Source organism: Staurois parvus, unplaced genomic scaffold (genome assembly GCF_062004578.1).
Source record: "Staurois parvus isolate SC_StPar_1 unplaced genomic scaffold, SC_StPar_1.0 ptg000106l, whole genome shotgun sequence".
NCBI lineage: Eukaryota > Metazoa > Chordata > Amphibia > Anura > Ranidae > Staurois > Staurois parvus.
The window spans coordinates 6438190-6582368 of record NW_028317902.1 but is presented as its reverse complement, the minus strand read 5'-3'; the positions used below and the strand labels follow the sequence as shown (position 1 = coordinate 6582368).

At 40.9% G+C, this 144179-nt stretch overlaps 1 protein-coding gene across 1 annotated transcript; it reads right to left on the bottom strand.

Annotated features, from left to right (window-relative positions):
• Nucleotides 1–33403: 33403 nt before the first annotated feature.
• On the bottom strand, nt 33404–85930 carry NUF2 (NUF2 component of NDC80 kinetochore complex). Its single transcript, XM_089671572.1, has 14 exons — nt 85732–85930; nt 79112–79275; nt 74469–74543; nt 70102–70178; nt 66927–66988; nt 66742–66839; nt 66567–66640; nt 65585–65681; nt 61819–61881; nt 49373–49510; nt 47661–47801; nt 47404–47579; nt 44696–44831; nt 33404–33912 (listed from the first exon to the last, which is right to left on the bottom strand). Exons 2-14 carry the CDS (start codon nt 79241–79243, stop codon nt 33790–33792), a joined length of 1392 nt encoding a protein of 463 aa, XP_089527698.1. The 5' UTR covers nt 79244–79275; nt 85732–85930; the 3' UTR covers nt 33404–33789.
• Between the last annotated feature and the right edge of the window lie 58249 nt (nt 85931–144179).

The following is a 144179-nucleotide window of genomic DNA, read 5'->3' as shown; positions in this document are numbered from 1 at the left end:
CATTGATTTTTTTTTTTTTATAAATAATGAAAAAGGTTTAAACCTCAGTTTAAAATGTATAAACTTAAATGTATGTAAAACTGAACCTAAAGCAATATAAATTTTCTTTAGGTTGAGCTGTAATAGCTGTGTGTGACTTTCAGTTAACCTTTGTCTCTCTTATTCATATCTACTTCAGTGAATACTGATTATCTGTTTTACAGTTCAACCCTATAAAATCCCATACATCCAAGAGGATGGGTAGCGTGCCAAATTATACATGTGCTGTGCCGTCTGAAGGAGGTAAAAACATGCACAGTCAACTACTGCTATTGCATAAATTATCATACACTTTATGAAGGAGCTGGGAGTATGATTGACAGGAAGGATGGGACATCAATAAAGAAGAAAAACACAAGAATTAAAAGAGAAAACAATGGTATAACAGCACATCTGTATTTAACTACGGTACTTGTGCCTCTCTGATGCCCAACCTGGTAAAGAAACATGAAGACTGCCATTGTTAAACTCTCCTTATGAAAATGCTAATTTTCTGGTTCCCCTTACGATAACCTCTGACTTTAAAACTGAGTGTCTGACCTGGAAAAGGTATGCAGATAAAACTATTTCTCTGACTTTTCCTGATTTGCATATTTGTCAGTTTTTCAGGGAAAAAAGCCACTGGATCAGCACAGCAGCTAAATAAGACTTACATACAGTTGCAAGAAAAAGTATGTGAACCCCTTGGGATTATTTGGAGTTTTGCATGAATTGGGCATAAAATGTGCTCTGAACGTCATCTAAGTCACAACAATAGAAGAACACAGTCTGCTGAACATAATACTACACAAACATTAGATGTTGCCATGGTTTAATTGCACATAACATGTAAACATTCACAGTGCAGGGAGGAAAAAGTATGTGAACCTTTGGACTTAATAACTGGTTGACCATCCTTTGGCAGCAATACCCTCAACCAAATGTTTCCTGTAGTTGCAGATCAGACCTGCACAATGATCTGGAGTCATTTTGGACCACTCCTCTTCACAAAACTGTTTCAGTGTAGCAATATTCTTGGGATGTCTGGTGTGAATCGCTCTCTTAAGGTCATGCCACAGCATTTCAATCGGGTTGAGGTCAGGACTCTGACTGGGCCACTCCAGAAGGCGTATTCTGTGCTGTTGCAGCCATTGTTTTCTTGAATTACTTGTATGCTTTGGGTCATTGTCCTGTTGCATCACCCATCCTCTGCGGAGCTTCAGTTGGCGGACAGATGGTCGTACGTTTTCCTGCAAAATGTCTTGATAAACTCTGGAATTCATTTTCCCATCAATGACAACAATCCGTCCAGGCCCTGAGGCAGCAAAGCAGCCCCAAACCATGATGCTCTCTCCGCCATGTTTAGTGGGGATGAGGTTTTGATGTTGGTGTGCTGTGCCTTTTTTCTCCACACATAGTGTTGTGTGTTCTTCCCAAACAACTCAATCTTGGTTTCATCTGTCCACAGTATATTTTGTCAGTAGTGCTGTGGAACATCCAGGTGCTCTTTTGCAAACTTCAAACGTGCTGCAATATTCTTTTTGGACAGCAATGGCTTCCTCCGTGGTGTCCTCCCATGTACTCCATTCTTGTTTAATGTTTTCCTTATTGTAGATTTGTCAACAAAAATGTAAGCATGTGCCAGAGGTTTCTGTAGGTCTTTAGCTGACACTCTGGGATTCTTCTTTACCTCATGCATTTAAAAATTCTGCGCTGTGCTCTTGCAGTAATTTTTACAGGACGACCACGCCTAGGGAGAGTAGCAACAGTGCTAAACTTTCTCCATTTGTAGACAGTCTGTTTTACCGTGGACACATGAACATCAAGGCTTTTGGAGATACTTTTGTAACCCTTTCCAGCTTCGTGCAAGTCAACAATTCTTGATCGTAGGTCTTCTGAGAGCTTTTTTCTGCGAGGCATGGTTCACATCAGACAGTGCTTCTTGAAACCAGTAAACCCAAAACAGGTGTGTGTTTTTTAAGGGCAGGACAGCTGTCAGCAACACATCCAATATCATCACACTGATTGGAGTCAAGATTGGCTCACTCCTGGCTCCAATTAGCTCTGGGAGAAGTCATTAAGCTAGGGCCTCACATACTTTTTCCTCCCTGCACTGTGAATGTTTACATGTTATGTGCAATTAAACCATGGCAACATCTAATGTTTGTGTAGTATTATGTTCAGCAGACTGTGTTCTTCTATTGCTGTGACTTAGATGACGTTCAGAGCACATTTTATGCCCAATTCATGCAAAACTCCATGTAAGGGGTTCACATACTTTTTCTTGCAACTGTATGGCAAACTGCATGTTGCAAAAGCACCACTTCCTGACCGCCCTATAGCAGAAGTACTGCTGTAATGTGGCAGGGCTGTGCAAAATCATGTATATATACATGATTCTGTATTTCCGGGTAGGGGGCGCATGCGTGCTCCCTACCACGCCATTATTGGCTCCTCGGGATGTCAATAACTGAGTTCTGGCTGCTGATTCTCAGCTGGGACTCGGGGATCATCGGCAGAGCTAACAGCGGAGAGGTCTGTATGCAAACAATACAGATCTCTCCCCTGTCAGCAAGAACAGGCTGCTTTGCATTGCTCTGCATAACATAGCAATACAAAGAAGATTATTTCCTTAGTAAAACACACACAGCACACTTAGTAAAACACTCCCTGCACACAGTTGCCCCTTTGATGGCCCACATGTTAACCCCTTCCTGCCCAGTGCCATTAGTACAGTGGCAGTGCTTAATTTACACGTATTGGTATTTTTTTGTTAGCAAAAACATGTAGCAGAATACATTTTGGCTTATATTTTATGATGAAATTTGATTTTGTTTTAAAAAATTGATTGGACATGTTTCATGACAAAAAGTAAAAAAAACATTTTTCTTATCAAAATTGTCATTTTTTTGTGTTTATAGCGCAAAAAAAAAGCGCACATGCAATCAAATACCACTGAAAGAAAGCTCTATTTGTGGGGGAAAAAAGGCCATAAATTTCATTTGGGTACTGTGTTGCATGACCGCACAATTGTCAGTTAAAGTAACGCAGTGCCATATCGCAAAAATTTCCTGGTCAGGTGGGGGGTAAATTCTCTGGAAAGCAAGTAGATAAATTGCATCTGTACTTACCATTTTCTTTTAGTCTCCTGCAATCTCCTATAAATAACTGTTGATCCTGCCAGTGAAGTCCACCTATACAGCTTCCCGTGAAGGTGTGGAAGCAATGCTGCACTGGTCCTGAGTTCAGAGCAGAGTTGCCAATCTCATGTAGGCCGTGCTTGTACTATAGTGGGATTAAAAAATTCTTGCACGGAGTGTAGCTTTCAGCATTGCCATTGCAAGTCTGCAGCCTGTCAATCAGCACCTGGCCATGCCTAGTTCTTTTTCTTTCTGGATTAACAGCACTGGCTCTGTTGTTGAAACCATCCCACTGTGAGCTGAAGTGTCACGGAGGGGGAGTGTGTAAGATATAAATGAAGGAGAGTTTGGCAGAGTCACGGAAGGTAAAGTTTTTTGTTAACTTTATGAGGCTTTTACATTGCATAGTAACTGGATTTAGGATTTATTTGAACTGCCATTAAGGATCCTTTAGTTTTATTTTAAATTTGTAGTAAACCGCATTTGAAAGAAAAAACTGGTCCCCCATCAGGTAAAGTCTTAATGTGCTAGTATACTTATCTTTGAAAGAGATCCCTCCAGCGGTGCCCTGTTACCACTGACAGGGAATCCATTATAACCCGGTCTTCTTTCCGGGTTCACTTGAATGGCCGAGCCATGGTGACATCAGTCCCATGCATGTACGCAGGAGTCTTGGCCGCGGCACAGCTGTCTTAACAGACGTTATGGTGTCCATCGAGAATGCAGAGTGCATGCGCCGGTGACCTCTCCGGATGCTTCACATGTAAATATCTCCAAGAAGGTGCATGTTTAGGAGATATTTACACAACCTACAGTTAGGCCTTGTTATGGGCTTACCTGTAGGTACAAAGGAAAAAAGAAGGTTTATTTAATATGTCACACCTATTCTGGCAGTGGAAAATTTTCATAACCATTAAAAGTGGCTTATTTCATTATACAGATGCATCAGTAATTAATAACATTTTAATATGTTAATAGAATCTGGTAGAAGTAATTATCTACCAGATCTGCCTTTGTTTCATCCGTGGAGCTGGTGGTAATTGGGCTTCATTTTCTCATCTCATTAATAAGCTTACACTTCATTTACATACATACAAAGATCATTTTCATATTGAGTTGTTCTTATGAAACACGAAGAGGAGTCTGATGTAGCTTTTCCATGAATGCTGAATTACAGTCGAGTGATTTCAATAAAAAGAGATAACACATTCACAGTGGCAGGGTTCTGACGTCACGCGCATTATAATATCCCTTTCCTTCACTACACACTAGATCACTATTTTGCATCCAGCCTGCAAATGGTTAAGGTCTCTTGCATTTCTGTCAGACGTGGAGCCATTTGTTTGTCAGTGTTAAACAGATAAAACAGCTGCCCTCATCTAAAAGCCACTCTCTGCTGCCAAGCGATAAATTGCTGCTATTATATGCAAATACCCGACAATCTGCACCCACAGAAGCAACAGCCTTCTGAATGCATAATTGTACTCAGGCACACCAAGAAGAGAGAAGAAGGTAGAGTAGTGAATGGCGGCAGGAGCTAATGTGTCAGATCGAATGATGACTTGAGTACAGTATCTGAAAAAAGAGCAGTTCAGAGATTAACAGATAAAACAAGAAATGTATGGAGAGCTGGTGGTGAGGGAGGAGATGCAGTTTGAAAGCTGAAGAGGACTTAAACTGTCTACAGACGTCAGATGGCGGTTGACCACCAAACAATTTTTTTTTTAATGAAAGATCGTTCTAAACACATAAAAGTTCATATCAGGTGAACTCTTATGTTTGTGCCTCTAAAAGGGGGAGTAGTGTGGTACTTGCTGTTTTGTGTAAACAATAGCAAAATCCATCCTGGCCAGTCAGCCTTACCCAAATCTGGCTCAGTTAGGGATCAATGGCCAAGGTCATGGAGGTACGTATGAATTTTCCATAATTCAGGTGTTATTTAATATCTGCAGACACAAGGTGCCAATATACAAGCCAATCATCAGCCAAAATGGGCATTTTTCAACCTATTCCACCTCTGCTGATAATGAGCCAATGAATGTTCCTTCTCCTATATGTGAAGCTGGCAGACAGATACATTGATGGATGGGTGCAGTTCCTGTGTGACTGGTTCTGTTGTTCCTCTACTGTCCTTTGCACAGTATAGTAGAGAAAACACTCATATCATTATCACATTTTTCAGTTACCTTGGATGTCAACCTGTTTCAGATTTGGTCACTTGAAGCCAGGAAAATGAAATGACAGGAGACCCGTCTGCCCTTGCATGGCCACAGCTGTTATACACAAGAAGACTTTTCTTACTGCATTTACCAACCACTTGGATCAACCATAGTCTTCTTTCTCTTGATCTGGCTAAAATATAGATGTAGGGTGAAGGAACAATCATTTTTCTATAGGGAACTGTGTCTGAACAACTTTCCCAGAAAATTTTAAGGTAATTCCTAATGCTCACATGTGCTCATTATTGCCGAGGAATTAAAGCGGTTGTAAATGCTCAAGGTTTTTACATACCTGAGCCTCATCGCAATCCAGCGATGTGAATGACGGCCTCGGTTGTCCCAGGTCTCTGCCTCCTCATTGGCTGAGACAGCAAGTGGGAGCCATTGGCTCCTGCTGCTGTCAATCACAGCTAGTCATCCACAACAACTTTGAGAGTTGCTAGTTAAGGACAAAAATACAACATATAGCCTGCCCATGTCTTATCCAAAACCCTTCAGACTGGGCTTTGGCTGTTATCTGAAGGAAACCAAAGACTCGTAAGTCTTAATGAAACCATCAGGATCAGGTTTATATATGTCCAAAGTATTCACAGGTTAGTGGTAGTCCAGCGAGGGTGGTCATACATGGCAATATGTTGTCATATCACATTATAAATGGAACCTGAATGATTGCATTATGATTGATGTGTGAAATGTAATGGGTTGGACAGTCTGTTCACATCTTCTGGTAAGTAGAAATTAATAAATGTATGCCTAAGCTCTGAGCATTACTGCCATATAGGCCATAGTTGATCCATAGGTCTACACTCAGATATTACTGATCACCAGCTTAGGACATTAGGAGTTTTGAGATCACTTTGATCTACTTCATGTATACTTGTTCTGTGTCAGTTAATTGCATAGTTAGATAGTTAGTCTGGTTGAAAAAAGGCACAAATCCATGTAGTTCAACCAATAAAAGGGGGGAAAAAATTATACAATCCTTTACCCACAGTTGATCAAGTGGAAAGCAAAACATCCCAGCAAAGAATAATCCAACTTGCTCCAGCAGGGGAAAAAAATCCCTTCCTGATCCCCCAAGAGGCAATTGGATATTCCCTGCATCAACTTTATGAATAAGTGTTAGTATCCAGTTATATTATGTACATTTAGGAAAGAATCTAAGCATTTATTAAAGCAACCCACTGAGCTGGCCAGAACCAGCTCTTGAGGAAGTCAATTCCACATTTTCACAGCTCTTACTGTGAAAAAGCCTTTCTGTATTTGGAGATTAAATCTCTTTTCCTCCAGATGTAGAGTCCCCCTTTCTTCTCAGTGATGACCTCAAGGTGATTAACTCTACACCGAGTTCACTATATGAACCACTGATGTATTTATACATGTTGATCATATCCCCCCTTAATCCCCTCTTCTGAAGAGAGAATAAATTAATTTCCTCTAATCTTTCCTCATAGCTGAGCTCCTCCATGCCTCTTATCATTTTGGTTGTCCTTCTCGCTTTCTCCAGTTCCCTGATATCCTTTTTGTGAATTGGTGCCCAAAACTGAACTGCATATTCCAGATGAGATATTACTAATGATTTGTACAGGGGTAGAATGATATCTCTCTCTGGAGTCTTTACCTCTCTTAGTACAAGAAAGGATTTGTGCTCGTTTTAGAAACTGAAGGTTTGTATTGCATGCCATTATTAAGTTTATGATCCACCAGAACACCCAGATCCTTCTCCACCATTGATTCCCCCAGTTGTATTCCCCCTAGTATGTATCATTCATGCATATTCGTAGCCCTAAAAGTGCATAACATTTACATTTATTAACATTAAACCTCATTTGCCACATAGCTGTAGTTGCCCAATTAAACAGTGAATTGAGGTCGGCTTGTAAGTTGGAGACCTCCTTTAAGGGCATTACTCTACTGCACAGCTTGGTGTCATCTGCAAAGACTGATATAGTACTTTTAATCCAAGACCCTATATCATTTATAAATACACTATATTGCCCAAAGTGTTGGGCCGCCTGCCTTTATATGCACATGAACTTTAATGGCATCCTAGTCTTAGTCCTTAGGGTTCAATATTGAGTTGGCCCACCCTCTGCAGCTATACCAGCTTCAACTCTTCTGGGAAGGCTGTCCACAAGGTTTAGGAGTGTGTCTATGGGAATGTTTGACCATTTTTCCAGAAGAGCATTTGTGAGGTCAAGGCACTGATGTCAGACGGGAAGGCCTGACTCGCAGTCTCCACTCTACTTGATCTCAAAGGTGCTCTGTCAGGTTGAGGTCAAGACTCTGTGCAGGCCAGTCAAGTTCCTCCACCCCAAACTCGCTCATCCATGTCTTTATAAATCTTGCTTTGTGCACTGGTGCGCAGTCATGTTGGAACAGGAAGGGGCCATCCCCAAACTGTTCCCACAAAGTTGGGAGCATGAAATTGTCCAAAATGTCTCGGTATGCTGAAACCTTAAGCATTCCCTTTACTGGAACTAAGGGGCTAAGCCCAACCCCTGAAAAACAACCCCTCACCATAATCCCCCTCCACCAAAATTTACACTTGGCACAATGCAGTCAGGCAAGTACAGTTCTCCTGGCAACCGCCAAACCCAGACACATCCATCAGATTGCCAGACAGAAGTGTGATTCGTCACTCCAGAGAACACGTCTCCACTGCTCTAGAGTCCAGTGGCAGCGCGCTTTACACCACTGCATCCAATACTTTGCATTGCACTTGGTGATGTAAGGCTTGGATGCAGCTGCTCGGTCATGGAAACCCATTCCATGAACCTCTCTATGCACTATTGTTGTGCTAATCTGATGGCCACATGAAGTTTGGAAGTCTTTAGCTTTTGACTCTGCAGACAGTTGGTGACTTCTGCATGCGCTGACCCAGCTCTGTCATTTTACGTAACCTACCATTTCGTGGCTGAATTGCTGTTTTTCCCAGTTGCTTCCACTTTGTTATAATACCACTGACAGTTGACTGTGGAATATTTAGTAGCAAGGAAATTTCACGGATGGACTTATTGCACAGGTGGCAACCTATCACAGTACTACGCTTGAATTCACTGAGATCCTAAGAGCAACCCATTCTTTCACAAATGTTTGTAGAAGAAGTCTGCATGCCTAGGTGCTTGATTTTATACACCTGTGGCCATAGAGGTGATTGGAACAGCTGAATCCATTGATTTGTATGTGTGTCCCAATACTATTGGCAATATAGTGTATATTAAAAAGTAAGGGTCCCAACTCTGAACCTTGGGGTTCACCACTAACAACCCTAGACCATGCAGAGTATGAATCATTAACCACTGCTCTCTGAATACGGTCTTTTAGCCAGTTTTATATCCATTTTTCCATGCCTGTAGACTGTAACTTATACATTTGCAGTGTTTGTCAAATGATTTTGCAAAATCCAAGTATACTACATTCACAGCCACTGCTTTGTATAAGGTTTTGCTCACCTCCTCATAAAAAAAATCAGATTTGTTTGACAACTTCTGTCTTTCATGAATGCATGCTGTCTGTTGCTTAAAATAATTTTTTCCAGCAAGAACTCATCTATGTGGTCTTTTATTAAACTCTCCAGTATCTTCCCAACTATAGATATTAAAATAACAGGTCTGTAGTTACTTAGTAAAGACTTTGATCCCTTTTTAAATATAGGCGCCACATTGGCCTTATGACAATCCAGTGGTATTATACCAGTCATTAAAGAGTCCCTCAAAATTTGAAATAATTGCTGTGAAATGACAGAGCTCAATTCTTCTACGACCCGTGGGTGTATGCCATCTGGTCCAGGTGCTTTATCCACCTTTATTCTTTCTAAATATTTCTGGGCCTTAACAATTTTGAGCCATTGTGGATAATTTGTGGATAATCCCAATTATGGACATGAGGTCCCCCATGCTCCTTTGTATACTCAGAGCTAAAGAGGGTATTTAAGTTGCCTTCTCTTTGTCCCCAGTCACCCACCCTTTATTTTGTAAAGGGCCTATATGACCAGACCTGATTTTTTTACTATTTAATATATTTGAAGATTTTGGAGGGTTTGTTCTACTTTCTTTTACAATCTGTCGTTCGTTTTGAATTTTTGCGGCCTTGATTGCCTTTTTACATATTTTGTTATATTCTTTGTAACATTTAAATGATGATAGTTTTACTTCATTTTTATATTTTTTAAAAACTCTAATATTTATAGCTTTTTTTAACTTTGGCCGTGATCCACATTAGCTTTTTAAACTTATTGTTCATGGGAATATATTTTGCAGTGTGTTCACATACAGTCTTTTTGAAGAATTCCCATTTCTGTTCTCTGTTCATGTCAATATTCCCTACTAGTCTAAGTCTTGGAGAGCAGCCCTCATCCTTGGAAAATTTGCTGTCTTAAAGTTGAGTGTTTTTATCTTTCTAGTATGTGCTTGTTATTTACAGTTAACATTAAATTATGTTATGCTCACTGCTACCCAGATGTTCTTTTTAGGTGAGCATTAGTAATAAGCTCTGCATGGTTTGAGATTACCAGGTCCAGCAGAGCATCGTTCCTAGTCAGGTCCTCTTGAAACATACCATGAAATTGTCTTGTAATAGGTTTATACATTTTTGCCTTTTAACTGTTTGTGCAGTGCTCTTACTCCAGTCAATTTCCGGGTAGTTAAAATTCCCTATTATTATCACTGTGCCAGCCCTTGCAGCCCTTTCTATCTGTGCAAGGAGCTGAGTCTCCACTCCTTATTAACACTGGGCGGCCTATAACAAACTTAATTGATTACCTTTGTAGTATTCACCCCCATGTGCAGGTCCAACCTTAATGCTTCAGCCTCATCACACTCTCCAGCAACCAGGTCCTCCTTCACGCTCTCATTGAGATCACTTCTCACATGGAGACAGACACCACCACCTTTCCTTTACCCTGACTCTCCGAAAGAGAGCATATCCAGGAATATTAATAGTCCAGTCATGTGGCGAATTAAGCCAAGATTCAGCAATACCAATTAAATATTTGTTCTCTTTGTGCACCAAAGCTTCCAACTCACCTATTCTGCTTGGAAGACTTCTGGCATTGGTGAACAAACACTTTATTTCATTGTCACATTTTGGACATGTATTTTGCATATTTTTTATTTTAGTACAAATGGTGCCATTTCCAATGGTTGTTTGTAACATGGGAACCTTCTTATCACCTACCATAGCCCTCCCCCCATCTTTCCCTATTCCTCCCACCAATAGGGACTGACCCGTTTGACCTGTCTGCCCTATTATAATCTAATTCTCTCTCCCTCCCCCCTCAATCCCAACTTAAACACTCCTCCAGCCTTCCCATAAACCTCTCCCCCAGCACAGTGGACCCCCTTTCCATTTAGGTGCAAACCATCTTTAGCATATAGGTTTTACCCCAATGAAAAGTCAGCCCAGTGCTCTAGAAACCCAAATCCTTCCATCTTACACCTGGTTTTTAGCCATACATTCAGTTCTGTAATCTCCCTCTGCTTTGTTTGTGTTGCACATGGCACAGGCAGTATTTCAGAGAATATCACCTTGAAGGTCTTTCCCTTCAACTTGCTGCCTAGTTCTTTAAATTGATTCTTAGGGAGCCTCCACCTTCCATGTATTCTATCATTGGTTCCAACAAGGAACAAGACAGCTGGGTCATGCCAAGCCCCTCCCAGTAATTTATCAACCTGGTCCACCACATGCTGAACCCTGGCACCAGGGAGAAAGCAAACCATTTGGTTGAGGTGATCCTGGTGACAAATTATTTTATCAGTCCTTCTGAATATGGAATCCCCTATTACCACCAACTGTCTAAACCTTCCTGCACTAACCTCACCACCCCTACTAGATGGGCTGCTCTCCCGGTTGTTAGGGGCAGCAGTGACATGCAAGGCTGCCACCTCTGAGCTATCCACCCCCATATCTTCACCCAACTTGGCAAATCTGTTTGGGTGCTCAAACTTAGGGCTGGTTTTCCTTTTCTGTGAGCCCCTACAGCTCCCTCTGACTACAGTAACCCATCTTCCTCACTCATAATCCTGACTTACCCCTTTAACCTTCAGATAAACCCATTAACCACCTGCTCAGTTAGCAGAAGAACCCTTTCAAAGTTGTCAGTTGTGTCCAGTGTGGCAATTTGCTCCTCTGGATCCCTAATGTGCATATGCACATAAATGAGTCAGAGTAGTAATACCTTCACCCTACCTCCCTCTTGTTAATCGTGTGTGTGTGTGTGTGTGTGTGTGTGTGTGTGTGTGTGTGTGTGTGTATGTAAATATATTTATAACATTTTATTTTTTTAAGAAATAGAAACTTGCAAACAAATTAAATTTGCCCCAAATAATTACATGAAGGTAGTTCTGCCAGCATTACTATCCCTGACTGTGGACAGTACGGACATGACCTGATCAAACAAATCCTTGTATGCTGTTAATTCAGAAGATATGTTTATTTTCTATATTCCCTAAAACAATAGTCTACAGACTTTTCCCTGTCTTTGATTACATGCGTGTACTGCCAAGTCCCATTAGAATCTTCTCGACAACATGACGACTCATACACAATGATATTCTTGTTTCCTTTTAACACACAGAAAAAAAATTATGTTTAGTACTTATATGCACAGAAGTATTCTTGTAAGGTGGAAAATCTCTCTGTGCAGTGAAACGTGCTCTTGATGGAGAACCTGATCCTCGTAGAGGGATCCTTGCTCCTTAACCACTTCCAGACCGGACACTTTTACCCCCTTCCTGACCAGGGCAATTTTCAGCTTTTAACGCTATCACACTTTGAATGACAATTGCGCGGTCATGCAACACTGTACCCAAATGAATTTTTTACCATTTTTTTTAGATAGATAAAGCTTTATTTTGGTGGTATTTATTCACCACTGGGATTTGTATTTTTTTTGCTATGTAAATGAAATGTCCAAAATTTTTTTAAAAAAGTGTTTTTTTAATAAAATTTTGCAAATAAATAATATTTCATCATAAATCTTAGCCAAAATTTATTCCGTTATCTTTTTAGTAAAAAAAAAAAATCCAAATTAGTTTATAAGCAAAAATTATAATTTTTAAACATTGTTTTTTACATTTTTATTTTACTTTTTTATATTATTATTTTTTATTATTTTTTTTTTTTACATACTGTCACCCTAGCAGTACAGTGTCACCATGGTGACACTGTACTACTTGTGAGGGGTGATAAAGATTTACACTGATTGCTTTTACACCCATATAGGATGTAAAAGCAATAATTTCTCTTTCTCTCTGTGTGCATTCCTGCACTCATTGAGAAATACAGAGTGAGCTGTGATTGGTCACAGCTTGTCACATGGTACCTGGCTTTTGTGAATAGCCTTGTACCATGTGACCTCTGTGATCATTCACAGATTTCACACATAGTAAGCAATGATGTCAGAAGTGACATCTTGCTTACTACTTTGCATGTGATCACTGATTGGCCAATCAGTGATCACATGATTGGGACCTCGTACAGAGGTCCCATCCGACGATCGGTGTTTCACTGTGTCCGGAGGATACAACGGGCACTGGATCGCGGTGCTGCGCGCTCCCAGGGAGCGCGCACAAGCAGGGTGCGGGGAGGCCGTTTATAGACGGCCACCCGACCCTGCAGTGCCACCGTCCGGCCGTTTATATACAACGGCCGGTCGGGAAGTGGTTAAAAGGATCTGGTCATGTATGGGCACTCTTAGACTAGGTTCACAACTCTGTGTGTTACAATTTATGCTTTTTTTTTTACGTGTTTTTTTACTTGTTTTTGATGCATTGTTTTTTTGTTTTTTTTTGCCAATATGAAAGTATGACAGTTCTGTTCATGTAGTGCGACTTTGATGCTACTTTGATAATACTTGAGTGTCAGAGAGAGTAAAATCACATCAAAGTTCCACTACATGAACAGAACTGTGATACTTTTCTAATAGCAAAAAAAAAAAAAAAAGTTTCATCAAAGTCGCACCCATCCATAGTCACATCAAAGTTGCATTAAGGTCAATACTTTCCTATTGGCGAAAAAACCTACAATGCATACAAAATGCAACACTTATGTTTTTGGTGGGGTTCAATTGAAGTCTATTGTACAAAAGTGCAATCTGCTGCAGGAAAAAAGTCCCTTACCTTTCAAAAAGTGCACCCCCTCAAGATGCACGGATGTGACCTAGAGCTATGGGAAATCATGTTAAATGGGCTGAAGTGCATTTCTGCAAACTGGAAAACGCACTGAAATCAGGGGTGGACTGACCATTTGGAAACTCGGGCACTGCCCGAGGTCAGTAGGGGGCCCCATGAGATGCCCCTGGTACCTTTTTTCATAGGCTTTTTTGAGTTTGGGCAAGGACACGGGGCCCCGTGATCCCCTATTGCCCAGGGGACCCATGAGTTGTCAGTCTGCCCCTGCCTGGTACCTTTTTCATAGGCTTTTTTGAGTTTGGGCAAGGACACAGGGGCCCCATGATCCCCTATTGCCCGGGGGCCCCATGAGTTGTCAGTCCGTCCCTGACTGAAATCCACATAAGTGTGAACCTAGGGTTAATGTCAACTGGGTTCCAAGACTTAAACTGCTTACGTTTTTACCCTAAGAACTATAAAATGAAATACCATTTTTCCTGATGCTATTACAGGATTTCATATGACTTTTCTGGTATGTTCATTTATTTTGGTAGCACTGGCTCAGAACAAAATTAAATATCTTTGAAAAACTTATTGCTGTATCTCAAGTTATTAGATCCCCTCCTGGCTCCATCCACCTTGTTTATCTATAGTGAAACCACTGGTAGAGATATATGTTATAATCAGCTCTGAATACAATGTCACCAAGACTTGTTAATACACAGTAGTGTTCTACGTGAGCCTAATTAGGCTAATATGTTAATGGTAAGAGTTTAAATTTGGTTAGAGAATCACATATACTAATGAACAAGATTATTACTGTATCTCCATTCCTGTATGTACGTCTATCAATTCATCCATGCAGACAGGCACTTAAAGAATGTTACACCAACATTTCATATTCCTGATATGTGTCTGTATTTCCATGTACTTGTGTTAAAAAGTATCCTGTTCTCTGTGTATTTTGGAAGAACGGCCTGTCTGTTCTCCAATGGCCAAGACTAGTTTGGATGCACCCCCTGCACAGCCATTCACTGGAATGATCAGGGGAATGTTGTTTTTCCACTCCCCGCTCTCTAAGCACCTTGTGCAGCTGAGAACAGAGGTCACATGATCACATTAAAAAAAAGGACAAAAAAAAAATGTATCTATCTATCGTATACACATACATACAGTTGTGTTCAAAATAATAGCAGTCAGACATCACTAACCTGATCAATCACTGTTTTAGATAGAAATTATATTTCTACATGGCAAATAATTTACTAGCAGGTGTAGTAGAGTAATAGAAATCCAACAGACCCAACAGTCATGACATGCATGCTGCTGACTCTGTGTAATTGAATCACTAATTGAAAGGGGCATGTTCAAAATAATAGCAGTGTGGAGTTCTATTAGTGAGGTCATTCATTCTTTGAAAAAACAGGTGGCAATTATTGCCCTTATTTAAGGAAGGAAGGTAGCAAATGTTGTACATGCTGGTGACAGTGCATTTCTCTCTGAAATTCTGAGGAAAATGGGTCGTTCCAGACATTGTTCAGAAGAACAGCGTACCTTGATTAAAAAGTTGATTGGAGAGGGGAAAACATATAAAGAAGTGCAGAAAATGATAGGCTGCTCAGCTAAAATGATCGCAAATGCTTTAAAATGGCAACCAAAACCTGAAAGACGTGGAAGAAAGCGAAAAACTACCATTCGAATGGATAGAAGAATAGCCAAAATGGCAAGGACTCAGCCAACAATCAGCTCCAGGAAGATCAAAGATGGTCTAAAGTTCCCTGTGAGTACTGTTACAATTAGAAGACGCCTATGTGAAGCCAAGCTATCTGCAAGAAGCCCCCGCAAAGTCCCACTGTTGAAAAAAAGACGTGCTGAAGAGGTTATAATTAGCCAAAGAGCACATTGACTGGCCTAAAGAGAAATGGAGCAACATTTTGTGGACTGATGAAAGTAAGATTGTTCTTTTTGGGTCTAGTGGCCGGAGACAGTTTGTCAGATGACCCCCAAACACTGAATTCAAGCCACAGTACACTGTGAAGACAGTGAAGCATGGTTGTGCAAGCATCATGATATGGGGATGTTTCTCATACTACGGTGTTGGGCCCATTTATCGCATACCAGGGATCATGGATCAGTTTGAATACATCAGAATACTTGAAGAGGTCATGCTGCCTTATGCTGAAGAGGAAATGCCCTTGAAATGGGTGTTCCAACAAGATAACGACCCCAAACACACCAGTAAACGTGCAACATCTTGGTTCCAGACCAACAAGATTGAGGTTATGGAGTGGCCAGCCCAATCCCCGGATCTTAATCCAATAGAAAACTTGTGGGGTGACATCAAAAATGCAGTTTCTGAGGCAAAACCAAAAAATAAAGAACTGTGGAATGTAGTCCAATCATCCTGGGCTGGAATACCTGTTCACAGGTGCCAGAAGTTGGTTGACTCCATGCAACACAGATGTACAGCAGTTCTCAGAAACAGTGCTTATACAACTAAATATTGAGTGATTCAAAAGGAAAGCAAAATCTTCAAGCATTTTTCAGTTTATATAGTGAATGTTTGAGTTTGTAAAGAAGAATACAAACACTGCTATTTTTTTGAACAGTCTAAAATTCACTTTTCTTCAATTTTTTGAGAGGAACAACACAAATTTGATATATTTTTCTTCATGTTTTGATTTGGAATAGAATGTGTAGTGTTCCCAATGCATTTGTGTTTATGGAAATAAAAGCTATTAGAAGGATTTTGAGCTTTATTCACTTTTTTCAACACACTGCTATTATTTTGAACACAGCTGTACATACATACACACAATGCTCAAAAAATTAAAGGAACACTTTGAAAACACATCAGATCTCAATGGGGAAAAATATCATGCTGGATATCTATACTGATATGGAGTGGGTACTGTGTTAGGAACGTAAGCATGCCCAATAGTTTGATAGAAATGAAAATTATCAACCTAGAGGACTGAACTCAGACAACCTCAAAAATCAAAGTTAAAAAATGATGCAGCAGGCTAGTACATTTAGCTGAAATTTCATTGCACAAATCAAAATGGTACTCAGTAGCTTCTATGGTCCCCCTCTTGCTTGTATGCATACCTGACAACGTTGGGGCATGCTCCTAATGAAATGACGGATGTTGTCCTGGGGTATTTCCTCCCAGACCAGTATTTCCTCCCAGACACCAGACAGTCCTGGTCGTAAGCTTGTGACAGTGCTTGCCACATGTAAACACGTCCAGTTGTTTGGAACAGTGTGAAGCTCAATTCATTGGACCATATTACAGTCTTTCATTGATTGATAGTCCACAATTTATGGGTGTTGCACCACTTTCTCCTCTTCTGAGCATTAATATTGGTCACTAGTGGTTTGGCAAGTACAGCTTGCCTGTGAATGTTTTGCTTATGGAGTTCCCTTTGGACAGTTTTTTGTGGACATGGACTTTGGAATGCTGAGACTGAGCTCTGCAGTTACGTTTGCAGCAGTTGTTTTCTTATTCCTGGTCACAATCCTGCGCAATGTCCTTTTTGTCTCTTTTGGCCAGTTGACCATGTCGACCATGCTTATCAGATGACGCTTTCCCGACAACTGTATATGCCATCTTAACCTTTGATACTGTACCTCGCAACATGGTAAATAAATTGACAACTTCAATCTCAGAGGCACCAGCTAAACGGACACCAAAAATTTGCCCTCTTTGAAACTCGGTAAGCTCTGACATGACTCCGTATTACTAGCAGCGCACACAGCACACAAAACAATTATCTGGAGTTGGGCCTTAAATAGTACCTTAAGAGATTCTGTCGCCAGACCATTCATGTCAACAACAATTTTTCCATAAGAATATTTGTGCAATTAATGCATTTTATGCATGTTATTTACTTTAAAAGTCTCCCTTGTGTAGACATCTAACAGCCCTGAGACTGCTGATGAATACCTCCATCTTGTATGTCATGTCAGCAGCCCCAGCAGACTAAGAGCTGTGACTCCAGAGACACTCTATAGTATAATGCCATGTAGCAGTAACCAACTAAAAAAGCTGACGTTTAGTGATTTTTTTTTTTTAAACCTCTCCAGGGGTGTTTATTTTGAAGTGTAGTCCTTGTGCTGGTGGCTGCAGTTTACAGTAGAAATCCCCAGTCCTTTACTCCCAGATACCCCCACAGCAGTGATCTTTCATTGCTGAGATGGTTAATATCAATGGCTGGGACAGGCACTCATCAAAAAAGAAGACTATGCCCACCCTTTCAGCCCACCTGTATTATGTTTCCACAATGCAAAGCATGCCATTATTGGAGAGCAGGAAGGTGATAAAAAGGTCTACCTCCTTCAGTCATGGCACACCTTGCATTGTAGGAACCTATAGTGCCGGTGATATAAATGGAGTATGGGGACAGAAAGGGTGAGCATAGTTGGCACTGCCGCAGATGCAGCCCCTACTGTTATCCCCCACAGTTTTTTTATTTTAATCAGCACAAGGGATGGTACTTACATTCAATCAAAAGTGTCTCTTGTGCTGATGGCTTTTGTCCTTTTTGAAATATGAAGTCTTCTGCCCACCTTCCCCCCTATACCTGTGATCTTCCAATGGTTTGGGGGCTGGACCTGTCATAGGCATTTGTCAAGAATGCCAACTGTACTATTTAATAAAAAAGTGAATTTTATGACTGGAGAAGGTGGACTTTCCATTCAGCCATCCTCCATTCTTCCGTATATGTGAGGAGGGTAGAGGACTTAAAATTTCCACTAGTACAGATGGCACCAGTCCAAGGGCCACTTTTCATTAAATGTTGTTTTTTTGTATTTGTAACTCTCATCTTAAGGCCTCATGCACACTGGATGTTATAAAAACTCCAGTACCGTAAGCTGTAGAATGCTGCGTTAAAAGCATGAGTTTTGTCGTGTTTTTAAGTGATTTTGCATTAGTGTATTTTAGCATTTTTCAGCATTTGCTTTTTTTAAGCTTTTTTTTTTTAGCAAAATTATGCTCCCACAAAAGCTTGAAGTTCAAAAACGCTCATAAATGACAGCTGCATTTTGCAGCGTTAGAGTGTTTTTACAACTGAAAAACTCCTAAGTGTCCATAGACACATAGATTAACATGCTGGGGAGTTTACTGGCTGTAGAAAAAAATGCTTGATGCCCAAAACAGCATCTGTAAAAACACCCAATGTGCATGAAGCCTTAATGTATTTTGTAACATAAATGAGCTATATGTCTGAGTAGTCTTATAATAGTGGCTTGTTAACTCTGCAAGGAGGTGATGGAAAGAAAGAAAAAGTATAATGGAAAATAAGATTGTGTGGCATTTCCTATTTCCCCAACTCTATCTTTTCCAGAGTCCAATCACAGTCTTGACCAAGCTGCATTGCTTTGACTGCGTAGAAAACTACATGGTCAGGAGTTCTTACAGAGTATGACAGTGAATCTGGAATAGAAATTTGACTGAACAAAATCATTCTTTTTTGCTAGGTAAAGACAGTTCACAAATATGTTTCAATCTTGTATTTAGCGGTTTGCCTACAATTTCACTTGCATTTCTCTTCCAGTTTTTTTTTTAATACTTATTTTTCAGCTAGCAAAATTGTCTTCTGATCAACTCCTTAACCCCTCTTCTTCATTCCTTTCTCTCCCCATTATTTCTGCTTGTTCCTCCAATAACTCTCCCCTAACTAGTGCTCCTCGCTCTCCTCCCCTCACCCTGTGGCTACTGTTATCTGCTGGAGCTCTGTCCGTGTGAATTATCTTCAGCCTGGTTCCATGTTCGTTGGTGGCTAAATATAGGCAGCAGGACACGTCTGCCGGGCACATAAGCCTTCACATGGTCATCGCCCAATGTCCCTACAGTGGAAATGAAGTGCCACATTGAGCTGGCCGTGTGGCCAGAGGCACAAGACATCCCAAACACATAGAGCAGAGACACACTTGTGATTGACTCGAGGACACAACCAGACAGCACCTTATCAGTGCCGCTTCTATGGCTCTGTATCACTATCTATATAATCAGATACATATACATACTCCACACATCCTCCCACTGTCTCCTGGGCTTGTTCTCACTGCTAACGCTTCAGGATGTGTTTTTCATTAAATGGGAAGGTTAATGATTTAAATTATGTAAAAGGAAGGCAGCTAAATGCCTAGAAATAAACCCTTATGTGGGAGGGAGGCAGTGGCGTGGAAATGTCACATACGTGTACTTTCTAACAAAAGCCGATGGAAGGCTGAATTCATAAACAAGACAAATAGGTACTTTATTATTTACCACTGACCAAGTAGCAAGATATTATTTGAACACAGACACAATATACCTTCTCCAGTAGGGACAGTAGGGCCCTTTAACAGAAGATGCTTATTTGGACAATCAAAAATTGTAAAATGAAATATTAATACTTCATTGTAGACAAGTGGTTGTCAACTTGAGGACTAGGAGGTCTTAGTTGCAGCCCCTAAAAGTATTAAAGAGCCAAGCATAATATTCTGTATATGAAATGCTACAGAAGATGTTTAGAGACTACTAACATGTTAACCTCCTTAGCGTTCTGATTATGTCCATATTTCTGTGCTGAAAGCAGTACATTTTTTTGCATGGAAATATGTTGTTTTTTTATTGTAGGCCTGTAATTCTTAGGAATAACTCACTGAAATCTGTCCGAACAAGAGTTTAGTAAACATCCCGGGTATGATAAAATTTGAAACACGAAATCATAAATTTTAATATAATAAACAATCATAAAAAATAATAATATAATAATAATAAATGTAATTCAATAATGTAATCAAAAGAAAAACACTGAAATAGAGCGCCAAGTTCGCACATCACTGAGCTTTATCGCAAAATCATTTTCAGTGTCATTTTCATTCGTCAGATGATGAATTTCCCCACAAATCATTATCACTCAATTCTGCAAGTGGTTCTAATTTACTATTGCTGTTCTCTAGCTGGTCTAAAATCATTTTTGACCTAAAGGGAATTTTTTGGGATGCCATGGACTTTTCTCAGTTTCCAGGCATAAAGAACAGTAAAAATGCAGGCAGGGCACAGGACAAAGCACTAGGGACAAAATGGATGTGAAATGGTTTGATACAGTAATATTATACTATGAGATTTTAGTGTATTAGTGAATGTCACTTTTAAAATTTTTGAATTTTCCGCTGGTTCCTTCCCCTGTACATCCCGTACGTCCTGACGCTGGCAGGGAACGGGAGCGCAGGACAAGGTAAGTGCAAGAGGGAATCCCTGAGCAACGCTGCAGGGTAATCCCCAGTGTAGCTCGGGGTTACCGCTTTTGGTACTGAAAGTTAACCCTGAGCTACACTCGGGAATACCACCAGGGAGGTTAAATAAAAAGTCTTGCAAGCAACCAAAACACTCAAAAAAAATTATATAACCAAAAAAGTCTCTTACATTCTACACATACTCATCAATGTGTCTAGAACTAAACAATCAAATCAGTGCAGCACCTTCCAATTAACAAAAACTTCCTCTGTTTTCCTGTACTATGACTCCATGTAGCTGGCCAGCTGACGTCACAACGCTACACGTAGTCATAATATAGGAAAACGGAGAAAGTTTGTGTTGCTGTTATGCGGTACATATCTGGTGCGATTTAGCACCAAAAGCATGTGAGTGGCATTTTATATATTTTAATAAAATGTTTAAAACGATAAAGCACCATTTCTACTTATTCCGTTATTTACGGATTGCTGGGGAAAGGAAAAGTTGGACAAGATTTAATTCCGGTTGTGGGAAGGAGTGCCGACAGGGGAACCTGCATCCCTTTTAGAGGACACAAGTGTGGTGCGACCAAAGCATTGTATAATGTGAGGTCAAAAAGCTCCAGGTGAGAACACAACTTGGGTGTTGGTGGAGGAACACTACTATATGTCGTATGAAGATACCATATTGAAAGATTATAGTTACGTCAAGATATAAGGGACTTTATATATTCATTATTATGCACTAGTTTTGCATTGCATATATATTTTTTGTTAACTGGAAGGCACTGCACTGATTTGATTGTTTAGAATGCTAGCATACCAGAGGAGATGATCAGAACCTGCATGTAAGATACAAGCTATGGATGAAGAATGGAAACCTGCTGCAGGAGATTGGGGACATGTTATATGAGGCCATTAGTGGTGAATCCCATTAGAACACCTTCGTAAATCAAAGCTCCCACTACTGGGGTCTGCAAAGTGATGCAGAGCAAATACAAAATGTGGCATTTGGGACCAGAATTGTACACTCTGGGCTAAGTCATGCTATTTTGTATATACTGTTTACCTGTATTGGCTTTGGCTTCTGACTTTGCTTTGTCTGTCTGTTTTGTCTTTGACTACTCTATTTGTTTGCATATCCAGATTTCTGTTCTTGCTGTGCTCTGTATTTCCACTATCCTTCTGTCACCACGTTGCTGTGCACTGGATATATTTCTGATAACTGTCCCAATGGTATAAAATGGATTTTGTATTAAGTATAGTGTCTGCTGTAACATTTGGACAATTGTCCTTTATGTTGCTGATTTTATGGTAAAGCTGATGATTGACCTATGAGGGTTTTTAGATTTGCAGACTCTTTTTTTTGCAAATTTTTATTTTAATTGTAAGACACTCTCAGAAACAAAGCAACATGTTACATAAGCAACTTAATACATAAACAGAAGTGAGAGCCATACACTTGACAAAGTTGTTTGTTAACTGTGGCAAGATTCCATTTTGTGCTTAACAATAATTGATGTAGAAAATAAAAAGTCCACACATGGAAGTGGATGTGAAACAATCTTCATAAGGATAAGAGGCACCGTCCGTCAGGTGTATTTGTTCACTTTGAGTATCGAGAGCTCTTTGTTAATCTGAGGATGTTGGGTGAAGGAATATAAAGGGGAGACTGGTACATAGTTAAATAGGACAGAACAAGAAGCACTTAGGGTTTAGAGGAAAGGACAGGATGGAAAGGAGAGAAATGATGAAAAAGAAGATAAAAGGGTATTGAAATAAGAGGGCTAGGAAGGTAGGGGGAGACCAAGCCTACAGTGGGAGGGGAAAGTGGATACGCCAGATTTTAGCTTGTCAAGAAGGAAGCTAAAAAATTGAAAAGACAAGCATTAAAACCGCAATGGGATGGTAAGGTCTTGGAGGAGGTGAGGAAAAAAACTCACACCAGGTTTTTCAAAATTTCTCCTCTCAATGGTGTATCACTACCCCCTTAGGAGTTACTAGAGCATGGGTCCCACTAGAGTCCTGCACAGCCAGCAACATGCAGTTTCCACACAGACCTGCATCCAGGAGACATTAACCAGTCCTTGAGCTTGTTTTTGGGATTTTATTAGGGGGATATAAACATGGGTGAGATAAGAGGTGTGTGGGATTCCCAAGAGAATGGCTACAGAGGACAAACTTCCTGGAACTATATACAAGTCTTTAAAGCAAACCTTTTTCTTCTTGAGTTAGCCAGCATCTCCTGTAGTACCACCCCAGATCCTAGATACTACTTATCCAGCTCTTCTGGAGGAATCCCTGAGCAGGGGATCCAGTGCTTGTCCCTTTAAGAGAAGACAGTCCCAGGTAGTAGCTAATCCAGTTTCCCACCAGAGTGCTCCTTCCCCTTACTGGCCCAGGGGGTGCAGATCTACTCGCTCAGTCCTTCTCCTATGAGCTGCTGGGTTTATGGCTGCTCTCGGGCCTTCAGCTGGGTCGCTCCTTCCCTGCTGAATAGGTGGTCCTTAATCTGGGACCAGTGAAGTCCCAAGCTTTCCTCCTTCCAAGCTTCCCTGCTTGTAGGTGAGCTCCTTCCAGGCTCCCGCTATCCAGCCTCACTTTTCCATCTTCCACACAAACTCTCCTCCTCCTGAGCACGCTCTGTCACTCTTAAGGGCTGTCCTAACCCCATGCCAAGCCTCCTGTTGGGGATTTGTTAGGATCTCTCAAGAGTGCAGATCAGCCACTCTTCCCTCCCTCCCACTGCTTCTAGAATTTTTTCCAAAACTCTAGAGCAGGGGGAAGTAACAGAGAGCTTGTCTGCAAAGCCTCTCAGTTCTGACCTGAATTTAACCTCCCTCTGACTATTACACAGGCATGCTTCTCAGCCTCTAACAATTTGGAATCTATCTCCCCTAGCAATATAGGAGGGTGCTACAATGGTAAAGAGAGAGTTACATATATCTTCCATAAGTATGGTTTTGTTGATTCGGGAAAACCAATGGGTCAGTGTGGGGAGGGAGGTCTTTCTCCATAGAATAGGGAAGCAAGCTCTTACCATGTTCACAAGATGGATTAGGAGTGAATTTTTACATCTTACATATCTTTATTGGGACAAGGTCAAGATGCAGTAGGAAAGCCAGAAGGATACTATCTATTGGAACTTCCTAGATTTTAGCATAGTGTCTGGACCACAAGGGGGTTAGAAGAGGGCATCCTCAGAAAATATGCAGGAGAGTGCCCCTTTGTTGCAGACTGTATTTTAAACATTTGCTTGACTCTGGTTAGTGTACATGTTTTAACTTGTTTACACCCCTGAAAAATACCCAAGCATTGATTATTATTATTATTATACAGGATTTATATAGTGCCAACAGTTTGTGCAGCTCTTTACAATATAAAGAGAGAGAATTTACAGGAGGGCCCTTCTCATGCAGCTTACATTCTAAAGGGAGGGGGAGGTGGTACAAAAGGTTATAGCTGCGGGGGATGATCTAATGGAGGTGACTCAAGTACAGTACTTAGGCAGAGGTGGGGTAGGCTTACCTGAATAATTGAGTTTTCAAAAACTGCCTAAAGGCAGACAAGGTGGGGGCTGGCGGTCATACTGGGATAGTGAGTTCCAGGGGATGGGAGAGACTCTGGAGAAATGCTGGAGGTGAGCGTGGGAGGAGGTGATGAGGGAGCTAGATGTCTTGGGAGAAGCGGAGTGGACGATATCAGTGGATGAGGTTGGTGATGTAGCTAGGGGCAGTGTTGTGGCTGGCTTTTTATGCTGTGGTTAGTATTTAGAATTTTATACGTTGGGTTAGTGGAAGCCAATGAAGATATTGGCAGAGGGGGGCAGCAGTCGCTGATTGGTTGTTAAGGTGTATAAGTCTAGCAGCAGCATTCATAATAGACTGAAGGGGCGATAACCTGTGTAAAGGTAGATCAGTGAGGAGGGAGTTGCAGTAATCCAGGTGGAGTATAACCAAGGTGTGGATAAGTTGGTTTGTGGTGTCATTGGTCAGAAAAGGGAGGATTTTGGAAATGTTGTGGCGGTTGAAGCGGTAGGATTTAGCCAGTGATTGGATATGGGGCCTGAAAGAGTGGTCAGAGTCTAGGATTACACCTAGCACCCTGGCATGAGGGGAAGGACCAATGGTTGTGCTCTTGATCTTAATAAAGTAAAAGTCATGAGTGGGGGGATCAGTTAAGAGGAAATATTACAAGATCGGTTTTAGAAAGATTGCATTTGAGGGAGTGGTGCGACATCCATACGACTATGTCCCACAGTAGAATTGGGATATGTGAGGAGATTGATATGATAACTGGGCAGTGTAGTAGTCACAAAATCTGGACACAAGCTCTACAGGTAGTGTCTGAAATCTGTTGCCAATTCTGGATAATTCCTTTTCTCTACAGAAAAGGCAACAAGTCCTTTCATTGTGTATGTATGATGCAGAAGGAAAGGCTTTGGTGAGGGTGAACCTCCAGTGATTACGGTTTTTCCTGAAAACATCTACAATTAAGCCCAATCAGGGTGAAATGTGTCAGATGGGCGTGATCAAGATGCGGGGGCTCTAGCTGAAGCCTCTGTTAACTTACCAGCAGATGTGGTTGATCGATGTGGTGCAAACCCCTAATTGTGCTGTTGTGATTGTTTCATGGAGTGAGATGTGTTCCTAGGCGGACTGGCACCCATTGTGAGAGAAGAACTGACGAAAGGATGAATGGGAGGCATTTGAAAAGAGACGTTTTTTTTTTCTTTTTTACATGATGTCATTTATGGTTAGATATCCTGATTTCTTGGACGCACAAATAAAATGTAATGTTAATTAGGTAATACACTCCCTGTTTTCTTTAAATTCCTAAAAGAAAAAGTAGGGCCAAAGCTCTTTTGGTCCTACTTCTCCTGTGTTTTCAGGAGTGCATTTAGTACTGCACTCCTGTGACCCAGATGCAGCCATCAGCCAGTCCAAGCTTTGTAGGGACCTGGACAATAATGTCGGGATCCGCCCACATGCCTGACCGGCAGCTAGTTCAGCCTCTTGGCACGCCACTGAGAGCACATATGGAAGAAAAATATATTTGAAATATATTTTAAAAATATATTCTTCCCAAATATATCAACATATATTTGAAATGCTACTATATATATATATATATATATATATATCTCTCATGTTGAAATGCGTTTTTATTACAAAATATATGAAAAATATTTTTAAAAATACCTTTCAAATATACTGTATGTCTTTGTAAATGCATTACAAAAATGTAGATTTATATTTTTAAATATATGTAAAAATATATTAAAATGACTTTTTTATAAGTTAAAAAAATCTGAAGAATATATTTAAAAAATATATATTTTTAAAAATGTAAATTTTGTATTTTTAAAGACATACAGTATATTTGAAATGGATTTCTAAAAATATTTTTCATATATTTTGTAATAAAAACGCATTTCAACACGTGTGTGTGTATGGAGAGAGAGGGAGAGAGAGAGAGAGAGGGGGAGAGAGAGAATATATGGCCAAACTTGTAGCATTTCAAATATATGTCAAAATATTTGGGAAGAATATTTTTAAAATATATCTTTCTTCCATGTGGGAGCCTGAGCTAGCTGCACCAATCCCTCCAGTCCTACGTTCCAGTGAGTGCTGGAGGGGTAGAGCAGAGACCCGAGAACTGAGCAATCTGTGGTCTTTGATCACTCTGTTCTCAGTATAGAGCTGGAGGGTTTGATGCTGCAGCCGTCAAGGCAAGTCTCTTTAATAATCTGGTAAATTTTGAATTCTGTGTAACTAAGTTTATACCAAAATCCATTTCTCACCTATTATGCCCTACTTATCAAAATTGTCCATAGAATTGGAGACCTCTGGCACAGTGACAGTAAAAGGGCAGTATATATGTATGTATCAAAGTCAGGCCATTCTTACTGCCAGCAGACTTCTGGCTCAGCTCTGATATATCATGTATGCTTTGAATCCAGCCCTAAGAATCGAGAGTCTAAAAAACTCAAGTCTGCTTCACTTACCTTCACTTCTGTGCTGCAATGCTCATGAGCTCCCTCATTGCTCCTGAGATCTTCTCCTGGGTTTTGCATCTTGGGCTATCCTGACGGGCCAGTCCAGGATGATGTAACTCCGATAAATGTGAACAGAAGTTAACGCATCCCATCACCATGGGATGCAAAGGGTTGTGCATGAGTCTCTTCTGCAAAAAGAGCCTTCCTTCTAGCAAAATTTAAAATTAGTCCTAACAAAAAGATGCTATCTTCTTCCTGCGCATCGCGGTTCCATTCATTCCTATGGGGAGCCACAGCACTGCAGGAGTCCTACAGAATATGGTTCTCCCCATAGGAATGAATAGGGGAGCGGTGTGCATACCCAGGAAGAGGATACTTTCAGGAGCAAATCTATCCGGGTCCGGGCAGAGCAACACAATAAAGACTGCTGCAATGTGAGCTAAGGTAAGTGTTAGAGAGGGTCAGCAGTACTGAGTGGGGTACAGTTGTCCTTATATTTAGTCTGTGACCGCATTAGTCAGCAGGATAGAGAGGTAGAATCTACCTGTTATCACCATAAGTGAAAGTAAATCCCAAAATTTGAGCGGTCACCAGAACAGGAATAGAATGGATATCTTCCAATAGGGACCCTAGTTCTGGTAACTACCAGAAATATTTCCCTTACTTTGCAGGGGTTTCCACACTTTTTTGTGGCTATGGAACAGGACGTGAAGGCAAATCCCCCCAATTGGACACAGATGGCAAAAAAAGAACTAACATGGATTATAACCCTCCATTACCAAAAATGAAAAACAAACTTCAACATTAAGCTTGGCACATGTGCCCTAGGTAGCCATTTACACAATGATAAAATAAAGTATGGATTTTTTTGTACAGTAAATATCTTGTTAGGCTTAAAGCCTATCTCCCATACCAAACAAGGCCCCCTCATCTCACCTCAGAAGTGTGACAATTCTGTTATAATTCACCAGCTCAGCACGTCTTCATCAATGAATAATATTAGTGTGACAGTAACTGTAAGCAGATGGTGACCCAGCAAGCTGCAGGTATCCCTGAAATGTGTGAAATAAGGGAAGAAGGGTGCACCAGCCTAGAGCATTACCTGAGATAAAACATTAATAGTACAAACATGGATATATACGCAAAAACAACTGTGATAACAAAATCTTATCAAAGTCCAAAGCGACCTGGTCACCAAGTCAACTCCCAAACTGAGAGAGGACCCTCCAGATGACTGATGCGTTTCGAGGGGTGCTCCCCTCTTCCTCAGAGCCACAGAGCGTAGAAGGGAAGTGGCCCTGGAAGCACGACAGGCATCTGGAGAATCCTCTCGCGGTTTGGGAAGTGACTTGGTGACCAGGTCGCATTGGACTTTGATAAGCTTTTATCAGTTTGTGAGCATATATCTATCTTTGTACTATTAAAGCTTTATCTTCCCTTATTTTACAGCATTTCTCCTGGGTTTGCCCAACCCTTAGAGGGCAGCAAAGCTTGTGCCGGCATTTGAAGTGCTAAGGATCTGACATTCGTCCATCATCAGTATACCACTCTTGAGCGCAGGCGATTTGTTGGGTTTTTCTATCACATCCTTGAAATGTGGATGGTGATGAGCCATTGTTTAAGGCTGTAGTCTATGGAAGGGGTGCATGTAGAAAAAGTGAACAATTTTGGGCTCTTAGCTGCAAAGTGGTCAGTATGAGTCAGCAGTAGTGCCTCCCTACCATCAGGTAAGGGAGTGAGACTGAATAATGGGAATCCTACTAATCAGGAGACAGTGAGATGTAGCATGTGCATTATACAAAGTATCTAATCAGCTGGCATTGCTGTCCTGTGCTCCGTTACGTAACTATTTCACGGTTATTATTATTATTCAGTATTTATAAAGCGCCAATAGTTTACTCAGCGCTGTACATTACAAAGGGGGACTGAACATGTGACAGAACAATACCAATACAATGCAAAACATGAGGGGATCGAGGGCCCTGCTCTTTCGAGCTTACAATCTAGTAATTTTTTTTTGCCATTTGTACTGTAACGACAGTAAGTTTTCCCAGCTAGATAAACTTTACAGATTGCTAAATTTTAGCCTATTTTATACAGCTTCGTACCTTTGTGAAGAAATGACCGTTTCCTGTTGTCCTTTTTAAAACAGATTTCTAAATGGAAAGATCAGCTTTTATAATAACCAGAGCAAATCTTAGTGTTTAATGAGCCTTAGGAGGATCTCACCAAAAATGAAGCTCCTATTGCGGGGAATGCGTGAAATGTGACTTAAATCTCAGTGCAGACTTCTGAAAAAAGCAATGTGCCAATCACACAAGTAAGAAACACAAGAAAGATATCTGGGGATGCTCTATACACTAGTGGTTATGGATTACCTCTAGTTTGACATATTACAAGGAACTAACTGCAAATTACAACGAAAAGATTTTTTTTTTTTTTTTTTAATAACAAAAAAAGTGAATTTTGTAACTTTTGGATATAAAATATTAATTTTCTTACTAAATGTAAGGTTTTATTTTCCCAGTAATCTGCTTTGCAGTTCCAGTGCTTGAATTATGCTCCCACTCTGGGTGGAGCCTGTACCTCTCACTTTCTGTCTAGTCTAGTGAAACTGTCAGCAAGGCAGGAAGGGAGGGTAAATCTCTAAGGCCAGCCATACATTATACAATTTTCTTGAGAACTTTGCATTAGATTTACCAAAAATCATATAATATGAGGTCAAACCTAAACACTTTCAACTGTATCCAATTAGGCAGGCCCTTGCACTACATAGTTGAAGATAAATCTAAAGGAAATTGGACAGAAAATTGTATAATGTATGGCCAGCCTAACAGAGCCCCACACACCTGATGGGAGTTCTAATCCTTCCCCACTCTATCCAAAACTAGAACAAAATTTATCTGGTTTGACACATAGTTTACACTTGGGTGATTGGGAATCATGGCAGAAGGCTGTGATTCTAAATCATAGCAAAACAAACATTTAAGAGCCAAATGCAGTCGAGTGACAAAATGTGTGAGAATCGCAGCGCATGCACGTGTAAAAATGAGCCTGGCTCATTTGCTCCTTGAGATTCTTTATTGTGCAAATGCATGGCAGCCCATTAAAGTGAATAGGCCGCCCTATGTGTGACATGCAGAAACGTGTGTGAATTGCGCATTTAACATCAAAAACCAGAAACTGTATTCCCGCTACGCAATATGTGAACTAAGGCTTTTTAATATACACTATTCCTTTTCCCTTACAAGTAGAGTAGCCACCAATTGTCCTGGACTTCCAAGTGAAATGGTAGGTCCTGTTTTGGTTGAATAGAGGAAGATGTTTTTCCTGTAAAAATTCTTAGTTGTGCTGCAGTGTCATGCGTTTCCATGATGCAGTTCAGCCAGCCACAAGCACCATATCAGTGAATGATTCAGTGTGGTCCATTCCAGGGGTGGACTGACCATTTGGAAACTCGGGCACTGCCCGAGGGCCCGGAGTCAGTAGGGGGCCCCATGAGATGCCCCTGGTACTTATTCATAGGCTTTTTTGAGTTTGGGCAAGGACACAGGGGCCCCATGATCCAGTATTGCCCGGGAGCCCCATGAGTTGTCAGTCCGCCCCTGGTCCATTCACATTAAAGCAATTCTTTGTGCTGCGTTAAAGTGCTAGTAAACTCTATTTTGTACTTTTTAGCTACAGGTAAGCTTACCTGTAGGTAAAATGAATATCTCCTACCTGTTTCTCTCTCCGCTGTGCATGGGCATACTTTCCAGTCCTGCTACATTAGTATTATTATACAGGATTTATATAGCCCCAACAGTTTGCTCAGCGCTTTACAATATAAAGGGAGACAATACAACAACAATACAGTTCAATACAAGAGGGAAAGGAGGGCCCTGCTCCTCAGAGCTTACAATCTATCAACCACACACCGCCATTCAGACCGCATGGTCCCTGACTATGCATCATATATAATCATCACAACTTCTTTGCTGACATTTTTGCTGTCTCTGCCCTTCCACCTATTGCCATCACAGAGGGTTTGCATTTTTTCAAGGATTTTTTTTTGGTCCTCAGTTTTTGAGACATTTATATCCCATTGAAATTATCCAATGAAAACTGGGTCATCTTCTCTGAATCCAGTGTGTGAATTTTTGATCTGGCCAGTTATGGTGACCCCAGTGGTGTGAGCAGGGTCCTGGGGCCCAGATGGTATCATCTCCCAGCACGTGGTTTATATGCAAATCTTAATCTACTTAAAGTATTAATTTATTATGGCATGACCATTTTTCCAAATGCAGCACAACGTATGCTATATGCATTGTGCTCTACTGTACAACTCACTGCACTTACAGCCAATGCATTGAAATGCACAATTCATATGTGAAATTATCCTTTCATTCAGTTTTAAAGCTAATTTATTACTACAGGCTCCATTACAAGATGTGAATTACTTGTGAAAAGTGAATGTTAACCCTTTGCTGATAAATGCAGTACACAGATTTTAAAAAATGCAGCTGCCACCAAGGCGGTAAAGTCACATGCTCCCAGGCACTTACTCCTCTCCTTTACATAAACTCCAAATGGCTTTTTCTAAAATAATTTGTGCTCTCATGGCTCCCCCTAGTGGCAAAAAAGGAAACCTACAATGAGCAGTCTTGTAAGATGAATGTTATGGGTTTGCATACATTTTTCAATATTTCCCAAATGGTTTACTAATTTGGGAGGAGAATGCTATTGCTTAAAACATAATAAGAATACTTCTTATTGTAGGTTTCTGTAATTTGCTGATTTGTTTTATTCTTTTAATCAAATGTCTATAAACTCTCTTGTATTTAATGCACTCTTTCATAACAACAACCTATCACAACATAGATTCAAAAACACTTTATACCAGAAAAGCTTATGCTATGTTTAATTTAGTTGCTATTAAGCTTCTCTCATACTCACGGTAAACTTACGGCCCTTTGAAAAGCAGTCTGTGGCGAATCATTTTTCAGTGGGTGGTATCGCAGCAACTGAGTGATGTTCAGGAGGCACTATTGCCACCTCCTGCTGTTCCTTTTTTATTTGGTCACCAGAACTAATGTCCCCATCGGAAGATTTCCCCTCTATTAATTTTCTGGGGGCAACCCAAAATTTGGGATTTTCTTTCACGTTCAATGACTGTGCCCCCGTTAAGGAGATTCACCCTCTCTGACCTGTTTACTACAGACAGCATAAAAACTGACAGGGGTTATAATCCATCTTAACTTTCGAAAAAGTTTTGCCTTTAGGTATACTTTAATCTCAAACCTCTAACTGCTGCATTTGCAGGATGACTTGTTTTGTTGAAAAACAACAAAAAATTACTAGCTCACCTGCCTAGATCCCCAGGTGAAAAAAAAAAGAAAGCCTAAAAGAAAAAAAAAATAAACTAATGGGGCTATCTTGGAATTGGTAAACTGCAATATAATTTATAATTGCTTTTGGGTTTAATACCACTTTAAATTCATAATCAGGTGACACTAGATTCACATCTGTGTGGCTCTGCAAGCTGCGTTTTCATTTGAATGGGTTGCTGCTCCTCCTGAAACGCAGGAAAAAGGTCCCTGCAGCATTTTAGAAATCACAACCCACACGGGAACTGCAAGTGCAGTGCGGTTCTCAGTGCAGGAGCGGTTTCAAGTGTGTGTGTGGCGTGCCATTAGCTTTTCTGTGTGAATGGTTGTGGCTGCGAGAACAGGTGTGTGCCTGCAGCTGTAGTCACCTGCACAGATGCATGTTGAAATGCATTTTTTATATATTACAAAATATATGAAAAATATTTTGAAAAATTTTTTTTTAAATCTATTCAGATTTTTTTTAACATATAAAAAAAGTCATTTATACATATATATTTTTACATATATTTGTAAATGCATTCCAAAAATGTAGATTTTTATTTTTAAAAATATTTTTCATATATTTTGTAATAAAAGCGCATTTCAACATGCAGTGTATATATATATGTATATATGTGTATATATATATTTGAAATGCTACAATTTTGACCGTATTCAATATATGTCAATATATTTGGGAAGAATATTTTAAAAATATATTTTTCTTCCATGTGGGTAGAACAGGGATTCCCTATGACTTCAGAAATTCCTAAAGTCCAAGGTATATTTTATTGCTAATGACACAAATGTGTGCGATAGGGTTGATATTCCTGGAAGTGCCTGTAACATGGAACATGATCGACATTGATGGAAGCATTATTTGAGCACAAGCAGTGGAACAGGATATTAAAGCAATATTAAACCCAAAATAAAAAATGAAATATATTGCAGCTTACAAATCATTAGATGTGGTGGCGGCATTAGTTTTCTTTTTTAGGCTTCGCCCCTGTTTTCCCCTGGTGATCTGGCCAGTGTAAATCGTGTAAAATCTACATAACAGAACGCAGTGATCGGCACATCTCATAAACCTATATTTTTTATTCACAACAGAAAATAGAAAAACACAAAATTATTTAACTGAGAAAATTTACTATTTTAGGAAAAAAATAAGGGAATTTTTAAATTGATGGCAGCAACACATCTCAATAAAGTTGGGACATGGCAGCAAAAATCTGGCAAAGCAAGTGGTACTAACAAGGAAGAGCTGGTAGAACATTTTGCAACCAATTAATTTTCATCAACAGGTCAGTAACGTGATTAGGTATAAAAAAGGCATCTTAGAGACAGGTAAATTAGGGTTTTATTTGCATATAGGGAAATACACTCCTCTAGTAAGGTTATAAGGCCTTTAACCAAACTAGTATGGCCAGGGGGTCAAGAGCCAGGAAACCAGATAGGGAAAATACCTCTCTCATGAAAGGGTATAGCGATGATGTCGTTAACTACAGAATTTAATATATAGAGTTTAACCCACTTTATTATGTTGGGTCTGAATTTAAAAAAAAAAACTCTCTAAGTGCTAAGTATACAATTAAACCCAATCAGACATGACATGTTACTAATTTGCAGTCCAGATTTATTCTCTTAGTAATAAAAAAAACACATACATTTACACACACACACAAACGAAAAAAAAAAAAGATAAAAATTGTGTATTTAAACACAAATTTATCTCCTCAACCTTTTCAGCTCAGCCAACTTTTCTCGTTTTCGCTCAGCACTGCGATCAAATGTCTTTTGCAGATTGTCATGGTATTTCTCCAATGCGGTTCTGAAGCTTGCCACAACATCCTGAAGAAGCCAATAGAAGAGATTAAACAACCAATAGCAATGCAAGTTGGAAAGCCTTAACATCTTCAGCAATAGTGAGGTATGCAGCACAACATCATAAATAAGATGTCAGCAATTATGTTTGAAAACCAAAAGAAAAGAAAGATGAAGACATTATTCACAGCAACCAGGTTCCTTGTTTTGCCTCCTACACCAAGACTAACTGTGATTGGCTGCTATGGTTACCGTTTTATCTAAACCCCATAATGAAAGCAGGAAGATGTATAGACCACTTATCTTCTTCACAGAAAGATTTGGTGTAGACCGCACATACTGCCGCATGAAAGGTGGTGATGCAGCACTAATCACCAGCATTTCTCCCTGGTCTCCCAGCAACAGATATCCCCCACTGTTGACTTACCATGCTCTGTGTATCTATATGGAGGTGGCCATTTTGGTAGAAGCAGGGTTTTGCTTCCTCACATCAAAGCCTCTAGCCAGAAGAACAGTAAGCAGCACAGTAGTGATATCAATATTACAAAGGCTATTGGTCAGAAGGAGCAGGTCCTTAGATCTCACACTTCTGATATACAGCTAGGGGGCTGGAGGCACAGAAGTGCCTAGGCACTCCTCACACAGTAGGAAATACAAAGATATTTTTTTAGAGGGATTCAAGACAAGAAGGTACATTTTCATGGTACAGCTTAGCCAAAATTCACAGGCAGGAGAAGAGAGGTAGCTGTAGGTGAGCAGGCTTGAGAAAGAGGCCCTACCGACTTAAAACGCGTAGCCATGCCCCCTCCACACCCCCAGTGTCTGATGTCATCCAGGAACATTCCCATGCTGTCAGCTCGGCTCTGGTGTTACTATAGATATCTATGCTGCTTGTGGCTCTGCACTACATTATCCCAGATTGCTGCTGCTTGATTTGGGTCCCTGGGATGACTACTTCTGCTTTTACTTTATGTCTTCTTTTACTCCATTAAGTGTGAGTGCATCATTTACGGTTTTATCCATAAATTACTTAAAGTGGTTGTAAACCTCAAACATGAAATATTAAAAAGCATATCCCGCTATAGTGTGTGCTTGTCTCAATCCAGAGCACTAAGTGTCTTTTCTGTCTGCTGCCTTGTTCCTCTGCTATCAGTATTAGTTACTTCTAACAAAGATTCTTGACATCAAGAGCTTAAAAAAAAAAAAAAGAAGGTGACAGGGAGGGCACAGCCTGTGATTGACAGCCTCAGCTCATTTGCTGTGTGAAGAGGGGCGTGTTCTTTCCCTCCAAGCAGCTCACAGAGCTCTCCCTACTGAGTATAACTTAATCTCCCTGCTTTTCAGACCCCATGTAAATTCTGCACTTTAATGGATGTAGGGGACAGACAGCTGTAGATAACCAGATACAACTTCTGTAGGAGGATTTGTTTCATCTCTCACCTGAGGCCAGTCACTTCACTGGGTATATGTAAGGGTTTACAACCGCCTTAACTTGCGGCACTTATAAGAAATGAACACCAGAGTGCACCTCTATTACAGATACCCTTCTATCTGCTGAGGAGCTGCTTTGAGGACAAGCAAGATAGTCTGTCAGCCCTATGGGGTTATGGACTGTGTACTGTGTCTATCATTATCGAGGTTACTGGCTGGTTTGTGCAACAATTATCTTTAATTTTGGAACTTTTAGAGTTCAGGTCCACTTTAAAGTCCAACTCAGGGCACCAGAGGGGGAGGGAAGAAAAAAAAAAAAAGCTTTAAATGCTTGTTAAATCCAGGGGGTAAAAAAATAAATATTCCTCGCCCATGCAGCCTCCCTCTGCAACATCTAAGGCCCCTCCGCTAAGCAGATCCGCCTGCTCAGACAGGGGGAGGGGATCTGTCCACTGAACCTTGCTGAGCAGATGGATGACAGGTCCATGTCTGCTCCGCTTGTGCACAGCAGACACAGCCTGTGTTCTCTATGATGCAGTCAGATGTAAATGGACCACCTATCTATTTACATCTGACTGTCATCTTATCCGATTGATGGATGGGGAACGGATCCCCCATTTAACTGTTTTTTAGCAGATTTGATAGATGCAGATGGGTTTAAGTGGACACATGTCCGTTTACATCCACTTCCCTATAGAGTGCAATGAATGGTCCGATTGCGTCCACCTGAAAAAAACGGACAGGCGGACCCAATTGGTCTACTTGTGTGAAAGGGGCCTACAGTCTCTGAAGCCTCTTTTCTATGGTGCTCCAGTAGGTGGTCACACACTTGATGCCAGAATATAAAATGCAGGACTGGTGATCTGGCATTTGACGTGAAGACACGAGGGCTCGTCCACAACCTGGAACGTCAGAGAGAAGAGCACCAATGGCCAGGGGGATTAAGATATTACAGCCTTTTCCTCTACACCCTAGACTCGTAGACTCTGCCTACATATATTGATTTATTTGCTGCTGCCGAGATTCCCAAGAGCTTGCCCACACACTGTGTGCAGAGAAGGGTTCTTGGGATGTGTAGTTATGGGGGACATGCCTACGGTAATAGAAAGTGAGGCAGCTCAGCAGCTGCCCTGCAAACATTTTTGAAAGCCTGGTGGTGGTGATGATAGGAAGTACAAAGAGCTTTTCCCTGTAAAGAAACAAGGTGTTCTTGCTGGGACATGAACTAAAGAGGGAAAGGGAGTTTTGGGGGGGTAAATGTAGATAATTCCAATACACCTTTGCAAAATAATGCTACCCATTTCCGTTTTTAACTCTAATATGAAAATCTAAAATAATTTTTTTTTACAATCCTGTTAAATTGCCCTCTGTAATAAAAGAGCAACACCTGTCATTGAGCTGCTATTGCCATCTAGAAAACAAATGCTCAAAAAAACAAGATCCTCAATTTACCTTTTTGATTTTTATAAAAAGAAAAAATAAATATCACAGCCAAAAATCAGCAAGTGTCTTCTAGGTTTGCTTGCCACCTAATTCAGTAAACTTCCCTCTGTGACAACTATGGATGGTGTGCTTGAAGCCACTGACATGGATGTCTACAGGTTTAGAATGAGGAGATAAGAATCCCAGTAATTAGAGAGGTTTAAGAGGGAAACTAAAGTGAAAATCAGGTTCTCATTATCTGTTCCCCTCAGAATCCTCAGTCAGCAGTTGGCAAGGACTTGGACTTCCCCAGCTCCTGTCATATTTCTCAGAGGCACTCTTGTTTACCTCCTGTCATTCCAGAGCCTGAATGGCTCTTATCTACAGCTTGATGATCTGCTTCCCTCAGCGATTACTTTCTATAGCACAGCAAGTGTACTTACTGTTGTTAACTCTAGGATTTCATTCAGTTATATCTGGGATGTTAAACAAATTTTTTAACAACTTGCCCTCCAGAGGATTTACCCCCCTTCCTGACCAGGCCATTTTTTGTTACAGCGCTGCGTTACTTTAACTGACAAATTACACAATCGTGCAACGCTGCACCCACATTAAATTTGTGTCCTTTTTTCCCATGAATTGAGCTTTCTTTCGGTGGTATTAGATCGTATGTGCGGTTTTTATATTCTTGCGCTATAAAAGAAAAAAAAAAAAAAAAAAAAGGACCGATAATTTTGAGAGAAAACCTATATTTTTGACTTTTTGCTATTAAACATGTCCAGTAAAAAAAATAAAATAAAACAAAAATTTCGGCATAAATTTAAGCCAAAATGTATTCTGCTACATGTCTTTGCTAAAAAAAAAAAATCCCAATACATGTAAATTAATTTGCTTACGTGAAAGTTATAGCGTTTACAAATGGCGGGATATATATATAAATATATATATATATACATACACACACACACACACACACACACACACACACACACACACACACACACACACACACACAGTTGTGTTCAAAATAATAGCAGTGTGTTGAAAAAAGTGAATAAAGCTCAAAATCCTTCTAACAGCTTATATTTCCATCCACACAAATGCATTGGGAACAATACACATTCTATTCCAAATCAAAACATGAAGACAAATATATCAAATTTGTGTTGTTCCTCTAAACAAATTGAAGAAAAGTGAATATTAGACTGTTCAAAAAAATAGCAGTGTTTGTATTCTTCTTTACAAACTCAAACAATCACTATATAAACTGAAAAATGTTTGAAGATTTTGTTTTCCTTTGAATCACTTAATGAATATTTAGCTGTATAAGCACTGTTTCTGAGAACTGCTGTACATCTGTGTTGCATGGAGTCAACCAACTTCTGGCACCTGTGAACAGGTATTCCAGCCCAGGATGATTGGACTACATTCCACAGTTCTTCTCTATTTCTTGGTTTTGCCTCAGAAACTGCATTTTTGATGTCACCCCACAAGTTTTCTATTGGATTAAGATCCGGGGATTGGGCTGGCCACTCCATAACGTCAATCATGTTGGTCTGGAACCAAGATGTTGCACGTTTACTGGTGTGTTTGGGGTTGTTGTCTTGTTGGAACACCCATTTCAAGGGCATTTCCTCTTCAGCATAAGGCAGCATGACCTCTTCAAGTATTCTGATGTATTCAAACTGATCCATGATGCCTGGTATGCGATAAATGGGCCCAACACCGTAGTATGAGAAACATCCCCATATCATGATGCTTGCGCAACCATGCTTCACTGTCTTCACAGTGTACTGTGGCTTGAATTCAGTGTTTGGGGGTCGTCTGACAAACTGTCTCCGGCCACTAGACCCAAAAAGAACAATCTTACTTTCATCAGTCCACAAAATGTTGCGCCATTTCTCTTTAGGCCAGTCAATGTGCTCTTTGACAAATTGTAACCTCTTCAGCACGTCTTTTTTTTCAACAGTGGGACATTGTGGGGGCTTCTTGCAGATAGCTTGGCTTCACATAGGCGTCTTCTAATTGTAACAGTACTCACAGGTAACTTTAGACCTTCTTTGATCTTCCTGGAGCTGATTGTTGGCTGAGTCCTTGCCATTTTGGCTATTTTTCTATCCATTCGAATGGTAGTTTTTCGCTTTCTTCCACGTCTTTCAGGTTTTGGTTGCCATTTTAAAGCATTTGCGATCATTTTAGCTGAGCAGCCTATCATTTTCTGCACTTTATATGTTTTCCCCTCTCCAAACAACTTTTTAATCAAGGTACGCTGTTCTTCTGAACAATGTCTGGAACGACCCATTTTCCTCAGAATTTCATAGAGAAATGCACTGTAACCAGCATGTACAACATTTGCTGCCTTCCTTCCTTAAATAAGGGCAATAATTGCCACCTGTTTTTTCAAAGAATGAATGACCTCACTAATAAAACTCCACACTGCTAGTATTTTGAACATGCCCCTTTCAATTAGTGATTCAATTACACAGAATCAGCAGCATGCATGTCATGACTGTTGGGTCTGTTGGATTTCTATTACTCTACTACACCTGCTAGCAAATTATTTGCCATGTAGAAATATCATTTCTACCAAAAACAGTGATTGATCAGGTTAGTGATGTCTGACTACTATTATTTTGAACACAACTGTATACTCTTGTAATAAAAGAGGTATAGACTCCAGAGAGAGAGATATATTACCCCGGTACAAATCATTAGTAAAACCTCATCTGGAATATGCAGTTCAGTTTTGGGCACCAATTCACAAAAAGAACATTGGGGAACTGGAGAAAGTACAGAGAAGGGCAACTAAACTGATAAGAGGAATGGAGGAGATCAGCTATGAGGAAAGATTAGAGGAACTGAATTTATTCTCTCTTGAGAAGAGGAGATTAAGGGGGGATATGATCAACATGTATAAATACATCAGTGGTTCATATAGTGAACTGGGTATAGAGTTATTCACCTTGAGGTCATCACAGAGGACAAGCGGGCACTCTTTACCTCTGGAGGAAAAAAATTGAATCTCCAAATATGTAAAGGTTTCTTCACAATGAGAGCTGTGAAAATGTGGAATAGACTCCCTCAAGAGTTGGTTCTGGCCAGCTCAGTGGATTGCTTTAAAAAAGTCCTGGATTCTTTCTTGGATACATAGAAGATAACTGGATACTAACATTTATAAGCAAAGTTGATCCAGGGAATATCTGATTGCCTCTCGGGGGATCAGGAAGAAATTTTTTTCCTTGCAGGAGCAATTTGGATCATGCTTTGCTGGTTTTTTTTTTCCCTTCCTCTGGATCAATTGTGGGTATAGGATTATAACTTTTTTTTTTTTTTATGGTTGAACTGGATGGACTTTTGTCTTTTTTTCAGCCAGACTAACTATGTAACTATAGAATAGAACATGAACTGTTTTTAAGTTTTTTCATTAACACAAAAAACCAGATCTGTTTCTAGAAGTTTAGGAGTTTCCAAGATCTGTAAGAAAGGCGCCTTTAAGTGTAGACTTTAAACCCATTTATTTCACACAGTAAAAGAGCAACTTACAAGAGGGTAGATTAAAAGCAGGCATTTCAATAATCCGTCAAGGGGAAGTCCGCCTCAGAGTTACCCTCGACAAAGGAGTGCGCTTGGACAACATTTCTCACAGTGCATGCTCAGGAAACGTGTTGCTACGATGCCCAGTGACGTCATCGCGCATACGTTGCGCTCCACGTGCAGTCCAGACCTTGATACCAGGCCCCTTCCATCTTGCTTGAACACTGACAGAAGGTGGATTGTCATCCACAGCCGCACATTATGTTGCCAACTGCGGTGGACTTCCCCTTGACGGATTATTGAATGCGTGCTTTTAATCTACCGTTTTGTAAGTTGCTCTTTAAACACATTTATTTCACAAAGTAAAAGTCTACACTTAGAGGTGCCTTTCCTCTTTCTTCTCTTTAAATAAGATCACAGCCTCCACGGAAAATTTGCATTGTTTTGTTATTGTGTTTTTTATGTAATATATGAATGTGATGAAAGTTGCTGTTAGAACTACCGTATATACTCGAGTATAAGCCAACCCGAATATAAGCCGAGGTACCTAGTTTTTCCCAGTTTTTTGTGGTAAAATTATTGACTCGAGTATAAGCCCCATCATTGGTGTCAGTGGGAGGAATAGTGCCCCATCATTGGTATCAGTGGGAGGAATAGTGCTCCATCATTGGTGTCAGTGGGAGGAATAGTGCCCCATCATTGGTATCAGTGGGAGGAATAGTGTCCCATCATTGGTATCAGTGGGGGGAATAGTGCCCCATCATTGGTGTCAGTGGGAGGAATAGTGCCCCATCATTGGTGTCAGTGGGAGGAATAGTGCCCCATCATTGGTGTCAGTGGGAGGAATAGTGCCCCATCATTGGTGTCAGTGAGAGGAATAGTGCCCCATCTTTGGTATCACTGGGAGGAATAGTGCCCCATCGTTGGTGTCAGTGGGAGGAATAATGCCCCATCATTAGTATCAGTGGGAGGAATAGTGCCCCATCGTTGGTGTCAGTGGGAGGAATAGTGCCCCATCGTTGGTGTCAGTGGGAGGAATAATGCCCCATCATTAGTATCAGTGACACCAATGATGCGGCACTATTCCTCCCACTGACACCAATGACACTTGCTGACCCCTGTTGCAGTATGGTGTTGCTGCAGCCAGCATATGTGGTTGCAGCAGCACCTCTGCACTGCACACTTACCGGCTTTTCCCTCACTCGATTTTCGCGGGTCCGCTCGGCTCCGCCTCCTCGCCCGTGATTGGCCGCCTGTGTACCTTTCCCGAGCTACAGTTCTGGCGGCCAATCACCGGTGAGGAGGCGGAGCCGAGCGGCAGGAGTGAGGGAGTGGCCGGAGTGACGGAAGGAGCAGCGCTTCCTGGATGGATCATCGTGGGAGCCAGGTAAGAGACAGCAGCCCTCTGCCCACCCCTGTACGCGCCCCCCTTGACGGAACCTCGCGCCCCCCCCTGCAGACGCTGACTCGAGTATAAGCCGAGGGGGCCGTTTTTCAGCACAAAAAATGTGCTGAAAAACTCGGCTTATACTCAAGTATATACGGTAATTGTAAACTTGGCAGCTAATAATCTTGATGCTGCATGATGGCTATTTAAGAGTTGTTCTCTGATTAGGTTGAATTTGAAACAACAGAGAAAAACTTAGTGTCTGATCAATAGGAATATTGTTTTCATATCTGGGATGGTTTACTTTTTTTTTTTGTGTTTTGAAGGGTAAAGAATACCCAAACATTTACACTAAAAATGTGGTTGTACATCTTTCTGTATTGTCCCTTCCTGTGTGTATTTCCGCTAGATTATGGTGGCATGTACTTTGGTACATTCTGCCATAATCATCTAGAACTGTAAGGCAGTACCACTGGTTGAGTGAAAAACAGAATCCACAGGGTGTGCACAGTACACAGTATCTGCTTTGAAGTACATTTTACTACATGAATGACGGCTTAAATTTAAGCTGCTCATATAATTGTGGTTTATTGCAATTGATTCAAATTTTAAAGTAAGCCCTTTAAAAATAAGGTGCTCTAATTATTTGATATATACATTGCTATATCTGACGCTCAACGATTCTTTGGCCAACACACTCAATACACTTGATTTTGTTTCTTTAAATGTGCTTGGTAAATCATTAAGAAATGGGTTCCCAGGTTTTTCCTCAATTCTCCCCATTTATTTGGGTTTGGGACTGGCATGCAGAATATGATGGCACATATGTATGGGTAATATGTACACACATACTGGGGTCAGTGTAGACAAGAACCAGTTAGCCTGCAAGAATGTCTTTAGAGTATGGAAGGACACCAGAAATACATACATTAAGTATTGTGAAGTGTGGGCCTAGAGTTTGACAGTTTAGTAGATTCATAGTGTAGAGTTCATGTGGTAGATTGGTGCTGTTCATGTAACAATACTTCACCCTTAACAAAAAAAGTTTTTCTTTTAGTGTTAGGTCAGGTCACTAGGGATCATGGATTTACCTGCTCAGAAATCTATAATGGGCTATATGGGCATTGTTGTTAGTTATGAAATGCTGGACTGAGAGTCTTGGTAACACACCTGCCTTGACCTCAATCAGAAGCATGTTGGAGAAAGGAGACAAAAGCTTTTGACAGCAGCAACAGTCAATAAAGACTTTGCCACTGTTCAGCAGCTGAACTGTTTGAACAAGTTCCACCTGCTCTGATGGTCAATTACCTGAATTGTTCCATTCACTATCATGGAAAAGTACTTGAATTGTTCTATCTGCTATGATGGTTAGTTACCTGAACTGTTCCATCTGTCATGATTGTCAAGTCAAAAGTTCCATCTACCATGGTGCTCATGTGTCTGCAGGTCTATGACTTGTGAACTGTAATAGTCCGGAGGATAAAATGGACTTTGTATTCTACAGTTGTTTGATTTCTACAGCGTTGCAATTGCTGTGCTACAGCTGCGATTTGAGCATTAGATGGCTAAGACTCTGCTGTCCAGATATGGAGGACTTTGTCAAGCTTCTATCTCTTGGAAAGGAATTTCTGATGTTCATATCTGCTCCTGTGCTTTCAAATTCTTGAAAGGAAAAGTTTGGTGTTTTTTTGTCAGTCCAACATGTAGTTTTTTTTTTAATGTCTTAATGGCACCATGCTCCGGTGGGGTGCATCATCCAAGAGGGCAAGAGTGGTCAGATGTAAGTCACCAGACAAGGACTGACAGAGGCACCAGAACATCCCCCCAATGGGACCAAAGATGGCATGGTGCCCAGCCTCTCATCCTGGAAGTCATTCTTTCTTTTGGTCTGACATATGCTTTTGTAAGTAAAAAAGTATTTGGTTATGTGAGAACATTTTTTGGCTTATCTATTTATTTTTGGTATATTCATTTCTGATTGTTTATAGATTTACTAGAAAGTCCTTTGTCTATCATGCCCCCTGAGAAAGATCTAGAATATGGAATGATTGAAACACGTTGGGGTTTTTTTTCTCTCTTTTCTGTGTCGTTTCATATTTTTGTTTTCCTGTAAGAATTCTGTCAGAGCAATATTCTTTTTAGAAATCATGTATTTAACATTACAATAGAAATGTGTATGTAATAAAGTTGATCATCTTTTTTAACAAAATGTCTTTTTCAATATACGTATGATCCTATTGCAGCATTAAAGTCCCACTGGGGGTTCTTTGGATAAACTGATGACATGTTGCCTTTATGTACAGCTGGAGGCATTACTGTATATTTGTGAGCCAGGGGGTGGAGTGATTGGGAAATTGCAAATTACACATTTCCTTATTAATGTTGGCCTCACAAATGTTTAAGAATGCCTCCAAGCCTTGGGTAAAGGGCTACACAAGGACAAGGTCTGATTACCTTAAATACCAAAAGGTAATGTGACTATTTGGACAAGCTAGCTCACTCTCTTTTCCTAATAAGGTCATTATGTTGTTTGCATAGGGTGGGTGGGTTGTAGATTGCTTACACAAAAGTCCAGTATATACAACACAGCTAGATTGGAAATATTGTCTCGTGTAAGAGCTGCAGTATGCATGCTTCTGTGGTCACCTGTGTGCCAGGCCATATAATGGATGGACCCATGACGGAAACAGCAGCTTTAGTTAAGTATTCGTGTTATAATTTATCTTTATCTGTCATTACTTGTAATAAATGTTACACTTATAAGCATTTGTGTGATCTCTCTTTGCATATATCGAATACAACCCAAAAACATACCAAAACATGCATACAATGCATGAAGGCAAAAAACTTTGAGCCTTTACAACCACAATAAGTCAATAAATCTGTAGATTTGTTTTTTTTTTTTTTCACTAAATGCCATCTTCAAGAATATGAATGTTTTATTGAATAAAGCCATTTATAGAGCTGCCATAAAATTGGAGTAAATCTCAAAACCCCAGCACAGCAATGACATGCATCAGCAATGCTAGAACGTACCTGACAGTTCCTCTTTTCTTCTTCTATTCTTTCAAGGACCTGTTCTTTCTTACTGTTAATCTGCTGTATTTCTTGAAGAACATGCGACACACGCCCAACCATAGCCTGTCTCTTTTCTTGAATGCGACTACAATTCCTGTGTAAAAAGAGACAAACAGGTCCAATATAGGCATTTCTATACAAGTGCAGACTATATTAAAGCTGAACTCCAGGAAACAGCTAAAACCAAAAAATAAATACTTTTATGCATGTCAAAATAAAGTGCAACCTGTTACAAGAATATACATCAAATAAACATGTGCTATAAAAGGGAAACACATCCTAGTGCATAAATAAACTATATACTACTCCTCTATACCAGAGGAGATTTGCATTTCTAAGTGCATGTTCTTCCAGGTATTGACTGTATTTCTGCATATCAGTGCAATCTTTTATCCTCCACAATCAAGAACTCAAATGGTACATTGTTTCCAATTACTTCAAAGTGATTTGTGAAATTGCATTCACAGAGAGGAACATTAAGATACAACCACTGTGTGGCACTACTAAACACCCCACCTGTCATTCTCAAGGAGAAATCTACTAACATAGGGCCACCCTAAGACCCAACCAGTGAAGGTAGCCATGGTAACAAATATATAACATGGAGGTATAAAGGAATGGCAAAAATGTTGAAGGTAAGGTATAGTAGTATATAAATCTCCAATATTATAGGCAATACAAAAAACAAAACACCCCCCCCCCCCCAAAAAAAAAACTTTAAAAATTAGGAAAATATGAAATACGCCTATGTCTGTTGTTGTTACCCCTTGTTGAGAGAAGCCTCTTTACATAGCTCAATAACTCAAGCTTAAAAAGTTGCACATACAAGCGCACAAGTCTAAGTAGTGACTCAATCCCTCCATCTATACATTGGGGGAAATAGTTATTTGATCCCCTGCAGATTTTGTAAGTTTGCCCACTTACAAATAAATGAAGGGTCTATAATTTTTATCATAGGTATTTTAAAGGATAGAGACAGAATATCAACCAAAAATTCAGATAAAACACATGATACAAATTTTATAATTTGAGTTGCAGTTCAAAATATATTTTAAATAATTTTAAAATAAATAAGTATTTGATCCCCTACCACCCAACAATAATTCTGGCTCTCACAGACTATGTGCTCATGTGGTACACAGATTGGTCATGTCAATTTAAAAAGGTGCCCCTAATGACAACTTGCTATGTGTATAAAAGACAACTGTCCACAGAATCTCTTTCTTCCATTCAAACCTCACCATTATAGGCAAGACCAAAGAACTGTCAAAGGATGTCATAAACAAGACTGTAGACCTGTACAAGCCTGTAATGAGCTACAAGACAATCAGCAAAATAACCATCAATCGTCCCCAGTCTGGAGCTCCATGCAAGATTTCACCTCATGGGGTAAGGAAGATCATGAGAAAAGTGACTGATCAGCCCAGAACTACACAGGAGGAGCTTGTGAATGATCTCAAGGCAGTTGGGACCACAGTCACCAAACAAACCATTGGTGTCACAATATACCGCCATGGATTGAAATCCTACAGCACCCGCAAGTTCCCCCTCCTCAAGAAGGCACATGTACAAACCAGTCTGAAGTTTGCCAATGAACATCTAAAATGATTCAGAAAAGGATTGAGAGAAAGTGCTGTGGTCAGATGAGACCAAAATTTAGCTCTTTGGCATTAACTTGATTCGTTGTGTTTGAAGGAAGAAAAATGCTGGCTATGACCCTAAGAACACCATCCCTACAATCAAGCACGGAGGTGTAAACATTATGCTTTGCGGCTGTTTCTCTGCTAAAGGTACAAGACGACTTTGCCGCATTGAGGGGCCAATAGACGGGGCCATGTATTGTAAAATCTTGGATGAGAACCTTCTTCCCACAGCCAGAATACTGAAGATGGGTCTTCAGTAGCATGACAATGACCCACAATTTACTGCCAAGGCAACAAAGGATTGTTTCAAGAAGAAGCACATTAGGGTCATGGAGTATCCTAGGCAGTCTCCAGACCTTAATCCTATAGAAAATTTATGGAGGGAGCTGAAACTTTGAGTTGCCAAGTGACAGCCAAGAAACCTTAAGGCTTTAAGAGAAGATCTGTAAAGAAGAGTGGATCAAAATTCCTCCTGAGATGTGTACAAACCTGGTAACCAACTACAAGAAACGTCTTAATTCTGTGCTTGCCAACAAGGGTTTCTCCACCAAGTCATGTTTTGCTTGGGGATCAAATACTTCTTTTACTCACTGAATTGCAACTCAATTTATAACATTTGTATCATGTGCTTATCATTTAAAATACACCTATGATAAAAATTACAGACCCCTCATTTCTTTGTAGGTGGGCAAACTTACAAAATCTGCAGGGGATCAAATAATTATTTTCCTCACTGTAATAAACAACAGATAACACAACTATCCCTCAACTATCCCTTTTACAAACCAGAATAAAACAGAACCCAAACCATTAGCATTTCCCTTTAAACATGACACTTCAAAAATATACTAAAACCTTTATCACTAGAGGAACAAAGGGCAGAGTCTAGCTCCCCTGTCTTCCCGATTCACAGCAGTATATGTATTAGTAATACCTAGGTGTGCTTTGAAGACAGATGAAAGCCATTAAAATGAAGATTTTAGGCTTTGTTTCCAGCTCACTGGATAAAAGCCAAACACTTACTCTAAAATTTCTTTCTTTCTCTGCTCAAAGTCCTCTTGTTTCTTTTGGTTTTTAATATCTGTTTTTGCAAGCTTCTCTTTTTTCATGAGAATAGTTCTTTTTAATTGTGCCTCTTCTGAGGTTACGGACTTCAGATCAAGGTTTTCTTTTGCATTTTGCTCTTCTTCTTGTCTAATCTGGAAAATATGAACAGTTAGCTACAAAGAAGGGGCATACAGCCAGTTTTTAAATCAACACAAATCACAAGTATACGTTACCTCTTCCCGAATCTTTTTATACATTTCCAGGTTGGCCTCAATGCTATGCAACTTCTTATTATAGGCTTGCATGTCTGGTAGCCACAAACCAGCCAGGGTCACCCATTCCCGGTAATGTTCATACTTTTCTACAGTCTCTAGCTGTAAAAAGGAAGAGAAACCTTGTTCAGAGCTTTATTGTAACATATAGTAAACATATACAGTACCCATAGGAAAAGGAAAATATAGATGGTTCTACAGTCACCGAGAATCTATCAAGATCCTGAATATACAGCAAAAACTGATTCTGTTAGCACTTTCAAATAGAAGAGATATGACAGTTTTCATGACTGTGAACTCTGACCTGAGATACCCATTAAAAAAAAAAAAAAAGCAAAAAGGACATAAATACGCATTCAAATGTGTTAAAACGCACATGTGCACAAAAAGCATACATTTTACAAGATTCAGTGTCAAAAAGCTGGCAACTCGGTGGAGTTATAGTTGCAAAATCTTTATTGGCTACTGATCAACATGTACAACATGTAACAAATGTCAATACATTTTGGCCACACTGGCCTTTCTCCTTGCTATGAGGAAGGCCATTGAAGCCGAAACACGTTAGCATTTAAAGATGCTGTACATGGTGATAAGTAGCCAATAAAGATTTTGCAATGAAGTCCAGAGAGTTGTCGGCTTTTTGACTGTGATTCTATGTTGGGGAATGGAACTTCTCAGCATCGGTCTCCAGCTTTTGAAGTTTGATTAGGCAGCTGAGCTTGGTTATGTCTTTTTCTTTATATACATTTTTCAAGGGTAGGGATAACAAAAGAAAAGGAAATATATTGGATCGCAGTCTATGGACTGTATGGGCACCATATCAAATATTATTTTCTTTAAAAATACAATTTTTATTGTTGCACGTTAAAACAGCATTAAAACTGAAATAAAAAAATATGACTCACAGTAGCCTCTTGCACCCTTTTATCGATTAGGGTGGTGGATACATAGAACAAACTAGTAGTCTTGAGATCACAGGTATAGACTTATAATCTGATTAGCTCAACATGTTTTGTGTTGTTATTCTGCTTCTTCAGGAGCAGAAGGCGCACAGATTTCGATTAATACACAACACGTCAGCAAGAGAGTACCCCGTAAGTGTAACGCCACAAGGATGGACCCAGATTCCCAAAGGATCTCATAGCATACAGATGTTCTATGGGGGGGAGAATGTAACTCCCAATCTATCCTAAGTTGCAAAAATGCTCCCTAAGGCTGGTGCTTCCTAGTTATTCACAGCAAATGCTTTACCCAGACCTCTCGGGCAAATGTTGCAAACAATAATTAACATCATTGGTAATGGTATGTAAACTTCTGGGGATCCAACACAGTAGATCTTAAGTGTGAAAGGTCAGGGTTCCACAGGGGTCTGTAACCACCCATCACTAAATTTGGGATCCCCCAACCTAGTCTGCACTAGTTTATCTTGAGGGTTAATGAGCTCTGCTTTTCCACTCAGTCTTGTCTCGTTTTTTTTCTTGTTTATATAATTAATTTTACAAGCCTAAAATGATAGAATTCAGATTGTCAAAAATTAGTCAACATTGAATTTAATAATAATAAAGTTTTCACCTTATGGATTCAATTATCCTAACTGTGCTGAGTGTAATCAGGCTTGATGCAATCTATCAAAATGATTCTAATACATTGCTAGTGGATCAGAACAGTCTTACCCTGGCTTGCTTGACTCTGTGGACATTCTCCTTCATCCTCTCTGTCTTATTTTTACGTTGTTCTGGTGATTCCACAATTTGGGATTTCATGCGATCCTGATCCTCCTTCATTGTAGCAATAGCAAGCTTTAACTGGTTCTGCGTCACAAGAAATTGTTTTAATCAATTTTAATTGCGAATTCACAGCCACACAAATGACAAAAGGGGACATTTATCAAGCAAATTAGCAACACAATTGGTTGCAAATTAGGCTGTATCTTGTTCACCAATGTCTCGGAAACAGGTTTACATATCTTTGCGTCTGTATTTCTAAGCAGCCAAGTGCGACTGTTTTCAAATTTGATACAGATTTATTACTAAAGATGAGAGAGATTTTATTCTAATAAAACAGACACATAAAGGCCAGGGTCAGGTTTCATTAACCACTTACCGTCCACCTGCCCGCAATGTACGGCGGATGGGTGGCAGCTAAAGGATCACGGATGTACCCGTGCGTTGCTGGTGTTGTACCAACACAGAGGAGCACTGTGCGCCCAAGCTGGCACGCAACCCTCCCCTACTACCCAGTTTGCTGCGTCCGCCGGACACAGCTGAATGAAGATCCCGGTGAACAAGACCTGGTGATCACAATGACAACAAAGCTGTTATGAATGAATTTGATTCATAACAGCTTTGCTTCTCTTCCTGGTGAGCTGTGATTGGCCCACAGTTCTCACATGATATATGAGGCCAATCACAGCATCCTGTACCATGTGACCAGCTGGAGCCAATCACAGATCACTGTATTTTGAGCTGTCATGAACTTAACCCATTCATGACAGTTCAAAGCAAACACTGCATTGCAGGAGCAACAACCTTTATTGCAATGCAAAGTGTGTAAAAAAAAAAAAAAAATCCCTGATCACCCCCCCAGAGTAGTACAATGTTACTTCTGGTAACATTGTACTACTCTGATGAAAGGATTTTTTTTTTTTTAAATCGTAAAAAAAAAATTTCTCTCAATATTTTTTTCTTGTAACTACTTTGGGCTTGCCCACCCACAATGTGTGGGCGAGTGGCGGCTCTCGGCAAAGCGACGTACCCTTACGTCGCTTTCTATTTCTGTGTGTGCATGCGCCTCCCCCTGCTGCCCCTATGCCGGTCCAGGGAGAGAAGAGAGAACACCGCACTAAAAGCGCTACATTTTACACACACGTTAGATTAGCACATTGAACTTTTTGACCACCCTTATTAATTCTTTGATCATCCTGTCACCCAGCCAGTGCCATTAGTAGGGTCAGTATATAGAACTTTTCACTAATCACTGTATTATTGCCATTAGGGATATCCTATAACTCCAGGGTCAGTTAGCGCACCTTTCAGCTAGCGATAGATTGCTCGCATACTACAGTATCGCACTCACGCTATACGGATCAATATATTGATTACAAACAGAACTATACTAGTGCCTCCTTAGTATCGTGCTCCCAAAAATGCAATCTTAGCAGGATCAGTCCCATTCGCTGTCAGCACTAGCGTTAAGCTGCTCCTCTGTTTTACACAGAAGATTCATATCAATTAATTGTGGGCCAAAGCAATTTATACGCACAATACATCGACGCCCACCCAAATTCAGCTCTTGTAGACAATTTACATCGAAATCTAATCGTGGTTCCTGAATTTAAAACTTTTTTGGGCCTAACCCTCAACATGGGCATTACAAAAAATTAATTAATTGCAATCCACAGACCCGATTCATCATATGCCCATGTTCTCTGATGTTATGTATAAGCCCAACATGGACCAGCAATGTACGTCACTGGACTTTGAGTGGTTATACCGGGATGATGCCTGCAGCTACAGCAGTGGGAAGGGACTCCTCCCGACCATAGAGCTGACCGGAGACCGGAATGCCTCCAGTCATCTCTATGGTCTAAGAGAACGGAAGAGACAAGCATTTCATAATTTCCGTTTCACCGGATATAAACAACACCATTTTAAAACTGGGAAAGCATCTGATCACACCAAGCTTGGTCTTCAAGGTTAGAAAAGTGGGTGGTGTTTAGCAGAAGCTTTTAATGTTGGCCCTGAAATGCCAGGATAGTAGAAGCACCCTCCAAATCACCCCTTTTTGGAAAGTGGACACTCCAAGGTATTTGCTAAGGGGCATGGTGAATATTTTGCTGTATGTGTTGCCACAAGTTTTGGAAAATGAAGAAAGAAAACAAAAATTTATTTTTTCTTTCAAAACCCTGTGACAAAAATTATATCTGCAAAATACTCACCTTGCCTCTTATCAAATTACTTGGGTTGTCTACTTTCTAAAAAAGGGGTCTTTTGGGGGGGGGGATAGGTAATGAGGAAGTGACATAAGGATATATGCCCTTTGAAAGCCTGGAGGTGGTCAAGAAATTTTTGACCTGTATGCAGCTAGGCTGCCAAAAAGTCTCTAACAAGTGACAACTTTTTGTAGAAAAAAAAAAAAAAAAGGTTTTTGTAAATTTTCCAAAAATTTGTGGCAAAAAATTAAACCTTCCATGGACTTGACATGCCTCTCAGAAAAGTCCTTAGGGTGTCTACTTCCCAAAAAGGGGTCATTTGTGGGGGTTGCACTGCTCTGGCATTTTAGCACCTCAAGAAATGTGATAGGCAGTCAGAAAGTAAAAGCTGCTCAATATATATATATGTATATATATATATATATATATATATATATATATATATATATGATTTTGTTTTACCAAAGTAATGTAGAAGAATACATTTAGACCTAAATTTATAACTAACTTTGGGTTTACTGAATATTTTTTTTTATAACCGAAAGTAGAAAATATAGTTTTCAAATTGGTCTTTTTTATTTTATATCACGAAAAAAAAAACCCATTGGCGATCAAATACCAATAATAATCTCTATTTGTGTGAAAAAAGGACATAAATTTTGCTTGGGTACAGCATCGCATGACCGTGCAATTACCAGTTGAAACAGCTCAGAGCCGAATAGCAAAAAATGGCCTGGTCATTAAGCGGGGAAAATCTTCTGCAGGGCAAATGGTAAACCACAGCCAAAGGAGGTATTTTTGACTGTTGGCCATAACCTTGTAATAAATCTGTCTTACGATCCGTCTCACTATTCCCATTTAGCATTACCTTGCTGTGCAACAGGATTGATAAATGTCCCCAATGTTTTTTAAATTGTTCAAAATTTATTTCAAACTTCCATTTGTACCTTCTGACAGTACACTTTCTTACAGGCAAGTAGGTTTCTTGAGATTTGCCAGGAGAGCATATGAAATTCCTACTGTCCTGGAAGATGGCTGTGGAAATATGGAGTTAGACCTACCACAAACCATTTCCTGGAATCTCCCACAACAGCAGTCGTTCCAAGTTCTATTTCATATACTGTTTCAGGGACACAGTATCAGAAGTAAATTTGAGAAAACTGGTTTATACTGCTGCCTGCAGGAGGAATTGGCAATAAATAAAAGATCAAAGATAAAAAAAGGTTTTCGATTTCATCAGCTAGGGACACAGGGTCATAAGTAAATCATAAGCAATTGGGACGTCCAAAAGCAGTCAAACTGACGGGCGAGCAACAGTAACAAAACACTAACGTCCACATAACAGTATAGATATTGCATAATCAATACGTACAGTTGTGTCCAAAATTATTCAACCCCCAATGCTGTAAAGGGGTTTAGGGACTATAGTGTACATTTGGAATTGTATTCAGAATCAAATCCTACAAGGACGTTGTAACTACCCAAATGCAACTAAAATGACATCAATTGTTTATGTAATACAGTAGTAAATGGTTCTTATGTGGTTTCTTCATTGCCACAATTATTCAACCCCTTAAAGACTACCACTCTGAAGAACAGAGGTTCATACAGGTGCTTTCCATCAGGTATTGAAAACACCTGTGGATGTCACCGAGCAGCAATCAAGCATAATAAGCACCAATTAGGCAGCTTTAAAATGACTGTGATACTCAGCTCCTTCTAGACATTTACTGGTGTGGTTACAAACATGGTGAAGGCAAGAGAATGGTCCAGGAAGACAAGAGAAGAGGTGATTTCTCTTCACAGGAAGGGCAATGGCTATAAGAAGATTGCAAAGATGTTAAACATACCAAGAGACACCTTAGGAAGCATCATTCGCAAATTCAAGGCAAAGGGCACTGTTGAAACGCTACCTGGTCGTGGCAGAAAGAAGATGCTGACTTCGACTGCTGTGCGCTACCTGAAGCGTAGAGTGGAGAGAAGTCCCCGTGTGACTGCTGAGGAACTGAGAAAAGATTTGTCAGATGTGGGTACAGAAGTTTCAGCCCAGACAATAAGACGCACACTGCGTAATGAAGGCCTCCGTGCCAGAACTCCCAGGCGTACCCCCTTGCTGTCTCCAAAGAATAAGAAGAGTCGACTGCAGTATGCCAAAAGCCATGTGGACAAACCACAAAAGTTGTGGGATAGTGTTCTGTGGACTGATGAAACAAAATTAGAACTGTTTGGGCCCATGGATCAACGCTATGTTTGGAGGAGGAAGAACAAGGCCTATGATGAAAAGAACACCTTGCCTACTGTGAAGCATGGTGGAGGGTCAATCATGCTTTGGGGCTGTTTTGCTTCTGCAGGTACAGGGAAGCTTCAGCGTGTGCAAGGTACCATGAATTCTCTTCAGTACCAGGAGATATTGGATGGAAACGTGATGCAGTCCGTCACACACCTGAGGCTTGGGAGACGTTGGACCTTTCAACAGGACAATGATCCCAAGCATACCTCCAAGTCCACTAGAGCATGGTTGCAGAGGAAAGGCTGGAACATTTTGGAGTGGCCATCGCAGTCACCAGACTTAAATCCGATTGAGAACCTCTGGTGGGACTTAAAGAAAGCAGTTGCAGTGCGCAAGCCTAAGAATGTGACTGAACTGGAGGCCTTTGCCCATGAAGAATGGGCGAAGATACCCGTAGATCGCTGCAAGACACTTGTGTCAAGCTATGCTTCACGTTTAAAAGCTGTTATAACTGTAAAAGGATGCTGTACTAAGTACTAAGATTGAATGTCACTTGGGGGTTGAATAAAACTGATAATGCTGTGAGCACAGAAAAGACATTTGTGGTTATTTCATTATAACTGTTATGTTATATTTGTCTGACCTACAAGTGCCTCTTTAATGTAAATGTAAGCAAGATGACTGAATGATCAAAAGCAATGTCAAACTGGCCAAAACACTCAATTTCAGTGGGGGTTGAATAATTTTGGACACAACTGTATCTAAGTGCGCCACCCACCTCCTACAAATATCAAATAACCAAGAGTTTCTGCAACCACTGTAAGAAAAATAAAGTGTTGCGCTACTCAATATTAAAACCGTAATACATAAATATGTGAATAAGAACACTTAATTCATAGAATACTCAGTGCATATATAAATAAACACTGTCCTAATGGTAAATCAAAGTCCAATTCCACATGACAGTACTCCAAATATCTTCAACAATGAATGTAAACTTTAGTGATCATGGAATAACTGAATGCATCACCAATGTGTCCCACCACCATACTTAAGGATGGCCACTCACCTGAGAACCAGGACCTATATATTGGAATATACAGGTCTCATGCACTTTGTAAATTCCCTATTAGAATCCAAGATGGCAGTAACACCTGCTGCTGTATCTTCCGCCACAGTAGTAATCACTATTCGGCAATCCACAGTGCCTTAAATCCTTCTCCTCTCAGCATCCCCATAAGGAAAGGAAGAAAGCCTCCAATAGTGTAATATTTTTTATTATAAATATTATAATTAAAATTGCCAAATGCACACTCACAAGACTAAAAAATACTCACGCATATTAAATCTACTTGGACTTCCGGTTCGTGGCTCCATACCTGGAAGTGACGTCACTAAGCTCCACCCCACATGTAACGCCACCAACCACATGGCTTCATCAAGGAAAACCTGTTGGGGATGGGGATGCTGAGAGGAGGAGAAGGATTTAAGGCACTGTGGATTGCCCAATTGTGATTACCACTGTGGCGGAAGATACAGCAGAAGGTGTTACTGCCATCTTGAGTCCTAATAGGGAATTTATCAAGTGCAGGAGACCTGTATATTCCAGTATATAGGTCCTGGTTCTCAGGTGAGTGGCCATCCTTAAGTATGGTGGTGGGACACGTTTGTAAAGTTCAGTGATGATGGAATAAGTGAATGCATCACCTTCATTGTTGAAGATATTTGGAGAACTGCAACATGTGGACATGGACTTTGATTTACCATTAGGACAGTGTTCATTTATATGATTTATATATGCACTGAGTATTCTATGAATTAAGTGTTATTTTTCACATATTTATGTATTAAGGTTTTAATATTTAGTAGCGCAACACTTTCATTATTTATTTTTCTTTTGGGTGCGGGATCACTTACAGTGGTTGCAGAAACTCTTGGTCATTTGATATTTGTAGGAGGTGGATGGCGCACTTAAGATACGTACTGATTATGCACCACTTTCAGTATTGAAACTGCGGACTGCCTACAGCACCTTATGGTCGAAGCTTGCATCAACTAAAACATGAACATCTGCCTGGAAAAAAACTTAGAACGTATAAACGCAAGACCAGGTAGTGGCTTTGGAAATCTGAGAAACATCTGCCTGATGCTGAAAGGCCCAAGAAGCACTTACTGATCTAGTGGCTTGTCCCTTTACAGAATGCCTATAGGCTTGTGTAATGATTGCTAACAGACACAGAGAAATGGGGGAATGAGAAGCAGGTTGTTCCTCAGGGACCCTCAGGAATGACAAAAAGTGAGTCAGTCCTTCTGAGAGAAGATTTCACCACAAGATAAACATGAACTGCTTTCACCACATCCAAACAATCAAGAGATCTTTTTGGGGTATTTTGAGGTCGGACAGGTTGTTTCACCAGGTGAAAGGTAGAAACCACCATAGGGAGGAAAAATGCTCTAGGCCTGAAGACAAACTAATCTTTGTGCAGAAAAAAAAAAAAGGTTCTTTACAAGAAAGGACAGCTAACTCAGAAGCATGTCTAGAAGAGGTGATGTCAACTCTCACACACAAAGTTGCCTTCCTAATTGCCAAGGGAACATCCTTGATATGTTCAAAGGACATCCTTTTAAAGAACCGAAAGAACCAGGTTGAAATCCAACTGAGTCACTGGAGGCTGTTTAGGTCAGAATATATGAGTGACACCTTGTACAAAGGCTTTTACTAAGGCATGCGGCCTTTGGAACAGGATTGGAAGACTTGTGATTTATCCTTTGATGGTTGATCCAGATCGAACAGCAGAAAAGTGAGAAGCTGTAGAGGCCTGTGTGACTGCTCACTTTGCGTCTTAGAGCAACTGAGGAAATGCATATAAGCACACCAAAAAAGGACCTTGAATACTCAAAAACAGTTGTTAAAAGCAGGCCAGAGGTGACTAAATCAATGCTGGCAGCAGCAAGGACAAACCGAACTTTGTGATACTTGAAAGTAGAGCAATGATGGAAAGCTATCTCAAATTTAAAAAACAGACAGAGATCGTGTTGTGTCCATGCAACATCGCAGTTAGTAATGCAGCACTTCTTTCTCCAGTGCTTTTACCCTTTCTGAGGAGCACAGGGAAAAACAATTGTGGAAGAAAAATTAAAAGTGCACCATGAACAGAGAGGGCTCTGTCATAGTTCTGTGATAAACAAGCATAATACTAAGGTACCAGAGAGCGCCATATGCAGAACTCAGAGATCAAATGCCACACTCCAAAGTTTTCAACTTACATAGGTAAATTCCAAAGGAAAAGGTCACACCAGAGAATGTGCCACAGCCCGGAACCTAGGAAGTGCAGCTAACAAACCAGTACACTTGGTGCCCATGTAGTATAACAAGTTGAACTCAGTGTCAAAGGTCACATTACAGGCAAGCCCCTCTCAATTCAACTGGGTCTGGGAACGGCCTCAAAGGCGGTGCCAAGGATTAACCTATCTGGATAGCAGCACAGCAGAATGAAGAGTTGGCTGAAGGAAAGCTCTTGTTGAAAAAAATAAAACATCTATTACAAATGATCAACTTTTCCTGGCTTTTACCTGGCTGGTTATCTGTTTTGCTGCCAGTGTTCAATTTCTCCTGTAGGCATCAGTATAACAAAATGTCTCAGATTTACTCCTGATCATGCATGCCTTAACCACTAAATACCAGGCACTTTTACCTCCTTCCTGCCCAGGCCAATTTTCAGATTTCAGCGCTCTCACACTTTGAATGACAATTGCGCGGTCATGCAACACTGTGTCCAAACTAAACTTTTATCATTTTGTTCACACAACTAGTGCTTTCTTTTGGTGGTATTTAATCACCACTGCGGTTTTTATTTTGTGCTAAAATTAACAAAAAAAAGACTGAAAATTTTGAAAGAAAAAAAAACATGTTTTTCTTTGTTTCTGTTATAAAAGTTTGCAAATAAATAATTGTTCTTCATAAATTTAGGCCAAGATGTATTCTGCTACATGTCTTTGGTGAAAATAACCCAAATCAGTATTTATTATTTAGTCTGTAGTAAAGTTATAGAGTTCACAAGCTATGGGATATATCTGAAAATTGATCAATCCTGAAGTACTGACAGCCAATCTAATTTCTTGAGACCCAAAAATGTCAGAACAGTACAGATATCCCCCAAATGACCCCTTTTTGCAAAGTAGACAGTCTGACGTACTTCATAAGAGGCATGGCAAGTCTTTTGAAGTTGTGATTTTTTTGTCATAATTTTTCAGAAAATGAAGAAATGAAAAACATTTTTTCACAATTTTTTTTTTTGCATACCGTCACCAGTGCAGTACAGCATCAGCATATAACTGGCGTGGCAGTGATCAGGGACACTGACTGGTGACAGTCCAAAAAAAAAAAAAAGATTTTTTAAATTTTTTATTACTTTTTTTTCTCTTTAAGATTTTCTTTTCATATTTCACTATGACCAAAGTAGTATAATGTTACCATAGTAACATTGCACTACTTTGGGGAAGTGATCATTATTTTTATTTTTTTTTACACAATTTGATTATAGCAAATAATTTCTTTCCTGTAAGCAAGCATTTAACTTAATGAAATCGATTCATTCAGGTTTTTCCTTTTTTTTGTGATTAGCCACAGCTAATCAAATGACACAGATGGGCTGTAACTGGCCCAGCCTGTGCATGTGATCGCTGTGACCATTAACAGCTAGACACACTTGTATACAATGGATGGCATGAAAGGAAGCCATTCATTTTATACAACTGTCATGTGACCTGCTGTGATTGGTCACAGAAGGTCACATGGTACTGGCAGCAGGACCGGTACACAGATCTGTCATCGGCCATGTCCAAAGTACACGGCCGGTGACAGATCTCACCATAGCGCAGGCCTGCGGGCATGCGCAAAGGGCGATCCGGGAAGGACGCCATATGGCGTCCTCCAGGAGGGACGAAGCGTTCACCCGGCCGCCATTGGGCCATAGGCTGGGTGGCAACTGGTTAATGAATGATAAAAAATTACCTATTGAGCTGAAAACAAATGCACTCTGCTCCAAATATGCAGCTGTGTGTTGCTAACACACAGGAATTTGTGGACTGAAATTAAACAAATATATGTCTTTTGTTAAACAAATGAATCCTTCCTCTCTTCATCTCAACAACATAAATATTATAATTGTCAATGTAGTCCAGGTTAAGGGCTAGGAGAGCTAATTCGATTTCTTGAGATAACACAGGACCACTCAGAATTTATGACACAATCAACAGGTATTATTTTGCACTTCTTGAACAGATATAACAAAAAAAAAAGCTATCAAATGTATCTTTAACAGACCAAATGCAGATCCAGCATTATAAGCTTAGCAAAACATTAAAACAAAATCAAAAACAAAAAAACAAACAATTAAAACAGTTCAAAAACAGTGACTTGTGATATAGTGCTGACTGAATAAACTACAAGACTTACAGTGCCTTGAACAAGTATTCATACTCCTTGAAATTTTCCACATTTTGTCATGTTACAACCAAAAACGTAAATTTATTTTATTGGGCTTTTACGTGATAGACCAACACAAAGTGTGAAGTGGAAGGAAAATTATAAATGGTTTTCAAAAATGTTTACAAATAAATATCTGAAAAGTGTGGCATGCATTTGTATTCGGCCCACGTGAGTCAATACTTTGTAGAACCTCCTTTTGCTGCAATTACAGCTGCAAGTCCGTTTGGGGATGTTTCTACCAGCTTTGCACATCTAGAGAGTGACATTTTTGCCCATTCTGCTTTACAAAATAGCTCAAGCTCTGTCAGATTGGATGGAGGGTGTCTGTGAACAGCAATTTTCAAGTCTAGCCACAGATTCTCAATTTGTTTCAAGCCTGGACTTTGACTGAGCCATTCTAACACATGAATATGCTTTGATCTAAACCATTCTATTGTAGCTCTGGCTGTATGTTTAGGGTCGTTGTCCAGCTGAAAGGTGAACCTCCACCCAAGTCTCATGTCTTTTGCAGACTCCAGCAGGTTTTCTTTTTGCCCTGTAATTGGCTCCATCCATCTTCCCATCAACTCTGACCAGCTTCCCTGTCCCTGCTGAAGAAAAGCATCCCCGCAACATGATGCTGCCACCGCCATGTTTCACAGTGGGGATGGTGTGTTCAGGGTGATGTGCAGTGTTAGTTTTCAGCCACACATAGCATTTTTCCTTTTAAGCCAAAAAGTTCAATTTTGATCTCATCTGACCAGAGCACCTTCTTCCACATGTTTGCTGTGCCCCCCACATGGCTTCTCACAAACTGCCAGATTTGTGGAGTGCACGACTTATAGTTATCCTGTGGATAGATTCTCCCACCTGAGCTGTGGATCTTTGCAGCTCCTCTAGAATTACCATGGACCTCTTGACTGCCTCTTTGATTAATGCTCTCCTTGCCCAGCCTGCCAGTTTAGCGGAACGGCTCCATCTTGGTAGTATTGCAGTTGTGCCATGCTCTTTCCATTTTCAGATGATGGGTTGAACAGTGCTCCATGAGATGTTCAAAGCTTGGGTTATTTTTTTTATAACCTAAACCTGCTTCTTCACAACTTTATCCCTGATCTGTCTGGTGTGTCCTTGGCCTTCATGATGCTGTTTGTTCACTAATATTCTCTAACAAACCTCTGAGGGCTTCACAGAACAGCTGTATTTATACTGAGATTAAATTACACACAGGTGGACTCTATTTACTAATTAGGTGACTTCTGAAGGCAATTGGTTCCACTAGATTTTAGTTAGGGGTATCAGAGTAAAGGGGGCTGAATACAAATGCACGCCACACTTTTCAGATATTTGTAAAAAAAGTTTGAAAAGCAATTATCAATTTTCCTTCCTCTTCACAATTATATGCCACTTTGTGTTGCTCTATCACATAAAATACATTTCTGGTTGTAACATGACCAAATGTGGAAAATGTTAAGGGGCATAAATACTTTTTCAAGGCACTGTATCTTGGAAACAAGTTGAATATCGCCCTAACAGATGGCCATGAACAAGGGTAACTTGAGACGAGCCAAAATATTGATGTTAAAATACATGGCCAAGAGCACATTACAGGACAAAGGCAGATCTGTTCTGATGGAACAGCTGGTGGCAGTACAAGGCATCATAGCAATTGAAGTGATTGTAAAAGAAAAAAAAAAAAAACCAAACAAAGCCAAAAAAACAAAACATGTTTATACTTGCCTGCTTTGTGCAAAAGAATTACATAGAGCGGCCCCAATAATTCTATTCTTGGATTCCCTGCCGGCACTCCTCCTTTCTTGGTGGTCCATTGAGCACAGACAAGACTCAGCCCCGCCTCCCGCTCCATCATCACTAGAGTTGAGTGACATGTGTGGGAGCCACTGGCTCCCAACTGCTATCGATCTGTCTAGTGAGGAGGGACAAAGCCAGGAGAACTACAGCTCTTATGCACAGTGCTGGATCATGATGGGGCTCAGGTAAGTATAAGGGGGGTGAGGGGGAGAGTCTGTAACACAAAAGGCAAGTCAAACTAAGTCAGGGAAAAGAGGTGTTTTGCCCAGCTTTAAGTGCTGGGTTTGGGGTTTATTTTCAGGTTGGTCTGCGGTTCTGCTTTCATAAAATATAAATAAATAAAATAAATATTACACCACACAAGCCGGACTCTGATGATTAGCGAACATTTACTGGCTATATGCAAGTTGCCAATTTGCTGTTTTTATAACTAAATGTACCTGACTACACTCAGATCACGCCCTCTGCTTTTATTTTTGTACTCTTAGAGATTCTTCAGCCTCAGAGGTGCTGCAAAGAGTGTCCGGAGATCAGCAAGAATTCACCCTGGAGTTTCCATCTGAGAACCTTAAGCTTTTCCTGCTGAACTTTACACACAAATGCTTTATACATATGGGCATCAGCTGACTCTACACTAGTGTGACATAACTGCTATTACTGCAGCTCTATTTTAACTTACCAGTTTTTTCATCTTCTCTGCAAAATCCACTTTTTTCTGTGCCAGTTTTTCCTGGAAAGCCATCTAAAAAGGAAGGAAAAATATTGTTCAAAATAAATGCAATATATGAACTTATACAATGAAATAAAACATGACAAAAATGCACCCATATGTAACTGTAACCTAAAGATTATTCCACACAAAAAAATTACAGAGTATATGATTCCAGTGACAGCCACAGGAAAAAGTAGTAGCAAAAATAATCCTACTAAAAAACATGCATGTTCTTTAAATACACAGAAGAAATGATGAAGTACTATCCAGTTTTAGGTGTGCCCTTTTGTGCCAATTCGTATAAGATTGGCCATATGCAGAAGAGCTTTTGCAAAGAATGGACAGCAAGAAGAATGCCCATGCTTGGTGTCAGACACAAAACACAACAACCCCCCACTCGCCCGCACACGTGCTCCTGCCATGTATTTCGGGCTCTGCCTGCCCATCTGTGAGCCCCAGGTCAACATGGCGGGTGCCAGAGGGTGGATAGGAGAGAGGAGAGTGGACACACGACTTCTTTTCTCCCCTTCTTACTGTGACTCGGAAAGCCACGTATATGATGTCATTTCCGGGTCATTGCTGTCACTTTCCCTGGCTATTCTAGCCGAGGAGATATGTATTGCAATGTGATTTGCATTGCAATACATCCACTGTGGCAGCACAGTGGCTAAACGGTTAGCACTTCCGCCTGGCAGTACTAGGGTCGTTGGTTCGAATCCCAGCTACGGCACCTCCGCGCCTGGAGTTTGCATGTTCTCCCTGTGCCTGCGTGGGTTTCCTCTGGGTACTCCGGTTTCCTCCCACACTCCAAAGACATGCTGGTAGGTTAATTGGATCCTGTCTAAATTGGCCCTTGTATATGAATGTGAGTTAGGGACCTTAGATTGTACGCCCCTTGAGGGTTAGGGACTGATGTGAATGTACAATATATATGTAAAGCGCTGCGTAAATTGACGGCGCTATATACAGTGGGGCAAAAAAATATTTAGTCTGCCACCAATTGTGCAAGTTCTCCCACTTAAAAAGTTGAGAAAGGCCTGTAATTGGCATCATAGGTAGACCTCAACTATGAGAGACAAAATGAGAAAAAAAATCCAGACAATCACATTGGCTGATTTGGAAAGAATTTTTTTGCAAATTATGGTGGAAAATAAGTATTTGGTCAATATCAAAAGTTCATCTCAATACTTTGTTATATATCCTTTGTTGGCAATGAGGTCAAACGTTTCCTGTAAGTCTTCACAAGGTTGGCACACACTGTTGCTGGTATGTTGGCCCATTCCTCCATGCAGATCTCCTCTAGAGCAGTGATGTTTTGGGGCTGTCGCTGGGCAACACGGACTTTCAACTCCCTCCAAAGGTTTTCTATGGGGTTGAGATCTGGAGACTGGCTAGGCCACTCCAGGACCTTGAAATGCTTCTTACGAAGCCACTCCTTCGTTGCCCGGGCGGTATGTTTGGGATCATTGTCATGTTGGAAGACCCAGCCACGTTTCATCTTCAATGCCCTTGCTGATGGAAGGAGGTTTGCACTCAAAATCTCACGATACATGGCCCCATTCATTCTGTCCTGTACATGGATCAGTCGTTTATGGTCCCTTTGCGGAGAAACAGCCCCAAAGCATGATGTTGCCACCCCCATGCTTCCCAGTAGGTATGGTGTTCTTTGGATGCAACTCAGCATTCTCTCTCCTCCAAACACGACGAGCTGTGTTTCTACCAAACAGTTCTATTTTGGTTTCATCTGACCATATGACATTCTCCCAATCCTCTTCTGGATCATCCAAATGCTCTCTAGCAAACTTCAGACAGGCCCGGACATGTACTGGCTTAAGCAGGGGGACACGTCTGGCACTGCAGGATCTGAGTCCCTGGTGGCGTAGTGTGTTACTGATGGTAGCCTTTGTTACGTTGGTCCCAGCTCTCTGCAGGTCATTCACTAGGTCCCCCCGTGTGGTCCTGGGATTTTTGCTCACCGTTCTTGTGATCATTTTGACCCCACGGGGTGAGATCTTGCGTGGAGCCCCAGATCGAGGGAGATTATCAGTGGTCTTGTATGTCTTCCATTTTCTAATTATTGCTCCCACAGTTTATTTGTTCACACCAAGCTGCTTGCCTATTGCAGATTCAGTCTTCCCAGCCTGGTGCAGGTCTACAATTTTGTTTCTGGTGTCCTTCGACAGCTCTTTGGTCTTCACCATAGTGGAGTTTGGAGTGTGACTGTTTGAGGTTGTGGACAGGTGTCTTTTATACTGATAACAAGTTCAAACAGGTGCCATTGATACAGGTAATGAGTGCAGGACAGAGGAGCCTCAAAGAAGAAGGTACAGGTCTGTGAGAGCCAGAAATCTTGCTTGTTTGTAGATGACCAAATACTTATTTTCCACCATAATTTGCAAATAAATTCTTTCTAAATCAGCCAATGTGATTGTCTGGATTTTTTTTTCTCATTGTGTCTCTCATAGTTGAGGTCCACCTATGATGCCAATTACAGGTCTCTCTCATCTTTTTAAGTGGGAGAACTTGCACTATTGGTGGCTGACTAAATACTTTTTTGCCCCACTGTAAGTACCTGAAATAAATAAATAAAATAATCCATTGGAGCCCAAAGTAGACATGCACATAAGGGACTGTGTGTTCCCTTTGTGATGAAAAAAAAAAAAAAAAAAAAAAAAAAAAAAGGTAAAAAATAAAAAAACATTTTTATTGACAAACAATAAAAGTTACACCCAAGCACATAACACTACCCACCCCCCAAAAAAATGTTTTTGAGGCCTTCCACCCCCACATTAACGCACATACAAACGTAAACATACGCATCAGGGTTGCCTACGCATGAAAACGTTGATTGCAATACACGTTACATATCGCCGTACACACCAGAGCGTGAGCAATAATTCTAGCACAAGACCTCACCATACCACTTAACTGATGACCTGTAGGGGCTTTTGAAGTGTCGCCTATGGTGCTTGGTTACGCCTGGACCAACTACAACATTCTTAATGACTTGGATTTGTGCTTAGTAGAAGAGATTTTCCAACATAGAAGTACTTGTTCTTGGAAAATGAAACAATGACTATTACTACTTGGCTTCCAACCAACTAAATGTGTGACTATCTCTTGTGCAGACAACGGAATATAAAGATAGCAATAAAATGTAAAACCAGCTCATACTGACAAATATGTACAAACAGGATATTCAGCATATGCAATGGGTCAGATGTTTGACAGGCTTCCCTCACCCAAACCTTTGTAAGCTCCTTTACATATCAAATGAGTCTACTAAGCACTTCTCACTGATGCAATGCAGTTGAATTACTAAAGAAGTAAAAGACTGTACATTTAGTATGAAATCTGTATGTTCACCAAGCTTAGCAAATTAGGTGGGATGGTGTTCGCCCATCACAAGGGTAACGAAACGGAAAACCTTGTTTTTTTGGGGGGGCTTTTTGTTTATATTTTTTTCAATTTGGAAAGGGCAAAGGAGGGTGATATCTCCTGTCAGTTTTTATGTACATCTGTGCCCAACTGGGGAGATTTTCCTTCACTTCCTTACCCATAGCCAAAACAGGAAGTGGGAGGAAATCCCTCCAAAGTCGAGGAATCCTGTAGTGTCACCTGAAGGTAATCGTTTAAATAAATGGGGACTTATTTGGGTTTGTTTATAAGTTTTCATTAAAACCAGGATATTGAAGAAAAAAAAAAAAAAGACGAAGAAATGTTGGTTACTTACATCCTTTGCGCGATATTCCTGACTTATAGTCTGCTGCAAGTCTTGGATATCACTGGAAAGCGCTTTGAATTCTGCTTGTTGTTCAGGTGGGACAGTCCTAAGACAATAACGTGTATTAATTATTAAGACTTTCAGTGAGAGTATTACACATGTATGGATCTGGACTGCATGACAAAACAATTCCAAGGGGTAATTTTTCTACAGCAGCTTAGGTAAAGGTAATATCTGACTAGTTATTAGGACTTCCCCACTGGCTTTTCACCACCAGTCATTCAAGTCTCTGCATAAGACTTGGGAAGAACTTCATGCATAGTTAAGGAAGATTCTTCTGCTCTTTCCATACCATTGTTTTTTCTTTAACCACTTCCAGTCCGGACACTTTCACCCCCTTCATGTCCAGGCCAATTTTCAGCTTTCAGAGCTATCACACTTTGAATGACAATTGCGCGGTCATGCAACACTGTACCCATATGAACTTTTTAGCATTTTTTTTAGACAGATAAAACTTTATTTTGGTGGTATTTATTCACCACTGGGATTTTATTTATTTTATTTATAAAACGGCCACCCACTCCTGCACTGCTCCTGTCGGGCCGCTTATATACATGGGCCGGATGGGAAGTGGTTAAGGTCAAAAAACTCTTAAATCCTCAAACCTGGTGAAACACCTTTAGTCTCATCTTGGCCTTTTGACAAGCCTGTCTTACTGGAAGCACAAATCTTCATCTCTGTGGGACATGGAGAAACATAAGCTATTCATCCACAACAAAGTGGTAATGTGTCTTGAGAGGAAGTAGTGAACTGTCTGATGTACATATATGAGCTTGTTCCACGATATATAGTGGACATTAAGTCTCCCTGAAAGGGTCAATTGAGGGGACCTTATTTACGTGGTTACATTTTCTTTTTGCTCAGTAGATCAAAAGACAAAACCTAAAGGGGCAAGTCATAACCAACAGAAATGGGAATCAGAAACACTTACGTAAGTTTTTCTTTTTTAGCTTCTAACTCCTGAATGGCCTTCTGTTGCTGGTTTATGTTGTCCAAGGCATATTTCTGCAGACAATATTTAAACATTCCAGCATAAATGAAACCTGTAGCAATAGCTTTTGACCAAAAAACAGGAGTAAATAAATGAAGAATCAGTTTTTTCTTACATAGCTTAAACAGAATTCATTGTAGACCTCCATTCGGGTATTCCTGAAGTGAAGGAAGTTGACAATCCCACTAAGCAAGGTGATAATATGTTTCCCTTCTAAAGGTGTAAAAAAAGAAAAAAGGTCAGAGAAATACAAGATTTATCAATATTTGGTCAGAATGTTTGTTACCATGACATACTTACTGGGATTCAGAACATCAGATGGGTGAAACTCATATACTCGACACATCGGCAGAAGACGTGTCCTTAATGAAAAGAGAAGAAATTCTTTAAAGCAGAACTCCAGGCAAAAATGAACATTAATAGCACCAACAAGTGTTCTTGTTTGACATACACTTAAAAGTATTCATTAAGAAAGAATTAGAGCAGAGAAGGGCTAGAACCACTTTTGTTGATGTCTGCAACTCTGCCAAGGACATTCAGCCTCTCTACCCTCATTCTTGTCACCACAAAAGAAAGCGACAGGAAACGCAAAATTTGATGGTTGTCACCTTAATAGGAGGAGGTGAGGGGAAATTTTCCAGTAAAAACAACTATTTGTGCAACTGTCCAAGAAGATTTTCATTCACTTTGGAGAGATTTCAACTAGCTTCCTGTTGTGTCTGCAGAAAACTTAGGCTACTTTCACACTGAGGAGCTTTTGAAGTGTTTTTGCGTTAAAAAAGTGCCTGAAAAGCTCAAGAAATACGCTTCCCTATGTATATGAATGTATATCTATGTATGTTTTCACACTGAGGCATTGCACTTGTAAAAACTCCTGCTTGCAGCAGCTTTGGGGCCTGTTTGGGGAGTAAAAAAGAAAAAAAAATGCCCAAAAAACGCCTCTTCCCATTGGAATCAATGGAAAACACCTGAAAAACTCCTCTGAGAAGCGTTTTAGGTGCAGTTTTTAAGTCACGTGTCCTTTAAAAACACTCAGAAAGCGCAGCAAAAATACCTATGCAGCGGATCAGTGTGAAAGTCGCCTTAGTGTTTTAACAACTCCCTACCATATCAAAATCAAAAAGGTTTTGACTATAGGTAGAATTTAACGTGACCAGTTTTTTTGGATGTCATAGTGAACAATTTCAGATTTTAGATCACTCAGGAACCCGAAATTTGGAGTTTTCTTTTTTTCAAGTTTTAATTTGAAACTCAGAGTTGCCCTCTGGCATTCTTCTCCTGTCACTTAAAGCGGAGTGCCACCTGGAAAAAAAAAAATAACAGTCAGCAGCTACAAAAATTGTAGCTGCAGACTTTTAAAATACGACTTCCGCTTCTGATCGCCTAAGCCAGGGGTGTCCAAACTTTTTTCAAAGAGGGCCAGATTGGATGAAGTGAACATGGTGGAGGGCCGAACATTTTTCCGAACATTCTTTGAACCATTACAATTAAATGCAAATAAATTATTTTATGCCAAGTTAATTGCAAACGACATACTTTTCATTTCATAACATTAAGATCAACTGACAGCTGAGTTTTCACAATGTATTGAAAATAAATTTAAAAAAAAACTTACCTGCACTAATGTGAAGGGTGAAAAAGGTAGCTGGAGCTGAAGTCTCTGCTCGGCAGCCGGGAGGGGAAGAGAAACACACTTTACGCTGGAAGCCCGGCCCTGACGTCACCGCCCTCTGTCGCTCCCAGCACGGCGCAGTCACGCATGCGCACTGCTCTCAAACAGAAGACTGTCTGCCACAGAAGGGAGGGCCCTGCGACAGCCGCATTTACACAGACCAGGGAGAACGCGCCGCAGTCAGGCATGCGCACTGCCCTCTGCTCTCAAGCAGAAGACTGTCTGCCATAGAAGGGAGGGCCGTGGGAGGGCCACATTACACAGAGCAGGGAGGGCTGTTGGAGGGCCGTATTAAACCGACCCCCGGGCCGTAAATGGCCCGCGGGCCGGACTTTGGACATGCCTGCCCTAAGCAATCGTAGCGGAAGTGGGAGTAGGTACCTGTCAAATTCGGATACCCCCCACTCCTCAAAGATGTGCCAATCCTTAATGGGGAGTGGGGGACATAGACTTAAAGCGGAACTTCCCCTTTTGGGTGGCCTCCCTAACAATATCATTTCTGAAGTGTGGGTTACAAAACAAAAGCAAATATAAAATGACTGAACAGATCACAGATCTCAGTATTTTCTCTTCAGTTTATGTATTTTTTTGTAAATTCTTTATTTAGTGTAAACTTCTGAACAAATTGGTTTACGGATACAAAGTACCCCTGTTAATGTCACATATTGGAGCAAAAAAAAAAAATTTTGTGCTATACATCCCTGCGCTACATTAACTGACAATTGTGTGGTCATGCTACACTGTACACAGTGTGGTTAATATTTTTCTCACACAAATAGAGCTTTCTTTTGGTGGTATTTGATCATCGCTGGGTTTTTTTTTTCTATTTTTTGCGCTGAAAATTTTTAAAATACCGGAAAATAAATAAATAATATTTTTTACTTTTTGCTATAAAACATATCCAATAAAAATTTTTTTTAAAAATAATGTTTTTTCATAAATTTAGGCCAAACGTATTCTGCTACATGTCTCTCAATAAGTGTATAGTAATTGGTTTGCGCGACAGTTATAGCGTCTACAAACGGCGGTACACACACACACATATATATATGAATTTTTATTTATTTAATATACTAGTAATGGCTGCTATCGGCGACATGCTGGCTTTTATCTCCCTGTTTGAAGAACAATAAAAACCAGCACATCCCCACTGAAAGGAGAGAGATTTGTGTTGTTTACACTCACAGATCTCTCTCCGATCAGCTGCTCCACCGATCACGGAGTCCCGGCCATGAATAGCTGGCCAGGACCCAGTGAGTGACAACTACGGGAGCCAAAGACAGCGTGGGTAGGATGGCACACGTGCCCTCTACCCGGAAATGAAAAATCACTTCTATATATGCAGATCAGCAGCCCTGTAGCAGTAAAAATGCTATACAGTAACCCGGAAGTGGATAATAAAAAATATAAAACCCAGTGGTGATTGAATACCATCAAAAGAAAGCTCTACTGGTGGGAAAAAAATTAAATAAATTTAATTTCTATACAGTGTGCATGACCGAGCATTTGCCAGTTTTTGCAGTTAAAGTTGCACAGGGCTAAATAGCAAAAAATGGCCTGGTCATGACGAGATTCAAATCTTCTGGAGCTTAAGTGGGTAAGACAGAGCAGCAGCCACTGTATAAAGCAATGACCAAGAAAAAACCTGTCTGTTCCAATCTCTATAAGAGCATAAAATCAAGTTCAGGATTTTGTTTTGCATTTATTTTGTCAATCACAATTATTGAAAATCATGCTGATATTGAGAAAACCATGAAGTGCAAAGCTACCATCACTGAAAATGTAACAAACAGAAATACATACATGAAAGTTACTATATAGCCCAGTGGTGCAAAGCCTTCAACGAGGTGAGGGTACTGAATTTCCAAATCCACAGGTATCTGAAACATATACATAGCCATCAGCTAGGAGACAAGAAATCTGCAACTACTTGGAAATATGGTTATGAATACTGTACAATGTGCAGTAAAGAATGTGTGCATGTGCACAGTCTGCAAAATAGAATCTTGTACTCAATGTAAGATCTGTTCCTTGAGTCCACTGAAGAAGTCTTAAGCTTTCAGGTTATACTGCCATTTCAGGGATGCACAAATCATAATTGCCCAAAGCCCAGAACATGCAGTTCTGGGGTGACAGGCAGGTGGATTTTTTTTTCCCTTTAGCCCTGCTGCGGGCAAGCACTAAATGATTTAGGTAACACTCCCAGACACAAGGGGGTGCTGCTCCACTCTCAGTCCCCCAGTATTAATAATACAAGCAGTGTCCTATCAGTGTGCGACACACATGTCATGGTGCATGGGGGTGGCCCGGGACCAGGGTTGGCGGCTGCTGCTGGTGGTGGAGAAAAGGTGAGCAGTCCATGCAAGACAACAAAAAGACAAGGACCTGATCATTCTTCTGTACTCATGGGCACAGACACTTCCCGGATCCTGCTCAGTACAGCCTGCACTCGGATCCTCTACACCGGGAAACTGATAAACGGGGGCTGTCTGAAGAAGTGTCCGGTCACCCCTAGCGAGGTGGTCACCTTCATGTAGATGGGGAGGGGGGAGATCAACCCAGAAGAATTATTTCTACTTTGGGTGGAGGGCACACATCTCCTCATTTCCTATTCCTCAGACATCAGATATGACTGTCAGGAGGCACCATCTGCCATACATACACTGACCTGATCGGACCATTATCCCAGGACTTGGCTTAAAAATATGTTAACCTGGACAGGTGACCAGATCATATATAATCATTGCAGAGAAATGATCAGAACATGAGATAGAACCTCATGCAAGCATTACATTGTTTCCTAAGGAAATATTATCTGACACTTCACTTTTTATTGATCCCACATTACTGTATGTATGGCAATCATGGTCTCCTACCACCCTGTGCCAAGGTTTACAATGTAATTTTTTCAGGCTTTTGTTTGGACTTTTGAATAAGATTAATATTATTGTTATTATGAATAATAAATTAATATTACAGTATTATTATTATTATTATATAATTAGATTCAGACTTTGTACATTTGAATATATATATATATATATATATATATATATATATATATATATATATATATATATATATATAAAAATAATAATATTTGAATTATATATTATAGAATCAATTTTTATATAAATTATATACTGTATACATTCCATATCTCTTGGAATTTGTATACATTCGCTGTTACACTTGCTTCTGAATGTTGTGTTTTGTGTGCTTCAAAAGGGCAAGCACAGATTACAGAACTCATTAGGGGTGGTACCAGCTGTCCAGGGACAACAATCATTAGCCTGACAGTGGACATAACCACTCACCCTGCGCGCTCCCAGCACAATTGCCAGCAGGGAACAGAAAGTCCCCGATCACTACTTGCGATCAGGAGCTATCATGTGAGCGCTGACAGCCAGTCACAGCAGTCACATGATCAGAAAGCCCACCCCCATCTTTTGGTATCTTGAATGTCTTAAAGCTCCAGGTGGTGTTGGCAGGAAAGGGTTAAATTCATGGAAATAAATGACCTCATGAGGTTGCCTCTGTTAAGTTTATTTTTTTTATAAAGTAAGCTAAAATGTGAAAATCTGTTCTGTTTAAGATCACTATCTTTTTATCAGGACAAATAGATTGTCAAAGGGACAAGTAGCTTAGGACACCAATTTAGTCCCTTGCACAAGTAGTTTTTTAAAAAATGTCCACATCCCTGCATTTACAGGAGGACTGGGCAATGGGAAACAAAAAACCTGTAGGCCAGGACAGGATAACCCCTCCTGCTACCAGCATGCCCCAGTTTTGTAGCAAAGCAGTACTGAGAGCATGATCATAATACAGATGGATGGGACCCGTGTTCTTCAATGAATTCTAAGAAAAAGATATGGCGAGTACAATATTCCTATTTGCTTTCTCATCCACTGAGGGATATTCAAAAACAGTCCAGGTGAAATTAGGGATGGGGGGGGGGGGGGGGAGGGGAGGAGCAACACCATAAACAAGTGCTACAAAGAGCTGCCTGAAGGACCTTACAATTGAAGCTGGCATCAGATAAGGCAGAAATGTTTACTTGGCAAAAATTACAGAATGTGTTAACAGACGACCTGGTAGCAGCCCTACAAATGCTGAATCAATAGCCCAATCCTAAGATGCTCTCACAGATCTAGTAGAGTGAGCCTTAAAAGAAATCAAGGGAACCGATCCTTGAGACTATAAGCTTGGATGATGGCATGTCTGAGCCACCTAGAAATGGTGCAAGGTGATGTCAAGGTGCCCTTCCGGGCCCTTGACAAAAAGTGAATCAGTCTTTTTAAATGAAGCAGACACTCGCACAGCCTAAGCTACATCCAGACAGCCAGGAAAATTTGCTTTTGATTAATGGAGGTCAGTCAAAGGGATGGAAGAACAATGTCCTGCTTGAGGTGGAAGGCAGAAACTGCCTTAGGCAACATGGAATTTATGGACCTTAAAGAGTAGCTCCAGCCTCCCCAAAAACGTCAGCAACTACCAATGCTGCAGCTGACAACTTTTAATATAAGGACACCTACGTGTCTAGGGATCCAGCAATGTCCTCACCCGAGAGGATTTTTTAATCGGCTTTGGGTGCAGGCCCCAGCATCTTAGGTAAGGGAAACCAGCAGTGAAGGATCAGATCCAGGCATTCTGGCCTAAGACGAGTCCCGAACCTACGCAGGCACTCCAAGCAATGAATCAGTCCCTGCAAGGATTTTTCAAAGGTTCAGGATTCACCTGAACTTCTGTAATGTTTGGACAGCCAGAGACACGTTGTCTGACAGAGCCTTCAACTATTTACTCAACAGGAGATTGTATAGTATCCCACAATGGGTATATCACGAGAATGCTACAGGGAAAACACTGGGGTCAACACCTTGGTGAACATCCAAAGGGGCAGAGGAAAGGCCAAAAGGCAGGGCCAAGAATTTGCAGCGAAGGGGTTCCACTAAATATCACAGAAATGGTTTATGCGCTAGAAAGATGAGCACATGTAAGTAAGCATCTCTAATGCTCACAAAAGCCATAAAGTCTCCCTGCTGAAGGGGAGCTGATGACAGATTTGATGCATTCCATGAAGAACTATTGGGCCGAAATGTAAGCGTTTAAAGATGGGTCAATGTCCCCTTTTGATGTGACAACAGTGAAGGGGTTGGAGTAAAACTCTCAAAACCATTGTGTCACAGGAATTGGGGCAATGACACCTTGATCCAGAAGACCAGAGAAGCCTCAATGGATATCTGCAAGTCTGTGCAGATACAGGAAGGCTGAAAGGGAGAAAACGTGGAGGAGGAAGGGAACAAAACTTGAATTTGTAGTCCTGGGACACCACTTTTTACACACAGGTATCTGGAATGCAAGCTGTGCAAGTGTCCGCAATGGTCAACAGACGTCCATCCACACTGAAAGGTGGGGGAGCACCTTCATGTAGAGAGAAAAATTGTCTGAGGATTTGGCAGACCTGGAATGCCAGAATTTGCAGGTGGTTGGGGGCCCTTTGCGTTAAAGTCAAGGGGTAAAGAAAGAAAGGGGCCATTTGACATTTCTTCCGCTGGGGAGATGGGTGTTCTAAGATCTGGGAGCTGCAATAGTTTTTTTTCCCCGAACATGGTTAGCCTTAATTATAATGTGGTGACCCTGCTAGTAACACTTGCAGTACTTAGGTTAACAACGCTCACTCACTCGACTGCATCTATGGAGGAGTGGCGTGGTAATCCTAGGCTGCGCACTCCTTATTTGGACTACAGATCTCATATTATAAGAACATGTGGCCCAATCTGGTTACAAATGGTGCCAGCCAAATACTTTACATAGACCAAATGAAGTAGCAGCAAAGAAAAAGGATTTTAATGGCACCAAAAATTTTGAAAAACAAGATAAAAAAAAGAAAAGCTTTTTTTTTTTTAAATCTTGTTTTCACATTTTGTGGTGCTGTTAAAATCCCTTTTCTTTGCTACTCCTCCATTTCATCTCATGTTATATAGATCAGTAGAAGGTGGATTGTTCTGTAGTCTTGGTAGAGCCAATAACACTGCTTGAAATTTTAGCACGTCAGAGGTAGTGTGTACAGAAAGTTCCAAGCTCACAGGATTTCCCAGCAGGATCGACAGGTATTTTTTGCAATTATCAAACAGATATAACAAAGTGCAACAAACATAAAAGATCCATACCATATAAAAGTGTTCCACTCGAAGGTTGAACACTAGCTGCAGTATTCTCATGTAGATCTTCTGAACCCATTCTAGCTGTAAATTAAAAGTCATGTATTAGACAAGGATTCTTTCAAAATATTTCCTAAATTATAATGTAATAAACTAAAATCTGTATAAACACTCTGCTTTGTGTAAGAGGAAAAAGAAAAAAAAAAAAAAAAAAGACTTCAAAACGTCTCTCCAACTTTCCTTATTTGCATACTTATTCCATGTTGTTGACTCAAACAATCTAAAGCAGAACTACACTCACCTCTCCTCCATTGATCCAATGTCCGTAAGCTCCCTTCCCGCACGGATATCTACTTGCTGGCTTCTTCCTTTCGGACTTTTCAGCCAAATTGAATGGTGTGGTCAGGATTATACAAATCCTGCCCATGAGCACATGAGTTCATTCAACCTGGCACATGCTAGAATTGTACACCGAGTTGCATATGCATGTTTCATTTTAAGAAGTTTGTCACTAACAGGATAAAGCCTACGCACGATCAGAAAATTGAACAAAAAATACCGCTTTCGAAGCGATCGTATGATAGTCTTGTCATTAGTACACAGCTTTCATCCAAAATTATTCGAAGGGACAAAAACACAAAATGTTTTTCGTACAATACCAGATTGTACAATTTTCATTTAAGCAGTACAGCATTTGTTCGAAAATACAAAAATCAGAAGTGCAAGACCGCGCATGCTCAGAAATCAAAACGAAAAGAAAAGCCCAATCTGATTAAACTTGGTGCCACATCCCAACTAGAATAAATAGAAAAAGAAAGCAATAAGGAGACTTTAATGGCCACCACACTAATTAGTGATAGCTTAAAATTCAAAAAACTGTATTACAAAATTGCTAAAAACATCATACATGCAAAGTACGACCTATAAAAGTATAAATGTCACAAAGAATATAAAACACATTTTTATTGGAGATTATCAGTTTAAAAAAAACTGATAATCTCCAATAAATGTAGAACTGATAATCTCCAATAAAAATGCGTGCATTATGTTCTTTATGTCTGTGACATTTATGCTTTTAATCTAGATATAACTACCCTGACAGTTCCCCCTGATGAAGATTCGTGTCAAGACATGAAAGGCGTCGGGATTTTCACATGAACTACTATATGCATTTGTTTCATGGTGGTTGAATTGATTGCATTATTGACCAAAAATGCTATTTGTACTTGCATGTACAGTGTGATTATCAATTTTGTAATAAACTTTTAAATTTTAAGCTATTACTATTTAGGATGGTGGCCATTAAAGTCTCCTTATTGCTTTTCTTTTTCTATGTATACATTACATCACTTCCAAAGTTGTATTCTGTAATGCGAGAATTTTCGTAACTTTAGTAACCTCTTCATTTGATATGAGACTAGCATGCAAAAACAAAAAAACCCATGGACGATCATTCATTCGATCCGTGTGTACTAGGCATTATGGCAGAAAAGTCATAGTTCATTTCTTCCGCTATAAAATAAATAAGCCTTCCCTCTTCCAATTAAAGACCCAAATGACTCCTGAACAGCCAGACAACTAGTATTGTCAACAACGGCAGGTCCCATTGTTCTCTCAAGATTACACTCCAAAAAGTCATTTCAAATATGGGAGAGGAGGAAAAGTGGAACTTCCCCTTTTGGGTGAAGTTCCGTTTTAACCCTTGCACTGCAGGGCAACACCATTGCAAGGGAGGAATTTCACTTTCCAAAGTTCAGTTTTCTGTGTTTTAATGGGACATTGTCACTTTGCCAATTCAGGCCTCTTGAAGCAGTGCTCCTCACTGCTTCAGAAGTAACGTCAGCCACTGTAATGTGAGTGTTCAGGCCTAGGGATTGGCCACTACACCCAAGCAATGCATCATAAGAGGAGGTTACATGTTCCCCAATACCAGGAAGCATATGGTATTTTGCATCGGCAGTGATGGATGAAGAACAGTGGGAGACAGCTGGAGAGGTTAGTATCAGCGCACCAGGGAGGCTTTACACATAATATAAAACTTTTCCCTGAATCAATAAAAGTGACAATATCTCTCTAAAGAACACTGTTTAAATCCACTTGTTTCTGAAGACACTCTGAAAGCAAGCCAAATAGGTTTGGATCATTGACTAGGACCCATTGCATGCGAGAGTTAACTTCTGATATTGCTAACCTATCAGACAACCAAGGCTTTGCTATCGTTTGCTTTGCGACTGTCATGGGATGGGTCATCAGGGAGTGTTGCCACTGGTGATCTCTGCCAGCAGTAGATTAGGAAGAGTTTCTTGCAGAAGCATAGGGATTGGTTCTGCAATAATTTATGCAAGATTTTGTTGACTAAAGTCCGAAATGTCTCTGCTACTGGGCAGGTCCACCATATGTGGAAATATGACCCTGCATTGGCACAGGTATTTCTCAACATGGACATTTAACTTTGGCGACCAATATTTTCTGGTGCAAAATGTCAGGCCAATAGCCCACTTGTAAAAGAAACAAAGGGTTTATATAGTAACCTTTCTGGGTGCTCGTGTATTGAAAAGCAGCCACATCACTGCCTCCGAGCAGCTTCAAGCATTAGACCGTTGAATACTTGCTCCCCCTGCTGGCTACTGTGATTCCTTCCCCTGCCTCTTATATTCACTAACAAGCTGGTGGAAGATGCCACAGCAACTGGAGTATTCTACTCCACTGAAAGTATAGAATACATAAAAGTAGAACTATAGGTAAATTTGTTTTTTCATTTTGGATAGAGTGAGGAAAGGTTAAAATGCCTGTCAGATTATTTTTCTCTCCTTTTTGCCATCTGTGTCCCATTTCAGAAATTTCCTTTCACGTTCTGTCCCATAGCCAAAAAGGAAGTGAGAGGAAATCCCTGCAAAATTAAGGGAATTCCTTGGGGACCCACAGGTCACCAGAACTAGTGTCCCCACTGGAAAAAATTCCCCTCTACTACTTTTCTGGGACATCCCAAAAAGTTATGCCTTCAGTACTTTAAAGCAGCTGGGAAAGACAGAAATGGTGGCCTTTCAATGGATGGACCCTTTGAAAAATATGGAATTAGATGCGTCATTTACAGGTGAACTTCTGGCTAAAAATTAACCTCGGGTGAGAATTTCACTTTAGGGCCTCCTTCACATGGTCGGTTGGTCACATACACTGGAGAACCTCTGAGGAAGTCATGTGATTGACGCAATGCGTTGGACAGTCAGTGATGTCATGCCTCATCCAGGAAGTGTGCAAGCGTCCATTTTCTTGGTGGTTTTCTTAGCCTTGTATTCCAGAATCTTCAGTACACTATTGTGGAGTGCACTTTTAAAGCCAAGTTTAATACATTTTTAATAAAAATAATACCTTGGAAGCAGAGAGCGCTATATGTTCTTATTTTTCCTGAGTTTTCCATTTCCCTGGCTGCCTGGAGGAATAGGGAAGATGGAGCTGGATTGTAAAGTGTCTAGAGTGGAGACCGATGCTGTGACTTATAAGAAACACATTTAAAGGAAAAAGCGCATATGACCTACTATTTGTCTATGGTCAATATGAGAGCATCAGCTTTTGGGATGCCGGGACAAGCTTGATTAAGATATATGATTTAAAGCAACGGTGATAAGTGGAAAAGATTGGATTTTCTTGCATGCTGTGGTACACGTAGACAGTACACTTTGTAAGGGTGTTTGGCAATTTAATGTAGATCAAGATAAGGACTCAATTTGAAAAAAATACCCTGTTTCATATATAATTCAGTACACATGGATAATATTATGTATATTGTCTAATAGTACATATGCATAATAGTTTGGTGTTTTGAACCATTGTAGTCTACATACACATTTTGGGATCACTGTTACACTTCAGAGGGTATAAGAAATTTAAAGTGGTACACACAGATAAACTAGTGGGACACATGGATAACAATTGTTTTTATAAATTTTTCACATATGGCCACAATTAAGGTTGTAATTGCAATTATTGATGTACATTTGCATTTAAAGTAGTACACAAGGACATTTGAGTAGGTACACATGGATATTTTATTTGAAGACACAAATTATAAGAGGTTTATTAGCATATTTTGGGCACATTGTGAAGGTATTTTATTAGTTGAACACGTTGAGTTTTTAGTACTACGCAGCACTAGTTATGTATTGAAATCAGTGGATTATTGTGGCTGGAATGACAGGTGCATAAGAACAATGGCTATTGCTCAACCTACATATAATAATGACGAGACTGACAGTAGCTACAGCTGTTTGCATGCCACCGCACACCTAAGTGCTACCTGCTGTTAGGGACTGATATCTGAGCCTGGGTGTACCTGACTGCATCCAAGCTTAAAAATCTGTCCCCAACCATAAATAACCTTTTGGAGTGCATCTACATGTGAACAGTGGCTATTCACAAGAACCGGACGTCCTCTTCCTGGTCCTTGGCACAGAAAGCCAAAACATCATCTATCCTTTCCCAAGACTATACAAAGCAAAGCCGTGTTTGTGGCTGGAGTATAGAGAGCCTTAAAACCGAGAAGTATACTTTGGGTACCCACCTCGTGCACACGCTACAATAATATACTTCTGGGGCTCCAACTTCTATCCAAAGCAAAAAACTTTTAAAAATCAACAGGCCAGGCAACATCTTACCTTGGGGTTTGGATAGATGTCAGTCTTGGTGAAGTTTTTAGCTTCAGCGGTGGTAAGAATATTTTGGCGGAAAAAATTAACCAGATCTACAACTGAAAACTTTGGAAACGTCAACTTGTCCATATTTGACATGGTGTGTTAAGGCAAGAGAGTTTGGAAGATACCTAGAAGAGACACAAATAACATCAAAACATCTCTGAAAAACGTACATCAAAAAAGGACCACGTGTGCTCACAATAAACTCTTCATGGGCCATTTACACCATTGTGTTTCCATTGCATGGGGTAAAACGTGCACTGCTGTAAGAAATGCTGCATCTCAGCTTGTTGGCAGCCCGTTCAAAATACGAGGGGCGACTGAAAAGTTCTTGGCCTACCCATGAAGCATTTGTCTTAGCCCAGTTTTATTCTTGCTACTCATAGTACATATCTTTGCAAGGTTCCATACCAAAATTTTTCACGAATAGCTTTTTCTTTGTTTCAGTTATTGAAGACTGAAGCGCAGAAGGTCATCATTGAAAGATGGAGAAAGTGAGCAAACGTGCCATTATCCAATACCTACTGAAAAAGGGAATGAGTGGACAGGACATCCACAAGGACATGATGGAAACATTAGGGGAGGATGCCCCTTCCTATTCCACCATTAAAAAGTGGGTGGCGGAATTCAAGAGGGGGAATCCCTCTGTCCAAGATGCCCCTTGCAGTGTAAGGCCAGCAACTGCCTGTACGGAGGAAAACATCACAGCAATCCAGGATCTCGTAATGACAATGATGACCTTCTACGCTTCAGTCTTCAATAACTGAAACAAAGAAAAAGCTATTTGTGAGAATTTTGGTATGGAACCTTGCAAAGATATGTACTATGAGTAGCAAAAATAAAATTGGGCTAAGACAAATGCTTCATGGGTAGGCCGAGAACTTTTCAGTCGCCCCTCGTAAATGGTCTGCCGTAACATGATGCACCACAACAGTCTGAATGCACTGTAACTGGTTTTACCGTTCTGTAGGATTATTAGAAGTATATAGTCCTGTGCTGTAGGGTCCAAAGACACCTGATAGTGAACACTGGACGTCATTCGCTCAGCAGGGGTGCCATTTTCAGAATTCTTTGCATTTTTCTCAGTGAATTCAAGGTGTTCTCTGATTGGATATGGAAATGCAGGGCGGTGACATCATGATCTTCACTTTGTCCAATCAAAGTACACTTTGCATTCTTTGAGAAAATGCAACGTGCCCCCTGAAAAGCATCCGTGGCGAGCGAGCGATCTGCTGTGTTCTCAACAAAGCAGGGCGGCCACTTGGCAGAGGGCCCAGAAGCTAGCGGCATAGCACAGCTTAATATGGTGATTTCCAGATTTCCACGGAGGTGCCTCAGGAATGGTATATGCAGAGGTACATTGGTCCAAGCTGGAGCAATGTACAGTGGGTATAGAAAATTCACCCCCTTTAAAATAATCACATTCTGTTGCTCTACAGCCTGAAATGAAAACAGATATAGTATTTATTTTATCCAGTTGTATTTACACAGTGCAACTTAACATCCAAGTGAACAAAATAACACCAACATGGCAGAAAAAAAACCCAAAAACAGAGTCACCGAGTTTGAAAAAGGATCACCCCCTCCTAAAAATGACTTGTAAACTCAATCAGGTGTAGCTAATCCCCTTCTCAATGCCACACTAAGCCATTTGACTTTCACCTGTAATCAGCTGGGGTCATTTTGATTAACTCAGCATGAAAAGAGCTTTCCATGAGCGTTTCAGTCCCGGTAGTGCAGTTGAAGCAAACAATCAACTATGGGTGGCAAGGCACTGTCAAAAGATCTCTGGGATAAAGCTGTGGACAGTCAGGAGATGGATACAAAAAAGGCACAGTGAAGTCTATTATTAAGAAGTGAAAAGTATCTGGTACAAAACAGACCCTCCCTGGATCCGGACGTCACTCCAAACTGGAAAGAGCCAAGAGGAACCTTGTCAGAGAGGCTACCAAGAGGCTTACAGCAACTCTGAAGCAGTTGCAGGAATTTATGACAAAGAGTGGCCATTGTGTGCATGTGACAACAATATTACAAATTCTTTGCAAATGCGACTTGTATGGGAGCGTCACAAGAAAAAATCCTCTCTTCGAAAAAAGACCACATGCAGTCACCACTGCATGCCAAAATGCACCTTGAAGATTCTGAGGCCACATGCAAAAAGATTTTCTGGTAAGGGATGCAGCAAAATTTTGGTGGCCAAAACAAAAAAAAACCACAATACAGGTGTCAAAAACCCCGCCCCTCGCCGCCGCTCGGTAGTTCTCAGCCTTACCCGAGAAACCATTGATCCCGGTGCTGGGCATAGAGATGAGTGAAGGAAAGATAGCCGCCACATATCTCTATGCCCTTGGAGGACCGAAACAATGTCACTTCCGTCCATTTTTATTTTTTTAAAGCACTAGATCAATGCTTTTTTTTCATCTAATGCTTTACATTGCAGAGGAGAGATGTGAAGTCTTATTGACCCCATATCTCTCCACAAAGAGGACCTGTCACTAATTATTTCTATCACAAGGGATGCATGCATTTCTTGTGATAAGAATACAAGTGATAAAAATTATTTTTAAAAGGGACAGTGCAAGAAACCCCCCCCCTCAAAAAAAAACCATTAAATAAATAATATATTCTTTTTTTTTTTTTAATCAGTGTATTTTTTTTCAAAAAATATAAATTAATTTTTAAAAACTGCACATTTCGGTTTTCAGCCAAGTGCATTTTGAATTTTCGTTTTCAGTTTCGGCACCAGAATGTTCATTTTGGTGCACTACTAGTTCTGGTCAGATGAGACTAAAATTTAATTATTTGGCATCAACACTAAATGAGATGTCAGGTGGAAATCAAATATAGCTCACCATCCAAAGAACACCATTCCTACAGTAAAGCATGGAGGTGGTAATATCCTGTTATGGGGGGACTGGAGCACGTGTCATGATAGAAGGAAAAATGGATGGGGCAAAATATCATCAACTTCTTGAGACAATCTGCTGCCCTCTGCCAGAAAGTTGTCACTGGGAAGAAAGTTTACCTACCAACAGGACAATGACCCAACACAGCAAGAATGAGCACACAAAGGGTGAAGGAGAAAAAGGTGAAAGTGCTTGCATGGCCTAGTCACAGCTCATACTTAAACCCCATTAAAAATCTGTGGTATGACTGTGGAAGACTGCAATCCACAAACAGTCACCATGAAATTTAACCTTCCCTGCCACCCTATGGTAGAACCGCACACACACACCATTTTCGGGTAGGGGGCGCACCACCATTGGGGGCTACAGATGTCAATCACTGGGTCCCGGCCGGAGATTCCCCGCCAACACCTGGCGATTGGGAGAGACCTGTGTGTAAACAACACAAGTCTCTCTCCTGCCAGCAAGAACATGCTGCTGTGTATTTCTCTGAAGAGCAGTCAGTCAGTTAGAGCTAGAGTGTGCCATAAAACGTGCATTCTACATGAGTCATTTTTCATACAAATTCAGAAACTTCAGCAGGAACTGGGCACATTAATATGAAGTATATATTCGGATAGGTCATTTTAATATGAGTCACATGACACCTTACATCCCTAGGTTAGCACCTACAAAAGAAAATAAGCAGTCTCTTTTATCCGGAGTGGCAGGATATGCTAAAGTTTGGTAGCTGTGCATTTAGAATATAATTCTAAATATTAATCTGCCAGTTGCTAGGATGCTACCTGTACCTAATGAAGGTTATTGACCTTAGTATGAAATTGTAAGGGATTTGGTCATAACCTTGGTTACCGCCTAACACCCATCCCCAAACTGGACGATTGGTCATTTGGAGACACCCCTTTGAGATGATAGAAAAAGACTGACAGCCTGGAGAAAAATGAGCTCTCCTTTAACATCGAACAGGAACCATCTCAGAGACTTCAGAGCCAGAGCAACCTTTTGTTCGGACACTTGGACTCTGCTCAAACCAAGGACTTCTGCCTTCTGAACTTCTTTGTTTTATTTCTCTGTTGTTTTATTGCCCTCTTTATATCTTTGTTACATCTTTTTCTGTAAATATTTTAATTGCACCATTTTGACCTTTTTAGTAATAAATCCTATTTTCTGAAAAAGTGTTGAACTGTCTCTAAAGCTTTTAATGCAAACTAAAGAATCCCTAATGCAAATAAAGAACATCTGCACCAGTGGCTCCAGTGGACCGTATCCAAGTGCACAACATCTTTCCAAGTGTCCCATCAAGATCTGTCACAGTGTTCCAGTGGACCATCAACATCTGATGGTGTTCCAGTGGACCATCAACATCTGTTGGTGTTCAAGTGGACCATCAACATCTGATGGTGTTCCAGTGGACCATCAACATCTGATGGTGTTCCAGTGCAGAATGTCTGCAACCGTGTCCCCAGTAGACCATCAACATCTGTCGGTGTACCCAGTGGACCATCAACTTCTGTCGGTGTTCAAGTGCAGAACATCTGCAACAGTGTCCCCAGTGGACCATCAACATCTGTGTCAGTGGACCATCAACATCTATGTCAGTGTCCCCAGTGGACCATCAACAACTGCAACCGTGTCCCCAGTGGACCGTATCCAAGTGCACAACATCTTTCCCAGTGTCCCATCAACATCTGTCACAGTGTTACATTGTAACATCAACATCTGTCGGTGTCCCAGTGGACCATCAACATCTGATGGTGTTCCAGTGCAGAACAACTGCAACAGTGTCCCCAGTGGATCGTCAACATCTGTCAGTGGTGTCCTCAGTAGACCATCATCTGTCAGTGTCCCCAGTGGACCATATCCAAATGCACAGCAACATATTTGCCAGTGTCCCATCAACATCTGTCACAGTGTTCCATTGTAACAACATCTGTCAGTGTCCCCAGTGGACCATCAACATCTGTCGGTGTTCCAGTGCAGAACATCTGCAATGGTGTCCCCAGTGAATCGTCAACATCTGTCGGTGTCCCCAGTGGGCCGTCAACTTCTGTCCCCAGTGGACCATCAACTTTTTTGGTGTTACAATGCAGAACATCTGCATGGGGTCCCCAGTGGACCGTCAACATCTGTCAGTGGACTGTAACCAAGTGCACATCAACATCTTTGCTAGTGTCCCATCAAGATCTGTCACAGTGTTCCATTGTAACATCAACATCTGTCTGTGTCTCAGTGGACTGTCAACATGTCGGTGCAATTTTTACATATGACAAAAAAAAAATGCAATGTGGGCCCGTATTTGGCATTGTTCCCATTGATTTCAATGGGGGGGGGGGGAGAGGGCTGTGTGTTTTTTGGTTTACCGCATATAACTTACACCAAAAACGCAGCGAGTGGGATTTAAAAAAAATGTCCAGGTCCCCCAACAGATCAGTGTGAAGAGTTCCATAGGAATACATGGTCACACGTTTCTCTTCAGCTTTTTTTTTTATGCAAAAGCAGAAAAAAAGTCCTCAGTGTGAAAGCCGCCTAACTGTTACTAACCCCGTGTGTGGATGCATAGTAACTATTGTAGATCTAGACTGACCCCGGAATGTCACCAAGGGATGGTGGTCCTTGTCCCCGGGGGGTACTGAGAAGATGTGCACCATCCTCCTCCAACAGAGGTATCGCCATACACACCACAACCTGACCATACAACCAATCTTACCAAAACAAAGTAATACTATCCAATTCATTTGTATCCAATCAGACAGCCCCCTGCACTACATACTTGTTGGCAGTAAAGCAGATCATACAACCAGACTGTATAGTCTATGGCCACCATACAGCAGCTCATACAATCAGATTGTATAATGTATGATCAACATACAGCAGATCATACAATCAGATCGCATAGTGTGTGGCCACCATACAGCAGATCGTGCAATCGCATAGTGTATGACCACCATACAGATCGTATAATCAGATTACATAGTGTATTGCCAAAATACAGGCGATCATGCAATCAGATCATATAGTGTGTGGCCACCATACAGCAAGTTATATAATTAGATTGCATAGTATATGGTCACCATACAGCAGATCATACAATCACATTGTATAGTCACCATACAATCAGGTCGTACAAACAGATCGTATAGTGTACATCCACCAAACAGCAAATCGGATAATTAGATTGCATAGTATATGGCCACTATACAGCAGATTGCACAATCACATTGTATAGTCACCATACAATTAGGTCGTACAAACAGATCGTATAGTGTACATCCACCATACAGCAAATCGGATAATCAGATTGCATAGTATATGGCCACCATACAGCAGATTGCACAATCACATTGTATAGTCACCATACAATAAAGTCGTACAATCAGATCACATAGTGTATGGTCACCATACAGAAGGCCGTACAGACTGTAAAGTGTATGGCCACCATACAGCAGATCGTACAATCAGATTGCATAGTGTATTGCCACCATATAGCAGATTCTCACATGTATGGTGCACACTACATTGCAGTCCCTTCCAGATACCTCCTGGAGTCCCTCCCTAATATTGTTGTCAGGCTGTCAGCTGCACATCCCCCTATGAACCCTACATAGCCAGCCTCCCGTCCAATAATAATCGCTGGTATGTGGTGCCTTACACCGGTGTGATCGGCTCCCCGGTACTCACGTTAGATCGCAGATTCTATCAGGCACAGCTCCTCTATACAGACGTTGTATACCGGGAACTTTTCAAACGTGATCCCTCCCCCTTCACGGCGTCATCACACTGCGCCTGACACGCAAGAGCGTTCCACCAATGGCCCTGGTGCTTTGGGTTGTGTTACTTCCGTATCGAGCGGATTTCGGCCCTCTGTTTCAGTGTATGTGAACACACGGGTTATGTGGCTGCGAATATTACTGTGTAAGCAGCGATTATCGCTTACATTATGGCAGTGTAATGAATAAATGGGAATCGGGCGGTGAAGCATTGCTTCAGCGCCTGCGCCCGAAACGCACGGCGCCGAGCACTCTGTCGGCCATCTTTATTATGGGAAAGTGACACTTCCCTGCTCAGTTTGCTTTGGAGATTAGTAGACACTTGAGAAGTCTAGGATACCTGATGTCTCCATAAAGAGGACCTGTCACTTGCCCAAACCTATCACAAGGGGCTTGTTCGCCCTCTGCCTCTTGTGATAGCAGTACAATTAAAAAAAAAAAAAAAAGTAAAAATACATTTAAATATAATAAATACAAATGATTAAAAAAAATTAAAAGCCCCTCTATTCCCCCATGCATGCTCACAAATGCAAACACATATGTAAATGGTGATTTTGCCACGTGGGGTATCGCCATGAAAATTGGAAATGGGCGCAATAATTCTAGGGCCATAAATAGCGATTCTTTCTAAACTGATAACCCGTAAAGGCTTTTAAATGGACAATTTTAGACATCTGTGCCATTTTACAGTTTAGTATCTATTTGCTCGACACGTCATCTTCTACATTTTTCCAAAATATTGGATATTATATTGTGTTGGTGTGCACTAAAAAGTGTATTTATTCCTGAAAATTTACATTTGAAAAACTGCGTGAATATCGTGTAACATAAAATATTGCCATGTATGTGGAAAATGTCAAAATTAATATGGTTGTAAAGGCTCAAGGTTTGATACCTTCATGCATTCTATGCATGAAGGTAAAAAAAACCTTCTCTGTGCTGCATCCCCTCCTCCCCCAAAACTCACCTAAGCCCCCTCTTGATCCAGCGATGTGCACTGGAGTCTCGGCTAGCCTGAGACTCCCTCTCCTCATTAGCTGAGATAGCAGTGGGAGCCATTGGCTCAATCACAGCCAGTGAGCCAATGAGAGGAGAGAGGAGGCAGGGCTAAACCACGGCTCCATGTGTGAATGAACACACAGAGCAGCAGGTGCCCCCACAGCAAGCTTCTTGCTGTGGGGGCACCCGACAGGAGAGAGGGGCTAGTAGTGCAAGCAGGGGACGCTAGAAAAGAAGGATCCAAGCTTCTCTGTGCAAAACCAAAGCACACACCAGGTAAGTATAGCAGGTTTGTTTTTGTTTTTTTGTGCTCTCAACCAAACTGTGAAACCAGCAAGTGATTGGTGTCATAACTGACCACATGGCAGTTGCAGATCAAACGGGCTAAGATGGCAGCTTCCTTGCCTAAAAAGGAGAGGAGGGTTTAGTTCCACTTGAAAAGAAGGAGTCCAGTCACTTTGATAAAGCAGAATCAAATCACAGAGGACCTTTTCTGGCCAGTAAAGATAAAAACATTTCTTTTTAGAAGTATGACGGTGAATAAGGTTCACTTTCAATGTGTGTGGGCATGCCTGACACAAATTTACAGATGCATTTACAATTCTTTTTTCAGATGGATGGGGATGTTTATTTTCACAATGTGACTGTCATTTTGAAATCCAATTGGCTTTGAAAATTAGGGTCCCTAAAGTGGAACTAAACCCATTGATTTAACAGTTTAAAAAAAACAGTTACACTCCTGGCATGTGACGGAAATGTAACTGTTGCATTTGCTTGTGCTATTAACCAAACTGTCAAACCATCAAATGGCTGGTGTGATAACTGATCACATGTGCAGCATCATGGCAGTTGAAGATCAAACAGAGGCTAAGATGGCAGCTTCCTTGGCTGAAAACGTTAGGAGGGTTTACTTACACTTTAAGCTGGCCACACATGGTTCTGTTTTTTTCACTCAGACATTATTGGTCTATATGGTGAAGATTGATCTGAGTAATTTCTAAATATTTCTTTACATTGACTACATTAAAGTAAAATGTAATTCATAAATGGTTAATGCATTTTAACCAATCAAAAAAACTGTGCATGCGTCAATTATATTGGACATTAGCTCAGGTGGTAGAGCATTTACTTTGTGTTCAAAAGGTAGCGGGATCAAAGCCTGCATCCTCCAAAGACCTTCTGCTATTGGTGGGCTCTGGCTACTTTAGGACAGTACAGTATCTCAGTGGTTAAAAGTTCTGCTTTACTGCACTGGGGTTTTTGGTTCAAATCCTTTGCAGATCATTTGTTGCCAGTGCTTGCATATGTTCTGCCAGTGCTTGCATATGTTTTCTCCCACACTCCAAATGCTTCATTGGCTCCTGTACATATTGGCCCTAGTATGCTGTGAGATAGGGAATTTAACCCCTTCATGCCGGTGCCTCCCGGCCCTGCAAGGAGTTTATGACCTTGGGAGGCGGGGTGGGGTTTAGGGTCACGTGACTGCTGTGATTGGTTGACTGGGCGCATGGTCTCAGCACATGTTTGTTTACAAATGGTACGCAAATATGGGGCCGCTCAGCATCAAGGCCCAGCTGCCGAGAGGCCACATATTTGGGTACCATCAGCGTGAAGAGGTTAAATCAAAACTTCACTCTCACAATCAACATGAACTTTTTTTAATCCTTATATTGCTAGCATTAGTAAATAGGAAAGGATATCATATTTACTTGTTTTAAACTTTGTTTTACATTTCTTCAATTACTTCCTGGTTTCCATGCCTAGGCAATGATGTCATACTTCCCAGCAGATGGATTCCAGGAAGTAAATGATACATGAATCATCTACCCTCACTCAAGATGGCCACTGTCAGAAATGCGAGGGGGTGTTTTTCAAAATGATTTCTCAGTAATATAAAGCATGGAGACATGGATGCCTGAGTTTGCTTTGAATATTGAATATGAATTAAATAGTAGTTTTGGTTTACAATGCCCAGATACAGTGCAGTTCCACTTTAAGCTGGCCATAGATGGATCAAAATTTGAGATTGGCCGATTCTCAATGCATCTATAGCTGTTCCCGGTTGACAGATGTCAATCTAACAATCACCTTTTGTTGAATCGGATGCTGGAAATTTTTTTATTTTATACGCAGCTGCAGTCAAGCGGCTGCAGCACTGATCAGCGTATTATGACAGCGGAGGAGCCCCCTCTGTCAGAATATAACACAGCAGGGAGGATTTCTCCATCCACCTTGGTTGTATGGATGGGGGATTCCGTAAAAAATTTTTTCCCTCGAAAAAGCTTTATTTTGCTATATAAATGAAAAATACTGAAAATGTTAAAAAAAAATCATGTTTTAGTTTCTGTTAAAATGTTTGCAAAATAATTAATCTTTCTTCATAAATTTAGACCAAAATATATTCTGCTACATTTCTTTGGTAAAAATAACCCAAATCAGGGTATATTACTTAGTCTGTGTGCATGTTATAGAGTCTACAAACTATGATATATATATTTATTATTATTATAGGTACTTATATAGTGCCGTCAATTTACGCAGCATATATATATATATATATATATATATATATATATATATATATATTTATATTGCACATTCACATCTGTCCCTAACCCTCAAGGGGCGTACAGTTGAGCGCTTAAAATACAAGATAAATATGCAAAAAAATAACTAATGTGCAATATCACTGAAATACATCACATGCTTATAACAAAAGGTGTAAAACATCATATAAAGAAAGTAGTTTCCATTCAAGTGCAGTTCCAGATATTTCTCACTCAAAATAAATTTACTGCACAAAAATCATAAACAGAAAAATGTAATTTTCTGTATTTGTTTTTTTTATGCAGTAAATTTATTTTGAGCGGGTAATATCTGAAATTACATTTGATCTGAAATTGATATTTCCTGACAACTCCATGTCGGCACAGCTGGGTAAGGCCTCCCCCCCATGCTTCCAAGACCTAACTCATCAGTTTGAACCCACCTGCAGCTTCAGTGTTCCTCTTTTTTTCCTCCCATGTGCAGGACCTAGGTGTGCTCCTCTACCTGGATGGTCTAAAAGTCTGGCTGTCCGTCCATGTGTGTGGATTTCAGCTGGACGCAATTCCTGATGTACCGGCTAAATGACTCATAATCCAGGGAGCCCTGTTGCTGGACCTTGTGGTGGCTCTTACCACAGCTAACAGCCTTGTCTGGGGTCTGCTGGCTGCATGTGAAGGGGGCAATGGTGTCAGCAGAGTCTCCTCTAGGCATGCACACCCACACAGTGCCAGAGTTTACAGTTGGATGGCTGTGGTTGGGTGAGCTTTGTATCCAAATGAATGCTGTATTGCTGGCTATTGTTGCTCCCTGCAGCCACTGTGCATACCCTGAGCTCCTCCACAGATAATACTCTGCATAGCAGGTGTACAAAGTAATACTTTTGTCTGTTCACACATGGCATTAACCTTTTGGTGGCTTCTCATGTTTGCGTTACTATTGTGCCAGTATGCCAACCCCCTCAAAAGACCAGCATTCCCAGAGAAGGTAGAGGAGTTGCCTGTGGATGACTAACATAGCCAGCATTGTCTGTTGGAGTATAGGATATCCCGTTTAATATTTATTTGTGGTCTCCAGTTTCTCAAAAACAAAAAACAAAAAGAGGTCTTTTATGACGTCAACAGTTCACTTAGATGGTTTGTGTACATTGCAGAACATTATTGTAATTCTGTTGCAGATTCCTACCTTTTTGTTGTTTTTCTAAACAAAACATTTTCACCATGTCCTGTTCTCTGGCAGGGCAAGGTTTGGTTTATTAACCACCTGGTGACCTCAGGGTTGTGGTTGGAAGCTGAAGTATTGGCATCCTTCTAGCAGTGATTAACCCTTTTGGCTGGCCATACATTATACAATTTTCTTGATATTTTTAGTTGAGATTTACCAAAAACCATATAATAGGAGGTCAAACCTAACAACACTTTCAATTGTATCCAATTAGGTAGGCTCTTGCACTACATAGTTGAAGGTAAATCTAAAGGAAATTGGGCAGACATTGGAAAGAAAATTGTATAGTGTATGGCCAGCCTTAGGGTTTGTAACTAAGCAATCTATTTTCTACTTCATTCAATTATTGGGTTTTTTTTAACTCCTTTAAGTAGCAGGCAAAACCCTGTGAAAGGATTATCTAGTCTGGCAATAAGCAGTCTCAGAGCTTTCCCAAACAAAACAACCCTCTTCAGACTTTTTAAAAAAGCAGACACAGATTAACAGGACCATGTGTACCTTGCTTTGTTCAAGCAACCACAAATGAGGATGATGACACCCAACATGTTATCACATTCATTAAGTGGCCAGTGCATTCAAAGGGAGTTGTTTCTACTCATCCTGTGAAAGGATAATATGCTCTGGCGATTAGAAGTCTCATAGCCATGCCAGGCAAGACGGCCTCTTCAGACTCTAAAAAGGAAGATGCGGACAAGCATAACTATCCTTCTGGTTTAAGCAGCCAGGGATAGAGATGATGACACCAACAGGATGTCCCATTCAATAAACACATTGTCAATACACTAAAGGAATGGTTTCCACTTACCCTTTGAAAGGGTTATCTGCTTTAGCAATGAGAAGCTGCTTTGTCTTCCCAGGCGAAGCATCCCTCTTGAGAGTTTCCACAGAGGACGATGTGGATGGACATTACTGCATGAATATTGCTTTGTTCTAGGAACCAAGGATAAAGATGACACCGAACTGGTTGTCACATGATGCTAATACACTCTGAGGGCAGGTTCACACTATAGAAACACAGTCCAGATTAATTTCCATATGCATGTTTTTGATGCTTTTTTATGCGTTTTTGATGTGTTTCAGTGCATTTTTATGCATTCCAGTTCATTTTTTCCCCTCTTTTTCTTCCAGTGCATTTATGGTGTGTTTTGGTATGTTTCAGTACATTCTGGTGCATTTTTAATTTGTTTTACTGCATTTCAGTGCAGTTCTGTGCAGAGAAAATGCATCATGTTCTACTTTTTTTTTTTTTTATGCAACCGGAACGCACTGGAACTGCAAGCATTGTTGTAAACTATGACATTGTCAACCATATAACCTACTTTTTGTGGGTTTTGAATGCAGAGAAAAAGCAACTGAAATGCATGTAGTGTGAGCTGGCCCTGAAGGAATGTTTCCACTCACACTGTGAAACTGTTATCTTTTCTATCAATGAGCAGTCTCCTAGCCTTCCAGGCAAACAATCCTCCTGAGAATCTTCCAAAAAAATATTCAGGTGAGCATGACTGTATGAGCCCTGCTGGTTCAAGCAACCATTGATAAAGAAGTTGATACCAACAATTTATCACATTCATTGACTATGTGATCAATATATTCTAAAGGAGTTGCTTCCACTCACCTTGTGAAGGGGTCATATATTCTGCCAATCAGTAGTCTCAGAACCTTATCAGTCATATCAACCCTTGCCAGATTCGTCCAAATAACGTGGACGAACATGACTGTTTGATTCCTGCTTTGTTTAAGTAGACAGTGATTAAGATGATGGTGACAAAGTTATCATAATTAAGCATGTGGTCAAGCCACTCTAAAGGATTTTCTGAATTAACCTTCTGCAAGAGCCATCTATTCTGGCAATGTCCAGTCTTCCTTTTAGGGCCATTATAACTGGTCTCAGAGCCTTCTCAAGCCAATCAATCCATCAGTCCCTTCTGAATAAGAAGATGAGGACAACCTTTGTCCACGTTGTTGATTCCTCCTTTTGAAAAGTTGATGAATTAATTTTAAATAGAAGCAAAACTGTGGAAGTATTTCCAGTGCCTCCAGAGGACAGCTTGACAATTTCCTTCTGGTGACTAAATTAAGTGCCTGTTCTACAAGATTGGAGCATGTTGTCACAGCAGGATGTCAGGGGTTTTGAATCACCCCTTTGGTCAGTGTGTCCCTTATGGAATTGGCCAGATATATGACTTTATCACTAGAAGATGCTGTGGCCTTCAAGGACGCACTCAATAACTGCATTGTTCTTGATGTTTGAAGAGCTCTCACCCCTTATCAAGTTGGGTTTCTGGATTGGTAGCAGTCAGAGGGCCTATGTCAGAAGATATGGATTTCTCCCTGTATGGAAGTGAGCCAAAACTTGTAGTTGGAGAGGCAGAATCTTCTGCGATGCAATTTCCATCTGACGACCTAGTAGCTGGTGGTGCAGTAAGACACCATCAAAGTAGGAATTAAAAACTGAATTTCAGGCTCTCCTAGCCTTCAGTGACCTCATCCAGGGTGGACCTGTCCTGGTAAATTTAGACAGCAAAGCAAGGGGGCACTTAGTGTCTCCCTCCTGAAGGAGGTTTCTCTGATTCTAGGGTTGGCCCAAGTCCGTATCCTGCAGCTACCTGCAGAGGCTCATAGATCTTGGGGGTTCTGGAAAGGTTGTGAATACTCTTATGAAAGCAAAAAAGAACAGCACTAACAGTATCTATAGTGGAATATGACATAAATTCACAGGATTGCTGCTGATCAAGGTTTTACACTGGGCTCTTCACAAGTCTGTCACATTTTGAAGTTTCCGTAGCTGGGGCTTGATTTAGCTTTTTAAGTATGCTATGGGACCACAATTCAACTATCTCTGCCTTCAACGGCATACAATGGGCATCCAACACTCAGTTATACTGTCTTTCAAGCTGCAACTTGGTTGAAACCTACCTAAGGTATTGTTTGTGAAGAGGGAGCTCCCATTGGTGTTGGATTTGTTTGCATCAGATGTCTTCAATCAAAATGGCCACTTATGGTACCCCTCGCTGAATATTACTTTCCTAGTGGCAATTACATCAGCCATCAGTGTCCATATTAGCGGCCCTGGGGTAAGAATCCTTTCTTATGTTCATCTTGGATAGGGTGGTACTCCTGCTGATGCTCAAGATCGTACCAAAGTGACCTTTATAATCCATATCACACAGAAGGTTGTCCTTCCTACATCCCTCTTAGGGAGTACCCAAGAAGTTAGCCCATCAGATGTGGGTCAAGCTTTAAAATTTAACATCAAGGTGACATCTGGCATCAGGAAGTCGGAGAACTTGTTTGTCATTCCAGGTGGAGTGTGTAATGATATTATGGCTTCCAACAAGATTATTGCCTCCAGGTTGGCGAAGCTCATCTCTTTGGCCTTCAAGTTGAAAGGGTTGGCTGTGCCAGGGGGCATCACTTCACTGTCCACCCAAAGAACCTTGACTTTGTGAGCGACAGAAGGCTGAGTGTGCCCAAACACTTTCTGCAAGGCTGCTACATGGGGGTCAGTGTTCATGGCTCATTACTGTATAGAAGCAGTCTTAATGACAGTTGAGTTTGGCAGAGGCATCCTGGCTTCTGCTTTTTAGCTAGAATTGAAGAGTGTGTAGCATTATCCCTCCTCTGTGTGGCTAGTTAGTTCCTAGCTGTGCTTACTTGGAGCTGTCAGGAAAAAGGAAAATTGAATGACAGATACTTACCATAATTTTCCTTTCCTGACAGGCTCCATGTCGGCACAATTCCCACCCTGCTTGTTAGGACTAGTTAGAGAACACCGAGGCTGCAGGTGGGCTCAAATTTTATGAGTTAGGTCCTGGAAGCATGGGAGGGTGGGGCCCTTACCCAGCAGTGCCGACATGGAGCCCGTCAGGAAAGTTACAGTAAATATCTGTCATTCAATTTTCCATTTTTACACTTTTTGTTATAAACCTATACCACTTTTTAATATACTGCTTAGCTTCTCTTCTCCTTTATCTGACATCATTTGAAAATAAAGCAGATTATGATATTTGGGGGTCCAGATCACTAGCCAGCTGTGTCTTGGTAAAAACAAACCATTTTTATTTTTCCAAATAGGAAAACAAAACAGCGTACTTCAGCATACAGCAAACAAAACAGTCCATAAACTCTTACACAAAACAAAATTCACCGCCAGCATACGCTTGTCCCACAACAGGGTTTAAAGTCCGGTTCCTGGGGTCCAGAAAAAGGTTATAGTAGTCAAATAGCCAGCAGCATGCTCACACTGTGTCCTGTTCTACCCAATCCCTCAACCCCTGCTGGCCATTTCCTGCCCTTTTCAAAGCTCTCCTGCTGGTGGGCTTATCTTGAGTACACAAAAATGCTCCTCCCCCTAAAGGGACCACAACCCAAACAATAGCGACATATATCTACCATCCAGGACCCATCTCTGGGATCCTGTACAAGATCTAAACCCTAACTGAATACCTTTTAATTTGCTAAAGCACTGTGTATCATAAACTGTTGCTTTTTTTTTTTTTTTTTAAATATAAAACTTTCACCTATTTTTTTTTATCATTGTTGCTGATTTCCTTCAGCCTCTTTGAGCCCCTTTCTGTTTACTTGTACTTGCTCCAGCATTGGCTGCAAGCCATTACCCAGAACCAATGACAATGGTGAACCATACATGCTCAATGTTTGTCAGTAGTGCTTGTAGTCTCCATTAGGAGCTCGTGTTACAGTGTGACAACGCAGGGACACAACTGAGAGACAGCTGTCACCCTATAACAGGAAGTGCCTGAACAAGTCCATTATGACTGGATCACCTTTTATTTCAATAGAAATACCATTTTAATTGTGAAAGGTACGCTTTAAAAGTCAAGCGTACAATGAAGCCAAGAGTACAATGAAGTTCCAGTTTTTAAATAGCTGCCAAAGAATTCTGCCACTTTTTTTTTTTTTTTTTTTAACACATTTGTTACATGCCTTCGTCGTAGTCATGGAGATGTTTCAGCAGAACTGAATCTTATTTGCAGCAATCTCACACGTTTCTTTCTTTCTTAGTAGAAAATTAGTTGATCAGCCACTTCTGCTGACCTGTACTAATGAGAGCCCCCGCTGTTAGCCCTGGACATTTTGAATTCACAACCTTCTTGCTGGTTTGGAGATTTCAGTTTGAGCACTGGCATAAATAATCGTCCACTTGTACGTATATACAGACTCCTAGCTCTAGGGCATACTGTATTTCCTTCGCTCGATGATTTTAAAATGATTTAGCTATATGCCTGAAATCTCCCTCCCCATCAATTACACTCTTCTGGTCATGCTTACAGCAATTTTTTTTCCCTACCTGGAATGCCTAAATTTGATAGGCACACTCCACTCCAAATAAAGCATTGAGAATGGCATACATACAGGGAGCATAGCCTACTTGATTTTCTATGGTGTCCGTTCACACCAATGTGCTGTGCAGCGCAGCACATTGTGATGCATTGCAATGCACTGCAGTGTGTATTGAAATGGTAGAAGTCAAAAAAGAAGAAAAAACATATGCCAGCACATCTACATTTTACACTATGGAGTGAATGACAGACAGCCTGATGAGAAGGTAATCATAGAGGTGCCTATCCTTAGATGCATGTTTGCTGTTTTTGTATTATATACATTTTTGCGAACTTTTTTCTCTTGGCTGTAATAGTAAATTAAATATGTATATAGAGAGTTTACACCAAGGCCGCATGCACACTAGGTGTTTAGCCAATATGCGTCAAATTCCAGCATTTTCAGGCACCCAGAATGTTGGACTCTCTGCTGACCCTTGTCCTCTGCTATGCTGACTGGTCATCCTCTATCCTACTGAACCATGACCTGCATCCTGCTGACCCTGTCATCTCTCTGCCGACCCCTTTCCTCTGTCCTGCTGACCCCTATCCTCTATCCAACTGAACCCTGTCTTCCACCCTGCAGGCCCCTGTACTCCACCCCATTGATCCTGCAATTTCTTTGTTGACCCCTGTCCTCTGCCCTGCTGAACCCTGTCCTCCATTCTGCTGACCCCTGTCCCCTGCTTTGCTGACCCCATCGCAAAACAGGGGCGCACCAGCCTAGTACATTACCTGAGAATACATTTTACTAAATCCAAAAGATATTTACTCACAAACAACTGTAGCATCAAAGGTATGTAAATATCCAAACCAACCAAGTCACCAGGTTAGCACTCTAAAGTGAGAAGACCCACCAATGGCTGATGCGTTTCGAGGGGCAATGTCCCCTTCCTCAGTGCCAATCTTAGTTGCTACATGGACAATCTTAAAAGTCAATGCAGGAAGCACCTTGGCTAGTCTCTTGAAGGACATGGCTAATCGAATAGAAAGAGGATGCAGCTGTTGGAGCTGATCCCATCCACTGTCTTACTGACCCCTTTCCTCCACCCTGCTGATTCCTGTCCTCTTCCTCGATGATCCCTGTCCTCTCTCCTACTGACCCTTGTCCTCCACCCTGCAGACCCTGTCATCTCTCTGCTAACCCCTGTCATCTGCCCTGCTTACCGCTATCCTTTGTTCTACTGACTCCTGTACACTTGCCTGCTGCCCTCCCATCCTTTGCCCTGCTGACCCACTACACACTGCCCTGCTGACCCCTTGTACACTGCCCTGATGATCTCACAATCTCTTCCCTTCTGACAATTTTTACTGCACCTCCACATCAGGCCAAATCTGGCCCTGAATCAGGAAGGTATGCCCGAAACACAGGAATTCTGCTTGTATGAGGCCTAAGAGTAGTTGGTTCTTGTTTGCATATCTGTCTGCGCTCTATAGTCTGTGGATACAGGGGTGTAAAACTGGCAGCCCTCCAGCTGTTGCGAAACTACAAGTCCCATCATACCTCTGCCTTTGGGAGTCATGCTTGTAACTGTCAATCTTGCAATGCCTCATGAGACTTGTAGTTTGGCAACAGCTCTAGGGCCGCCAGTTTGACACCTGTGGTTCACATGCAAGAAAATGCAAGAAAATGTAATCAACTTGTTACATTATGTTATGTTATGTTCGTCAACTTGTTTTATTATATTTTTCAATGTTATTATAACACATTCATTCCAAATCCAAGCACTGAAGGCTAAGAGTCCAAAAATATTAGCTAGTGAGTGTACTATGTAAATCCAGTGTTTTTAATGTCAGTTACAGAAACAATTGAGTACTGACGTGATACTTTTTTATTTGCACTAACATACAATTTTGAGGACAAAAGCTTTCGGGGTATGTCCCCTTCTTCAAGGTCCAAGCAATACTGAGTTATTGAGTACTGCTTGGACCTTGAAGAAGGGGACATACCCCGAAAGCTTTTGTCCTCAAAATTGTATGTTAGTGAAAATAAAAAAAGTATCACGTCAGTACTCAATTGTTTCTGTCGCAAGTCCACTAATACGGCTACAATCACCTCAAGCATAATGTCAGTTACAAAATGTATATATTGTATGCTGAAAATGTTTATTTTTTTCCCCTTTTTTTTAGCAGCAGCTTTGTCAAAATTTACATATGTTGTCAGTGCATATTCATACTGATTAAAATAAGCTACTAGGATGCACGCTGGGAATTACAGTATATGCAGTATGTTAAAGTGTGTTCTGAGATTTGAACACTAGATGGCAGTATTGTGTTTTGTAGCAAAAATTCAGATGTTTTAGCTCCAAAAAAAGTGCCCATTTAGCTATCAACTGTATTCAGTAAGGAAGGGAAAACACACAGCCAATCGGAAACCGTTTGGTAGGTGATCCAAGGTAAAGTGCTTGTTGGGGATTCTGTCCTTTGCATTATATCATCACTTTGTTTCACTGCCTGATTTAGTAAACTGGAAACAGTGCATACATGATAACTAAGAAACCCTATTCATTTCTTTGCAATACACAACCCAAGGTTTAATACTAGTATAACGGCATAAAAATACTTTTGTCAATGCAGTTTGTACACTGAAAAACAATATGAAGTGATGCAACTGATATAAATATAGTCAAAAGCAACACAATTATTTGTAACAATTAGTATGTAAGTAAATTGTTGTTCCTGCACTGACATTTTTATTGGATGTTGTTCAATAGGTTTCAGGGCATACATGCATAATAAAAATTTGCGTAAACAATTGTTTCCACTGAACACAACTGCTATAGTTGTGTTGCATCACGTGTATTTTTGACTCTAATTGCATCCTATAGATGTGAATGCTGGTGCCTGTTATACTCAAATATCTTCAATACGGTCAGATTGCAATAAAAACTGGTGCCAGCAAAGCTTTAAATGACAAGTCACATGTAAATACTGTACAATACTTCTTTGTATACTGTATGTCTGCCTGGGTGAAAGATGGTGCAGGCTCAGGTGATGCCTTTCATTTCCTACCAGTACAGGAAATGCTGTGTAGATGAAAGTCTTTGCTGTACACTGTTTATTGTAGTATACAGTGAGCGAGATAATGGGGTGTAGGTGTTGTATGTGGGAGATCCGGGTTATTTTGAGAAATTAATCCTCACCATGCCCCCACTTCCTTCAATATACCTGCATGATTCACATTATTTTAGTTACGTGTATGCATCATGGAAGATCACCCAGTGATACATAGGGAATGAAGGTAAATCTTACCATCTCTCTACATGCTAAAAGCCATTGCATATGCTCAGTTACCAATAAACGTCATGGACATTGTGGCCTGTGAGATGGATATTGAAGACAAAGTGTTGTAGTATTTAGCAAAACTACACACAAAACATAAACAATAAAAATAAAAAGCTTCTTCAAAGATAAGACAGCTTTGTCTGCAGCATTTACCTACAATCTAGAGATTTCACCCACAGTACTTTTTTCTCCCACCCACTCCACTCGATGGCCTCAGCCCACTTGTAAGCAAGTGCTTACTAGGAGTTTGTTGTATGTTTTTCTTTTTGTTTGTTTTTTTGTTTGCTTTTTTTTAATGTTTTGATTATATTCATGGTGCACTGTGCTGCGGCTCCGCCCTATAGCAGAAATACTGCTACGGGCGGTATAGGTGCGCAAAATGTGTGTGTGTGTGTGTGTGTGTATGTGTGTGTGTGTGTGTGTATATATATATATATATATATACAGTGGGGATCGAAAGTTTGGGCACCCCAGCTAAAAATTTGTATTAAGGTGCATAAAGCAGCCAAGGAAAGATGGAAAAATCTCCAAAAGGCATCAAATTACAGATTAGACATTCTTATAATATGTCAACAAAAGTTAGATTTTATTTCCATCATTTACACTTTCAAAATAACAGAAAACAAAAAAATGGCGTCTGCAAAAGTTTGGGCACCCTGCAGAGTTAATATCTTGTACTGCCCCCTTTGGCAAGTATTACAGCTTGTAAACACTTTTTGTAGCCAGCCAAGATTCTTTCAATTCTTGTTTGAGATATCTTTGCCCATTCCTCCTTACAAAAGTCTTCCAGTTCTTTGAGATTTCTGGGCTGTCTGTCACGCACTGCTCTTTTAAGGTCTATCCATAGATTTTCAATTATGTTGAGGTCAGGAGATTGTGAAGGCCATGGCAAAACCTTCAGTTTACGCCTCTTGATTTAATCCCCCGTGGATTTTGAGGTGTGTTTTAGGATCATTATCCATTTGTAGAAACCATCCTCTCTTTAACTTCAGCTTTTTCACAGATGGCATCAAGTTACCATCCAAAATTTGCTGACATTTTATTGAATCCATTTTTCCTTCTACTCGTGAGATGTTCCCTGTGCCACTGGCTGCAACACAACCCCAAAGCATGATTGATCCAACCCCATGCTTAACAGTTGGACAGAGGTTCTTTTCATTAAATTCTGTGCCCCTTCTTCTCCAAACATACCTTTGCTCATTCCGGCCAAAAAGTTCAATTTTAACCTCATCGGTCCACAGAACTTGTTTCCAAAATGCATCAGACTTGTCTATATGTTCATTTGCAAAGTTCAAACGATGATTTTTGTGGTGAGGACGTAGAAGAGGTTTTCTTCTGATGACTCTTCCATGAAGACCATATTTGTACAAGTATCTCTTTATAGTGGAATAGTGTACCACAACTCCAGTGTCTGCCAGATCTTTCTGGAGGGATCGTGCAGTCAAACGTGGGTTTTGAATTGTTTTTCTCACAATCCTGCGAGCTGTTCTGTCTGATATTTTTCTTGGTCTTCCAGATGTTGCTTTAACTTCCACTGTTCCTGATGACTGCCATTTCTTACTTACATTCCGAACAGAGGATATTGACATCTGAAAACGCTTTGCTATCTTCTTATAGCCTTCTCCAGCTTTGTGAGCGTCAACTATTTTCAGTTTCAGTTTTCTAGACAACTGCTTAGAAGAACCCATGGTGCTGACTGTTGGGGCAAGGTCAGATGAGTCTGGGCATTTAAAACCTTTGAGATTGACATCACCTGGTCTTCCCAGACGATGATTGAGAACAATCCATGACACTGGCAGGTCTCAGCTTTGCAAAGGGGGCAGTGCATGCTATAAATTCTGCAGGGTGCCCAAACTTTTGCAGACGCCATTTTTTTGTTTTCTGTTATTTTGAAAGTGTAAATGATGGAAATAAAATCTAACTTTTGTTGACATATTATAAGAATGTCTAATCTGTAATTTGATGCATTTTGGAGATTTTTCCATCTTTCCTTGGCTTCTTTATGCACATTAATACAAATTTTTAGCTGGAGTGCCCAAACTTTCGATCCCCACTGTATATATATGTATATATGTGTGTGTGTGTGATTTTGCAGTTCCAGGTAGGCCCTACCTGCGCTGCCATTCGAGGCCTCGGCTGTCAATCACTGGGTCCCGGCTGCTGATTCCTCTCTGGCATCTGGTGATCTCCAAGGATTTCTGAAGGGGCAGAGACCTGTATGTAAACAATACAGATCTCTCCCCTGTCAGCTCCTGCACACTGCTTTGTATGGCTCTGCATACCAGAGGCATACAAAGCAGTGTGCTTACAGTGAAACATAGCACACAGCCCCCATAGTAAAACAGCACACAGTTAACCCTTTGATCGCCCCACATGTTAACTCCTTCCTGTCTAGTGCCATTAGTACAGTGTCAGTGCTTTTTATTAGCACTGATCACTGTATTGGTGTCACTGGGGATGTCAGTGACAGTCAGTGTCCGCCACAGTCTCGCTATAAGTCTCTGATTGCCAGTATATATACCACCATTTGTAAATGCTATAACTTTCACATAAACCAATTCATTTACACGTATTGGGATTTTTTTTAAGCAAAGACATGTTGCAGAATACATTTTGGCCTAAGTTTGATTATTAAAATTTTTTTTACTGTTTAATAGCAAAAAGTCAAAAATATAGTTTTTTTTCTCAAAACTGTCAGTCTTTTTTTGTTTATAGTGAAAAAATTTAAAACGCACAGGCGATCAAATACCACCAAAAGAAAGCTCTATTTGTGGGGAATAAAAGGACGTAAATTTTATTTGGGTGCAGCATTGCATAACTGTGCAATTGTCTGTCAGTTAAAGTAATGCAGTGCCATATTGCAAAAAATGGCCTGGTCAGGAAGGGGGTAAATTCTCAGGTGGGCAAGTGGTTAAGGCTGCTGGCAGAAGAAAACGCATGTAAACATGGCAAAAATGCATTTAGCGCTTGGGTGTTTATTCATTTCATTGGCCAGAGTACTTGCCATTGAAATGAATAAACGCCCAAGTGCTAAACACTATTAGTGCTTGGTGCGTTTTTAGATGCGTTTAGACGTGGTTTTGACACTTTTAGCGTTTTTGGCCAAGACGTTCCTTTCTTGAACTCAATTCTTCTGCGTTCAGGAGAGGGACGTTTACCTGGTTCTAAACTCTGCTGCTGTTAAACTCTGATAAAAGACTATGTGTGCATGGATACATAGGGGATGATTTACTAACAGCAAATAGACTGTGCACCATGCAAGGCGCAGTTGCACTCTGCAAGTGAAATTGCTCCAGAGCTTTGTAAATGAGATTCACTTTTCAAGGAGTACCCAATCACGTGCAAGGAAAATTGAAAAAAATAACTTTTGCTTGCACATGATTGGATGATGGAAGTTAGCAGAGCTTTTGCTCATTTATTAAGTTCTGGAGCAACTGCTCTTGCAGAGTAAAAAGTTTATTTGCCTTTAGTAAATCAACCCAGGGGCGGACTGACAACTCATGGGGCCCCCGGGCAATAGGGGATCATGGGGCCCCTGTGTCCTTGCCCAAACTCAAAAAAAGCCTATGAAAAAGGTACCATGGGCATCTCATGGGGCCTCCTACTGACCCCGGGCCCTCGGGCAGTGCCCGAGTCTCCAAATGGTCAGTCCGCCCCTGAATCAACCCCATAGGCTTTTATTGAGTTGAGTTCAGGGGTTTGGGTAAAAAAATGTCAAAACTCACATTTATGAGCCGCAGTGTACATAAGGCCTAATTGTGTTGCCCTACTGAGTTTTTTATTTATTACAGGTAGTTGTATAGCACCATCAATTTATATATTATACATTCACATCAGTCCCTGCCCCAAGGAGCTTACAATCTAAGGTCCCTAACATATACTAAGGCCAATTTAGACAGGAGCCAATTAACCCACTAGCATGTCTTTGGAGCATGGGAGGAAACAGGAGTAGACGAAGGAAACCCATGCAGGCACAGGGAGAACATGCAAACTCTGTGCACGTAGTACCGTGATTGGGATGGTGCTTCTTGATAAGCAAGGGCTAATGCTGCTGGCCAGGTTTTCCTGTGCTTTTTGGGTGGCCTCTCCCTACTCTGGGGCAAGTAAATAAATAGGGGAATAGGGGAAGTGGTTGATGACTCTGTGTGGAAAAGAGACAGGAGCTGTGCTAGTATGTGATTACCACCTTACATGAAACCACCTCTTGGCAGGAATATATCATTTTGTGGGTGATTACAATGTTCTGGTGCTTCTGGGCCTCTAGAAATGTGATGAGTGGTCAGGCAATTTGACGTATAATTTATGCTCCTTGAAAGCCTGAAGGTGCTCCTTGAATTTGGGGCCCCCTATGAAGTTAGGCTGTGAAAAAGACTCACACATGTGGTATCTCTATATTAGGAAGGAATAGCAAAATGTGTTTTGTATTGTATGTATGCCTATGTGTGAGGAATAACAAAAATGACAACTGTGAAAAAAAACACATTTTATTTAATTGTTTAATTTTCCAAAAAATTGTGTATAAAAAAAAAAAAAAAATTACAACTTCAAAAATCTCACCATGCCTCTTACTAAATACATTGGATTGTCAAGTTTCCAAAAAGGGGTTGTTTGGGGGCTGTTTGTACTGTCCTGGCATTTCAGGGCCTTGAGAAATGCGATCGGCAGTCAAAACATCAGGATTGATCAATTTTCAAACATATATACCACAGTTTGTAGACTCTAATACTTTCACACAGAGTGTGATGGATTTGGTAAAATGCCTATTCTGTTTTCTGTTTAAAATATACATTTTATACATATTTACTTTTATACTTTTTTATATTTCTAAATATATGTGTTGTGAGTATATATATATATATATATATTTTGTCTGCTGGGCTTTGCAGTCCTCCTTAACTTGTTTTGCTCAGAGCGATGCTCTCAACCCCTCCCTTCGCACTGAGATGATTTCACTTAGACTTTGGGAATGTGAAGGGGAGTGAACAGAGATAACGGGATGAGAAGCAAGCATCAAGTTTCTACATTTCTCCTATATTTCAACCAAGCAAAATGTGCCTTTCAGAATGTGACTGTATATACGTAATAGTGACGTATACTCTATTGTTCTCTATGTATAAAAGGTTAAGCACCGCCCTGCAATAAACAGAGATGAGATGATGTGAAAGTGGTTGTACTGGACAGTTGTCCGTGTAATTATTTTCCGGCGTGCACGCAATCCATATCTCAAAATTAGGAACAGCAGCAGAAATCCTACCCTGAGCCCGATTGTGGTTCTCCCAACCTTTTTAAGAGTAAATAATATACATCGATTTGGGTTATTCTTACCAAACAAATGTAGCAGAATACATTTAAGTCTACATTTATGAATGATTATTTATTTGCAAAAATGTGTAACAAAAACTGAGAAAAGCTTTTTTTCAAAATGTTCAGTCTTTTGATTCCTTATATAGCTAAACAAAAAGGTGGTTATATACCACCAACGAAAACCTCCATCTGTCTCAAAATTATATAAAATGCATTTGGGTACGGTGTTGCATGACTGCATGATTTCCTTCATAGTGTGATAAAGCTAAATTCTGAAAAATGGCCTGGGCAGAAAGGGGGTGAAATAGTCTTGAAGTGGTTAATATTACATTCTCAGTACATCTATAATGTTATGGATGACGAGCCTGATTGACGTGTACAAAGGTGCCCCAAAACCATCTTTTCTTCACTGTAATTCTCAAAAAAATATTTAATTTCCATTTTTGAATTGTATTCCATAAGTAATTTGTGTGACTTTCATTCAGAAAAAAATGCTTTTTTAATACACCAGTATCTGAAGTAGCCTAGAATACAATTTATTACATCACACAACAAAGTATCGGACCAATACTAGCCCTTTCTCCAGCCGTAAGTTCTATAATGGAGTGAATTGTATTCTATTCTGCTGCTGATACCTATTTATTAAGGACCGATTTTACACGTGAAAGTCCCATGTTGCAGGCTAGTTGTGGAAATTGATAAGAAACCTTTCATATATTTATAGGCCAAGCTAACACCTGTATCCTAACTTTAGCATGAAGCAATCGGCTTATTTCCGACTACATCTCAGGTTATTAATAACCTTTATATTATCTATAGAGAATTATGTAATCTGCCTGAGACATCCCAAGCAGAGACTCCTGGGAACATGCTCTGCACATGTTCTTATCTTTCATAATCAGTTTCTGCAGCACGTTTAGGCCTTCGCAGCTGTTCCTCCCCCCTTTGAGATCTAGCTATTATCAAGTTATTGCACTATATATTGAATGGAGCTGCAAATGGCGATGTGAGTCAACATCACTTTACAGCTTCCTACTTGTTTATTGGGTCTGTTTTCTATAATTGTATAACTTTATTGTACCTTCTCTTTCTCTGTGTTGTTTATAAAAACTGGAGCAAAGAAACCTGAAGCAGAAATAGGGCTAAAACATAAAAACAACCCATTTACTCTCCATTTAATGCACAATATTTGATTGATTCAGTTACTGATTTGATTAAAAAAACAGAATAACTTCTAGTTTTTAAAATTTATCATCTTTAACCAATTTACATTTTTGTGTAATATTAAACCAGGGTAACAGTCTGTACATACCATTGTCATATTTGTTGTACAATCAAGGACCTTTGTAAATGGGTTTGAATGGACCAATGCAGCTTGCTTTCAGATATAGCAAATTTTCTTTAAAAAAAGGACTTGTTTACTGTCCTTCAGACATTAGGAGGGCTGGACTGTGGCCAGTGAGAGTAGAAAATGTCCCAACATCAGTAGGTGTAGATATTGGCGTTGGTTTACTAAAATTGGAGAGTGCAAAATTTGGTGTAGCTCTGCATGGTAGTCAATCAGCTTCTAACTTAAACTTGTCCATTTGACAAAATACCTGGAAGTGGATTGTTTTCTATGCAGAGCTGTACCAGATTCTGCACTCTTCAGTTTTAGCAAATCAACCCCAATGTCTCAGGCTTGGTGCTTATCAGAAGTAAAAAAAAAAATACATAGCCCTGTTGTCATTAAGAGGAGGATTAGTGGGATGAATAGTGCCCCATCATTGATGTCAGTTAGAATAATATTGCCCAGTCATTTGTATCAATGAAAGGAATAGTGCCACATCATTGGTGAAAGTGGGAGGAATAGCACCTCATGGTTTGTGTCAGTAGACAGAATAGTGCCCCACTGTTGGTGTCAGTGAAAGGAATAATACTTTACTATTGGTGTCAGTGAAAAGTATAGTGTCCCACTGTTGGTGTGAGTGGGAGGAATAGTTCCCCCAGTTTGGTGTCTGTAGAAGGAATAGTGCCCCACTGTTGATGTTAGTGAAAGGAATAGTACCCCATTGTTGGTGCCCGTGGGAGAAATAGTACCCCACTGTTGGAGTCAGTGAAAAGAATAATAACTTGCAGGGCTTTTTCTCAGCGAATAGGTGCAGGAACTCCCCTCTTCTGAGTCACCCCTTGTCTCCGCCCCATACCCACCTCCAAGCACAATCCCTTGGATCAACCCCCTACCCACCTCCCAGTACTGCCCCTCTTTTAGAATACAGAACCAAGTATCCTTTTTTATGGAATTTGTTAATGAGAACAAGAAAAGCCATAAAATAGAACCACTGCAGTCAGCAACAATAGACCCCCCCCCGACAATAGATACAATGGACTCTCCACAATAAAATACTACCCCAGCGACAATAGATCCACAACAGCAACAATAGAACCCAGCAGCAATAACAGATCTCCCAGCAGCCAACATCAACAGACCTCTCCCTCAACAGTAGATCCCTGCAAGCAACAATTGACCCCCCCCCCAGAAACATAAGATCCTCCCCAGCAACAATAGATCACCAAACAGTATCAACAGACCCTCCAGTACACCCCAGGACCACTTGTCATTACATACATTCAGTGCTGCAGGTGCCGGAACTGCGTTCCCCCGCATTTCTGCTGAAAAAAATCCCTGATCGCACATATCATTAGAAGGAACAATACCCCATAGGCTGCGGTTTGGAGACCACTGAGGCATAGTATAGCACTGTCAGAATTTCTATGAGAGGAATAATATTTTCCATGCCACTGCACGCTGTACTGCACTGGTGACCGTATGTAAAAAAAAAAATAGTGAAAATAATTTTTTGCATTTTTTCATTTTCCGAAAAATTATGACAAAAAAAATACAACTTCAAAAAACTGGCCATGCCTCTTATGAAGTACGTCAGACTGTCTACTCTGCAAAAAGGGGTCATTTGGGGGATATCTGTACTATTCTGACATTCTTGAACCTCAAGAAATTAGATTGGCCATCAGTACTTCAGGATTGATCAATATTCAGATCTATACCATAGTTTGTAAACTCTCTAACTTTCCTACAAACTAAATAATACATCCTAATTTGGGTTATTTTCACCAAAGACATGTAGCAGAATACATCTCGGCCTAAATTTATGAAGAACAATTATTTATTTGCAAACTTTTATAACAGAAACAAAGAAAAATGTGATTTTTTTTTTTAAAAATTTAGCAAAAAATAAAAAATCCAGCGGTGATTAAATACCACCAAAAGAAAGCTCTAGTTGTGTGAAGAAAATGATAAAATTTTAGTTTGGGTACAATGTTGTATGACCGCGCAATTGTCATTCAAAGTGTGAGAGCTAAACCTGAAAAATGTCCTGGGCAGGAAGGTGTAAAATTGCCCGGTATTCAAATGGTTAAAGAAGGAAGGGGTGGGTGGAAGGAAGGAAGGAGTGGGTGGATGGAAGGGAGGGAGGGGTGGAAGGGAGGGAGGGAGGAAGGAGTGGGTGGAAGGAAGGGAGAGGTGGTGGGTGGAAGGAAGGTAGGTTGGATGCATCAGAGCTGTCGGCTGCTGTGTTCAGTATCCTGCCCACACATCCTCTGAAGCTGCATAGACTGGAGTGTGGGCAGGCACAGGGGGGAGGCAGAGCAGATCCAGCCTCTTTCCACTCTTCTCCTATTGGTGCTGAGAATATATATATATATATATATATATATATATATATATATATAATCACATTTCAGTGTATTCAATGTGATTTGTAGGTAGCTGTTTGTAAGAAATGCATTTACAAGAAATATGTGTACAAGCATAAACTTCAGTTTCTGTGATTGTATTGCAGTTTTACAGAACTATTCACAGACGTAAATTCAGTTTTGGAATGAAACACAACGCTGCTTCTGCCAGTTTCGTTAGCTAGCTGTTGGCTAACCATTAGTAAGGAGAGCATTGTGGTGCTGTAACATGTGCTAGATCAGTGTTTTTCAACCTTTTTTGTGCAAAGGCACACTTTTTTCATGAAAAAAATCACGAGGCACACCTCCATTAGAAAATGTTAAAAAAATTTACCTCTGTGCCTATATTGACTATATATAAAGTAATTCTCTTGAATAGGAATCAAACACAAAGAAATTATTTTATAATTACTTTATTATGAAATAATAAAGTATTTTATAATTGGACCCGGGGGCCGGACCAAGAGTAGATGAATGATGTGTATGTGTCATCCATAGTAAGTATAGTAATATTCCCCCATAGTAAGCATAGTAATTAATCCCCCATATAGTAATTCATCCTCCATATAGTAATTCATCCCCCATAGTAATTCATCCCCCATATAGTAATTCATCCCCCATATAGTAATTCATCCCCCATAGTAATTCATCCCCCATATAGTAATTCATCCCCCATAGTAATTCATCCCCCATAGTAATTAATCCCCCATATAGTAATTCATCCCCCCATAGTAATTAATCCCCCATATAGTAATTCATCCCCCATAGTAATTCATCCCCCATATTAAGTCCCCAAGCCCCCCCTGTGTCAATTCACTTACCTTTTCTCCGCGCGTTCCTCTCGCCGTTCCGGTGTAGCATGAAAATCTGTCTCCTATGAGGATCTGTCCCCCTCGACGTATCTGCGCATGTGCCAGTTTCAGGCATTAGCAGCCGATCGGCGATCTCCGGCACATGCGCAGATACGTCGAGGGGGACAGATCATCCTGACAGTATCACGCTCCGCGGGCCGGATTAAAAGGTCCGCTGGGCCGTATACGGCCCGCGGGCCGTAGTTTGCCCATTGCTGTTCTAATGATTGGTCTATTTGTGAGCCGAGGCCACATGTTATGGATGAAATTGCAATTTTTCCCACGGCACACCAGACAATATCTCATGGCACACTAGTGTGCCGCGGCACAGTGGTTGAAAAACGCTGTGCTAGATACCTTGCCTTCATGTAAATTACTATGATGTGTGGTAACGCATGATATAGGTATGCTAAGGCGTGTTACCATTCATTCTTAACTGCACCCCAACCAACAAATACGGTAGATATAAAACCCACCCAAACACTCATATAGTATAGACCTAAAGCCCACCCCAATACACAAATACAGTAGACCTATAGCTCATCCAAATATACAGATGTAAACGTGTTGTGGTGTGCTGCTTTGTAAAAAAAAATAGTATATTTGTGTTTTTCCATGCATTAAGGCATTGAGAGTCCATTCAAGGTGAATGGACTACATTAACGTTACAGGTCTTGAAGAATGAACGGAAGCATGTTAAACCCATATCTGTATGCATGCAAGAGTGTGAATGGGTTTTCACTGCGCCGCCTCCCCCCCTCCCCCCCTCCCCCCAGATCAACGTATCCACAAATGGATGAACCCAGCCTTTCCTATGCTGCATGTTATCTGTGACAGAAAAGGTGCACTGCCAGGCCCCATTTTTTGGCAATGCTAAAGATCGCCTATCAGGAGGTGAAGTGTAGGAACCAATGGGCAGGTTGCCTCTATTGTAAGGGCACTGTTATCAATCAAAGGCATAGGAAAACAGGGCATTTGCCTAGGGTGGAATTTTTCAGGGGGACGGTACCTTGGGATCCATGAGAGGTGGCTGCAGTGGAGGCAAAAGAACAGCAGGAGCTGGGATCCATGAGAGGTGGCTGCGGTGGAGGTAGAAGAACAGCAGAAGCTGGGATCCATGAGAGGCGACCCAGTGGATGTCATTCTGTGAGCTGTACTGGTGAGTGCTGGAATGGAGGAGGTTGCGACAAAGTGGGGGCTGCTGGAGGGTGTCCTTTTGCTCTGCTAAAGGCCTATTTTTGTGTTGCCTAGAGCAGCACAAAAACTAAAATACACCATTAAATCTCAGAATAAGTGAGCGCTTCAAACAACTAATAAAATCAATTAGTGAATAAAATGAATAAATAAGAAGAAAGCAGCTGAACACCAAAAGGTACCATATAAACCTTCATAATAAGAAATGCATACGAGGGAGAGGTGCAGCGCTAGCTGAACAAATATACACTTATATACTTAATAAATATACACTAATATAAAGTGCTATTAAAGTGCAAAACGGTGACTAAATGACAAGTATAGTCCGTAGCGTGCTCAAAAATCCAAGAGAGTCCTTAAAGAGCTCCAATCCCTGGATTCGTGGATGAGGTGATAAAGATAAGAATTGCGCACTCACCAGATACGCAATTCAAGTGCGCATTTAAAGCTGATAATTCCAGGGTCCTCATATGGATCTGGTCAGATCTGGTCACAAAAGCCTCTCGCCACCTGGTAGTGTTTTCCACACATGGAAGAAAGGGGCCGCTCTGCAGATGTAAAGGACTCCCACCAGGAGAGCCCCAAGAACAAAGGAGGCCAGATAGTGTGATACCTTATACACAAGGGGTGTTTTATTCCCAAAGACACATAGTATACAGGCAGAGGCAGGGAAGATACTGACCATACATAGGATAATAAATGGCCGCCGGGGCCCTCGTGGCGCCGGTCGGCGTGACGTCACCGGGAGCGGCTACAAGCGGTGTGACGTCACGCCGACCGGCGCCACGAGGGCCCCGGCGGCCATTTATTATCCTATGTATGGTCAGTATCTTCCCTGCCTCTGCCTGTATACTATGTGTCTTTGGGAATAAAACACCCCTTGTGTATAAGGTATCACACTATCTGGCCTCCTTTGTTCTTGGGGCTCTCCTGGTGGGAGTCCTTTACATCTGCAGAGCGGCCCCTTTCTTCCATGTGTGGAAAACACTACCAGGTGGCGAGAGGCTTTTGTGACCAGATCTGACCAGATCCATATGAGGACCCTGGAATTATCAGCTTTAAATGCGCACTTGAATTGCGTATCTGGTGAGTGCGCAATTCTTATCTTTATCACCTCATCCACGAATCCAGGGATTGGAGCTCTTTAAGGACTCTCTTGGATTTTTGAGCACGCTACAGACTATACTTGTCATTTAGTCACCGTTTTGCACTTTAATAGCACTTTATATTAGTGTATATTTATTAAGTATATAAGTGTATATTTGTTCAGCTAGCGCTGCACCTCTCCCTCGTATGCATTTCTTAAAATACACCATTGTTACCAATTGCCTTGAAAACAGGATTCTCCAGCCCTGAGATATGTGAAGGTGTGTACCTGCATCTAACTCATACAACTTTATATAATAAAGTTAACATTCTTATATGCTGATTCTGTAGTGCGGTAGTTCATAGCAGCCAATCAGAATTCCCTCAAATCCCTGAAATCAGTCCAGGGTGAGATGAATTCTGATACTTTGTGTTACTGCACTTAAAGTGTATGTTACCCTAAATATTTTTTTTGCTGTGTGTGTATTCACACATGAGCAGGGTGGATAAAAATCAATGATGTTTAAAAAAAAAATCAAAAAAATCTGATTTTTTTTTATTTAAATCGGATTTTTTAAAATAAAATGCTTTTTGAGGAAAATATATTACCATCCAAAGGTTATTCCATAATGAAATAAAGATTAGTTTTTTAATTATGTAGAATAAGGCTGTATATATTTAATTTTTTTGGTAAATAAATTCCATGAATCCATTCACAATGTCATGCTCTTCCAGAGGTTTTTGTAAGATTATTGGGCAGTTTCTCTGCCTACAAGATATTATCACAGATGCTTGGTTTTACTTTTGCAGTTCTCAAAACTGAATTTGACTCAGCGGAGATCACATGCCTCTTCACAACAAAAATGTTATAACATGAACAGAGTTAAGAAAAAGACCTTCATCCTAACTTCTACAAACCTATGAATACAGAATCAACCCCTTCAGTGCTAAGTTTCAAGAAGTTCAGTGAATAGAATAGAAACAATATTTTTCTGATTGTTTGGAGTGGATTAGATCTGCACAAGAAGAAAGTGAAACTAAGTGTGAGGAGGAAGGGGCTGACAGTCTAAGTTTATATAAAATATATATATTTTGTTTAGCCAAATTTAGTTAACAAACATGGATGTTTGTTTAAGCAAATACCATATGCTGGAATGTTATTGTTTCAGTTGAATAAATCTATTTAAATTGTTATTATTAAGGTAATGATTATTTTTCTCCTTCCTAAATACAACAGAAATGTTGTCCAAATATGAATGATTAACCTATTAAACTGGGGATAAAAACTAATATGAAAAGTTGTTATTCTAAAAATCTTCATCACTTGCATATTAAAGTTATACCAGCAAGAATTAGTCTATGTAGAAAACTAGGATTTAAATCAAGCCTTACTGACTAGTGATTTAAATCGTGATTTAAATCAGTTTGATTTAAATTAAATCCACCCTGCACATGAGTATTTTATAAATCATAGTCTCTATCATTTTCATGTATTTCTTCCATCTGAAGTACCTGGTTGATCCTGCCAGCCACTTTCTTTCCTTGTTCTAAACCACACAAAATGCAAAAACTGATCTATGTTAGCCTGTTCAGTTTTCATCCTTTGGCTGGACAATTAGAGGTACAGGACACTATTCAGAAACACTGCATGCCTAGATTGGGTAGTTTGTTCAGCCACAACACCCCTGACCAATCACAGCTTGCTTCTGGCACACAGCCCCTCCCAATCAAAACCTGCCTCTTGAACACACCCCCTGCACAGCCTGCCTCTGCCCCCCCCCCCAATTAGAGCCAGCCTCTTGAACACGGCTCCTGCTCAGCAACAGCTTGCATCCTGCCTCTGGTTGGACAGACTATGGAATACAGGCACACTGTTTGTCTGCACAGTATCCCCACCTATCATTTGTAACCTTGTAAAAAAAAAAGTTAAGAATATTAATTTCTGAAACTAAGCAAAAGCAGTTATGGTGCCTGCATAGTTATAACTGTATTAGAAAGTATCCATAACATGGTATGCTCACAACTACTTAGCAAGTATGTTCTTCACAAAACTCCAAAAAAAGTATTGTAGAATTCTTGGGCATTTGATTTACCTAAACTTACCTAGCAAGTGATCAAGAGTTATTGCTGCTGGAAAAATGTATTCTCCTTATGAGGGGGTGTAAATGTGCAATGAATAAGGCAATTGTATAGCTGTTTTATGAAATGGCAACTCCCTCTCGGCAATACATGAATATGTATGAATTTAGAGCACAGAAATAAAAAATCCTCTGTATATCATTAGCTGCTTGTAGTAAAATATTCACTATTTTTATCTTAAGGTGGAACTCCTGGCATTATGCACATGCAATGTACTGTAGGATATTAAAACTGCCTTTAAAACATTTAGATTTATACTTGCCTATAAAGAAGTTAGATTTATATTTACCGATGGTTTCCTATGGTGGAACTCTGGGGATTCTACAAAATAACATCACATGCAGTGCACTGGGAGATGTTCAAACTAGCATTAAACAGGTGTGGCAGGGATGGCTAGATACACCTGGTCTTGTTGATAGCGGACCGGCTCTTACAGGTGTGATGTGTTATATCAGGCATGTTGCTCCACTTATCCCCCCTTTAGGGGATGTCACATGTATCCATGGTTTTCTCTGATGTCTCTCTTTTTTTTTTTTTGTTCATGTTGGTTTAATTTTGATTTTGTTCCATTCCCCCATTTATGTATACATATAGACTGGGAGGTATAGAAAGTAAATTGAAAAAGTCATGTGTTGTCAAGATAGCCTTGGATCCATGTGTCTCCTGCTATGATTGGTCATTGCTTCAGTTATTCTGTATGTTACAGGATCTACATATCCACATTGTTTTACCTATGCATAATTCTGCTGGTACAGTAATATTATTGATTCTGTAAACTCTGTTCATTGTCTTGACAATAAAAGTTTGGATTTAAAAAAAAAAACTAGCATTAAACCTTAGAAGATTGACTAAATGCTTTCTGTAAGCTGCCATCCCCTACTCTCTTCTGGCTATTGGATAAGACCATTATAGTGGGTTCTAGCTGTTGTTTAATTTGGAAGAAACTGGCAATGGCCAAAGAGATGACCACTCTCTTTCACAAAAACTGGAGGGCCTGAATTATTTTTATATATTCAGATTAGTTTTAAAGCTATTATGGGATCTTGACTTTGAGCGGATGATGACAATAGCTGCTCCCCCCTTACAAGTGAACCCTAAACTTGCTATTTTTAACTTTACCTCTGGATATATTCGAGACATTTTAGACACGCTGTGCATGTGAGGTTTCTCTTTCCCACAATTGCCTTACACCTAAATAGATGTCAATTCAAGGTTTGATTTAAAGCCCTGGTTGTTAAGATACGCAAGATTATCTGTACATAATTTTCTTTTCTTTGTACTAATCTCTGACTATTCCCCAGTTAATTTCAGGTAGAAGGGTCAAAATATTCTACGTTAATACTTTTTGTCAATTATACTAGTCTATTTTTTTTCTTACTACTTCATATTTTATTTTTTGACAATTACTTTAAATTGCACTAATTGTTTGTTCACAATCTAAGATTTGAAATTGTAATAAGATTGGTTACTAATTCCTGTTGATCTCATTCTGTTATACATGAAACATATGTACACTGTTTCTCTGAATAATTTAAATTAAAACTTTGAGGAAAAAAAAGACCAGTACAAGAAGGCAAATAAAATGAGAATTGTTGTGGCCAGCCTCAGAAAGAGCCACCTTATAGTGGGAGACAGTGAAAGAAAAGGGGAAGAATATCCAGAAAAGTGGAAAAGGCAGAAGGAAGAGACGGAAAGGAGTGATGGAAGGGAGAGGTTAATGTATAATTCCAGACTAAATGTAGTTAGTTTCTGCCTCCTTTCCTTATATTAGTTTTCTCTTTTTCCTTCTCTCTCTCTGTGTTCATTCCTTTTCTCCTTCTCTTCTCTCTCCCTTGCTTTTCTCTTTTTGTATTTTGCATTCCTCACATTTTCCTACAGTTTCTTCCTTTTTTTTCTCTATATCATCTTTCACCCATAACCCCCCCCCCCCCCCGTTTTTTTTTTTTTTCATTTTTTATTGCTTTTTTTTCTCCTCTCCTTGTTCCATCCATCCCTCCTGACCTTTGCCGTCCTCATTTTTGTTCCTCCTTCCATCACTTTATCCGTGTTCCTTTCCTGCCTCACTCTTTCTTTTATTTCTCACTCCCTTTCCCACTCTTCTATCCTTCCTTCCACTCCTGCCATCGCAGCCTTCGTTATCTTCCTTTTGCTTTGTTCTTTTCCTTCTGTTTCCCGACTGTTCTTGCCCCCTACATTTTTCTTGTTGGATCTTTCATTCCTCTTCTTCCTATCTTACATTTATTCATTCCATCTTTCATCCATGTATTACCTTTCTTCCCATGTTACCCCTTTTCTTTAGATTAGCCTTAATTTCCTGTTTCCCAGCTGGGAATGCCTTGGAGCTGTAACATCATCCATGGGCTCCCGTGCCCTAGCCATTGTTGTTTCTTCCTCGGCCCTGCTGCCACCACTGGGTGACACGGGAGCCGGATCATGTTACCGGAGCGGAGCTGGTTGAAAATAGGAAAGAATATACTTTTACTTTATACTTTAATCTTTTTTTTTACACAGATTAGTAAGCACAAGTGTTAGGAAGGAGGGAACATTTTTAAGACTAGTTCAGTTTAGTCTGAAATTCTACTTTTTAAGGTAGAAATAGAAAACAAAAGAAAGAGAGAAAGAAATGGGTGGAGGAAGGTAAGCGAGAGAAGACAAGGACATTAGAAAGAAAAGAATGGAATAAAGCAAGAATGTAAAAGAGGCAGAAAAGAAGAGAAATGTACAAACAAAAACGAGGAAATTCAGTAAAGGGAAGAAGGAAAGTGATGTGAAGGATGGGCGTTAAAAGAGGCAAGGAAGGAGAAGAAGAAATTGAATAAGGGAAGGATAACAGAAAACAGATGTATGAAGGGGAAGGATGAAATGAAGGAAGGATACAGAATAGATGTGGCAGAGAAAGGAAGGGAGACAGGAAAGGAAGAGAAGGCAAAAAGCATGGAAAACAAGTGTTGAAATGGAATTGAGAGAGGAAAGGAATAAAGGAATGGCTGAACTGAAGGTGGAAAAAACCCAGGAAATTAGGCTAATCTAGGGAAAATTGGAACAATAGGAAGAAAGGTAATACATGGATGAAAGATGGGATGAACAAGAAGGGGAAGGGATGATCCAGTGAGAAAAATTTAGGGGCAAGAACAGGTGGGAAACAGAAGGGAAATAACAAAACAAAGGAAGATAATAAAGGATAAGATGGCAGGAGTGGAAGGAAGAAAAGAAGAGAAGAGAGGGAAAGGGAGTGAGAAATACAAGAAAGAGGGAGGCAAGGAAGGAATATATAAAAAGTGATGGAATAAAAGGAGGAACAAAAATGAGGAAGGTAAATGCCAGGTGGGGTGGAAGGAACAAGGAGTAGAAAAAGCAATAAAACAGAAAAAAGCACAAGAAAAAAAAAGGGGAAGAAAATGTTGGTGAGATGAAACAGAGTGAAAAATGTAAGAAGATGTGAGAAATGAAAGAAGGGGATGGCAGGGAGAGAGAATAAATTAACAGAGGGAGAGAATGAGAGAGAGAAAACAGGAAGAAGAAAAAATGAATTGAAGGAAAGGAGGTAAAAAGAGAATGGTATCATGGAAAAAATAGAGAGAAATCATGGAAAGAAGAAAAATAGGATGAAAAAAAGTAAACAAGGGAGAGAAGGAACTAAATAAAGGAGAGATAAAATGAATACATGAAACAGTGGTATAAAAGTATGTAAGGAAATAAAAGAAATAATGGTCAATAATATGTGGAAAAAAGGAGAGGCAAAAATAAATGAAAATGTGAAAGGGAAGGGAAGAGAAGATCTTCATGAAGGTGGAAAGAGGATTGGGGAGAAATAATGGGGACAACAGAGTGAAGTGAAGAAGAGGAAGGAGGGAAGGAAGAAAAAGAAAGGTAGAAGAAAAGGAAAAGGGGCAAAACGAAAAAATAGATTGAGGCAAAGAGCTGAAGGGATACATGAAAGACAGAGTGTCAAGGAAAAGGGGAGGAGAAGAAATGAGGGAATGGATACTAGGAATTGAAAAGAGGGAGAAAACAAATGATGGGATGGAAGAATAATATGGAGAGATAAAATGGCAGCAGGGAAGTATGGAGCTGGTTTCCATAATGAATGCATAACTGCAATAATTGTTTTTAATATGTGCCAGTATTTCAGCTTTAAGTGTTATTAAAACCTTATTGTTGCCTGGTGATATGGCCAGTTCACATTGGATCGGTTGGAGGAGTTCTCACAGGATTCTGAAGATTGCTGCTGTCTTTAGATAACATCATGAAAATGGGAAGCAACACGACTGGTTCAGACTCCAGTAAGTTAAAAGGTTTTTTCCATGTTTTGTTATTAAAAAAAAAAAGTGAATGGGTGGGAGATGGGGGCTGGGGGTGAGGTTGAGAGTGGTGGGTTTTAATTATACCAGAGAGGAGCTTTGAGAAAAAAATGTTTTCTCAAGAGAAGAGAATTCAATTGCTGCATAACACCAGCTTAGTGAAAGAGCAAATGCTTGTATAATGTATACTACAACAAATGCTTAATATACTATGTTACAGCGCACCACAGAAAAAAAAAAACTACAGTATGCATCATGATCTAAAAAATATACTTTATTTACAATATATCAACCACCATATGTGCTGTCCAAAATATCTAACAGGGTTTCAAAGATTCAGGCATCAGTCACTGTAGGTTACAATTCCGTTGATGGTTTTCTCTGTCCTGTTGGTCCTGCTTTCGAGATGTTTCACAATAGGCATTCATTGGTTTTCAAGTTTATAGAACCAGTGGCTTGTGTCTGGTGTACCATGTACTCCTTGGCATCTACTAGTTTTTGAAGAACATATTTTGGAGATTTTTGCACCTACTGACATCTAGCAGTTTTATTTTCTTTTATTTTTACTTAATTCTGTGGCATCTACACATACAGTATGTAGCCAGGCACTAGTTATATCATTATGCCATTCAAGGATGCTTACAGGTGAGACTATGGTTAAGCCTTTTTTTCTCCCTAGTGCCCAGTACTGGGACTGCTACATAGCTTTCTGTTAGCAAAGTGGATTCAGTTTTTCTGACAGCAAAGTATCTTGGGACCTGTAGTCCTATAACCAATACATCCTGTATTCCTGGGTGCTGATTGAACTACAACTACCAGAGAGCTGAAGAACGAGAAGGATGCTGGGAAGGCAGATATATTCTACAGCAAGGAACTGGCTCACTCTCTTAGCGTGAGATTCAGAACTGAACACAGGGGGACTGCTTTTCTCCTCCAGAGTTAGCTTAGTAGGCTACTGTTGCAGGATTCTATACATCAGTTCAGCACAACGCTGATGCCGATTGCCGCGCCAGGATCACATCAGTTTCTCTGCAAAGGGACTGTCACTGTCCGGACTTCACACAGACATCTCTGCTCACCGTGCTGATAGGCCATCAGGAGGTAACTCTGCACATCCCTGCAAACAGCCTGGGTAAGAACTCTTGTTTCTAGGAGGCCATGCTATCCATTGGATTGGTGAGCGGGCACAAGCCCAATCTCTTTCTGTCATCACTCTAGAGACACTACATGCAGACACCTTTACACCTCAGTTACCAGGAGACCTTTGCTTTAAGTAGTACCCAGGCTTATCTGTTTATGCTTATTACTAGCAGAAGACAGCGGATACCACCATATCAGGAACTTTAAACATTGCAGGGCTCAAGTTGCAATCTCTTGTTAAAGGGACTTTTTTTCTTCTAAGGCCATTGTTATTCAACTTAGAGTATTTATATCTATTTATGCCAGAGTATACATTTACATAATTATTTGCATGCCATGTTGCTGTGCTAATTGCATGGAGACAACATAACGTCTCCTTCACACCTGTCCAATACTTCAGAAAAGTGATCCAACCATGAATAGCTAGTAATTTTTTTTATTTTACCAAATGCCATACAATTATGGCTCCTTTGTTCCTAATTGTTCCCTAATTAGAGGGATAGTCCACCCTTTGAATCAAATCCCACTGATCCTCTTTCATCTAGATCTGATGTACATATCTGTATAAATAAAAGTACTATGGCTAGAGAGAGAGAGTGCAACTATGAAGACACTTTGCTGCAGCTGCTTTGTGTGCCTATATAAGACTCTTATTCTGGTCTTCAATGCCATTCAGCATCCATACAGCAGAGGGAGCCAGTGGGCATGAACAATTTGAGAGGCTTTGATGCAAGCTGCACAGAACGCTGGGAAATGTAGTCTTGGAAGAGGATCTTGTATAGGAGAAAATGGAGTGATGGATTACAGCCCCCAAATATAGACTCTTAAAAGGAGGGGAAAGGAGTAGTTTTCCTCCAGGCTTTCAAGGAGAGATCTTCCTCTTAGTGGAGGTGACTGCAGAATGCACATCTTGGCTGCTGTGTGTGTACTGATCCTCTTTAGCCTGAGGACTGGAGTGCTGAGGACCGGAGTCACCCTAAATGCAGAGACAGAAGGATTGCTGACAGCTAAGCATTTAGAGTGTGTCTATGGGAATGTTTGACCATTCTTCCAGAAGCACATTTGTGAAGTCAGGCACTGATGTTGGACGAGAAGATCTGGCTTGCAGTTTCCACTCTAATTCATCCCGAAGGTGTTCTGTTGGGTTGAGGTTAGGACTTTGTGCAGGCCAGTTAAGTTCCTCCACCCAAACTCGCTCATCCATGTCTTTATGGACCTTGCTTTGTGCACTGGTGCGCAGTCAGGTAGGAACAGTAAGGGGCCATTCCCAAACTGTTGCCACAAAGTTGGGAGCATGAAATTGTCCAAAATGTCTTGGTATGCTGACATCTTTAAGAGTTCCCTTCACTGGAACTAAGGGGCCAAGCCCAACCCCTGAAAAACAACCCACACCATAGTACCCCCTCCACCAAACTTTACACTTGGCACAATGCAGTCAGGCAAGTACCGTTCTCCTGGCAACCGCCAAACCCAGATATGTCCATCGGATTGCCAGACAGAGGAACATGATTCATCACTCCAGAGAACACATCTCCACTGCTCTAAAATCCAATGGTGAGGTTTACACCATTGCTTCTGACGCTTTGAATTGCACTGGGTGATATAAGGCTTGGATGCAGCTGCTCAGCCATGGAAACCCATTCCATGAAGCTCTCTGCGCGCGGTTGTTGTGCTAATCTGAAGGCCACATGAAGTTTAGAGGTCTTTAGCTATTGACTCTGCAGACAGTTGGTGACTTCAGCATGCGCTGACCTTGCTCTGTCATTTCATGTGGCCTACCACTTCGTGGCTGAGTTGCTGTTGTTCCCAGTTGTTTCCTCTTTGTTATAATACCACTAACAGTTAACCGTGGAATATTTAGTAGCAAGGAAATTTCACGGATAGACTTATTGCACAGGTGGCAACCTATCATAGAACCACGCTTGAATTCACTAAGCTCCTGAGTGCGACTTATTCTTTCACAAATGTTTGTAGAAGAAGTCTGCATGCCTAGGTGTTTGCTTTTATACACCTATGGCCATGGAGGTGATTGGAACACCTGAATCCAATGATTTGGAGGGGTGCCTCAATACTTTTGGCAATATAGTGTCTATACAGAGCACACTCTGAGACATTTACTGACTATTGACTGCAGTGGAACTACTACGGGATTTTTCATTACTGTTAATACTATTCATTACTAGTTCTGTTTATTGCTAGGTTAGTCTTGCTTTAGTAATACAATGATTTAGACTTAAAGTGGTTGTAAAGGCTGAAGGTTTATAATCTTCAGCCTTCTGTGTGCTGCTTTCACCCCAGCCCCCCTAATTCTCACCTGAGCCCTCTCTCGATCCAGCAATGTGCACGGGAGCCTAGGCTGTCCCATAATTTGCTAATAGTTGCAGATGTCCAATTCAGTGTGGTACAATGTTATCAGAGTTAGATGGAAGTTCAGTCAGTGACTCCTACCATGTGTTTGATGTTTAAAGTGTTTGCGTCATCACGTCACATAATGTTGTGATGTTGCTGTCCATATGTTGGTGTCATGCATCCCCTTGAGATTAGATAACTTTTTCCTGTCATTGTGAACAAGGTACACATTTGAAGAAAAGACATGACTCAGTCTTGTGCCATGTGACAAAGAAGTTGTAAATAGACGCAGGACATTATTCTAGAGTTATCCTGCTACATCACACCATTTAAATTTGGAAGAGTCTCTGTATCTATGTGTCTTTGCATCTGGAACTAGAACACATTCTAGTGTTTGTTGAACTAAAAAAACACATAGCAGCCTAAAGCAGAACACCAGTCAAAAAGCAAGCCAAAAAAATGATTCCACAACATAGCTGTATTCAATGGTGAAGGCAGACAGTGCAGTATCTGCTTTATTCTTTTACAGTTACACCTTATTTTATTATTATTATTATTATTATTATTATTATTATTATTATTATACAGGATTTATATAGCGCCAACAGTTTACTCAGCACTTTACAATATGACAGGAGACAATACAGCAACAATGTATTTCAAGAACTTTGGTACAGTGACAGATTTGCTTTAGATACTGATTAAAGTGGATGTACATGCTGAAGGTTTTTAACCAACCTTCATGCATTCTATGCATGAAAGTAAAAAACCTTGTGTGTAGCTCCCCCCACAGCCCCCCTAATACTTACCTGAGTCTGATCTCACTCCACTGATGTGCACAGAAGTCTCAACTCTCCTGGGTCTCGCTTTCCTCATTGGCAGAGACACAGCATTGCATGACCGCGCAATTGTCAGTTAAAGTAACGCAGCGCCGTAACGCAAAAAAAATGGTCTGGTCAGGAAGGAGGGTAAATCCTCAGGAGGGCAAGTGGTTAAAAACACACAGAGCAGAGCTTGGGAGCGAGCACGCACAAATGCCCCCAGAGCAAGTGGCTTGCTCTGAGGGCATTCAGCAGGAGGGAGAGGGATCAGGGGCGCCAGCAGAGGACCCAAGAAGAGAATCAGGGCTGCTCTATGCAAAACCACACCCTCCCAGCTCCAGCATGCATTAGTTTAGGTTTGCATTTTATGTAATACTCTGAATGGATACCACTGTGACATCCAGCCAGTGGGTAGAAACGCAGCTGCAATTCCAGCCATCCTACTCACTTTATAAACATAATGAGCATGTAAGCAGGTTGCTTATCATAGCCTGGATAGGTGCTTCTCCGAACGTGAGGGTTAGTGTTAATGTTATTTCCCTGGTTTTCTTTGGTAGGTTTTCTTGGGTCCAACCCACTGGTCCTGTGCCTATAGAGCAGTAGTCGATGGGGTATCTAAGTCCTATGCTGTGAGATTTCTGGATTTCGGAGTTCCTGGCCTGTGAGCTGCATGTCACCAACAATGCTGCAGTCCGAGGTTACCAGCCTTCCAAAGTCATCCAGGATGTAGGGGGGCTGCTAGTCCGCTCTGAAGATACCATCTTCTGGATTCTGCCAACCATGGACTGTGCCATGAGTAGACTCTACCTATGCAGGTACTCTAGGGCAGCACACAAACCTGAGATAGGGAATAGGGACATAGAGAAAGAGCTGTATTGCACTTGGAATTCTGTTATGTTTTGTATGAATTTTTAATTAAAGCCTTTAAACCTTGCCTTTAGCTTGGTCTAAAGTCACTAAATGAGTGTATGTAAGTAGTCTATAACACGAGTGTCAAACTGGCGGCCCTCCAGCTGTTGCCAAACTACAAGTCCCATGAGGCATTACAAGATTGACAGTTACAAGCATGACTCCCAAAGCCATAGGCATGATGGGACTTGTAGTTTCGCAACATCTGGAAGGCTGCCAGTTTGACACCCCTGGTCTATAACCTGAGTCAGTAACACATTGGGGTATGAAGACAGCAAGTGGTTACCAAGTGTAACGGAAACCATCAGTTATTCAAGAAGCCTGTCATTAAGCATGTTCCTGTGACAGGTGGGACATCCTTTTGTAGCGAGGGAGTGTTGACATATCTCCCCTGGTGGTCCATCTCCCATAGCAAGAGAAGCGGATCAGAGCTCAGAGGTTCCCAGCCTGTGTATGGCAGAGGAACAGTTACAGAAGTGCACACATGGAGCGCTAGGTGCACAGCGAGATTCCATTCTGTTACTGGGAGCGAGGTAGTGGAGATACGTTGGACAGGTGAAGTGGACATAAGCTCAGCGTGTCCCTGCTAGAAGTTCAGGTGTACACGATGAACAAGACCAAGCAAACCCCATATGTGAGGCAGGGACCCTGCTCAAGGTGCTGGTGTAGCCTAGAAGAACCCACCCTGGGGTCAGCCTCCTATGTGACCCATACTTGGCGCCCAACAAGGAGGGGAACATAGAAGAAGTGTCACCCTCCTACTACCCCACGCAAACCTACAAGTGGAAATCACAAGCTTGCACAACTCTTCTAAATTTTGAACCTGGAGCACATGTTGCTCCTAAATAACAAAAGTGATGCAAGCCGCTTTGTTAATTAGGAGTGATCCGTTCTCTGTTCTGTGGCTGTGACATGCACAGCACACAGGATAGAAAATGGAGAGGTGATCTCACAGCCATCTCCACTCAGATCCTAGCGGAGGGAGAAGGAGGGTTGTTAACCCCGTGCAGTCTCTGCTTGTCCTGTGTAATGACTGCATGGGAAGAGAGAGGTATATGAGCTGTCTGCTGATTGCTCACATCTCCCACAACAAGACCTAGCTGGAATCTGCAGCAGTTTTCTATATGGATAACGGTCATATTCCCTCTGTTAATTGGTTGCAGACCTGCAATAATTTCTGTTTCACTCTGGCACAAATAGACCTGAAGCGGGTATATTTGCTCTGTTAATGTGGTGCATGCCACTTCTAAATATAATGGCGCAGGAGGTTTAGTTAACCACTTGCCCTCCTGAGGATTTACCCCTTCCTGATCAGGCCATTTTTTGTGTCACGGCGTTGCATTACTTTAACTGACAATTGCGCGGTCATGCAACACTGCGCCCAAATTAAATTTACATCCTTTTTTCCCACAAATTGAGCTTTCTTTTAGTGGTATTTGATTGCTTGTGTGTTTATTTTTTGCAGTATAAAAAAAAGACCGACAATTTGGAGAAAAAAACTGTATTTTTGACTTTTTGCTGTTAAACATGTCCAGTAAAAAAAAATTAAAAAAATCAAATTTCATCATAAATTTAGGCCAAAATGTATTCTGCTTCATCTTTGCTAAAACAAATCCCAATACATGTAAGTTAATTGGTCTACATGAAAGTTATAGCATTTACAAATGGCAGTAAATATACTGGGATTTTTAATTTTTTTTAAACTTTTACTAGTAATGGCAGCAATCAGCAACTTATAGCGGGACTACGGCGGGCATTCTAACACTGGGGGGGAACTGACTTGGTGTTACTGACATCCCCAGTGTGCACGAGCTGACAGGGAGAGCTGTTTTGTTTACAAACAGTTCTCCACGCCCCTCCGTCAGAGATGCTCGGTAATCACTGGGCGCTGGTGAGTAATCATTGGCCAGGACCTGGTGATTGACAGCTGTGAACGGCGGTGCAGGTAGGGCACACAAACGCCTCTTGCGCGCCCCCTACCCGGAAATGCAAAATCACTTGTATATATCTGTGATTTTGCACACCCATGCCATCCTGTAGCAGTATTTCTGCTATAGGGCAGACGGGAAGCGGTTAATTCCCCAGACATAACAGACACAATAAAAGCACAGATTGTGGGATGAATTTACTACACGCAAATAGACTGTGCACTTTGGAAGAACAGTTGCAAATTTTCCCTAGAGTTTTCTGAATTTGGTTTCGCATTATAAAGAACATCCAATCAGGTGCAAGGAAAATTAAAAAAAAAATGAATTTTTGCTTGCACATGACAGGAAAATGATTGTAACTGCACTTGCAAAGTACACAGTTTATTTATTTACCTTCAATAAATCAACCCATCTGTTTGCTGGATGTCAGTCTCCTACGTGTACTTCACTGCAGACGGCTAAGTCTGCACATTTTATAGTTATTGACTTCTGAAAACCAGAGACAAATGAATGTAATAAAATAAGTGCAGGTCAAAAAGGATGCTATAACTTCTGTCCTATTCATTTATTATCTTAGTGACATTCTTTCCTTTTATTATATCCTTCAATAAATTAATATTGTAATGTTTAATTTCCTGTGTTTGCATAATACATATTTTATGACTTGGTCTGGCTATTTCCTGACTGGCGTTGTTACCAAAGCTCTCTTGAGTTTATTTGGGTGCAGACATTCAGATAAGATGTGACATCTATAAAATGTAGAATTATTCAGAGCATTTATTTACTGAAATAAGCATTTGTACATAACAATAGCGGTATCCTTTTTACTTTAAGTGTACTAATATTAAGTGCTAATATTAAGTGTCATAGAACATACAAACTACAAAGCACAGAAAGATAACTTCATGGAACAAACCGAGAGGGTCTGTTTCTATAGACCTACACCCAGGGCTATGGATAAGGGGGTACCACCAGTCAGTGGCTCTGAGGAAGAGGCAAGTCCTCGAAATGCGTCAGCCTTTTGGATGTCTACACTCCCTATTGCGGACTGTTACTCAGCGCAGTGTTGACCCAGCTGTTCTTTTATGATGTGCCTTGACTATATTGTCATTTGTGAGTACAACACCTACTTTATTTTTTATTAAACATTTTTTATGGTAATGCACTAGGCCTGTGCGCCCTCTGTTTTGTCTTTCCTCATTCAGTATATTTGGATTTCCCCGGTCTATTTGAGGGCAGCAAGGTGTGCATGTTCCAGGACATTCTTAATGTGGTTGTAGCCTGCATCGAGTCCATCCCCAAGCGCAGGAGCATTTGTGTTTGCTGGTTCTTGGTACCACCAGTCCACCTGTATGGGGCCCAGGCCAGCAGGGGGGCCAAGGCGGGTGGCTGAATCGGATGTGGGCACGGAGGGTGATTGACACGGTGTGGGGGGAGGCAATTACTGTAACTGATTGCCTGTATGGCTCTCTGCAGCAGCTGAAAGCTGGCTTCTTCTCCTCTCCCTGCTGCTGGCCTTCAGCTGCTGCATAGAGCCATATAGGGGATCTGTTACAGTAATTGTCCCCCACCGCGCCCATCACCCTCCCTGTGCACCATATGTTTCCCCATGCTGCCTAGGCCCCCCTGTGTGCCCCACCCCCGCAGTGCTGCCGGCTTCTTTCCTCTCTCTTCCACCAGCAGCTGCAAGTACACAATAGGATCCTTCAGAATGGAGAGTGGGGAAAGGGTCCGGTGAATGTCACATTTACCAGCGCCTTGCTTTCCTGAATGAACAAAGTGTGTGATCGGTACCAATCACTCACTGTATTCATTTATATCTGAAGCATAATAAACTGCATGTTTTTTTTTTTTCTTAGAGGAGGGGGGCCCTGTCAGGTTGGCTGTATGGGGGCCCGTGGTTTCTAACAGCAGCCTTGCCTGCACCCTTAACATGCAAATTATTTTAGACCAATGTGTACCTGTAATGTGACCCAGTCTGCAGTGTTTGTGTCTGCAACCCAGCCCAGAAACTGACATTTCTACTGCCCTGCTGAGACAAGTCACCATATTAGAAAAATGTACTGCACGGTCCAAGAGAATGTCATGAAAAGGATGCACAGAGCTGGTCCTGTTTCTAAACATTGCTTTCATATTACAAGAGACTACTAGAAATTGCTGCCATGTTAAAAGAGACTGAAAAGAGACTGTTGTCATGGTATAACTTTAACCATACAGGCCCTATTTTGTACCTGTGCGGTTCTATGCTGTGCGCGAACGTATGTTATATTAGGGCAGCCAATTATTAAAATTTACTGCCAACGCACCACAATAGACCTAAAATTCTAACAGTATCATTCTTTGTAAATGCAATGCATGGTAGGGCATTCACACGCTTTGTGGTGCACCGGTTTTATTGTTTTACATTGCTGTTCTCCACCTGGATGTACCTAATTGCTTAATAAAATACTACACTATTAGCCGATTTTCTGTGGCTCTTTTGGGAGCTGACCTTCTCAGGATTCCCACCGAGTTCACTTTGGAAGGTTTGAATGCTGTTTTGTTGTCATCATCCCTATCTGATACATCGAGGCTTTCATGGTCCTATGTCTGATTGGTTTACAGCCTGACCTGCCTGGGGAGGAAAGCAAAGTTTATAGCTGTTCATGCCCATTTTATATGCACTTCTGGTGAGTGCATATAAAGGAATATCATTCACCATCACTGGAAGTCACCTATTCGTTTCACGGATTCATTTTACTGGACTCCTTTATATCATTGTTTACTATATCTGTGTCATATATTTCACGATAGGTCACTAAATGTATTATCATCTTAGGGCTCATGTACACGGGGCCTTTGGAAAAATCTTCTGAACAATGGAAACTGACTGCTGGAAAACATAGGTTAAAAAATGTCAGTTTAGCCGTGTTTGCATACCGCATGATCATTGGTGCTATGCTTTACAGGCTCCTGCAACAAAAAATAATACATGCAAAAAAAATGTGCATTTATTATTTTTTATATAAAGGTGAACTTATCCTTTTAAGTGGTTGCATGTGGGTCAGGAAGGAGATTTAATGACAGCAAGGGCCAGGGTTTTATTTAACCTCCCTGGCGGTATTCCCGAGTGTAGCTCGGGGTAACTTTCAGTACCAGAAGCGGTAACCCCGAGCTACACTCAGGATTACACTGCAGCGTTGCTCTGGGATCCCTCCAGCACTTACCTTGTCCTGCGCTCCCGCGATGTCCTCCCTGCAGCATCCCCGGTTATGTCCTCTGGCCGATGCCAGCATCCGTCTTCCGGGTTCTGGTCCCTGCGAGTGTCGGGACGTACGGGGGACGGAATCGGCAGGAAATTCAAAACACTGAAATCTGATAGTATTACATTACTGTATCAAACCATTTCACATACATTTTGTCCCTAGTGCTCTGTCCTGTGCCCTGCCTGCATTTTTACTGTTCTTTCTGCATGGAAACTGAGAAACGTCCATGGCCTCCAAAAAGCGTCCCTTTAGGTCAAAAGTGGTTTTAGACCAGCTAGAGAACAGCGATAGTAAATTAGAACCACTTGCAGAATTCAGTGATAATGATTTGTTGGGAAATTTGCCAGCAGACACTGAAAATGATTCTGCGACTGAGCTCAGCAATGTGCGAACTTGGCACTTTATTTCAAATGTCAGTGTTTTTGGTTTAATTGCGTTATTGAATTAAATGTATTATTATTATATTATTTTTTATGAATATTTATTATATTATAATTTATGATTTCGTGTTTCAAATTTTATCATACCCGGGATGTTTACTAGACTCTTGTTCGGACAGATTTCAATGAGTTATTCCTAAGAATTACAGGCCTACAATAAAAAAACATATTTCCATGCAAAAAAATGTACCGCTTTGAGCACAGAAATACTGACATAATCAGACCGCTAGGGAGGTTAATAAGTTCCTGGGCTTCTGACCCTGCTACAAAATGCTCCATAAAAATTGTTTGTAATGCAGTGTTCCATGGAAAATCTTGGTGATGTCATTGCTTGTCACTGGGTCTTCCTTTGGGCTCCAGTGGTGGGTGGGACAGCTAGCCAAGGGAAAAATGTTCATGAATACATTAAAAAAAAAAAAATTTTGTCCCCTTCATTTGCTCCCATGTCTCGAAGAATATATCAGCCTCACTGGAAGTCAGATGCACTTACTGCGTTCGTGGGAAAACATGTATAATGCCAATCAGATTCTTTCTGTGCCAGTCAGGGCTACACAAGAATATGGCATATTATTGTGTATACACATGGCTCTTAGAACTTAGAACGTCCAAACATTATATATGTTTTTAAAACAAAGACCTCGGAGAATAATTATGTAACACAATATTTGTGCAGCCATTTATCAAACGCAAATTTTATGGAGAATAATATACACCAAAATTAATTTTAGTGCACACAATATAATACCAAGTTTTTGGGTAAAATATAAAAGATGAGGTTGCATAGAGTATTTAGATACCAAACGTGTCAAGACTTAAAATTGTGTGCACCCTGAGAGATGGCAACAACTATGGTGCCTAAAAGTTTTCATAGATGACACTTTAAAAGCCTTTATAGGCTGTCATTGTAGAGTTTTTGTGAATGATGGCCCTAGAATTATTGCTTTCATTGCAATTATGGCTCTCCCTTATATTAACCTGCGATATCTCACGTGTGTGGTGAAATTGTTGTTTTCATATGCATGCAGGACCATAGTATGTAGGTGTGCAGGTGCTTTTAAAAAAAGGTTTTTTGCTATCTTTTTTTTAATTTCATTCTTATAACTTTTTTTACACTTTTTTTTTTCATTCAACCTCATTGCTTTCACACGACTAACAGGACGCCTATATGATAGTTTTGTGCAGTGACAGGTACTCTTTATGGAAACCCCCAATGTCTCCCGTCTTCCAGAACAGTTGATCAAGCACAGATCATGCTTGATCAGCTGCTTTCCTGGCTGTAACAGCCAGGGAATATCCGTTCTGAAATAGGAAGTGACAATATACAAGGGGCATTCAAGTCAAACCAAGACTTTTGAGTTTATATAATAAAATAACAAATTTAAAGGAGTGGAAATTGCATTTCTTTTTTCACATACTGCCCTGCTACATTTATACATTTATACCAGCATTTAACCAATGCCTGGAAATCTTTGGAATAGAAAGATTTGTCAGTATGCCTGAACCACTCTAGGACAGCCTGTTTTACTTCATCATCATTGTGTTTACCATTCCCACAAAAAGATTAGTGTCTTGTGCAATTTCACAACAGGTTATGCATTGATTATCCAGGATCAGGCATTCCATGCGCTAAATATTCACAGAAATGACTACTGTGGGCTGGGAACCACATCGGCTGGGATCATCACTGACAAGCCATATGGCCATCTTTGAAATGTGTACACCATTCAAATTTGTTATACCTGTAAAATTAAAAGTCCCGGTTTGACTTGCATGTACGTAAGTATGTATACGTTTTCATATAAATATATACAGTGCCTTGAAAAAGTATTCATACTCCTTGAAATTTTCCACATTTTATCATGTTACAACCTAAAACGTAAATTTATTTTTTGGGGATTTTAATGTTATAGACCAACACAAAGTGGTACATAGTTGTGAAGTGGAAGGAAAATGATAAATGGTTTTCAAAATTTTTTACAAATATCTGAAAAGTGTGGTGTGCATTTGTATTCAGCCCCCCTGAGTCAATACTTTGTAGAATCACCTTTCGCTGCAATTACAGCTTCAAGTCTTTTTGGGGATGTCTCTACCAGCTTTGCACATCTAGAGAGTGAAATTTTTACCCATTCTTCTTTGCAAAATAGATCAAGCTCTGTCAGATTGGATGGAGAGCATCTGTGAAAAGCAATTTTCAAGTCTTGCCATAGATTCTCAATTGGATTTAGGTCTGGACTTTGGCAGGGCCACTCTAACACATGAATATGCTTTGATCTAAACCAGTGGTCTCCAAACTGTGGCCAGAGGGCCAGATGTAGCCCTTGGCTATTCTTTATCCAGCACTATTCCTCTCACGTATACCAATAGTGGAGCATAATTTATGTCACTGACACTAATGATGGGGCACTATTCCTCCAACCAATATCAATGATGGGGCACTATTTCTCCAACCAATATCAATGATGGGGCACTATTCCTCCAACCAATATCATTGATGGGGCATTATTCCACTCACTAGTATCAATGATAGGGCACTATTCCTCCCACTGATACAAACAACAAGGCAAGGCAATGATGGGGTACTATTCCTCCAACTAATACCAATGATGGGGCATTACTCCTCCTACTGACCACCAACCCTGATGCCATGTTTATTTTCATTGATGCTGGGCCTGGGGAATTTTCTACCCCCACTGGCCACAATCTGCCCCCCCCCACCCACAAAGTCTGAACGACAGTAAACTGGCCCTTTGTTTGAATAGTTTGGAGACCCCTGATCTAAATCATTCCATTGTAGCTCTGGCTGTATGTTTAGGGTCATTGTCCTGCTGGAAGGTAAACCTCTGCCCAAGTCTCAAGACTTTTGCAGACTCTAACAGGTTTTCTTCTACCTTGTATTTGGCTCCATCCATTTTCACATCAACTCTGACCAGCTTCCCTGTCCCTACTGAAGAAAACCATCCCCACAATATGATGCTGCAATGTTTCACGGTGGGGATGGTGTATTCAGAGTGATGTGCAGTGTTGGTTTTCCACCACACATAGCGTTTTGCTTTTAGGTCAAAGAGTTCAATTTTGGTCTCATATAACCAAAGCACCTTCTTCCACATGTTTGCTGTGTTCCCCACATGGCTTCTCGCAAACTGCAAATGGGACTTCTTATGGCTCTCTTTCAACAATGGCTTTCTTCCTGCCACTCTTTCATAAAGGCCAGATATGTGGAGTGCACGACTAATAGTTGTTTTGTGGACAGATTCTCCCACCTGAGCTGTGGATCTCTGCAGCTCCTCCAGAGTTTCCATGGGCCTCTTGGCTGCTTCTCTGATTAATGCTCTCCTTGCCCGGCCTGTCAGTTTAGGTGGACGGCCATGTCTTGGTAGGTTTGTAGTTGTGCCATTCTCTTTCCATTTTTGAATGATGAATTGAACAGTGCTTCATGAGATGTTCAAAGCTTGGGATATTTTTTTATAACCTAACCCTGCTTTAAACTTCCCCACAACTTTATCCCTGACCTGTCTGGTGTGGTGTTCCTTGGCCTTCATGATGCTGTTTGTTCACTAATGTTCTCTAACAAACCACTGAGGGCTTTACAGAATAGCTGTATTCATACTGAGATTAAATTACACACAGGTGGCCTTTATTTACTGATTAGGTGATTTCTGAAGGCAGTTGGTTCCACTGGATTTTAGTTAGGTGTATCAGAGTAAAGGGGGCTGAATACAAATGCACACTTTTCAGATATTTATTTGTAGAAAATAACTCCTTCCCGACTGCCCTATAGCAGAAATACTGCTATAGGGTGGCACGGGTGTGCAAAATCACGTGTATTTATATGTGATTTTGCATTTCCAGGTAGGGGGCACGCATGGCCTACCACTGTATAGTGTGTTGTGTGTGTGTGTATGTATATGTATGTGTGTGTGTATATATATATATTTATATTACTCCTGTCAGCATGTGGTTAAGAGTTCCTGTCAGCAGGCATTATTTTTCTGACTTTGGAAGGCACATCAAATGCGAGTCAGCAAAATCTCATCAAGGCATTCCAAATTGCAATTCACAAGCTGTTTTTGACCTGCTTTGGGTTGCTCTGCATTTCTTTGGATGCAGCATGTTCCAATGAGGTGTATTTGAACTGCTGGCAGAGCAGGTAAATCACAGCCTTTTCTTTTCATGCTTTGCCAGTCGAAAGCAAGTGTAGCGCAACCCCCTTAAGAGCTGGTGGTTTTGGGTTCTCCTTTTTTCCTGCATGGCCAGGCAACATGCATTTTTCAACTTCCATTCAGATTCGGTAACCAATCCATTGGTTTGTTCTTGTTTTTATTTAGGGGAAACAACTTGGATAGGGTCTAGGGGTATATGGGATGCCCAACTTGAAAACAGCAACCTTGAGGACAAACTTCTTAAATTCTGTACATACATGATGGATCCTGGACTTTCTACTCCTTCCAGAGTGGCACTAGTCTGTTGACGAATCAGTAACAGAGGCTCTGTAAGGAGCTCTTGATCCCCTCCCCTTCTCCGGGGTCACCTTCCAGGCTACACAGCAGCACACCTTGGCACTCCATCTTTCACCTGACTCCCCAGTTGGCCAGGCTCTCTCATATTTATGGGCTGATTAGGTCACCTTGCCAAGCCTCCTGCTTGGGGATTGACCAGATTCCCATAAATATGCAGATCAGCACCTTCTGACCTCCACCCACTGGCTTCTATTATTATTATTATACAGTATTTATATAGCGCCAACAGTTCGCTCAGCACTGTACATTACAATGGGAGACAATACATGAGACAGTACAATAACAATACAATGCGATACACGAGTGGTTCGAGGGCCCTGCTCCTTGGAGCTTACAATCTAGGAGGGAGGGCATAGTGGTACGGGAGGAATAGCTGTGGGGGATGGAGTGGTAGGAAGAGTAGCAATTAGCAGAGGTGAAGAGGTGGGTTTTCAGGGTGCGCCTAAAGGAGAGGAGAGTAGGTGATAGTCTGATGGATTGGGGTAGGGAGTTCCAGAGGATGGGTGAAGCCCTGGAGAAGTCCTGGAGGCGGGCATGGGAGGAGGTGACCAGGGAACTAGAGAGAAGGAGGTCTTGTGAGGAACGGAGAGTACGTTTTGGGTGGTATTTGGATATCAGGTCAGTGATGTAGTTTGGGGCAGTGTTATGGACAGCTTTATACATCAATGTTAGCATTTTGAATTTGATCCGTTGGGCAATCGGAAGCCAGTGGAGGGATTGGCAGAGGGGGGTGGCGGAAACTTCTAGAAACTTCTTCAAGCTTCTAGAACCAGGGAAATGTACCAGAGGCCTGACCTGTAGAGCCCTCCTGCCTCACTCACTCAAGTAAACTCATTGACTCAGTACAGGCTAAGTACACCAGAGAGTGTTACACATGCATTTGCATTTAAATAGCACACTCAGTGTTTGAAAGTAATGACTGTCAACATGAACCCTTAATGTCTAAGAATTGCAATTATTAAACTCTGTCACTAAACTGAACTTTCCAATGAAAGCTGCCTCTGCAAAGAACGTTTTCCCTGCAAATCCCTATTTTACCACAGGACTGTCACAGTTCTCTGTCTTCAGGACAGACCTGTCCTAATGTTCCTGTTGCAGCAGTGTCTTCCCAAAATCAGACTGCTGTTTCTCTCTTGGGCTACATGCTTGATTCTTTTTCATTCTTTCCTTGTGCCAAGTATTTCTCTCCTTTTACATGTGGTATAGACTATTTGGTCTTTAGATGTTCACGTGTTCCCCCTGCTGGCTTTTATTTAAAAGTGCTGCTGGATACTTCCTCTGAGGTTATGACTGGGAAAGCTATTTAAAATGAATTGTATTTTTATATTATAAATGTAGCACTAGCTCCTTAGGAGTTGCTGAGTTTTGGGTCCCCCAATAGTCCTCCACAGCCAGGCAACACGCACCCTCTTGCACATTTGCACATTGGAGACAGCAAACAGTCACTGCGCTTGTTTTTTAGGTTTTATTAAGGAGTATTGAACTTGGATGGGGTTGAGGAGTGTATGGGATGCCGAAAGGAATTGCAACTGAGGACAACGCCTTAAAAACTATGTTCAAGTCCATGACAGCAAAATCTCTTCTTGAAAAGCTCTCCAGCCCTCCTGGCATACCACCCCAGACCCCAGCTGAATCCTCCTCTCATCCAGCTGTATTGAGGGAATCCCTGTGCAAGGGGTCCCAGAATCTGTTGCTTTAAATGCACAGTCCTAGATTGGGGCTAGTCAAATTTCACACCAGAATGCCCTCTCCCCTTGTCTGGCCCAGGGGGTGTAGGATTACTTACTATTCCTCTTCTGCAGGCTTGTTGGGTAGGTGGCTGCCTTTAGGACTTCTGCGGGGCTGGCTCTTTCCCTGGATCTACAGGTTGTCCTCTCTCTGGGGACCAATGAGGTTAAGCAATCCTTCCTTCCATATCAAGCCTGTAGGCAGGCCCCTTCCCTCTGCTCCCCCACCCCAGGCTCCTGCATCCCAGCCTCTCACTCCATCTTCCACCTGAACTCTGCTCCTGCTGACCACTTGCCATCCTGAGGATTTACCCCCCTTCCTGACAGGCCATTTTTTGCGTTACGGCACTGCGTTACTTTAATTGACAATTGTGCAGTCATGCAACACTGCACCCAAATAAAATTTACGTCCTTTTTTCCCCACAAATAGAGCTTTCTTTTGGTGGTATTTGATCGCTTGTGCTGTTTTTATTTTTTGTGCTCTAAATAAAAAAAGACTGTCAAATTTGAGAAAAAAAACAATATTTTTGACTGTTTGCTATTAAACATGTCCAGTATAAAAATGTAAAAAATCAAGTTTCATCATAAATTTAGGCCAAAATGTATTCTGCTACATGTCTTTGCTAAACAAAAATCCCAATATGTGGAAACTGGATTACATGAAAGTTATAGCTGTCACGATCGCAAGATCGCTGCCACCAACATGCGACGATCCCACGATCGTGACATTCAATATGTGACGAATGCGGCATCAGACCCCAGCCCTTCTCACCAAACTCGTGACCGAAGGACTAGCCAATCTAAAACCGCGATGTCACATGCGTAACAATGCCACATCCAGCTGCACCCTGCACAACGATTTTCCAGCTAATGGACCACAGATCGATGTACCGGCAGCCTGAGCGATTGTTACTTGGTCAGGTTAATTACGAAATTAACCCTTCACACTGTCACCACCTCCTTTTTGTCAGAGAAATAGGAAACTTGGCGATCTCAGCTAAAACACTATAATGATTGAAATAATCGTCTGCATAACACGGTCATAACACAGGCCGGTTATACAGAGGGTTAAACAAACCGTAGCGTTCTCTTTAGAGGCATGGATTCGTAAGTTGCAATACAGAGCTATAGAAACAGTTCAACACTTTCAGAAAGAAATGTTTATTACTAAAAGGTCAAACGGGTGCAATAAATATATTTACAGAAAAAAGATGTAACTAAGATATATATATAAATATACAGAGAATAACAGCACAGCAAAGAGATAACAGAGAGAGGTTAAAGGGTTAAGGTACTTGCCATTAAGCCTTGGATGTAAGCAGATCAAGTTTCAGAGCAGAAGAGGCATGGGTCTCCCCCAGGTGGTATTGATGTTAAAAATGGGAGACATCTTCAACTTCCTTTCTTAGGCCTGACAGCCTATTTTGTAGTCGCCAGCAGGGGGTGGCTCTGAAGTCAAGGACCAATCTCCGCTTAGGGCGTGGAGATAGGGGTGGATGCCTCAACTGGATTGATTAGATATGAATTATGAAAGTGTACACTGAACGGTTCACGAGATCTATTTTTCTGCTTTCCTGCGTGTCCGAGACAAGGCAAATGACCCATCAAACTGTTCGCCTGCTCATCGTCCATCTGACAATATGTCCGGTTTGTATGTAAGTCTCTCATATTCCAAGATATGAGACATAGGGGAGAAATGGATTTTGAGAAGTGTTATCTGATTCTGTCACTTATGCTGAGTTGGATTTATTAGGTCGGAATCTCTTTCAACTCTTGGGAAAGCTTGCCTTATCTCTTCCGAGATGTGAAATGGTACAGGTTCTAGGACAGCTAGGCCCCGGCTCCCTGGGGGGCCTTTATAGCTCCTATGACCCTCCTGTGACATTTGTTAACACACACATACACTGTCACTGTGCCTCTCAGAGTGAGGGGGGAGGGAGAATGAGGGGAGAAAATGGAGATTCTTAACAAAATGGCGGACTGCGGCAGTCTCTGGTGCGCACGTTTGCGCCAATAGCGTTTACAAATGGCAGTATATATACTGGAATTTATTTATTTATTTTTTACTAGTAATGTCAGCAATTGGTGACTTATAGCGGGACTGACACTGGGGGGAACTGACTTGGTGTCACTGACATCCCCAGTGACATCAATACAGTGATCAGTGCTAATAAAAAGCACTGACACTGTACTAATGACACTGGGCAGGTGCGATCAGAGGGTTAAATGTGTGCATTTTATTATGAGGCTGTGTCTGTGATTTACACTGTAAGCACACTGCTTTGTAGTAAGCAGTGTGCAGGAGCTGACAGGGGAGAGAACTGTATTGTTTACATACAGTCCTCTCCCCAGTTGGTAATACTCAGCAATCGACAGCCGAGGCCGTGAGTTTCCTACCCAGAAATGCAAAATCAAGTATATATACGTGATTTTGCGCACCCCTGCCGCCTTGTAGCAGTACTTCTTCTATAGGGTGGTGGGAAAGTGGTTAAACAAGCCCTCATCCATCACTGTATCTATAAGCATTGGGGAGGAATTTGTTGTAAAAATTAATTGATATCTTTTTCACTGAACTCTTTTCTCATGTCTAATACCGGTTTGTAACCTTTGCCCTTTTTTCCACGATCCTTTTTAGCCCCAGTCCTCACCTCCTGCTTGTTTGACCTTGATCATGCTTTGTGATTTTGAACCTTATTTCCTTTGTGCCAGTTGTTGCCTGACTGGGTGTATCTGGAGCAGGGGCAGACTGACCATTTGGAAACTCGGGCACTACCCGAGGGCCTGGGGTCAGTAGGGGGCCCCATGAGATGCCCCTGGTACCTTTTTCATAGGCTTTTTTGAGTTTGGGCAAGGACACAGGGGCCCCATGATCCCCTATTGCCCGGGGGCCCCATGAGTTGTCAGTCCGTCCCTGATCTGGAGCTAGGAGTTGCCTGCAGCACTGTCCACAACTCTTTGGGGGTGCTCTGGTGAACACAAAGCAGGTCCTTAGATTCAAATCAGCATCCAGGTTTTATTGTCAAAGCCTAATTGAACAAACTGAAGTTAGAAGCTGATAGGTTTCTATGCAGAAGTGAGCCTTTATTTTGCACTCTCCATCTTTAGTAAATAATCCCCACAGATTCCACTTCTATTGTGAAAAGGACACAGTTGTGACATAGGGGACGAACCACTGATCTTCGAAGGGGATCCATAGTTCGACACTCCTGGAAATGTTGGTTATGAAAACTTTTTAGTCTGGGATTTCTAATAATAGAGTCGCATTCAGTTGCACAGGTGGTAGGAGGAATATTTACTTTTCTTTTCAGGGATAGCTTTTATTGGCAAGTTCAGTTTGGTGACATAGTCACTTTCAAAAAGTTGGATTAAGAGAATCCGAAGAATGCTTATGTCACGTACCTGATTGGAGACTGATATGACGAGGTCGGCCTCACTTGTGTCACCAGCCCTGACCCCACTGGAGGTGGAACAAAGGGTGTCTAGGGACCAGGGGGTCCCCAAAAAGCTAAGCTACAGCTTTAATGTACCTAAAAAACTAAAATTTATACTCCTGTAGAAGCTGCTGGAATACTGTCCAGGTCCTCCCTGAATACCTTGCCCCACAGCCATGATCACAGCTCACTCAGTACAGTAAGTAAACTATACTTTTACCTTGCAATAATTGCAGCCACTCTGCCTACAAAATGACTACTAAATTTACCTCTCAACAACATAACTAATCCTATCTAGCAAATCCTAGCACCTACCTAGTGATCTGGGTCACAATTAAAGGAACATGGAAATTGGATACTATGGGAAACTGTGAGAGAAGGAAAAATACAAATTGCTATGGGGAGCACAGAGAGAAAAAAGAAAAATTCTGATTATTTGCTATGAAAAACACTGTTAGAAAATAAAAATTGATTTTCATAGAGAACAAAGTCTTCTCAAACACTTTCCATACACAGAGCTCAGTGAAGTTCACACATTTTGATGTACAACGAAACCCCAGATACAGTATATCAATAACTGCAGTTCTAACCTGCAATGTATCAGCTGCTGTGCTAACAGGATTGCAATAAAACTTCATACAACACTAAAAACACCTATAAATAACCGATAAACACCTACGAATAAAGCTAATCCACTGCACTGAAACTGAAATTCTTATAAAACACAAAACGTAGGTCATAAATGTGATCTGTGCCAAAAAAAAATTAAAAATAATGTCCATGTAATGGTGCATCCAGTGATTCACAGATACATTTTCTCCATAGTAATGTGTTCAACCAACCTCTTCAAATGTATCCTAAATGAACTTTGCAGACTTTCAGATCTACAATGATTAGCAGTTTTAATTGCACTTAATATCCAATTCCAAGTAGTAAAACAGCTTTTTGCTGCAAAGGCAATCCATGGATTAGGTAATGGGAGTATGGCTCATAAAAAGAGGAAAAGAGAGATCTTCTATCACTTTTTAATCAGAGTATAGCATCAAGGCAATGAAACTCCTGGGATAATGATCTGGTCAGTTAAGTAGGTGAGGGGGTTGTTAATCAGTTTCAGCTGCTTTAGTGTTAATGAAATTAACAGGTGCACTAGATGGGCAACAATGAGACGACCCCCAAAACAGGTTTTACAGGTGGAGGCCACTGACATTGTTTTCCCTAGTGATCTTTTCTGACTGTTTTTCACTAGTTTTGCATTTGGCTTGGGTCAGTGTCACTACTGGTAGCATGAGGTGATACTTGCACCCTACAGAGGTTGCACAGGCAGTCCAACTCCTTGAGGATGGCACATCAATACGTGCCATTGTCAGAAAGTTTGCTGTGTCTCTCAGCACAGTCTCAAGAACATGGAGGAGATTCCAGGAGACAGGCAATTACTCTAGGAGAGCTGGGCAGGGCCCTAGAAGGTCCTTAACCCATCAGTAGGACCGGTATCTGCTCCTTTGTGCAAGGAGAAACAGGATGAGCACTGCCAGAGCCCTACAAAATGACTTCCAGCAGGCCACTGGTGTGCATGTCTCTGACCAAACAATCAGAAATGGACTTCATGAGGGTGGCCTGAGGGTTTGATGTCCTCTAGTGGGCCCTGTGCTCACTGCCCGGCACATTTAGAGCTTGATTGGCATTTGCCGTTGAACACCAGAATTGGCAGATTCGCCACTGGCACCCTGTACTTTTCACAGATGAGAGCAGGTTCGCCCTGAGCACATGTGACAGACGTGAAAGGGTCTGGAAAAGCCATGGAGAATATTATGCTGCCTGTAACTTCGTTCAGCATGACCATTTTGATGGTGGGTCAGTGATGGTTTGGGGAGGCATATCCATGGAAAGACACACAGACCTCTACAAGCTAGACAATGGCACCCTGACTGCCATTTGGTATCAGGATGCAATTCTTGGAACCATTGCCAGACCCTACTTTGGTGCAGTGGGTCCTGGGTTCCTTCTGGTGCACAACAATGCTCAGCCTCATGTGGCGAGAGTATGCAGGCAGTTCCTGGAGGATGAAGAAATTGATACCATTGAATAGCCCCCACGCTCTCCTGACCTAAATCCAGTAGATATGGATATCATGTTTCAGTCCATCTGATGCCACCAGGTTGCACCTCAGACTGTCCAGGAGCTCAGTGATACCCTGGTCCAGATCTGGGTGGAAATACCCCAGGACACCATCCGTCGTCTCATCAGGAGCATGCCCCAACGTTGTCAAGTATGCATAGAAGCATGTGGGGCCATACAAACTACCGAGTACCATTTTGAGTTGCTGCAATAGAATTTAAGCAAAAATGGACTAGCCTGTGCATAATTTTTTTCACTTTGATTTTCAGGGTGTCTTTTAATTCTGTAGGTTCATAAATTTTCATTTCCATCAAACGATGGGGCATCCTTACATTCCTAACACATTACCCAGTCCATATCAGTATAGATATCCAGAATGATATTTTTCCCCATTGAGATCTGATGTGTTTTCAAAGTGTTCATTTTTTTGAGCAGAGTGTTTAGCGTTATTAAATAAAATTCCAAAAATTAAAAATTGCTAACTCACATTGCTGAGTGCTTTGCAGGCACTGATATAAACAGTACACAAGACTCAGTGCTCCCCCTGACAATTTTTTTTATATGCTATTCTCTCCAAAAGGATGAAGCCATCTTTTTTCAGGAGTTTTCCAGAGTCAGCATCTATTGCCTGGACTGGGATGCTAGCTCATAGAGAACACAATCATTTAAACTCTAGTTCTTAGCTGCATACACAAATTGTAAGATCTGGACACCGCACTTTAGTCAGAATAAATATAGTGTAACTTCACCTTTACAGCCCCCTTCCCTTAAGGCAAGTGGGCCTACTGATACCTGGATGCCACCAGGGCTTAATACACAATACTATATATTCTTACTGTAGAAAGTCACTATCGGACCCAAGGTAGAAGAGAATAAACGTACTATACAGCAATAGGAGAAACCAGATGAAAGGTACTCTGGAGGAGTCATGGCTATTGGCTAGCAGCAGATGGAAGTGGTATACGTAATGTAGCAACCCCCCGACCCCCCCAGAGACATGGTGGTACCCACAGAGACAGGGTGGGCTGGCATTTCACCTCAGGGTATAGATCTCTTAGGCAATAATGGGAAATGTGCACAGATGGATGCAAGTCACTTTTAGGTAAAACACAATAGAATTTATTACTCGGAGTCCATGGGAGAGAGGGTGATGGTTAACGATACTCCAGTCTCCACACATTATTGCACATGAAAAGGGCCTTAAGTCAAATCCGACACTCCTGTGAACTAGGATCTTTCAGTAAAAAATGTGAACTGCCATCTTACTCCTCTGGTCTCTATCCTGATTCAGCCCAGGAGAGTCAACCATTCACTATGGGTCTCCATAATGTTTCCGGCTTCTTCCAGGAAAGGCCACCAGCTTTCTTGGACTGAATCTGCATACAGACAGGAAAAGCAGCAACAAAACTAAGCTCCAGGCCTAAACACATCCACGCCTCTTCAGGCAGGTAGGTAGGCTTAAAAAGGCAGCTCAGTCCACATGCATCCTCCCCAGGCCAGAACCTTGGGGAGAGAGAGCTTGGATCAGCTCACACTAAATATTTATACACTTTCCCATGATGAGTCACTGGCACAGAAACTTAGTAGCTGGCTGGAAAAGGAGATTATTATTTATAATCTAGACCCACCATGTGATTTCATACTATTGCTAGTACTACTACTGACAAAAAGGAGAACTGACAGCTAGGTTGAGCTTTGGGAAGCTGAACAGGACACAGACTATAATTGGCATTGGCTGACTGCAGCCATGCAGGCTATTTTCTTATGACTGGATGGCTACACTAACAAATATCGAGCCAGACAGCAGACAGAGAGGAATCCAAAAAGGTAGCAGTGGTCAGCATAAAAAAGACACAAGCAAGTTAGGTACACTTGGTCAGTAGGAAACACTATCACTAGCACTGAGGGACAGATTACTGAGGTTTTTTTATGGCTGGATGGCTACACTAGCAAAAGTCAGGCTAGGCAGCAGACAGGGAGGAATCTGAGAAGATAGCAGAGGTCAGCAAAAGGAACATACATACAGCCACGTTAGGTGCACTTGGTCAGCAGGAGACGCTATCACAAGCACCTAGGGACAGATTACTGAGGTGTATAAAAGGCACTTCCTGCATGAAGAACCAGTCCAGGGGCTGGGAGGCATTTTCCAGGACCCATTGCTCGCTGACAGGAGGTTCAAGGGAGGTATAGGACAGCAGCAGGCTGGGGGGAGCCTGAAGGCATACACTGTGTTCTATTGCCCAGCACCTAAGATGCAAGTCAGAAAGGCACTATGTCCCATTGACGGCATCTGGGACACTGCGCGTTGTATGTGCGCACCAGACTTAGCATTTGGCCGTGCAAATAAGACTCTTGAAGAAGTCATCAAACTTCTATATGATGTAATGCCTAATAGAATCAACTAACAAACTGCTACAAATAGAAGCTATACTTCATCGATCTTCATAGAATAAATGTGAAATCTTGAGAATGATGTGGCCACATGTAAGAATCCCAAACCATCTCACAAACAAGTGTCTCAGTTCCCTTACCAAGCAGTAATGATTTCCAAATGACAAGAGATCAACAGCTCAGAAATCATCCAATTTGAGGCCACCACTCAGGATACCACCTCCACGGTCCTTCGCCAATTATCCAAAGCCAATACCTCAAAGTAATTATGGGTAGAAGAAAGGTCCATACAGTAGTATGCTAAAATCACATGGTTTATTGAAAGCAGTTATACTCACAAAGGTTACAGAGTAACACAGGCAAAACCACCACACCAGGGATCAACAGCAGGTGTACAACATCATATGCCCCTGGCCTCACCCTATGCGCATTTCTTCTGGTGCAATGTATGTATATATATACATATATATATATATATATATATATATATATGAAAAACAATTGAAAGAACAATCAGGAAGCAGCATGGCCTTCATGTATTCCATATGGAAGATGCCATCACCCTCAGATGTCACCCTTTGCTGCTGTATATACAGTATGTGTTGTGTAAAGGGGTTAAAAGGTTTTAGATAATAATAAGTATCTTGCTCAAAAACGATAGTTCATTCATTTAGAGAAATTAAAAAAAATAATGAACGCAACAGACCTACATAGGATATGAGAAATACAGTATACTTTCTAAAAAATATAATTATGCACACAATTTTGACTTAATTTAGTTTATTGTACTCTCTTATTTTTTGCCGGTCAACAGTTATCCACTGTTTAACATTTCTATGTAAGCTCTAATGAGCAGGGCCCTCTGTTTCCTCTTGTACCAAATTGTATTGTAACTGTAATGTCTACCTTCATTTTGTAAAGAGCTGCGCAAACTGTTGGCGCTATATAAATCCTGTATAATAATAATAATTTTGCAGCATACCTGATCCTGGTCCTGGCTGTCAACTGCCCTAATCCGTCTTTCAAAGTTGGAGTTTAAGAGTGCTGCAGTTTTGGACTGTGGCATATTCAATCCTTAGTTTATTACATTGAAAAAGAAGTGGAGCGAAGATTAAACAATTACCGGATCTCAAACTATACATTAACCCCTTCACACCTAAGGGTAAAACAAATCTAAATGCCTAAGCACAATTTTGCAACGTTGACATGTGTTAGTAAAACTGTACATATCATCACAACTACATTGTACATCCAGGTGAATTATACTTTGTTTTTTTCAGGACATATTGGGCTTTCATTTGGTGGTAAATGGTAATGGATGTCTCATGATTTTTGTTTTTTATTATCA

Coding starts and splice junctions, on each gene's coding strand:
- NUF2 (XM_089671572.1), bottom strand. CDS start 79,243: ATGTCAAATATGGACAAGTTGACGTTTCCAAAGTTTTCAGTTGTAGAT. Junction 61,882..65,584: donor AGGAATATCGCGCAAAGGAT/GTAAGTAACCAA, acceptor CTTCCTTTTTAG/ATGGCTTTCCAGGAAAAACT. Junction 33,913..44,695: donor AAGAAAAGAGGAACTGTCAG/GTACGTTCTAGC, acceptor TGGCTTCTTCAG/GATGTTGTGGCAAGCTTCAG.